This window comes from Amphiura filiformis, chromosome 18 (assembly GCF_039555335.1).
Source record: "Amphiura filiformis chromosome 18, Afil_fr2py, whole genome shotgun sequence".
NCBI lineage: Eukaryota > Metazoa > Echinodermata > Ophiuroidea > Amphilepidida > Amphiuridae > Amphiura > Amphiura filiformis.
The window spans coordinates 1,252,930-1,367,028 of record NC_092645.1 but is presented as its reverse complement, the minus strand read 5'-3'; the positions used below and the strand labels follow the sequence as shown (position 1 = coordinate 1,367,028).

The 114,099-nt window shown below is 35.1% G+C and overlaps 1 protein-coding gene and 1 non-coding gene across 2 annotated transcripts; one reads left to right on the top strand and one right to left on the bottom strand.

The window, feature by feature from the left end:
• The first annotated feature begins 9,844 nt into the window (after positions 1–9,844).
• Positions 9,845–96,031, top strand: LOC140139735 (uncharacterized peptidase C1-like protein F26E4.3). Its single transcript, XM_072161440.1, has 10 exons — positions 9,845–10,335; positions 75,290–75,544; positions 80,122–80,188; positions 81,182–81,286; positions 83,892–84,124; positions 85,178–85,328; positions 87,454–87,619; positions 90,522–90,567; positions 91,213–91,382; positions 93,376–96,031. The coding sequence occupies exons 2-10, from the start codon at positions 75,298–75,300 to the stop codon at positions 93,511–93,513; spliced, it is 1,323 nt and encodes a 440-aa protein (XP_072017541.1). The 5' UTR covers positions 9,845–10,335; positions 75,290–75,297; the 3' UTR covers positions 93,514–96,031.
• Positions 80,226–80,299, bottom strand: Trnat-ugu (transfer RNA threonine (anticodon UGU)). The gene has a single exon. It is a non-coding gene; the product is annotated as a tRNA-Thr (tRNA).
• Positions 96,032–114,099: the final 18,068 nt, after the last annotated feature.

Here is a 114,099-nt window from a genome sequence, read left to right as displayed (position 1 = left end):
GCAAGGGTGCTCCAGTTTTCATCAAGTATATTAATTTTATTTTAGCTTCAAACTGGCAAGTATTTTGTTCGCATTTGTTTGTGAAAGGTTATTCTGTGAGTGAATACACTTGATTCACTCCACTTCAAAGATTTTCCCCAGAGTCCATGCCACGTGATGATGGGAGCCATATATATGTGGGGTCAGTGGATGGATCAGAGTATGGTTTTGGTGAGATATCCTCACATGAACCTATATTTTGAAGAAAATAATCACAAAACATGGATCTCCTTTGAAAACATTCATGAAAAAACATGCTAAAACTCACCATTTGAACCAGAAGCGTGTACCGGTACTAACCAGCGGGGGCAGAGTGCTCCCTGAAAAGAGTGCCCGCATAACAAAAAAATGAAAGAAATCGGGAAGGCATAGGAAAAGAAAGGGGCAAGGAGCCTGTTTCCCACCAAAATTACCCCGATCATGCACCAAAATGAATGTAAAATACCAAATTTTTGCCCGCGCGCGGGCATTGTCTCAATAAAGACATTTTGGCCCGGTTTTTGGAGGCTCGAAAACTTAACAGTTTATATGTAGGCCCTACAGTCTCGCTAAAAAAAACCCAGTTTATGTACATATCGCATTAATAATACCGGTTCAAATTGATGATTATTTTGTATTTTCCCCAAAACCTTTATTTTTCCCCTCTGATCACGAAAGCTGACTACACTCCTGATATGAACTCATTTTAACATAAGAAGAACGTTTTTCGTGCTACGCGAAATTTAGGTGCTACAAAATGTAAACTGTTTGCTTCATCGAGACGCTAAAATTGCTTCACCGAGGTAGGCCTACTAAAAATTGTCACGACTCAGCCCCCCCACCTTGATATCAAATGGTGCGTCCCTATATTGTACCATACCTGCCATGTATGCATGCATGCAGGGACCGTCTTTAAAATAAATTATATCAAGTTGGCAAGTTACTATTTTTGGTGAATATTTTGTATTGAACCATGATCTTTCTGACATAAACATTCAGAGAACACCTCAAGGAAATATGAAATGTCCCATATATATCTTTACTTTAAAGTCGAAGCTGCAAGATAGCCTGAATAAAATTTAAATTTGCCGGCCAAAAATGTGATATTTTGAACTTTTTCTTGACCACTTTCATGGAAACAAAAACTTACAAGAAACCTCGGTAAAACTGACGATTTACAAGGAATTTCAAGTCTCAAAAGAAAATCTATCCGTGTTATTTTGCACACAAAATAGTTCTTGTCTCAAAAATCCAAAAGAAGAATGTGTTTTATCTGTACTTTTTATAATAAAGCTTCGGGACTTTAGGTCTCGAATTTCGTACCACGACAAAAGAAGTACAGTACATACATCTGACACAAAGCATACATCCTTTTGGCCTGATATGGAAAGGTAATTAGAAGGTAGCTATTGTATTCTAACAATAAGATCGGGGTCAAATAGCTTACAAAAGGCTCCTCCGATTTATAGTGATCTACAATCAATCGGCAAGCTGCGAGTTATTGATTTTTAATCAATCACGTATTGCACTCCCCAACGGTAACATAAGGGTTTAGCCCAGGTTGAAATCTCATCTCCTCCCAGTCGTCATAAGCGAATTATAAGTATAAATTGAAACCCTCTAGAAGTGACCAAAGTATACCGCACATGGCGCTATTTATAAACCTGAAAGATTTCTAGCACAGGTCGAATGCGAAAAAGACGGATGTGTGCATGTTGTCAGTGCTTATTTATAGCTCTTTGGAAAAAAAATCCGAAGTTGCATTGTACATCACTTTATGCAGATTGATGCAGAGAGGCATTTAATATTTTTATATTATATACACAGACGTGTCTGCTCTGCTTAGGTATAGTATATTAACAAAGGAGCAAAATTCGGCACTTTTTGGTCTTTCCTTCTTCCGTTCTTTCGCCGTCTTTTTTTGTCTCCCCGTCTTTCTTTCCCCATCCCATCTTTCTCTTCTCTAGTTCCCTTCCCACCCTCTTTTGGCCCCTCCCCTCTCTCTCTCTCTCTCTTTCCCTTCCTGAAACAAAGACTTCCCTGTTAGTCAGGAAAAAGCATGAGCACCACCAAACATTTGATTTGATATTGAAACTTTCTGCATCATTATTATGAAAAATGCAGAAGTAAGGGGTAAAACACATTAAACATAATACAAACATTGAACTTTATTCGCCCTGTATAAATAAATAAATAAATTCCGGTGTTTTATATAGCGCTTGTATGTGAAGGGGCAATTCACAAGTTCACCTGTGCTTTCCACATGCGGACTCACGTATTATGCAATTAAAATATTGATAATAATACTAAAACAAGGTAAAATTACTAGCAAGCTTGTTAAAATTATGCCGGGGGGGGGGGGCACTTCAATATGAAATGGATATAAGTGTAGGGCTGGCACTTTCGCACTAAGGGGCATTCGGTGAGAGCAAAAATATGGGGTCATTGGGTGAGAGCATGTTTTTTGGCATTCGGTGAGAGCAAAATGTTAACAATATGGGGTCATTGGGTGAGAGCATGATTTTTGGCATTCGGTGAGAGCAACTTTGTAAAAAATATGGGGTAATTGGGTGAGAACATGACCTTTTTTTTAATGGAAACTTTGGGTGAGAGCCGAAATAGCGCCACAGAAACCTCGAAAATCGAATTTCTAGTTCTAAATGGCTTCAAATTTCTTTCTTTTTTCAAAATAAGTACAAAATCAGTGATAAATGAAAGTTGCTGTTCAAATTGAACTTGTAAGGGTATTTGGGTGACAGATCAAATGGAAAAACAGTGGGCTTCGGGTGACAGAGCATGTGTTCGTAAAAAATATGGGGTCTTTGGGGTGACAGCGATGCTGAAAAGGGGGTCTTAACAGCCCTACATACGCGTCACCTCCAAAGTTGGCGTGCCCCCCCCCCCCCCTCGGGAAATTATAAAACATGAACTTCAACCATGGTGTTGTCTTTTTAAGGACATTTCTTGTTACTTATTACTTTGATACGACAAATTAGCTAACTGATTGACAAGTGCAGTTGTCAATATATTTTCAATATATTTTCAAATGTCACTTCTACGACGTGATAAATCGCATGACGAAGAAATTGCTGAAATACAAATATAGCGATTACCATTAATTGTCAAAAGACGATTTACTAATTTAGCCATAGTGCAATTGCCACGCGGTCGACCAAAATCCTTGTGGCGATTGCAAAATATTATTACTGCTAGCTGCTTGCACTTATATTCGATTTTGATCCTTCCAGGAAAAGGGAAGATGTTACTTTTTATTTCAAATGATTAGATAACCCCCGCCGGGAGATATATGGTAAACTTTTTTTTATAATTGTTTTAATTTTTATTATTATTATTATTATTATTATTATTATTATTATTATTATTATTATTATTATTATTATTATTATTATTATTATATATAATTATGGTAAACTTAAAAACTAGGCCTATATGCAAAAGACGATGGATGGCTAGTAAAATAGGTTAGACTATGGTTTGTTTGCGTGTTTGTTTTTGTTTGAGTTTTTGTTTTTTGGGTTTTTTTTTTTTCATTCTCGATGATTTTTTTTTGTCATTCTCGCTGATTTTTTTTTTCTTGGTGTGTATTTTTTTTTAATTTAATTTAATTTTGTCATTCTCGCTATTTTTTTTTTTTCAATTCTCGGTGAATTTTTTTTTCTCGATGTACTTTTTGGCGCCCTCTACGGAGGCGCCAAAATATAAACATGACTTTGTGATTCTTTGTGAAAAGCTTCTAATTTCACTCTTGCTAGATTGACTTCGCAATTGTTTTGCTAAAATTATGCCCAGCTCAGAAATAAAACCACAATTTGCTTGGATTTTATTTTATTATTGTTTTCTGATATGCACAGGATAAAATGGTGAGCGTATATTCTTTGTTTAAAATACAAAATTAGGATTTATAAAAACACCAAATAAATCCTGACCTTTGTATGGGTTCAACCAGTTTACCGTGTGCCTTAGAAACCCGATAGACGGTGACATTTGACCATACACTAGGATCCACAACATGCTCATCTATCATGGGAACAGTTCTTAAGCCCTAATACATTTGTAGGCCTACTTTCATCCTTTGAAAATTTGGGTACACAAACTCATACTCTGCAACTTGAGGTCAAATTTTGCACTATGATTATGTAATTGAGGTTATTGGACTATGCCATTGGGATGAGACTATTGTGGTCCATAGTGATAAAATCAATTAACGAGGACTCTACTGATGGCTTTTGTTTGCTAATTTCCATAGAATCTATATAGCGGTTATTGCCAAAGTTGCAATATGGTGGCACAATTGGGCGGAAAACTGTATGCAAACAACACGGCATATTAATTATACATGTTCTACATTGTTGTATTTTAAAACACTGAAGACCAAAATTGACGTTATTGCCATGATTGGATCATGGAGGTAGTAAGCCTACTACAACTCTGGCGGAAATTCGTTGCCACACCAGGGCCACACCAGCACGTTCTGGTGTTAAAAGCACGCAATCGAAGCTAAATATGGGATAGTTCCGTACTATTTTGTATAATAGTTGCAAATGCACATTCAGATTACACATGCCCCTTCCCCACCCCCCACCCCCATTTTCCAATGTTGGGAGACTGTAATGTAGAAATGATGACGATTTTGTCCAAATCAACATTGCAATAGGGGAGCGGGGAAGGATGTTGGCCAATTAACGCTCAGGTGTGGCAACATTTTTCGCCAAGGTTGTAGCTATACTACCTCCATGATTGGATTAAGTAAATAACTAAATCCTGTTATCTACCCAGCAATGTTTGCTTATCATAATAATTGTAACAAACTGTAGACAGAAAAGGCAAACAGACAGAAATTTAGAGTTTTAAATTAGAGAGTTGACAGGAAGTTGTAAGAGTTAAATTGTTATGGATATGATTGGTGTAAGAACGAAAAAGTTGAATGTCAGATCAAAGTCATCCGAGGTGAATTAAGTAATGTCAATCACAAATTGTTACAGGTCATTTGAGGTGGACTAAGTTTATATTTGGATTGTCAGAACACCTTCCCCAATCAGACACATTTCTCTTGTTTGGCTTGACTTTGCAAAGAGCGTCTAATTTCGGTCTTGCTAGATTTACTTCGCAACTGTTTTGCTTAAAAGTATGCCCAGCTTAGAAATAAAACCACAATTTGCTTGGATTTTATTTTATTATTGTTTTCTGATATGTTCGGGATAAAATGTTGTGCGTATATTCTTTGTTTAAAATACAAAATTAATGGACTTCTTTCTATGCTAATATTACATTATTGTTTTAAAGAGAAAAAAAAAGTATCCAAACAGTTGGGCGCCCATTCCTTTTTTAAAGGAATTTTTATTCTCAATGTTTTGACTGCCTCCTCAACAAAATGCATATTTCAGAATAATCCAAAATTATCAGGTTGTTAAACAGCAAGGATATCTACAACTGACGAGTTATTTTTGTGCCTGGTGTGTATACACATTACACATAACAATCATGATCAATCACTTTGCTAGAACATTGCTTGACAGAATCAGAAAATCATGCTACCTCACATTCTTCAAAATATTGAAGTAGCCCTAAAAATGCTTTAAATCTGTTATAATATATGATGTACAATACGCGTCAAAGTCGATACAACAATCACTTATCATTAATCAAGCCGGAAAAACGATGTGTAATATACAACAAACATGACAAAGATAAATACAATATTTTACGTACAATAAAAAGTCTGAATAATACTGTTTTAACTGTTCAGTCGCCTGCTATGCCTCATTTCTAATTAAGTTTGATCTTTGTAAATGAAGCGTGTATTGTTTGGAGATATGGTCTATGACTCGAAGGTGCCGAGGGTATGGTCACGGGCAGTTTGTGATATTGATTAATTAGTTGAATGAAATTGTTTGCTAAAAATAAAAAAAATATGAAATTGTGCTACAAATAAATATAATAAATAAGGAGAACCCCATTCACGCTGAATCTATTTGAATGGGGTATACAGTAAACAAATGAATTAAGGGGTACTATACACCCCTGGCCAATTGTGTGCCTATTTTTGCATTTTCTCTAAAATCATAGCGCATTGGTGACAGGTAAGATATGTATATTATAGGGACAAAGACTACAACTATAATACTGCACTGAAAATTCAGCAACTCAAGGCAAGCAGTTATTGATTTATTGATAAAATATTGGGTTTCCCTCATTTTTGACTGTAACTCCACAACTGTTGTCTGTGCTGAAATAAAATATCCAGTGCAGTAGTTTTAGTCCTTGCCCCTATATACATATCTTACTTGTCACCAATGCGCTATAATTTTTGAGAAAAATGCAAAATATGCACAAAATTGGGCAGGGGTGTAGTACCCCCTTAAGGTGCCAGTTATGTTTATCCCTGTATATCAGTTCATGATGCTGGTAAATCCGTGACAAAAAGGCAGATATGTGCCTCAATTAGTGAACCCGGCAAAAGAAATATCTTTAGACAAGGATAAAATAAAGAAGCTTTTGCTGAATATATATGAATTGTCAAAACAGGTATAATTGTCAGAGGAAACTTTGGCACCAAATTTAATTGCGTGTGTCACCCTTAGCTTCATATCAATCTTTAGTCTAGCCAATGGTTTGCCTCTCAAAGTATAGATATTTAACCTTCCTGATAATATTTTACGATTAAATTGACTGTAAATAATTTGTTTGTGTTGAATAAAGACCTACGTTTTGTTTGTGTGCATTTCATAGATTCTGCACTTCCTGAATTACGAAATGCGGTGATTTTCCGTCATTTAATATGAATAAAGATTATTAAGGTGGTACTACACCCCCTGATAAATTGTGTGACTAATTTTGCATTTTTCTCACAAAATAACTACACACTGGTAACAAAAGTTATGTATATTATTAGTCTGTGTTACAGACTGGAAAACTGATAAATACCCGCCAGCAACGCGGCTTCGTTGGTCGCCGCTCCCGCGGCGACCTCATGGTCGCCGCTTCGCGGCGAGCTGTCGCGGCTTCGCCGCTCCCCCCCCCTCGGAAAAGGATGGTGAGTCGTCTTTAACAAAGACTAGTATATTATAGGAGCAACGAATCCAATTACTTCTTTGAAATGTCAGTGATTCAAGACACTTTAAGTGGTTCATTAATTATGTTAAGAAATGAGGTACATTCTAGCGGTGCCTCTTTTATTATCATAAATAACGTACCGCTTATCTTGAGTCACTGAAATTCCAGTGTAGTAACTGGAATCCTTGCCCCCCTCCCCCTGCGCCTTAAATATACACAACTTTTGTTAGTTGTTACCAATGTAGCTCAATGTGTTATTATTTTTTTGAGAAAAATGCAAAAATAGTCACAAATTGATCAAGGGGTGTACTATAGGCCTACTCGTTCGAATGTTACGGTTATTTTTCACATTATGAACATGCATCATTATTTGACCAACGGCTCTCTTCTTGCTTGTATGATGATCATAATAATTAAGTTAACAGTGACAATCAGGAAAAGTGTGCGTGTGGGACTATGGATTGATCTTGACTAATATAATAAAAGCCATGTAGCGCCCTCTTATATTAAGCTCCTGGTTTTTTTTATTAGTCCAGAATTGTGGCGCTTTTATTTGGAAGGGCAGTATAGCATTAGCTGATTACAAGACAAAGTTTAGAAATTATTTCAGCAGACCCAAGCAGAGCATCAAAGTTCTAAGTAGCCTATAAGTGATTTACATTCTATCAGAAAAGATTAGCTCGATTACAAAAGCCCTTAACATTCACCTCTGGCTGAAATTGAGTTATCGGCATGACATTATAGTGTGGGTAAAAATACACATTTTGGTGGTTGCACCTTCCTCTCCGGAGCTGAGATATCTATAATTCCCGTTTGGGAAATCGTAGGAAATTTCCGGAAATCTGAACTTAAAATGAATAATTATTATAGATTAGTTTTGTTTTAATTTTTTGATGTACAATAAGTAGCCTTTACTGTTCTTTGACTATTAACACTAAGGAACTGTTTTGTGGTCACTATAATGTTTAAAAGAATCATTTTAATTAATAAAGTTGTTGCTTCTGAAATACTAAAAAATGGCATTTTGCAGAATTTAATTTGAAATTCATAATTAAAAATTAAGAAAGGAAATGAGATATTTCAATTTTTCTTTTTGATTTTGAAAGCATTGGTCAAGTTACATAAGGTACCGTAGTGCACAAATGGGCTCAAATGTAATTGCAATGGTGGTTTCTAGGAAAGGGGTAAATATATTTGGCTGCAAACCACAAAAGGTGCGATATAAAAGAATAATAAAATAGGAAAGCTTGAAAATTGTTCCAAACCTATTCTTTTAGTTCCTATTCATCAACACTTATCCAAAACCAAAATGAATCAAATAGAACAAGTATTAATTACACAATTAAATAAGCTGTTTTTCTCAATAAGTCAATATAATTTTGTTATTCAAGAAAAATTAAAAAAATATCTTGATTTAATTAGTTATTTTCTAATTATGGACTAATTATTAATCGAAAATCAAATTTTCGATTGATAATTGTCAATTTAATATAATTATTCAATTAGTAATTCATGTATCTGACTAATTAAATCACGATACATGTCCCATTCTTCATGTATATAATTTCTTATTCTTTGCTAATTGAATATAAGTCTTTAAAATATACAAATTAATGTGAAGTGTTATAACTATTCTTTTAGCATTAAAAGTGCATCATTTATTTTTGAATAACAAAAATATATCTTTGATGACTAATTTTAATTACTCGAAATAGACCATTATTTTTGACTAATTAAGTTTTACTGCGTTGAGTATACGGTATGAACTATTCTTTTGTTTTCTCATTTACCTATGCTTGGAAAATGCGTCGCATGTTTGTTTTTACAAATCACGCATGCTTAACCCATAAAGGAAGATACAACAATTAATTATTATGTAGTACTAGGTCATTTTAAGTTCAGTGTTAAAAATATGTCTGGTTTTCTTAGTGACATTCCAACGATTATAAACTTAATTGCAACACATACATATTTAGAGTTCTTTTTACCCATTTAACCGTGATGTCTAAACAACGAGGATATGCACCAACAATATCAATACCCATAAGGGGCAGTGCAATAATTATCTGGGGGGGGGTGGAAATCTCAAAATGACCTGTCAAACGATGATTCTCTCCCCCTCCCCCCTCCTTCTCAAGTCCTAAACCCCTTAGGCATGTCAAAAAATGCTTGCACTCGCCCCCTTTGCACATACCAAGTTCTGGGAACCCAGTTTCAAAACTTATAAATGCATTAAAATGAGTACAAACAAGCCTAGTATTGGTTCAATGGTTCCTGACATAATTATAGCTCTTGATATTTTGAGAAATCTCAAAACTTGAGTTTTTTCAGTGTTGAAGCCTATATAAGCAGAACATTGATGCGAGCAGCTTTATTATTATTATTGTTATTTAAAAGGTAGCCTATCCCACGATTGGCTATGAATGAGTGCCAATCCCCCCTTTGCCTTGCCAAAAGTATTTTCCCCTCCTCTCGACCTACCAAAATTGCTTGCTTCCTTTTTGCTCTGCCAAATTTGCTTTCCCCCTCTAGATAATTATTGCATAGCCCCTGATAAATCCGATTAATAGTTTCATCTTTAGCGATAGGCCATTTGATTTGGACCAATGAAATATCAATAGGTTGTATTTTTGACACCAATTTGTTGTTCGTACGCTGCTAGCGATTGAACTATAAAGTTCAGCCTACCCAATCCACCCACACTCGGCGGGATGTTCTACACACCGGATCATTATTTAAACTTGGGTTATCCAACTCCCCGTCACTTTCAAAAATATATTTCATGATACGCTTAACGCTGGTATAGAGTGCGTGTAACGTTGCGTATTCTGTCCCCCGTAAGCAAATAAATTGCACACTGTGTTTCGATATTGAATATCAACATCATACAAAGACGGGAAGATAAAGTTCTCTTTACGAACTCTTTGAAGTTCAAGCTAAAATCTATAGTAACAATTTACTACTGCGCATTGATTTCAACTAGAAACTTTGAGATATTGGCAGAGACTACTGCTGACTAGTGGTGGCCTTGTATTCCTTCGTGAAAACTTTATCAGTAGCGTGTAACGCGTTAGAGCGTGCTGGTGCGTGTCATTTGTGAGGTCTATCACGGGCCAAAACAACTCCATAGTTGGGTAACGAAGAGGAATTTACCAAGTCACACTGTTTTATTTGAGAAAAACTTGTGGAAGACAAACTTTACAGGAAATACTCATTTTATTACGGAATTGTACCATAGTAAAGGTAAGTTAATATTTGTACTTGTTTTAACAATATATATAAGTAAAACATTAGGATTTAAAAATCTTAAACAACTTTAGACGAATTGAAAATGAACTTTTTTGAAGAAAGTTTTTTTTTTAACTTCTTTGCTTTGGTTTCAATTTATGTGAAGGCATATATGCTTATTCATTGATTTAAAACTGTATACAATACATTTTAATTTGCATGCTTTATTCCTAATGTAGGCTATGTATTAAACTGATATCTGTTACCGTATATAAAATCCATAGGCTACATCTCCCGACGGTGGCTAAAAATACTTAAATAATTTATCATGACATATTTAACATTGAAAGTTTCCCCAGCCTTTCAACAGTTTATGTTATATTATAATCTGAAAATCTTGAAAATATTTTTTAGGATATTCAAATATATTGATAATAGCTAAGATATTTAATATCGTGTTCTTATGGTGATTAGGCTATATCTTGTCTTAATTACACTGCAAAAACAAGTGTTTATATTTAAACACCATATTGTGTTTATCAGAGCAACACTTAATAAACACATAATTCATGTTAATGGTCTAACACTAATGTTAATGGTTCTAACACTAATGTTCATAAATTAACACTTGGTGTTATATTACAAACATTAGTGTTTGTAATATAACACCAAGTGTTAATTTATGAACATTAGTGTTAGAACCATTAACATGAATTATGTGTTTATTAAGTGTTGCTCTGATAAACACAATATGGTGTTTAAATATAAACACTTGTTTTTGCAGTGTATAGGTTCTATCTCCAGTTTAAAATGTAATGTGATATTCGAATAAAGCTATAGAAATAAATCCGAAACACCAGTAGCACATGGATACTATTATCATTTAAGTATCAAGCGATTTACACCTGGAGAAATTGCAAGACTGACTAAAAATAGAAAATTACTGCGAAATAAAAACGCGCCAAAATCAGACACAGCCGTCTGCACTTTAATTGCTACAAGGTTCGGGATGTATGACATCATCCGATGCTAATAGAAACATGTAGGCCTACAGTGGCATAAGTTAAGGTAGGAGTCATGGTATACTTAACAGACTTAAGATTATTAAGTATTTCACTTAATTTAATCATGATTACATAATGTTTTTTATTTGTTTTTATGATGTTTAGGCTTAAATTGTTGTTATTTGCCAACTTACTTTTGGCATCCTTTATAATGATATAGTAGTAGTACATGTATATCAGCTCAAATTTTCCTTTCCCCTCTCAAAATATATTGTTCACTTTGCATTGTTTACAAATGTTTATTAAATGTTATTAAATGTTTTATATACCCTTTATATAACCCGACAATGAGTGCGCCATCATATAACCGGACAATAAAGCGTTTTCTGTAAAACATTTTGTGTTTGCAGGGTAGCAATCCAGATAATTATTAAATAATGCTCGTAGTCTGCACACAGACAGTTATCTCAAAAGAGATAGTTAAGCTTAGAATAATCATGTAAATACATATGCAACACAAATAAGTAGTGTCAGCTCAGCTATGATAAATACTTAAGATGAAAGATGCTCCCAAAACAAAAGGAAAGAGCTGTTGACAAATTTAATACTATTAGAAGGCGTGTTACACTTTGCTATAGAGCTGATGAGCTCTTGAAATTTATACAAGTGTCATTGTTTCAAATCCCATTCACATGCTATGCAGTTCGAGGCATGGCGTGCAAGGAGCGAATTGGGCTATTCCAGAAAAATAACTGCACATCCTATAGGCCAAGAGGAAAAACTTCTCAATAAAAGAAACGACTGGAATTCCAGTTGCCAATGTTACTTGAAAACGCTTGAAAATGCAATAAAATGAATGGAATCACGTAAGTGTCCAAAATGAGCTCTGAAATTGAAGATTTTTCTGTTGGATTTATATATTTGCCTTTGGACACTTTACAAGTCTGAATTTCCAAAAATCACGACAGGGCAAGGAGTCAAGAAATGCTTTACAGGGGGTGTGCATTTATTATCTGCAATAGCACATTGCAGAAACCTCAAATCAAAAAGTTGGGACTGATTGGGAGAATTTGCGATAGGGCCTACGGTCGCAACGCGAACATATTATAAAGTCTCTCAACTTGAGCTAACCCCATGCAGCTTTTCCAAATATGATATAGGCACAATCTAATCCCTAATCCTAACCCTAATGCTATAACGTAGGCTACATGTATAGTCAATCCCGTCTTCATGGTCTTGAAAAATAGGGGATAGGGCATTTGGCCTGAATTGGCATGCATCAAGTGGCTGAAACCCCCCCCCCCAAAAAAAAACGTGTGTGGGGTGTGGGGTGTGGGTGTATGTAGGGGTGTGGGGTGTGGTAGTCCCGAATTTTAATCTGTCTCGCCAAATATTTTCTTGCGTGTACTTGAAATGCCTGGAACGGGTTCACATACCATTGTGTATTTTGTCCAGCATATAATATCCCAATGAAAAACATTGCATGCTATCAAACAATTCTAACATTGAAACCGTTTATACTTATCGGATTACCAATTCATCGATTATAAATTTATTTGATTTAGCCAATCTAATCTAAATATTGGCACACTGTCAGCCTTTTGAATTAACTGTTTACAATAGCAGCTATGTCAGGCATTAAAAGTTGAAAATACGCATGGAAATTCGTAAATGCTTCTTTCTTTTTCAAACTTATTAATGTGATTTCAAAAGTTAGAAGTAAAATGGTTTCAACAATATTTCAACCAAATTGTAACACGGGTAACAAACCGGTTGGGTAGAACATTTTCCCAACATTGGATTATTTTCAATAGGTTACCCAATGTAAATGTTAGCTAACATTGGGTAAAAAAACCTTACATAACCAATAAGAAGTGTTCATATGGTACCCAGGAGTTGGGCAAAAGGGCACTTTTACCAAGCCTTGGTAATTGTTTTACTGACTTACTGAAAATAACCCAGTGTTGGGTAAACCATTATATCTAACTTAAATTTTACCCCACATTCAGTAATTTACTCAATGTAAATATTACCCAATATTGGGTTATTTTCAGTAATTTACTCAATGTAAATTTTACCCAATATTGGGTTATTTTCAGTAATTTACTCAATGTAAATTTTACCCAATATTGGGTTATTTTCAGTAATTTACGCAATGTAAATTTTACCTAACATTGGGTAAAAAACCTTACATAATTAATAAAAGAAGTTCATATGGTACCCAGGAGTTGGGCAAAATGTCGTTTTTACCCCACTTTGGTAATAGTTTACTTAATTACTGAAAATAGCCCAATGTGGGGTAAAATTTACCCAATGTTGGTTTAAATTTTTTACCAACGGGGTTTTACCCAGCTTTCTAAGGGTGCAGTCTCTGTTTACTTTGAACAAACTGCAATACATTACACAAAGGATTTCATTTCATTCCTGTTGTCATGGTTTTACACATAAACAAACTGTGATAGTAGGATATTGTTAGCAGTTTGGTTGCCAGTCACCGTCGTTTTATTACAGTGTATACCATGGTATTGACATCAATCCCTGATTCAATAAGTGAAACGGTGGATCTCGTATCGCTCTCATAAATTCGAAAATAACAATATCATCTGTAGTTGTGTTGTTTCCTATCATGGTTCATTTCATTTATTGAATATGATTCCGATCCCACGATAGTCAAGTTCATAATCACGGGTTATACACAGATAACTGTATACAAAGACATAATGGATCTGTATCTGTCAGATATGGTGAATATTTTTCAGCAAAGTTTGGCTACAAAATACAAATGGAATTTGTGAGTGAAATCCGAATACATAATGGCTGGACCTTACAAACCACACATTGATTTGGTAAAGGTGTTACACCTTTTGATAAATTTGTGAATATTTTTGAATTTTTCTCAAAAAATGATATAACACTGGTAACAAAAGTTATGTATATTATAGGGACAAGGAAGCCAGTTACTACATTGGAATTTCATTGACTCAAGACAAGCGGTACGTTATTTATGATAAGAAAAGAGGTACCTCCAATGAACAACTTGTCTTGAATCACTGAAATTGCAGTGAAGTAATTTGATTCCTTGCCCCTATAATATACATAACTTTTGTTACCAGTGTGTAGTTATTTTTTGAGAAAAATGCAAAGTTAGTCACAAAATTTATTAGGGGGTGTAGTACCATCTTAAAGCTTTTACTGTAAGCATGATAAATTTATACGAGTATAGGTTTCGGGTGAGGGTTAAGGTTTTGGGTGGAGATTAGTTATACGACAAAGTTATCGTGTGAAATGGAAAAGCCTGCCTGTAAGTTCAAGTTACGTTTGGATCCACAATTTTTTCGCCATTTTTAGGATATTTTTTTCTATTTGACTCACATGCAGATGCAACATACAAAGACATTACATCAATGTTTGTGTCTTTTCCCATAGGTTATGGCAAACTCTTTAGAAAAAGAAGGTATCCTCTTATTGTTCAGCAATACCCTTAACAAGTAATACCCTTAACAAGTAATACCCTTAACAAGTAATACCCTTAACAAGTAATACCCTTAACAAGTAATATCCTTAACAAGCAATACCCTTAACAATTAATACCCTTAACAATTAATACCCTTAACAAGTAATACCCTTAACAATTAATACCCTTAACAATTAATACCCTTAACAAGTAATACCCTTAACAAGTAACACCCTTAACAAGTAATACCCTTAACAATTAATACCCTTAACAAGTAATACCCTTAACAAGTAATACCCTTTACATGTAGTACCCTTAACAATTAATACCCTTAACAATTAATACCCTTTACAAGTAATACCCTTAACAAGTAATACCCTTAACAAGTAATACCCTTAACAAGTAATACCCTTAACAAGTAATACCCTTAACAATTAATACCCTTTACAAGTAATACCCTTAACAAGTAATACCCTTAACAATTAACACCCTTAACAAGTAATACCCTTTACAAGTAATACCCTTAACAAGTAATACCCTTAACAAGTAATACCCTTAACAATTAATACTCTTAACAAGTAATACCCTTAACAAGTAATACCCTTAACAATTAATACCCTTTACAGGTAATACCCTTAACAAGTAATACCCTTTACAAGTAATACCCTTAACAAGTAATACCCTTAACAATTAATACCCTTTACAATTAATACCCTTAACAAGTAATACCCTTAACAATTAATACCCTTTACAAGTAATACCCTTAACAAGTAATACCCTTAACAAGTAATACCCTTAACAAGTAATACCCTTAACAAGTAATACCCTTAACAAGTAATACCCTTAACAATTAATACCCTTAACAATTAATACCCTTAACAATTAATACCCTTTACAAGTAATACCCTTAACAAGTAATACCCTTTACAAGCAGTACCCTTAGCAAGTAATACCCTTAACAATTAATACCCTTAACAAGTAATACCCTTTACAAGCAGTACCCTTAGCAAGTAATACCCTTTACAAGTAATACCCTTAACAAGTAATACCCTTAACAAGTAATACCCTTAACAAGTAATACCCTTAACAATTAATACCCTTTACAAGTAATACCCTTAACAATTATACCCTTTACAGGTAATACCCTTAACAAGTAATACCCTTAACAAGTAATACCCTTTACAAGTAATACCCTTTACAAGCAATACCCACAACAAGTAATACACGTAACAAGTAATACCCTTAACAAGTAATACCCTTAACAAGCAATACCCTTAACAAGTAATGCCCTTTACATGTAGTACCCTTAACAATTAATACCCTTTACAAGTAGTACCCTTAACAAGTAATACACTTTACAAGTAATGCCCTTTTAACCATTGAAAAAATGACCAAAGCCATGGCAAAAAATGTGAAGTGTTAGTGGTGCATTCTTATTGTTTTTACAAGTAATACCATGGGTTATTGATGTTAATATATAGAAGATACACTCGGCTATGGGGCACCGAGTGAATTATTTTGAACTAAACAGAATAGATACAGAGCTTTGCGTGACAATTTTAGATATACCATAAAAATGAGCACCATTTTGATTCAGGCCTAATAAGTTACTATTTATTGAGTAATAAACTGAATGGATGGATTGTCACTTGAAAAAGGTGAAGGTGGGCAAAAAAGGTACGTGATACCCAAAAAGTACTATAGGCAATTTTCAATTATTTTGCCAATGCAGCTATAGACTAGGATACGGTATAGTGCTTCACTGAGCATACAAGAAAATAAATGAATAAAATAAAGGGAAGATATATAGTTCACCATTGATTGTAAACAAGTCTTTTGGAAATATGGGCACAGTAAAAAAAGGCAGCAATATCAATTACATCGGACTGTACAGATTCATATACATGCTGGTTGATTCAAATAGTTAAGGGGGAATAATACCCTGATTTTCATCAGTACCACTCTTCTTTTTTTTCTTGCAAATTTATAAAGTAGATAAATATGTTCATCACCTCATGTCATGAACTTATAAAATATATCTACATACAAAGTGTTTTTAAACCATTTTAGTAAGTCATTTTAGCCCTGTATATTTTTTTTTGTTTACTGTATCCTAGTAACTGAGATGTGTGTTTCATAACAAACCATAATTTATTCTATTGAACATGTCCAAGTAGAATACATGAATAGAATACATTAAATCCTTTGTTATACTATCTATAGAAATGTACTCACTGATTATAACACTGAATAAATTAAATACGCCTAATCTCTTCCACATAGACAATTTAATACTACACCATGTATGTATCTTCTATAAAGTGTTGTTAGGAAAAGAGATTAAAAAAGGCTATAAGGTCATCAAAGGTCAGGTTATAGTTCAATTGGTTCAGGTCAAATTCAGGCATCAATTTTGAATACATGTGATAGTCTGTGATATCATACATGTCATAATGAGGCATCAATTTTGATATTTTGTCTGTTACTGGATATATAATGGAAATGTGTGAGGTGGATATACTAAAATACCTGGGGATGTAAATGGTGAGTACAATTTAGATTGCCTAGTTGAGATGGATTGGGCAACTAAATATAAAATAGTTACCAAAATCACAAAAATTAAGCTTACGGAAAACTACCTAATATGGTGGTATAGGTGACAAAGAATACAATCTTTTTCAACATTGCTGTAGTGTGGTTGTGGTAACCTGTTACCTATGGCTTAATTAAGTTTCAGTGAAATAGTGTCGCAAGTTCAAAATACAAAATATAGCTCAACATTGAAAATAGAAGCATTTTAACCGGTTCGTTTTTTGATAGTTGTGGAGCACCAAGTTCATGAAGTCATAAAAGAAATCAGGGACCACTTATTCCCATTTTAAATATCAACATTATTTCCCTAATGTGTTAGCAACACATATCCAAAATTTTAACGAAATCCGTTGATAGTAAGCTTTCCAAAATGAAGTGAATTTAAAACATCAGAGATGTACCACTTTTTGGCTTATACCATTAGAAGTATGTACGCGTCATTGATACTGATGCCACCAATTGAACGAGAAGATTTGCCCCTTCATTTTGCATATACCACTTTGTCTTGTTTAAGTAAAATCAAACCGTTTGTTCTGTTATTATGCTTTTGGTTAATGGTTTCTCATTTTATAAACAACATCAGGTACATGATATGAACTTTGAAATAATATTAATAACACAATATTACTCACAATATGCTTATAGCCGATAGGCCTGGAGTCAAGGGTCTACTTATATATCGCCTAAATTTGCCACGGTTTTTGCATTCAATTTCACCAAGACCCGCCATAAGGGCTACTATCAATATAATATACTATTCAAAGTGAAAGTATAGTAGCCTATTACAGAGGATGTGCCTGTAGCCATAGACTCTGAATCTCTAGATGGATGGTGAAAGATCTGTGTTTTTTAAACGTCTGGTAAAAGAAGACTAATGGTCTATAGGCAGACCGTAGACATGGGCATAGACGGTGTCCTATTCCCCATAGCATGTATATAGTTTGATTTTCAGCTGATGCTTCACGGGTCAGCTCAAATTTGTTAATTGACCGTTTTCTTATAGTCGCAGCATTATTGTGAAAAAAGTTCAAACAAAACTATCTCCAAAGTTTTTCACCGCGAGATATTAGGCTGAGTAAAAAAAAATACATGTTTCTCGTCCGCGCCCTCCTCATTTTTTGAAGATTTTTCAAATTTCTTTTTATTTTGTAAACTTTCAGATATAACTTGTTGAAAAAGATGTTTCAGAAGTTGAAACTTATTTTACGGCTTTGTAAATGCATAATACATCATTTAAGAAGAGTTTTGTGATCACTAGAGGGTCTACCTCTCAAAACAATAAAATAAAAAGGGCCTCCTCCTTTTTCTCAGATATCAATCTGTATGTCGAATACCCGAAATATGGTGTCAAATACAGGTATTTAGCGTCGTTTTCCAATAAAAAATAGAAAATAAAAAGCCCCTCATTCTCCTAATTTTTAAAAACCTGGACGAGAAACATGTTTTTATTTTTACTTGGCCTTATTGCGAATATTCCCAATATCATTACATGACATTGGGAATAATCGTAATAATTTGCAATTATTTATGATATCAATGCGAAGTTTCGCTTAACCAAGTTGTGCGAATATTCGCAAACATTTTGGCATCGTTATGTTTCTGTCTAGAATTTGCCATGGAAAAGTCAAAACAATTTTTATTATTAAACCTAAGAAACAATGTTGATCTCTTCATGCTCTTCATCGAGGATCAATGGCGTTGATTTGATTTGATTTGATTTGATTTGATTTGAATGATTAGAATTTATTCAGCATTATCATCATACAGTCAATAAATATATTGCATAACATACAAAAACACAAATTGAAAACATATAATATTTATTCTCTTTGCATTTATTTTTTTATCTAAAGCATGTATTTGCGAACTTTGAAGATGTCGCTTTTAATTCGATATTCTCCAATAGACGCTCATTATCCGTGGCATTCAACATTTCAACGTAAATACAGTACCAACATATTCAGTCAGTACCCGTCAGTATTATTTTGTTTGTTTCGTTTTATCCCTTTCTTCTAGATTCAAATGTCTTTTGATGATGTGATTTATCTGAATAAATGTTTAGATTTAGATTAAAGTTGAAAAACAATGTTTACTGAGAAGTCCAGAAGCACACTGACGAAATCAAGACACTTTGAGATTGACAGACGTCGCAAGTATTAATGGAAACAGTGGAGGCACCAACTATTATTTAAAATTTATTTTCTTCCATAGAGCTATGCCATTGGGGGTATAGATGGGAGTATTCGGGGAGAGGGGGTGTCTGGATTTTCAATAACTGGGAGAAACGGGGGCAAAACCCAAGTTTGGAGGTAAATTGGGCTTTATGTTGAAGTTTCAGGTAACTGATCCCCGCTTTATATACTTATACAGAAGGCCAATACTGTTATGGTGAACTCAAAATAACTTTAACCCTGTATCCTACTTTTACAGGTGTTTTATATTTTAGTATAGCAAAGACATTGTACAAGGGAATATTTTGCCATGTTTTTTTTTTTTCCTGACTAATTTTCAAGAATCATTTTAGTTCAGTTTAGACCACTTGGTCCTACGTATGATCGTTGGTAAACTCTTCACATTCTTGGCAATAATATCATATTCTATCAAATCAGTCGTTTATAAATCAGTTTCGATAAGATTCCGTCACCTATGCATCATATTACTGACATATGAAACATAACATTTGTATCGTGTTGTCGAAATAGTATTGTACCATAAAGAAACAAATTGACACGTACCAAGAAGTAAATTTTTTAAATCTACTCTTTTTAGGGGATACTATAAAGTTAACCACTTTGAACAAATTGATATCTCTACTACATGAATTCTGTATTTGACTCCGCAAGTGTGCAAGAGGTAGGCCTATGTTTTGTTTATATGCAATTTTTCATTTTGAAATATTTTTAGTGTCTAACTTTTAGACACGCTTCTTTTGATACGATAAAACAGAAAACAATACCAGTCAAACACCAGTCAATTTAATGTAGTGAGGTCCAGATTTGAAAGATATCAGATATCATTACACAGATTTCCTTCTACTGTATCAATAGAAATTACTGCAACTTTCAAATATTGGATTACATTGATTTAAATTAAAGCCAAGAATTGTCTGCTTTACAAATGCTAAATTCCGCTTTTCTCCGCTTTGTAATTTTAGCACATTTCTGACATAATAAAATTTCACAAGAATCTTGTGACGATCATTGCGATTTGCAAAGTTGGGATGGGTAATTGGGTATCATGGCTGCAATGGGGCGTTGTACGGTAAATTTATGACGGATTTTACTTTATTTTGATGAATTTTGAAGACCCATTTCATTTAGTATTTTATTTATTTATTTTCAATTGTATTTTTTTTCGTTGTCTAGGTCATTTTGATTTTTTTTTTTTTTTTTCTCAGAAATGCGTTTTCCGCTAATACCTCCGAATTCCGCGATTTTCGCGGAATTTCCGCAACGCGGAAAATTCTTGGCTTTAATTTAAATGTACGCTGTGACGTCAATATTTAGTAAATTGCTGCACATGAGGTGTCATAATGTGCAGAAATTAATTCTGCTTCCAACACATTTTATAGATTTGTAATACAATAGCCCGTTTTTGAATAATGTCCATTATTTAAAGGGGGTAAAATTACTTTTTGATATGTACAATTTGGATGATAACATCAAGGAGCTCATCGCACAAAATTGGATGACGTTTGACCCACATCTTTTGTGAGTGATAGGCATCTTCCTTTTGTCATACTATTCTTATAGACGTCTGGCGTTATTTTTCATGATATCGCTGACTTTCAAAAACACGTGACAATAATGTGACCATATCTCAAAATAGAACGTCTTTTAGATAGACTCTTTAGAGAGTTGTAATCATTGTAATCAGCTCAGACGTGTCTCGAATATGATAAATTGCAGGACAGTTTACAAATTATTTTAATCTGGAAATAAGTGCAAATTAAAAATAACACCATTATTATTTTTACTTCAGAAAATCTCGAGAGGGGGCAAACCAGGAAATAACCCCTATGTGTTTTAGTCAAGATGGTTTCGGGAGGGGGGTAAAATAGGAGGCTTAGAAACACATGAATGGCCGCAGGATATTTGCACATAATTGTGGCGGCAAAGTTTTCATCGCCATGATCACGTTTATCCAGGTTTACTCGTAGGTGATGTACTGGGTATGTGAACACTCCTACACATTGCATATTGTATCCGAGTTAACCCATTTTTGCAAGGTAAGCTCACATGGCACTTTTTTAAAGTAGGTATATTTTGGATTGGCGCGATTCAGGTATGAAGTAACCCTATAGCTCCCGACGCGTAATGCGCGTATTATGATTACAAATTCCTGGTTGGAAATAGGCATTCTATCACCATGATCATGACTGTCTTATCAGTTTAGTGAAACATGTCGCGCGTCGTTCGTGTGGATACGGATAAAACCATGTCATATTGATCCAAATCACTTCAAATCCATCACATAGTGAAACAAACCGACCCTGATGTTCCGACAATGAGTTTTTGATCTCATGTTCGGTAGTACACACTTCCGAGTCCGCATAGTGCAGTTGACATTGTAGGTAGCTGAACTATCGCTTGGCTTGTCGCCCACTTACAAGATTGAATTAACTAAACTCTTGAATCAATTGAATGAAAAAAGGTTATCTCAACTTTTGACTCTTCTTAACTTTGTAATTTTAACAATTGATTTCTGAAGTTTTGTTAGTGATACTTTTATATACATGTACAGGCTGAGTCAAAAAGAAGTAAACTCATGTTTGAGGGGCTGTAACTCCAGATATACAAGGAATCTGCTAAAAATAAAAATATCACTGGAAAGAGCAAATTCTACACGTCTAAATAAAAACAAGTATTGTTGCAATTGCTCACTGCAAACTAAAGTTATACTCATTTGAATACAACCACCCATTTTTGTAGCTGCACACGGCTGATTGATTTTCATCCATTTCAATTTCGACGAATCAGCAAAGTGCTAACAGGATTTATTGTTGAAACGACAACTTTTGCTTTTAATTAATATTCAACAAAGTCCATGACGGTACTATAGTTTGTAGGGATACCAATTCAAGTCTTTACGAACGATCCGGCAGAAGCTTGATTGGGGAATGTTGGGTAAAGGATTGAGCCGATCTTTGGTCTTGCTGTAACGCATGTCTAACTCTAGCAATGTTCACTTGTGATCTAGCAGTTTGTGGTTTGCCTGAAGCTGCTGGCTGTCTGTTCCTTAGTGTCCCATGCACATTGAGCTTGTTCACATTCTTATATACTGCTCCCTTACATGAAACCCGGTTAGCTGTAGGAAATTGGAGACGAAAAAGACGCTGACCTTCAGTAGGACTCTTAGTATCATGATACTTCGTCGACAGAAACGTGCGCTCCCGTGCGGTCAATTGTGGTGCCATGTTGTCATTTGGCCCGTTTGATTATAATGTAGTGCAATTAGTGTCTTTCAAAGTTTGTTTGATCTTGTTCAAATGCATGCATGGTCAGGCACCCCTCTACTTGAGTGATCTAGTTGATGCTTTCACTCCGGATAAAGCTGGGTTGAGATCAACGGACAGTGGTCGCCTGCTGGAGCTTCGTACAAGAACCCTTTGGGGAGGTATATCCTTTGAAGTTGGTGCACCTAAACTATGGAACACACTATGATAATATCGCAACTTTCAAATCTGGACTTAAGACCCATCTATACAATGAGGCATTCAAAGAGTGACTCTTTTAGTATTTGACTCTTTTTCTTATGAACTGTGTCACCATGTTGATATATTTTTTCTCAGATCTTTTGAACTTGTTGTGTCAAGCGCCATTGAGCATCGAAAGGCGGATACCGGCGCTATATTAAATCGTCATTATTATTTTATTATTATTATTATTATTATTATTAATGAGGTGAAATTCATATTGAAAAGAGCCCTTTTACCATGTTAACATGTAGGAATTATTGATCGAAACCACACCTGCCACAGAACTTTATTTGCATTTGAATATCGCGCCTTGCCAATCAAAATAATTGGTAGGCCCCTACTTGGGAAGTGAAACCGTGTGCAGCTACAAAAATGGGTGTTTGTATTCAAATGAGTAGAACTTAAGTTTACTGTAAGCAACAGCAACAATTTTTTTTTATTTAGATGTGTACCATTTTCTCTTTCCAGTGGTATTTTCATTTTTAGCAGATTCCTTACAGATCTTGAGTTACAGCCCCTCAAACATAAGTTTACTTCTTTTTGACTCAGCCTGTATGGGCGAATTTCTCGATAGGAGTCTTAGTAAGCCTTTGGCTTAAGGTGGCCTTGAGGCTACTAAGCCTAGCCCGCTCTCGAAGCCCGAGTCTTAACAGTAGCCGGGTTTCTTGAACGCAAATTCAACCTGGTCTTAGTGGCCTTGCCGGCTTAACGCTTGACAACCTCGTCCCTTTCTACCAGCGACTTCATTGTATAGGCAGTTGGAGGTAGATGTGCATAAGCTGTTGTCCTTCACGGTTTACCGTACTAACACGGTTACCAGCGCAAAGACTAGCCTAGACCGGTGGTCTTGTGCTTGGGCTTACACCATTGTACACAACCTGATGCAAGACTAGTATTTTTTCTGTTTTTGTGTCTTTTATGTATTATTTTATTTCCACTTTTCTTTATTATGAGTCCTGCTTGCATGAATGATATTTCTATACTTTTGCTCGACTCAGTAATTTTTTTTTTTTTTCATTTCAAAAGGGTCAACCTGCAAGCCTACAGAAAAGGAAACTTCGATTCCCCTAAAAGAAAAAAAAAAGAAAAAAATTGTTTCACACTTCAAACAAATCATAAGCATGTTTGTCAAAAGTAAAACATTATTTAAGGATAATTTTGGTGCAAAAACAAAAACATAACCAAGCATTTGACAACCATCGCATGTGCTATCTACTGCTGATATTTTCATGTTCTATTTGCGAATTTAGCATGAGTGCATAGTTTATGATGTCGATGATGATGATGATGATGATGATGATGATGATGATGATGATGATGATGATGATGATGATGATGATGACAAGAAAAGTTTTGTTTCTTGATCATTTAAACGTTTCAAGAACTGTTCCTTCGGGTATGTTAACGAAACGACTCCGTTCACAAATATAATCATTATTACTATCAGCATGCCTCCGAAAAGTCGAACTCAGGCAACAAATGTACATGTTTACAGAATAATAAATCTCAGGCAAAAAAGAGGAAAGCATGGGAGCAAGTTCATGTGGAAGGTCAAGGTCTTTGGACATGTCAAATATCGGGGGGCACTTCTATTTGTTGACCGTTACAAGTTAGGTTCAAGTAGATCAGTAAGCCTTAAAACATTGCCTTTACTGAATCGGCAGCGCGATTTAAATTTGGTATACGAATACTACAGAAAAGGATCCTTCCTCTCCTGAAGACTTTGACGTCGAAGATTGCGTCTTGCTTTAATTGCACCCGTTTGGCACCGTTGCTCCAAAAGAAAGTCCATCATTCAAAATGAGTAGGCCTTTATAGCAACAGCAGGTTTAACTGACTCGAATGAACACTAAAATTAAATGGTGAAATGTTCAACTAACAGCAGGTTTAACTGACTCGAATGAACACTAAAATAAAATGTTTTAATAAATAAAAATAGTTTTAATAAATAAAATAAATAAAAGGTGATATATATACTTAATGTAATGCATTTTAATATGTATTGGTTATTTTTTGATGTTTTAAGTTTGACCCCTGGGCCAAACTGAAAATCAGTGTTTACACTGAGTTTTGTTACCCAGGCAAAAGAAGTTTAAATAAATAAATAAATAAATGAATAAATAAATAAATAAATAAATAAATAAATAAATAAATAAATAAATAAATAAATAAATAAATAAATAAATAAATAAATAAATAAATAAATTGTAAATTGAAATGTTCAACTAAATCGAACAATGATTATTACTTAGGGGTAGGGGCCTACTCTATGTTGATTGAAAGACAGCATCTGTTTTGATTCAAAAATACATGAAATATGAAAGAAAAACCATGAAAACTTTTCATTACAATTTAAGCAATTTGTCAATTGAAATAGACCAAGGCTTACGACCTAAGACCTGCTCTGAGGCAGGGCCAAGAAAAGCCGCTGTAAGCCTGGCCTAACAGGCTTGCGTAGACTACGGCTACAGAAGACTGATTTCGAGAAATACAAATTTTACCGAAGCCTGGGGCTAATCCTACAAGCCTGACCCACAGGCTAACGAAGCCTCGAGGCTATGGTAGCCGTGTTTCGGGGAACGTGTTTTCAGTTAAGCCTGGTCTTACGACCTCTTAAGCCTTGAGGCTAGACTAGCCAACTGCTAAGCCTCCCGTCGAGAAATTCGCCCTATGTGACCAGCTCCAACAAAACCAAGAACAAGACTCGCCAGACATGTTTTGGGGTTTTGGACTTTAAAGATGACATATAAAAAAAATCAAATTTTGGAATTCTTAATTTCATGATATTTGACTGTGGGATTAAGTGGACTTTCAAATATACTTGAACTATGATAATCCCTATTCAATCATGTGTGAGGCCCATTACTCAGAATAGCAATTTGGCAAAACCCGGCAAACAAAAAACGTTTTCGACATCATTTGCAAAAGGTTATAAAATGTTATCAGAAAACGTTTAAATGTCGGGTTATATAAAGGGTATATTAAGGTTATTAATTATTTTAAACTGTTGCGATTTGGTAGTTCACAGCATCTTGCGAATGGTAGTGAGCTTTGGCAAAAACTGATTGCTCATTTCATAGCGAGCGTGTAGAAGAGTTCAAATGTCACAGATATACTTTTAAGTCCTGTGGTTCTTGAGTTATGTTGTAAAGAGTGCTGAAACAACAACACTTTTGTAAAACGTACATAACTCATTAACAACAATAAATTAAGCACGTTTGCGAAGCATAGGATTTGTACAATGAACTTTTACAAAACATCAAGGTGTTATTTTTCAATAATATATTGATCTAGATAATGAAAATTGATTTTTTGGTTGCTTCGACCAAATATACCTCGTCTACCCTTAAGGGTATAAAACGTTTTCATAACATTAAAAATCATTTTTTGATAATCTACTGCTCAGCAAATAAAAAATGTTTTACAAAAAACGTTTTAATGTCGGGTTATATAAAGGGACGGTATAAAAACGTTTTAATAACATTCCAAAAACATTTTTGAAAACTTGATACAAAACATTCTAAACAGAATGTTATTTTGGGGTTGAAAAAATATTTTTGCCCAAAATATTTTCAATAACATTTTAAAAACGTTTTCATGACCTTTATATAACCCGACATTTAAATGTTATTAAAACGTTTTGAAAAAAACATTTTAAGAACATTTCTGTGTTTGCTGCATGGGTGCAAATATTTTAACATAATGTTATTTAAGTGTTGACAAAATATTTGGCAAAAAATGTTTGCAAATATAGTTTACAATAAAATTTTTGAAAACATTTAAAAAACATTGTTGCAGTGTGTTTTCATACAAAACGTTATAAAACGTTTTTATGACCTTTATATAACCCGACATTTTAATGTTATTAAAACGTTTTTATGTAAACCAAAAGCCAAAATATAACTTTTTTAAAACGTTTTTGTGTTTGCTGGGAATATGCAGGTATCATTTTAATTATCAATATCGTAAAAATTATTGATGCTAGTTATATAATTTTGGTATTATTTTAAAGTTTTTTTCTAATTCTTACATTTTTAGTCAAATAATAAAATGGCAAAAATGCTACTTGTTCCTGGTTTTGTCAGAGCATGTCTCTTTCTTATAGAAACCATTTTGTTAACATACATAAAACAGCAAACTAAACACAATAAGAAAACATGTAGGTCTACATACCGTCACATATTGCCTGGTGTTAAACAAAGACATTTAGGCTATTATTAAAACTGACAGTAATACAGTAATACTAATGTTTAAGGGATCTGGAATGAGCGTTTTGAGCGTTTCGACAGTATTTTTTGTGGGACATGAGAGCACATCAGACATATCGAATTGCATTCTGAATACGAAGAATGTCTTTCTGATATCAAATAATTTGGAAATTCACGATATAATACAAATTTTATGACAAATTATTAAAATTTGATATTATTAACATTTTTTATATATAACAGTCCTCGAAGTAAATTTTATAAATCTAATGACATATTCTTAAAGTGTATGTAGCTGGGAGGAAAAGCCGACGATCAATTGAAAATATTGACCTTTCATATTGAAGATATGGATTTTTTTCACAAAAAGACCTAACTTTTTTTGGTGTTTGGGGAAAAAAAATCCATATCTTCAATAGGAAAGGTCAAAATTTTCAATTGATCGTCGGCTTTTCATCCCACCTACATACACTTTAAGTATAAATCATCAGATTTGCTTCGAGTACTGGTAAATATCAAAAATATCAATTTTTAATGATTTGCCATAAAATGTGTATTAAATTGCGAATTTCAAAAAATCAAAATTATTTGATATCAGAAGGACATTCTTCGTATTCAGAATGCGATTCGATATTTCTGTGGTGCTCTAATGTCCCACGATAAACACTGTCCAAATGTTCATACCCCACCCCTTAAGGTAAATAAAAGTTACTTTGGTTATTTCAAGAGAATAGTAAAATTCGGTTGCTATGCATATATATTTGCTTTATTTTTCAGGGTGTGTTATATTAATGTTTCATTGTTAACGGGGCCCAAACCACAAACATAACAACACGAAACATGCCTTCACATATTTGTGTATCAAAAGATACATTAAATATTAACATTTACTTTATTTATTAAAGCAAACCTAGTAGTACGCCTATGTGATGAAATGCTGCCAGAACTGCAATACTGTACAATTCATATTATTCATGTTATTAGACCACAGACGGGGAAAGAATTGTTTAAAAAAACTAAAACGATCCAATGCTTGTGCTATTTTACTTATTTTATGTGGCCCCTTCAATATGTAAAGTTTACTTCGAGGATTGTTAAATATACATTTTCATAATTTTCATAAATTTTTCCACAAATCATTCATAATTTGCCATAAAATATGTGTTATATCGCGAATTTCTAAACATCAAAAATATTTGATATCAGAAGGGCATTCATCCTATTCAGAATGCAATTTGATGTGTCTGATGTGCTCTCATGTCTCGCAAAAAATACTGTGCAAACGTTGATATCCGATTCCTTAAATTTCCTATTTAAAATTATGTTGTTCCCATAAAATAACATAGTCCTACTTGTTGCTGCACTGAAGTGAGTGATAGAAAGCTGAATTTCAGCTTCAGAACGGACTTGAATGACAGTATATGTACCTGGGAGGAAAAGTAGTCCATCATTTGAAAATGTTGACATTTCGTATTGAAGATATACATTTTCCCAAAAATATCTACAATTTTTAGGTCTTGTCTATATTGATCAGAATGAATTCGACTCGGTTCATTGCAAAGACATGAACATGAATGTAGACATCAATCAACTATAAGCAAAATTTGTCACACATTCTCCATTTATGTTAATGGTAATCAATCATAGCATCAAATGTACAGGTTTTGTTCCCCGTGTCGTCGACCCGAGCTTTATTATTACAGCAACTTTTAAATCTAGTTGAAAGAAATAAGGTTAAAATATCATTAATAAATATGCGCTCTAGTAACTATACGCCTCCATGTCTATTGACAGTCAAAGTAAGATATCATTATTTTAAATGAATATTTGTCATGACAGAATTACGGCAGTTTGAAGCTATCGAGTTTACGGGCATCGATGTTGAAGGACCCTCCCCCTCCTCCAAGATTATTTATTTTAAATATAGTAAAATATATGGGGTTTTTGGTCATTGTGCAGTATATCATGCTCTGCACATGTATGACCGAACGATATCCCTTTACCATGTGAGCCATGTAGTGCAAGAGCCCGGCATAGGAATTCACCTTTTCGGTAAACCTTTGCGAGTAACCTTTGATGTCATCACGCCGATGCGCACATTGTTACAGCGCACCTCCCGGCTTTCAAATGCGCAATAACGGCTATGTTCGATGTGTACATTTTGTTGCCATGGTTACCATAGCAACCACTAAATTAATTACCATGAAAATATTCCACATATCACACCAGAGTCGGTGTGACGTCAAATGACAACATCTCAGAAATCTCCATAAAGGCTTATGAAATTAACCGATAAGGTGGGTAAACAACTTACGACAGGACAAGGCTATAAAACAAAATATTTGCTTTCCATTTCCGAAGCAAATTCAACCTAAATATGTAACTCGCGTTAAATAACCGTTCGCCAAAATCGCCCCTTTTAGTAGGCATATCACCTCAAAAATAATCGCAGCAGAAACACGTTATTTAATGTTCCTACATTATTGAGCTTTATTAAAGCATCAAAAATCAAAAAACAGAATTTAAATCGGTCAATGCATTGTGATGTAGTGTCAATTTAAAGATGCTCGTAGATGGAATGAAATCCTGCCACAAATGGCTGTAATGACAAAATTGGCACATTTCGAGATTTTGAAGGTATATTTGGACGCTTGCTTGAAAAAGCAGCGTTAATTTAAATATCACATGTTAAATGCCTATCTTTCCTGACTTCGTTACAGAAAACAAAATTAAAAAATCTATCATTGAATAATCATAATAAATTAACCAAATATACTATTTTAGCAATTTCGGCCAATCTGCAGAAAAATTAAATCTCAAAAAATGACTAAGTTCAGCTAATTAATATGCAAAATTGATGCCAATAGAACTCCGTACATGATATAAAGGTGCGGGTTTTTTTTGCACACATATGTATACAACGTTCTTTCAATTGATAACAAAAAATACACAAAAAGTAATTAATTATGCAAATTAGGTAATTACAGCTAATTATGTATTTATGCTATTATTATGCAAATTAGGCATGAGTAATTTTAGGTTTTTTTCAATATTTAATGAACGTCTGTTCATTTATCATAATTTTTAAAGTATGATCCTGTTATGACGTTGAATAAATGAACTGCAGTTAATTATTTAAAAACAATACAAAAAAAATAAAAAGTTTGACATTTTGACGGTGTCTAGAATATAATTTTCATTTTTACTGTAAACATGGTATGTGTCACCATTACTCAAAGCCAAGTCCGAAAATTCAAAATTAAAATTCAGTTGCAATGAGACTTTAAATTAACATTTTGTCATCTGGATTAACATGGGAACACAATCGGTAAAGTGAACAGCAATTTTACTGTACCGCGTATACAAAAATAGTATGGCCTTGGACACACACAATGGCTTAGAGCTATTGTGGTTTGGAAAATTACTCCTAAAAAACATTGATTAATGTTTTGCTTCAACTGGTTTTAGGGAAGTGTTTCATTTGTTGTCGACGGAATTAATTTACATGCTAAGAAAGATTAGTATTTCAGCTAAATGGTGGTAGTTCCTTTACTTCAATAGGCCTATATTTACTGATTTATGAGCGATCTTCAAAAATCCATAAAAACAGGCAGTAGCTCTTAAACAAAACAATTTTTAATTTTTGAGGACCCGATGTTAGCCTCGGAAAGGCTTCACACATCATATATTAAAAATTTAAACAATTTGGATAAATGAAGCATATAAAGAAATTCATTTATCGACATGGATGTTTTCTAAAATTGGCCAAATTTGAAGCGCGCCCTTTTCAATTCACTGTTATGCTTGCATGCACAGTATAGCAGAATTATTGTGCAGCCAATGTGACATAGCCTACCTACTTTTAGTTTTCACGTATAGACCCTAATATTTCTTGAGTCACCTGCAGACTTTGTAACTCGTCGTTTTACAAGTCACGTGATTCCTCATTTTATTAAACACGTTACGCTGTAGACTCCTTAACAAATTAGCCCCATTTTACCAAACTTTAGCTTGGAGAGTGGAGACAAGCGCGCGGTGTTAATAACTCATTTTAATACTATGACCATGTTACCAACTGTCAACATTTGACAACCAAATGCCTGAGGTGTAGGTCACTTTCCGGAAAGTTTGACTGGACAAGGTCGTGTGATGTAATAGAATTCCATATCTGGGTCACATTTTGCCTGTGGCTGTTTATGATGACAAACTGGTAATTTTAGGAACAAGAAAATAATTACATTGGGAAATAATGCTGTCATGAAGAATTCCTGAAAACATAGAGGGATCTATATAATAGGCTATTCCAGTTAACATACACCCTCCCCATTGCAGACGTAACCTTTTCTTTCACAGTACATGTGAATTTCCCGGGCATATTCAAGAGGTTACTGAATGGGCTATTCCAGAAAATAGATGCACACCCCCTATAGAGGAGTTCGGATATCCGGACTTTTTGTCCAGTCGTGACTGTTGGAAATCCGGACTTTTTAAGTGCCCAAAGGCAAAAAATCCAGCAGAAAAATAGTTTAAAATCAGAAATCCTCAATTTGAGAGCTCATTTTCAACATTTCCGTGATTTTTCCTTCAATTGATTGGATTTCCAAGCTTTTTCCAGTAATATTGGCAACTGGAAATCCAGAAGTTTTCTGAAAGCAGATTTGGAAATCCGGATATTTCTTTGATTGAAAATTTACTCCTCTATAGGGGGTGTGCACCTATTTTCTGGAATAGCCCAATTCGGATCAATATTTGAAACCTACTCCCGTGTTTGGGGTGTGGGATTAACAACCCATCACCAAAAAGAAAATACATACGTTTTAATCATGAGAATATCAGTATTATTTTATTTCAACAGAAGGTCGACAAAAAGGGAAAATGTACATAATTTTATTTGAGTAATCATTCCAATTCGCTACTTGCACGGTTCCGCCATTATGCACTATGTGCGGGGAGAGCCTCGAACTGGCAGCATACATGAATGGGAATTGAACTAGTCATAACGTTCTGTGTAAGGTTACATAATTCTTCCTTTCATGTATGCTGCCAGTTCGAGGCTCTCCCGCACATAGTGCATAATGGCGGAACCGTGCAAGTAGCGAATAGTAAAGTTTTTAGAGAGTGTGCACAAAGTGACTTGTTTTTGTTTTGTTTCATTGTTAAAAAATACATTTGACAATATTTAACGGTCAGGAAATCTTCAGACTATAGTCCAAACTACCACCTGCTTTTAACCTTGGCACCAATGAAAATTACATATCGTGGCCTTGTTTCAATTAAAATACCTAACCTTTTACACGCCTTACTGATTTCCAAATAAGTTCCTTTAATAATTCTACCTTTAATACAAACATATAAATGGCGTAGACACGATACTTGTAGATGTGGATCGGTCCGGCACGGAGTAAATTATCCTTGTTGGGTAGGTCGATGATTTTCTTAAGATCTGACTGAGGGGGCAAAGCTCAAGTTAGGGTGGGGGCAGGCGGTGATGGAAGCGATATCGCCCATTTTGAGGTCGCCATTGGATTAACACATAATCATGAAATCTTCACAAACAATTCTAAATTTGTTATGTGGTGTCAAAGCAAAATTATCTTACTCTAAAACCGCCGGGGTTCTACAAAGTACCCCACTGCAAGTATGTTAATTTTCCATTTGTAATTGCTAACCGTGTATTTTGAATGGGGCTGGTAGCCCTGTATCTTCGCCAGCCTCGTACGTCACGTGTTGCGCTTCCTATGCCGCCTGGGTGGGTGAAATTATGGTCCACATACACCTGTACCTCACCCATGGCACTGCCACTCTGGTCTAAATGCATGGCATCGTAAACAGTGGTAAAACAAATAAAAGTGTTATCTCCAATTATTCCTATTTGGCAACCTTCTGCTGAAATAACTTTTATTGTGACACCTTAAAAAATTGTTGAGATATATTTATATCGATTACTTGAAACACAAAAAGGGTAACAGTAAACCTATTTGTGTATATACGAAGTAACACATGCAGTTGACTGTTTACTGCTCCAAGCGGTCGATAAAATATCATAATATTATTATTACTAGTATTGCCATTATATTGATCTAGACCCAAAGCTCAAAGTAATCCACATCGGTGTGGTTCAAAGGTATACTGTGCAATTATCCATTATTTGTTCTTTTCATTGCGCTGTGGGTACGTGCCATGCCATTAGCACATAATAGTAATAGATAGGGTCAGAGAGAATCTCCCTGTTGTAATCTAATTGAGGGTAGTGGCAAATTGGACTACTTTTTCCCAACCAATTTGTCACGGTCTTGTCTTAACTAGAAAATAACAACTTACCTTTGTGTTTGTCCAGTTTGTGTGAATGAATGAATAGGACACAAACTATATATGTGTTGCTGTGTATCTATTGACCTTCTGATTTATTAATATTTTTTTGGAATACTAATATCTTTTTCAAAAATGTAAACATGTTATTTATCAACTTATTCCGTTGTCTTTTTATTCCAACCAACGTAACATTATTTTTGCTGGTAGTAGATAATTATTATTTAGCACATAACGATTATCTTCCATATCATTCCAATAGTTTTGTGAGTTTCAATTGGTTTCGTGATGCAAAGACATTGAGTTGTCATTCCAGTGAGTCTGTACTATTCATAACTATGTAGAAATAAGGTTCTACCAGTGGCGGCGCCAGGAATTTTTTTTTTCGGGGGCATTCCCTCTTGCCCCCCCGTAGCGCCGCCACTGGGTTCTACAGGAGTTTCTTAATTATTTTATTTCTAAGAACTTTTTTCCAAAATTTTGAAAGAAACAAAGTAGTAGGCCCTACCCTTTTCACTAGAGATTTAGAACCCTTTTACAAGTTTTACAACTAGCACTATCCTTTCACACTGGCCCGCGTACCAGGATTTTTATTTGGTAGGGGGTGCTGATTTTGAAAAAGTGGACTTTTTTTCCAAAATGTAGACATTTTTGATCAAACAAGCGTAAATTTATTTTGGCTCACTATGCTCGCAAATTGTGATTTTTGGGACTTTTTTTATACCTTTGCAAACTTTTGCTTTCACATGCATGCACGTTTCACAACTTTCAAAGTACTTTGCAGTCCATGAGTCCACGAGTCCCATGCAGATGACATCTTGTTGCACAAAACAACATTATTTGTTATTCTCATGATCAAGGTCACTGAAAAAAATACTTTAATTAATTTCGTTGTCATCAATATCACTCATTCTTGGGTCCTTTTAGAAATAACTTAATTTAATTGCGCTTTTGTTTGGTGGTTTCACGCGTAATTTACCATTTAGTTCACTTCTTCTTGGTCTTTGATTGATTTTATTCCTGTCATCATGATCATCCATCACTATCGATATCATCTTACTACCACGGCTTTATTACATATCACATGCATGGTTTCATTTTGTTTTTCCTTGCGTTACCATGACAATTTTCCTGGTATTGATAATGACATTGCCTAAGTTTAGATCCTAACCCGGAACACACACCAATTGTTGGGATCTACTCATTCATTACAATTTGAAATTATTAAACTATGTTCTCAAATTATCTCAGTCGGCTTCTAACACGTTTGTTTATTGTTGTTTTTTGTAAAAGAACATAATTATTATACATTAGGGTGCATGCGATTATGCACTGCCATTCGGTTGTATCTATGTGCTATCTTCAGATGACGATAAATTTCACCGTGCATTATTAAAATGATATGTCATATTTGTATATTTTTTTCTGCTCATAATAATTGTTATAACATTTATATGACTGAGATTTGATGAAATGAACTGAACTAAAGTGAAGTGAGCCTTAAAACTGTCATGAATTGTTAACACACATAATTTTGCCATGATGAATAGCGTGTAGCTTTTTAGTCTTGTAGGGCAATAGTTATTTGGTATTAGGCTAGGCACGTTCGATATTATAGAAATTATTACTCCCCAAAATCTCTTTATGTGCTATAAATTTCCCTTTATACGTGCGCAGGGTGTAGTTTAATTATGAACATGATATTAAAAAGAGACCCAAAATATATTTTATTCTAGTAGGCCCTATGCATGATGACACATATTTTCATAGTCTTTTTAGTTGTAATAATTTAAAGTAAAGTATCAAATCACATTTGCCCTACTTTGGTTGATCTTTGTGAATTGAATTTAAATCACTCGACACTTAAGGCATTTTTAGGATAACTAAATACCTTTCAAGGGAAACGACACTTTACTGATACTATAATAAAGATCTAAATCAGACCTGACATTTAGTTTGTAAACAGGCTAATTCTTCCCTTTCGGCTACAGTAACTTAATTTTCAATAATTTTCAACTTATATTCAGCCTGAATTGATATCGCCCGTTTTTGAATGATATTTCAATTTTCTACATGTCATAATCAACTTTATTGAACATGTTAGTGCTCATCTCAAAATATTTCAAATTTCAACGTATAGTCTTATAGTAAATGAAAACCATATTTTATTTAAATCTTATTTAAATGCGACACACAAATATTAAGGTACTTTTGTTGTCATGGTTGTGTAGTCCCATCTTCTATAAACCACTTGACAGGTGATGGATCACAGATCACACTTTTCAAAGTTCATACTCCAGCTTAGGTAGCGATGTTCCATTGAATATTGACTGATTATCTGGGTTGTTTCAACCGAAGCATCGAGTAACGAATACCCTTATTGGTCGCTGCAGTAGCGACTGCATTGTCACTATATCTTTATTCCAATAGGTCAATTGCGTTCATTTTGTCTGTTTTGAACTAAAACTAAAAGAGACAAGCTATTTCAACTATTTCGTTATCAATTAAGCCTGCAATGATAGTGATACGCTCCAATGTATATCGTTTTTGCTAGGCCTATGTAGTACATGTTCAAGATAATAATGGGCTATTCCAATTGAAATCCATACATCGCCTATGGATGACATAGCCCAATAACCCCCCCCCCCCACACACACACACACACAGAAAGGGGTGTAGATATCAAATGGAACTAGATCTGGTTACAGATCTGGACCTAGCCGGGGCCGAAAATGCCAGTCTTAACTTAAAGTTTGACCTTTGACCGGCTATTATGGACATCTCACACCATTAATGGTGCATCACTGTAGCATGTAGGGGCTTTATCCGTCTTCCATAGGCTGAGATACAGCTACTTTTCCGTAATTTTAAACATTTTTTGCAAATTTGACGTTTTGACCTCCTTAATGACCTTTGACCCCAATATTAAAAAAACCTCATTTACACCGAGAAAATGCATTGTTACAGTTTAAATTAAAAAAATCTACTATGTTTAGTTATGGAGATAAAAATTCTTGAAGTTATTTAGCTTAAAACCGGAAATGACGTCTAAATGACCTTTGAACAAAAAAATAAAAATACTGTGCATACATCGGGTAACACTAATGCATATATGAAGTTTATGTCACTCTGGTCTGGTTACGTTTTGAGATAAAAAAAATGAACATATTTGATGATTTTTGGGTTTTGACCGGAAGCGACCCCTTAATGACCTTTGACCCCAAAACTGTAGACACCCCAAAGACCCTGGTTAGTAGCAATGCATGTGTGCTAATGACAGCACTCTGCTATGTAATTTGTAAAAACAGTGATTTTTTGAATATTTTTAGCTCTCAGACCAGAAATGACCCCTTAATGACCTTTGACCCAAATTCTGTGAATAAATTATAGACACCGACCAAAGTCAAGTCACATGACCTAAGCATGTCACCATCACATGTTATTTGTGGAAGAAGAAGCATTTTAGAGTAAAAATCACATTTTGCCATTGTGAGCAGGTCAAAGGTCAAATGGAGTTCAATGTCATGTCACATGTGGGGACATGGTCAGTGGTGTTTGTGACCAAGTATGGTCAAAAACTGTCAAAGCATAACAGAGCTAGGGCGAAACGTGGCAAGTCACGCACGTGTTGCCAGAAAGAAGAAAGATCCGATAGCATCACAAGACCTAGCCGGTGTCCCGGCTAGGTAATCACCCCACCCCGTTCAGGCAGTTAACTCCATGCATTTAAAATTAACAATTCCCGTCAATCAAAGACAATAACATCATCTCGATGTCTGTGCTCTTGTGCTCTCGTTAACGTGGAAGCGGTAACCATGGTTACTCTGAACTTCTGAAGATACAACAAGAAGTCAATTTAAGTTCAGCATAGGGACAACAAAATAAGATCTGCTTAATGTCAGCCTTCTAGGTAAAGGACTTCTTCAACATCTGGATGTTACGCATATTAGAGCAGAGTTATCAGTAGTAATTTATCCCATTCACAAGTTTGGTGATAGATTTGGATATGCCACATTGAAAAACAAAACTCGCGTTAAATTTGAAATCTAAGAGGAATCGACCTGGAAGTCCATAGGGAGACAGACGCGACGGGTACATCTGGTGACCGCTTCTAGACATCCAGGCTTGTCCAGAAAATACATATTATTTTAATGGACTATTTTGTTTATTAATGATTCAGAATCTTTATCATGATCATGTGTCATGTATGATCATGATGATGGTGTGGATGCATAGGATTCAAAGCTATGCCAAAGTTACAGGAGTATTTTGTCATTATTTGAGTATATTCACGAAAAAAGTTTGTACCCTGAAGTTCAATTGAATTCGATTTGCGTTTGCAAGTTACGCATGTTTATGTGACGATATTTCCGCAAAGCTAATGAATCTGCAAGATTTTTTTTATTTTTTAGAAAAGGTGGGGATGAAGCTATGGATCACGAAATGCCTCTTTAAGAGACAAATTTGATATCAGGAGGGGTTCTTTTCATTTTCTCTGGTATCAGAGATCAATCCGACAGGCCCCGCCCTCAACATGGGCTTCCCCTCACCCCACCCCACTCACAAACCGGAAAAAATTATGTTTTAAATTAGATTGTTTCTAGTAGTTATGCAGTAATGTTACGCTTATCATAAACCGGGTGCAAAATAAGGCCACGATGGATTCTTAATCAAATAAAAAGAAACTTCGGATTCTAAGTGAAACTTCAGATTCTAAGTAACTCAAGACATTTGTTCTTTATCAAGTTATATCTTAAACATATGAATGTAGGCGAAACATCTGTTCATCTATAGCAACAATCCCACTGACATCTGGGCGTTTTCAGGTGGGCGGTTTTTTTTCATGATTGTTACAAGGGATGATTGATACGAGGGAATTGTACATATTTCATATCATTGTTCTCGGCTATATTGTTTCATCCTTCGAAAAATATATTTGAAATTTTATAGACTGATACATGATGATCAATAGTATAACTATACTGTATGGGCGGCCATGAGGGCCAAAAGGGTCTCAAAATCACACACGGGTCTCAAAAGTACAATAAGGTCTCAAAAACACACAAAGGTCTCAGAAATAAACACACAATAAGGTCTCAAACGTATAATAAGGTCTCAAAAACACATAAAGGTCTCAGAAATAAACACAATAAGGTCTCAAAAGTATAATAAGGTCTTAAAAACAGAGAAAGGTCTCAGAAACAAACACACAACAAGGTCTCAATAGTACAATAAGGTCTCAAAAATAGAGAAAGGTCTCAAATACAGAGAAAGGTCTCAAAAAGAGAAAGGTCTCAAAAACAGAAAAAGGTTTCAAAAACAGAGGAAGGTCTCAAAACAGAGAAAGGTCTCAAAAACAGAGAAAGGTCTCAAAAACAGAGAAAGGTCTCAAATACAGAGAAAGGTCTCAAAAACAGAGAAAGGTCTCAAAAACAGGGAAAGGTCTCAAAAACAGGGAAAGGTCTCAAAACCAGAGAAAGATCTCAAAAACAGAAAAAGGTCTCAAAAACACGTTAAGGTCTCAAAAACACGTTATGGTCTCAAAAACACGTTATGGTCTCAAAAACACGTTATGGTCTCAAAACACGTCATGGTCTCAAAAACACGGTATGGTCTCAAAAACACATTATGGTCTCAAAAACACGTTATGGTCTCAAAAACACGTTATGGTCTCAAAAACACGTTATGGTCTCAAAAACACATTATGGTCTCAAAAACACGTTATGGTCTCAAAAACACGTTATGGTCTCAAAAACACGTTATGGTCTCAAAAACACATGGTCTCAAAAATACGTCAAGGTCTCAAACCAGGTATTACAACCGACCGGTCTCAAATACAGAGAAAGGTCTCAAAAACAGAGAAAGGTCTCATAATCAAAGAAAGGTCACAAAAACAGAGAAAGGTCTCAAAAACAGAGAAAGGTCTCTAAAACAGAAAAGGTCTCAAAAACAGTGAAAGGTCTCACAAACAGAAAAAGGTCTCAATAACTCAGAGAAAGGTCTCAAAAACAGAGAAAGGTCTCAAATACAGAGAAAGGTCTCAAAAACAGAGAAAGGTCTCAAAAACAGGGAAAGGTCTCAAATACAGAGAAAGGTCTCAAACACAGAATGGTCTCAAAAACAGAGAAAGGTCTCAAAAATAGAGAAAGGTCTCAGAGACATATACCTCAGAGACATAGACTGCACATAACGGTCGGTTGACTTTGTAATACCTGATTTGAGACCTAGACGTGTTTTTGAGACATGAACGTGTTTTGACACCTTTTTGGCACATACGGCCGCCCATAGTATTCCTCGGCGTTGACCCTTTTGACCCCGGCGGCCGCGCCGTGAGTGCCAAAAGGGTCTCAAAAGTACGTCTTGGTCTCAAAAACACATCTTGGTCTCAAAACACGTCTAGGTCTCAAATCAGGTATTACAACCGACCGTATATATGCAGTACCGCATACAGTACTGCAACATCCGCTTGCAGTCCCGCATGGGGAACTGCAATATTTTGGTGTATTTCCGTATGGGGAACTGCAATATGTTTGGTGTATTTTCGCATGGGGAAATGCAATTTTTGGTACATTGCCGAATTGGATGTATTAGTCAAAAGTTTAAGTCAAATGGCTACGTGCTTTGACATGCAGTTAAAAGGGCATTTCGTGATCGACAGCCTCATCCACTTTTTCAAAAAAAAAAAAAAAAAAAAGGTTGAGATTTTTATACCATTGGGAACTTTTGGCTACATAATGTTGAATTTTGTTCTGGTACCGGTATACCAGATCGAAATTACAACAGTGGCCTATGGAGCAGTGTAATACACATAATCATGCATAACTCGCAAACGCAAAATCGGATTGAAATTTTGTGAATAAGCTTTTTCGTGGATATCTACTGAAAAATGTCATAAAAAAGGATGTTAGGATCACATGCTAAATTAAGTTACTAAGCTCGTCACAATATAGGCCCTATCATACTTATTGGGTTAGATGGTTTGTTAATATCTACACCACATTTCGCCATACTGCATTTTAGAAACGCTTGCTGTTAGAATAAGAAAAATTTTAATTGTAATTATTGTACATTCTAGGGAAGCGTGGTTACCTTTTTAAAATAACCGAGTGAGAGGGTTTTCAAGAAAATATTTTTCCTGTCAAAACTGAAGCATCCTCTGTATAAAAGAAAATATGAATATTAACTGCACATCATATATAACGATTCGTGATACCCAATTGTGGCACATTTGATGTCGTTTTATGAGGCAGAGTATTTAATTTCAATTTTATATACGCCAAAATATTTTTTTAATTGAGCGAGAATGGCGATAGAAAAAACGTTGAAAATTCCATGTATAAATTGCATTAGACCCAACCAATGATAACTGTTTCGTTTTTATGGTAATCTAATCTTTTATTTCCTGAAATAAAATTAGGGGTCTAATGTGGATTAATTGTGTAATTGATGAAAACATCGACGTGTATAAAAGAAGCTACAAGAAAATTTTAGTATACGGCGAGTTGAATCAAAATCGATTATACTATTGTGCGTGTATAGCCTCATTCCTATTTCTGTATATAAAACACGCAGTTATCAACAATTGAGCGCTATTAATACACATTAATGTTTTTAAACAAATAAAATTCCAAAATATGGTACGTTTTCTGTATTTGCTTGTCACGTGGTATGTTGAAGTAATGAAGTTGCGATTATATTTTTAAATTTTCATCATGACACCATCAAGCCTTGATAGCCGAGCGGTCTAGGCGCTGGTGTCGGACTGACGGGGTTTCGGACTGGGGTCTACACAGAGAGCTATACAAGGTTTGAGAAGTGTTCTTAGTCAATTTTGGGGTGCTGATTCAGAATCTATGATTTTTAGGAATAAATTCAGTACAAACAGAATTATTAGCTCTAAATCATAAGTGCTTTTGTAATCCATACACCCCTGTGGAAGACATGACCTTAATCTCCCACACAGGGAGTGTAGATGGAGTCACCAATTCAGGTAACCCCATTTGAAATTCACACTCCCTGCTGAGAAGTAATGCTCTTTAGCTGTAAGTTTAGAGGGCTTGTCACAGTTCCCTCAGGCCCGTAGTACGCAGGATTTTTTTTGGAGGTGCTGATTTTGAGAAAGTGCACTTTTTTCAGGGGGGGTGATATTGTGAAAAGTGGAATTTTCACCTTTTTTTGACCAAAAAGCGTAAAAAAAACCCTGATTTTTTTTGCTTGCTATGCTCACAAAAATGTGATATTTTGGTACTGTGTGTATACTTGTGCAAATTTGGGGGTGAATGTGTGGTCGCACCCCTCCCCACTCCCCCATGTACAGGTCTGAGTTCCCAAGGTCAAAAGAGCTAAATTTTCACTTTCATGGCTGCTTTGTTATGATTCTTGTAATTCCTTGTTGATATTCCATAAATCAATTAAAAAGTGACAGACAAACAACCCAACTTTTAATGTTAATTATGCATATTCAAAATAATACGGGCACTGCTAGTAAAATTTGATAATTTTAAACAACAAATGTATTAATAATTCTAAAATGTAACACATGCTTTAGGTTTTACAACTTTGTGTATTTTTGTTTGAATCATACATGTATACTGACCACATGTTGGAATACTTGTGTGTGTTTAGAAAAATAAAGTGACTATAAATAAGAATACAATTTAACATGTATCTATGTGTTTGTTTTCATGGTGACTGGTGTAAGGGCTGATTAATATTAGACAAGTTAATTGTTGAGCTTTTTTTAATGGCAGGGGTGAAACAAGAAAAAAAACCAAATTTATAAGGAAAACAATTTTAAGCAAAATATGTCAATGTTTTTGAGCTGAAAACAATTCATAAATTGCCTCAAAATATTCTCTTTGTGATGCTTTTTATCTTTCACATTTACCCCTTGCACAAAGAAGACTTTTTTTCTGTGGTGTAAAACAGGCATTGATTTTTGCCAAAAACTGAGGGTTTCAGTGAAGTTTTGTTTTGATGAGGGAGGTGCAAGTTGTTTTGAAAATGTCCAAATTAGTGAATGCAATGCTGCTGAATTCCAATAAAACTCAATTTTTTAATAAGATTCATCCTCCACAGTGATATACCAACATGGATATGGGGTGGACCCTGAGTGATCCCATATTCCAAATACCTGGACAAAATTGATAAATCTTCTCAATAGACCCATTTCATACTAAATTTCTATTCAATTCATTTACACCTCGGGTGGTGAATTATAGGGGGGGGGGGGACGCAAACATTTTTTGGCATGTCAAAGGGGGGAGCATTTTTTGGCAGGTCGAACGGGCGGGTCAAGTAATTTTTGGCAGGTCGAAAGTGTGGGGGAGGGGGGAGCAAGCAATTTTTGGCACACATATTTTGGGCAACGTTTCTATATGACACCCTAAAAGGTGTAGGAAAACGTTAGGAACGTGTTCAAATATGCAGAATTTCTTTTCAATCGCATTATAATTATGATAAGACTTTTTAAGTCCAACTTGTAATTTTGTAAGAAATTTGGACAAAAGTTTTGGCCAAATCTAACACAAATTGTCTAACACAAATTGTCTTAGTTTTTACAACTTACAACCGCAAGCAATTTGAGAAACATTTTGGCTGCAGTGATGCAAAGTTGGTCTATTTTCCAAAAGAAATTAAGAAAATTTTGAGAACAAAATGACCCATCCATGGCCTATATACCGAAATTCCCCATGCGGAAATACAGCAAAAATATTGCAGTTCCCCATGCGGAACTGCACATCCCGACCTGCATCGCCGCATGCGGAAATGCAAACTGGGATATGTAGTTCCTCATGCGGAAGTGCGTGACGGAATGTGTAGTTTCGCCTGCTGATGTGTGCACATAGTATTGCATGCGGTACTGCACATATAACGGTCGGTTGTAGTACCTGGTTTGAGACCTTGACGTATTTTTGAGACCATAATGTGTTTTTGAGACCATAACGTGTTTTGAGACCATAACGTGTTTTTGAGACCATAACGTGTTTTTGAGACCATAATGTGTTTTTGAGACCATAACGTGTTTTTGAGACCATAATGTGTTTTTGAGACCATAACGTGTTTTTGAGACCATAACGTGTTTTTGAGACCATAACGTGTTTTTGAGACCATAATGTGTTTTTGAGACCATAACGTGTTTTTGAGACCATAACGTGTTTTTGAGACCATAACGTGTTTTTGAGACCATAACGTGTTTTTGAGACCATAACGTATTTTTGAGACCATAACGTGTTTTTGAGACCATAACGTGTTTTTGAGACCATAACGTGTTTTTGAGACCTTAACGTGTTTTTGAGACCTTTTTCTGTTTTTGAGACCTTTTCTGTTTTTGAGACCTTTCTCTGTTTTTTAGACCTTTCTCTGTTTTTGAGACCTTTCTCTGTTTTTGAGACCTTTCTCTGTATTTGAGACCTTTCTCTGTTTTTGAGACCTTTCTGTTTTTGAGACCTTTCTCTGTTTTTGAGACCTTTCTCTGTATTTGAGACCTTTCTCTGTTTTTGAGACCTTTCTCTTTTTTGAGACCTTTCTCTGTGTTTGAGACCTTTCTCTGTTTTTGAGACCTTTCTCTGTTTTCTCTGTTTTTGATACCTTTCTCTGTATTTGAGACCTTTCTCTGTAATTGAGACCTTTCTCTGTATTTGAGACCTTTCTCTGTGTTTGAGACCTCTCTGTTTTTGAGACCTTTCTCTGTTTTTGAGACCTTTCTCTGTATTTGAGACCTTTCCCTGTTTTTGAGACCTTATTATACTATTGAGACATTGTTGTGTGTTTGTTTCTGAGACTTTTCTCTGTTTTTGACACCGTATTGTGCTATTGAGACATTACTGTGTGTTTATTTCTGAGACCTTTGTGTGTTTTTGAGACCTTATTGTACTTTTGAGACCCTTGTGTAGTTTTGAGACCCTTTTGGCCCTCACGGCCGCCCATAATACTGTTCGTGGTCTAGCCGAGTCATTTCTAGCAATAGCTTGAGTCGAGTCGAGTCAAATGACTCGAGCAATTTTGAAATCTGAGTCGAGTCATTTCATTTTTGAAAAGTCGAGTTTCGAGTCATGACTATAGAATGAATTCATAATGAATAATTATTTTCCATCAAACAACAAGCTATGGCTTATGGATTTTGCATTTGTCTTTCGATTTCAATGGAACTCATGCGTGTATCCTTACCATCCTTACGGACCGACTGGATAAAGTAATAAATAAACATACAAACAACCCAACTAGAAAATAAGTATACGAGTCGAGTGGATAGGCTATCCATACGTAGTGGTAGATAAAATGAATAAAGAGTTTAACTCCGACTCAATTCTAAATTAATAACGAGTTAACTTCACCTGTAACGTTTTCAATATATAGTCTTTATACCTAAAACTCAACCAAAGAAACTTAAAGTTGGTACTAGAAATAGGTGAATAAAACGGGATGGCTGAGGTACAACTTATCCAAAGTACACCAAACATTATCATTATCAAATGAATGAAATAAAAACAACAACTTTGCTTCCAAAGTGTCTCAACTTCATTTTACGTTAAGCATGAGTGGAGTGCATATAACCACATCCACCGACCAGTATTTTCATAAAGTTTGAATACTTTGAACACTGAAAAGCCAAAGCTACTTTTTGACAATATCAACAACAATGCTATTATACCAATAAATCATCTCCGGAGAATTTAGAAATGCTTTTCATTCTTTACCTAAAACTCACCATGCTCACCCAAATCAAACTTTTAAAGTTTGTATTATTCAAAGTTCAAATGAAATACAGTTTTCAATGGTATTGAAATGGCGCACGGGGCTTAAGATAACAGACTAGTCCATGTATAAGTACGATAAGGTCCAAAATAGACACGCCGTGCATTTTCATGGTATTTTAGCATTTAGCTCAAAGTTTACCTATATTTATTTTAATGTCATTTATGCGCTTACAAAAAAATGTTCTCTCTTGATACTGAACATCTTTTATATACACTGTTATGTGCACATGGCACTGAAAAAATGTTGATGCGTTTATTAATTTCATTAAAGCCGTTTCCATGATTTTGGTCAAAATGTATTTATTCTTTGAAATAGTTGTTACATTAGTAGGCCCATAGTATAAATATATTTCATCCTTTTCATTAATATATCGGGGATTGTGAGACAAATATACTCGATTTACTGATGCCAAACTCCTCATTTTGCAGAATAAAAAAGTAAGCGATGAGGCTGTCGGTATGGCCACACCCCTTAGAGAAATTTTATTCAAAATTGCTCTGTTGTCCAACAAACATACTGGCCGATTTCAATCAAATATTAGGATCAATAAACATTACAAATTAGGACAAAAAATATAGAAAAAAAAATATTAAACAAATTGATCTTAAAATATTGTAGGCCCCTTTTAGACATATCTATTATGACGCGCCAATCTTTTCAATAGCAATCCTACACATTTTCGATTCATGTTCCCAGTGGATCCGAAACAAGTTATAGTGTAGACCTACATTTTAAATAAATAAGGCAAGATGTTTCTTCGCTTGACCTTTTGACCTTGATCATGTTTAACCATGGTTCAATGAGATGGTGTCATCTCAGATCAAGACAGCTTATAAGACCAATACACTGATGGTTAGGGGATGTGCAATATATGATATAACCTGCCAAAAGATGAGTGCCCTCGCTCGACATGTCTATAACCCCGGCTTACCCCCCTGCACATGTCAAATGTAGTTTCCTATGCTCTTTTTAGAGCGTTTTTTCAACACGTCCTTATTGTAAAACTGAAAGTCTTGGAAGCAGAACACAGGTTTCACCTTACCAGAGTGTGTGGTGAGTTATAGAAATGTTTGCTAAAAACATGCATTAATTCAATACTAAAGAAAAATTCCACAGCAATATTGAGTGCGAAACAAATTAAGGTTTGCTCAATCACACGTTTCTAGTCGTCCAATGGTAGGGCCCACCAATTTATCAATCCGTTTTATACAAAACATACTTTGCTTAAAATTTGTCCATATATTGTGTGCCTCCATTTGCTACACTATTTCGTTAAATACAATTGTATGTTAGCCTGGGGCCATGTCAAATTAACTGCATGTCCCCCTCCCCCTACCACTTAATAGTACAGTCAACACCTGATTTCAAAAGGCATGTCAAACCGGGGTTAACAACCGACTGGCTGGTGAACACATTGTATTATAAGGGGTATAAAACCCGTAAGTATAGGCATGCGGAATGTGTAATGTAAAACAATAGTGGAAAAAAAAGTTGAATTGATAACACTGACAATTAATGAACTTTACTAAAATTGTACTTCGAATAATATGTCATCACTGGCTTTCAAATCTGGGCTTGTGTTCAACAATAAAGCACGCCTATTTTTTGTATAGCCTGCATATTAAATTCGCAGCTTTATTCGCAATATCTACATAATTTAATTTATACAGATTGTTATTCGCTCCTTAAAACGGTCATTTAAGATTAAGTTATAGAGTTTCGAACTAGTAGCATACATTAATGGGAATTGAACCAGTCATATAATGAGTAAAGTTACGAAATTGTTCCTTGCATAACCTATATCTGTTGTCGAGGCTCTGGGCACATTATAGGAAACGAATTTAATAAATACTATGCTGAGCCACCAGCCTGGGTGGCTCACGCTCCAGTAATTTCAGATGATTGAGCTCAGTAATACATCAAAGAATGTCTTCCAATTCATGAAAACAAATAGATAATCAGCTTATCGGATTAAAAGCTTAGAGGGAAGGTATTGCTGCTCAGCTAGTGTTTGTAATTATCAGAAGGTTTCTCCAAATTCATTCTCTAATGAAGAGATATGAATAAGATAAACGCGATGACGTTCTGTATCTTGAATGTCCAGTTGGTACGAGACTAAACAGAATATATAAATATGCCTCGGAAAACAAGAGGAGAAGAACAACAAACAAACAAACAAACAAACAAGAACAAAAACATACAAAAAAAAAGTAAATAAATGCAAAAAATATATTCAAAAAATGTTTTCACCTATTGCTATGGTAGTTAATCCGATTATTACGTAACTTCGCTGCGTATACTGAACAGCGGCACACACATTGCTGTTATACACTGACTGATGCACGTAGTACAGTAGGCCTACAGTACAGTATCAGAATTCCAATTCAATTATGTTGACATATCTAGTGAACTCATAAATATCCATCTTTTAAGTCTCAACGACTGAACGATGTCTATGCATAACTTATTAAACGAATCTCGAGTTTGGTGCAAGCTGATTGACTCAAACCTACCTATTTGAATTAAGTTTCAGGAGGCATACGCAACACGACCAGCATACATGCACGTGTGTCCGCCATTTGCCTATGTCATTTTAAACAATAACTGCGGCAATATTCCGCGGCTTTAATTACGGTCTTAAAGGGATATTCAGCATGTTCTGGTATATTTTTAAGTTTCAATGTTTGCAAAGGCTTTAACTTGAGAAAAGTTAACTGATCTTATACTTCTCTGTTTAAACCTGTTAAACCAAATTGTTTAAAAGAATATGTGTGCTATTGCTTAAAATCGTTAACTGTTTTTCTTAAACAGCGCAATCTTAACTTCTGAAACAAGAGTGCACATGTATTGGGCTATTCCAGAAAATAGATGCACACCCCCTATAGAGGAGTTCGGATATCCGGACTTTTTGTCCAGTCGTGACTGTTGGAAATCCAGACTTTTAAAGTGTTCAAAGGCGAACAAATCCAGCGAAAAAATAGTTCAAAATCAGAAATCCTCAATTTGAGAGCTCATTTTGGACATTTCCGAACATTTTCCTTCATTTTATTGGATTTCCAGGCTTTTTCAAGTGACATTTGCAACTGGAATTCCAGTCGTTTTCAGAAAGCAGAGCTGGAAATCCAGACATTTCTTTGATTGAATAGTTACTCCTCTATAGGGGGTGTGCAGTTATTTTCTGGAATAGCCCATTATTGTTTTCACTCTTTTCTGTTAACACTGAAAAAAATGGGACTCTGACACTGTAGTTTTCCATCGTCGTATGGTATAATTGATTTATAATAATTTGGCAAATAGGGGATAATAACAAAATGTTGAATTCGACAGTGTTTTGACTTTGCAGAGGATATATAACACACTTTACTAATGAAAAACACCATTTTTGAACCCCTGGAAAATGGCAATTATATTAATTTATACAATTTGTCACTGTTAACTATTTGCCAATACGTAACAGTGAAATGCGCATGAGGTTATTCCTGCCCAGCGGTGCCATATAAATACAGTCATAGGCATGATAATTGCTTTTAACGATTCGTCACTTTAAAACATGTCAAGTTACATGAAGTATTTGTCCGGGAATTTAAAGCCCCATTCAGTGATTTCATCAAAATTCAGATTTTGGTACCTTTTGTCATTGCTAGATGTGCTAACATAGCCTGCTAGTAGTTCAGCCGAAAGCTGTGTATGAGAGACAAAATAAGACATTTTACATGAATCTGTAATTTATATAAAATGACAGTATAATATTTGCTACGTGTATTTCAATATACTTTCGGTGGAATCACTGAATGGGACTTTAAGCATCGAGTATGAAAAATCAACCAGGTTTAAGGGTAGACGAGGTATTGTTGGTCGAAGCAACCTAAAAATCGATTTTCATTATCTAGATCAATACATTATTGAAAATTAACATTGATGTTTTGCAAAAGTTCATTCTACAAATCGTATAGTCTGCAAACTTGCTTAATTTATTGTTGTTAATTAGTTATGTACGTTTTACAAAAGTGTTGTTGTTTCAGCCCTCTTCGCAACGTAACTCAAAAACCGCAGCACATAATTTATACAATTATATCTGTGATATTTTAATTCTTCTACACGCTCGCTATGAATTGAGCAATGCAATTTTTGCCAAAGCTCACTACCATTCGTAAGATGCTGTGAACTTAAATCACAACAGTTTAAAATAATTAATAACCTTAACAATACTTTAAATTCATAAAACATTCATAAAATGAGTGTCAACTGAATTATGACAAATTGGGTAACGCACCAGTAAAAATTGTCCCCATTGTTTGATTGCATTAACTTTGATTTGTGTACAACTCGAATATCGGTGCTTTCTACATCTATAAACATGATAAAGTAGTACATGTTTACATGATTGATGGAGTCATAATGCTAATTGTATCTTAATATAGAGCGCATTAACATCGATGAATCATCAATTTCGCAGCACTAACGTTGTATGCCCGGGTTCAAAATAATAGCACTTGCCCGTATAATTGGCAATATATAGGCTAAGGGTGGCAAGAACGCGTCGGGCAAATCGTCAATAATGGCACTTGTCTGTATAATTAGCAAGTATCCTGATTACCCATCACATCAAAACATACCTCTTGGAGGCTTTTTTCAAAAGTGAGATATGAACCTTATGTGTTAAAATCAAGCTTTAAAACAGGCGGCGGATGACATGATCGAGCCGGCAACTCGTAAAACCGCCCGGCCGTATGGCATTTTCCATATACTCGGTTAGTTTTGTGGGGTTCATTATCGAACCCCAACGGTTTTAGCTTGTATTTATATTATTTACCAACATAGGCCTATTTGTTTGTGATATTTCAAGCGTTTTAAAATTTCAAAATAATCCCATTCAATTACACGGTTGACGATGAAAATTTACTGAATTTAGGGACTGCACGTCATACACCACCGGCTTTAAAATGATACCTCATGACCGAATGTTTGCCTTGCACATCACAGGATGTGATAAAGACAAGATTCAAATTTTCTTTTATTTCCTTTATATTTTTCTAAACATTTTACTTCATATCTTGAAACTATAAAAGCCGCTAAGATGTATGTTTTGATGTGACGGCTTAATATTTAAATTTATTATTTTATTATTATAATAATAAGATTATGGAAACGTCAGGCACTCGTCAATCGGGCAATTGTTAATGTTCCCAACTGAATTGCAATATCGAATGATCAACAGTGACGTAGATTTCTTTTTGACATGGGGCGGGAATGGAGTTGGAAAACATTTTTTGAAGTAAAATGTAGCACCTTTTGTATTGAATTGTACTGAATTGGAGTTGATAACAATACGGTAAAGATATGTGATTTATCGAATTCTATTATTATTAATATATTCTTAGACTTCTTGTATTCTTTGACCGGATAATCTCGAGTCATAATCAAAGTGCAGAAACATCTTTAAACATGTAATTGTTATAATTGAAGATTGTCATGCCCTGTCGACTTTAACTTGAATATGGAGATTTATTAGTTCCATTAATAACAAAATTGACATAACCAACAAAGATCCTGTTAGAACGACGAGTCAACAGTATATTATTGCACGTACGCAGGATTTTTTCTTCAGAAACATGGCAAATGTCATGTGACAAGTTTAATAATATTTTGAGAGTTTTGTTAACGAATGTAATGTAACAAATAATCATCAAGTTTGTGACTGTTTGTATATTTTACATTAACCATGACAGTTGCTAAGTATATTGTCATGATTGTTCGGATAGTAACAATGGATTGGAATTTGTTATATTGTTGCTTTGGGAAACAAGTAAATTCATTCGAAAATATTTTTTTTTCGTCTTCTTTTTCTTTCTTTGCTATATACTTTACACCTGTTTAGCATGCTTAGAAAATAGTACCGTTATTTTACGGTACTTTACCGTAAACTTTACGGTTATTTACCGTTAAATTGAATTACTATTTCACTGAAAATAGGCACACTCAGAGAAATATTTACAAAACATTATGTAAGTATAGAACCTCATAATAATTAAGTAAAATTTACCTCAGAACTATGTAATAATTACCAAAATTATGTAAAATTTTAATTAATTTTACCCAAATTAATTAAAATTTTACATAATTCGGTAAATATATCATAGTTCTGAGGTAAATTTTACTTCATTATTGTGAGGTTCTATACTTACATAATGTTTTGTAAATATTTCTCTGAGTGCATGTTAGTACCGTTAGACTGTATTTGTTTATTTCGTTATTTTGTTGTGTGTGTTCAACTATGTTGCATCTTCTAATTATTTAAAAAGTAATAGCTGTATTGCCCTGACGGATTGTGTTGTATTTCGTATAATGTGCAGCGTTTAGTTACGGCAACAACTGTAATTTTAACTGTAGAATGCTGGCAACCCAGTTGCCAGGTATTTTACCGTAAATTTGACATGCTTTCTACCGTATTATATACCGGATTATGGGCATTCTACCGTACTTTTACAATAATATACCGTATAGATATGCTAAATATACGGTGAAATACATGTAGATTCGTCGTCTTCTACCGTAAAAATTACGGTCAAATTTTTACAGTGTTGCTACAACTTTTTGTTTTGCTCTTCAAGTTGTTAAATTCCTACTTCATTATGTTAATTTATACTGATATTTGCAACTATAAGTATGATATCATTATTGTCCCACGCTTTTAAGTTTTAATATAGCTTCAAAATAAAAGTATGTTAATTATGTGGTGTAAATTACGCCTCAGTTCATGCTGATTTGAGTTATTTTAGTACAAAACTGGACTGTTTCGTATCACTGTCACGTAATTGAAATAATTAGTTAAGTAACACCTCTCTTTAACAAAGGTGGGAAACTATACTGTTGCTGCTGAGTTTCACATATCGTGTGGTAATTAGTTAAGAGTTACAAAAACAAATCTAAGTTAACTTTAAGGTTAGCAACTATTTTAAACTGTTGCGATTTGGTAGTTCGCATGCAGTATCTTGCAAATGGTAGTGAGCTTTGGCAAAACTACATTGATCAATTCACAGCGAGTGTATGAATTCAAATATCACAGATATATTTTTGTAGGACCTGTGGTTCTTGAGTTATGTTGTAAATAAGGCTGAAACAATAACACTTTTGTAAAAAGTGTTGTTTTTCAATAATATATTGATTTAGATATTAATGAAAATCGATTTTTGACTGCTTCGAGCAACAATACCTATAGACTACCATTAAGGTGCATGGTACTACACCCCCTGATACATTTTGTGACCAATATTGCATTTTTCTCAAAAAATAACTACACACTGCTAACAAAAGTTATATATATCATGATTATAGGGCAATGAGTCCAATTACTTTACTGTAATTCAGTGATTCAAGACAAGTGGTTTATTTATGTGGAAATGAGGTACATTCTAGCGGTACCTCTTCTTTAACATAAACATTATAACGTTACGCTTGTCTTGAGTCACTGAGATTCCACGTGTAATAACTGGATTCCTTATCCCTATATTATACGTAACTTTTGTTACCAGTGTGTTAATTATTATTTATTTATTTATTTATTTATTTATTTATTTATTTATTTATTTATTTATTTATTTATTTATTTATTTATTTATTTATTTATTTATTTATTTATTTTTTTTTTTTTCATTTATTTATTTTTTTTATTTATTTATTTATTTATTTATTTATTTATTTATTTTTTTTTGTTGTTGAATTGTTGTTGAGAAAAATGCAAAAATAATCACAAATTTATCAGGTGGTGTATAGTATCACCTTAAGAGCTTCGTAGACACGTAATAAGCATGATCATAAAATTATTACATTATAGTTTTATGAACACGTAACTTTGTTGTGTTAAGGGATCCAAAATGAGCGTTTATTGCGTTTCGACAGTATTTTTGTGGGACATGAGAGCACCTCAGACCTATCGAATTGCATTCTGAATACGAAGCATGTCTTTCTGATATCAAATAATTTTCATTTTTGAAAATCACAATATAATACAAATTTTATGACAAATTATAAAAATTTGATATTTTTCAAATTTTGATATATAACAGTCCTCGAAGTAAATTATATAAATCTAATGATATATTCTTAAAGTGTATGTAGCAGGGAGGAAAAGCCGACGGTCAATTGAAAATTTTGACCTTTCATATTGAAGATATGGATTTTTTTCCCAAAAAGACCTAATTTTTTTTGGTGTTTTGGTGTTCTTCAATACGAAAGGTCAAAATTTTCAATTGATCGTCGGCTTTTCATCCCACCTACATACACTTTAAGTATAAATCATCAGATTTATAAAGTTTACTTCAAGTACTGTTAAATATCAAAAATATCAATTTTAATGATTTGCCATAAAATGTGTATTAAATTGCGAATTTCAAAAATCAAAATTATTTGATATCAGAATGACATTCTTCGTATTCAGAATGCAATTCGATATGTCTGACGTGCTCTAATGTCCCAAAATAAATACTGTCCAAACGTTCATACCCCAGCCCTTAACATGGTATTGAATTTTGGTATATAGAACACCTTGTTTATTGCTGTCACCGTGAAAACGTGATTGTTGGTTATGTCCGGTAGTTGTGTTAAACAAATTCTTAGTTTTAAAATGGTTGAAATTTCTGGTAATAAGATAGGAGATAAGCTAATTTACTCGTTACTGAGCTATACATGTACATCTGATATTTGTGTAGAATTATGTTGTATAATGATATGAATTAATGTAACTTAGGTGCACCCTATACCTAAAGATCTTTATTTCCAGCATGAAATCTATACCATTCCCATCATGTTGAAGATTGAAAAGAAGTCTTCCAGAGGGAATATATTTATGGCAAAATCATAGTTCACTGAATTTACAACCGTATATGAAAAAAAAAGGCGAAAATAATAACTTTTTGCACAAGATTTGCAATTTAAAGAGATTTGGCCATTGCTCATTCTAGTGACGCAAGTATATGGACAATATAAGTGTGCTTTTTCATTTAATGACATATAAAATTTGAAAAATATTGTAAGGAACACTCGAGGTTTTGACTTTTAAAACCTACATTTTGGTCAAAAAATGTGCTTGGCTAGGTAGTTTTCAACATATTTTCCACATTCGCCTTGCTATAACATTGAATTGCGTTATCTGTTGACCTAGTGACGAAAGGTGTTTTTTAGGGGGAAGTGTTAGCTTTCGTTTGATATTAAAAAAATCTGATTGGATGAAGGGAACACTTGAGGTTTCGACAAAAACCAATCAAAGCGACCCAAAGAGCTAGAAGCTCCACAGCTCTTACATTGCTATGCACACAACCGTGTAGTGTAATCAAAGACTATGCGGAAACAATTCACTGCTTGCTTGAGAGCTCTTGGACGAAATTGTGTGCTCAGGTGTATCGAGGTGGGAACTGTGCGCATGATGGTTTACAAGAGAATCGTTTTTGTATAGAAACCTTTCCATTATGTACTCCCCCTGTATAGTAGTTGTAACCCACACTCCTTCTGGGGAAGACACTACACTCATAGAAATTGTTCGTTGGCATTACTCAGTAAGTTGATGTAAGTCGTTGCGTCAACTTTCCGAGTAATGCCAACGCGTACAATTTTGAGTAACGCTGACTCGATATCATTATGTTGGTCGCACTCATTTGCACTTACTTTATTGAGTTGTTACAACTCAGAAAATAACACTAGGTTAGCATAATTTTCTAGAGGTGTGCTATAGTATACAGAATTTTGCACTGATTACAAAAATAAATATTTGAATACTGCTAATTGTGCAAAAAATGATCCAATTACGTGAATTAAGTAACAACGTACTAAATTGGAATAACTCAAAACAATAAGTACCAGTAACTTAATATGAACGAGTTACATCAACTTACATGTTGAGTTACAATAACTCAACTAATTGGTTCTTTGAACCTTGTTTTCGGATAACTAAAATGAATTTTGTTTTGGCAACTTTTACACTATTTTTAAGTTGTCCAAACTTACTCCTTTTGAATTGCGCCAACAAGGCGAACAAGTCATTTCTATGAGTGTACTTAAAACTTATACCGGGGAAATATGGGTTTTAAATGGAATAACCCATTGCAAACTTTAGCAAATGATTTCAAAATATTCTTTAAAACGACCGATACTGGTTAAATCATACGGTTAAGATGGTTAAGATAATAGCGCTGTTTGTAATACAAATCGGCTTGACTTATTAAATTCAAGCTTTCCTGGTGTGCGTGCACAGTGAGATATACGAGCGTAGAGGTTTGGTGAATTTCTTAAATATCTTATTTGAAATATCAGTTACTGTTACTATGTTAGATATAAATTGTAATGTAGAGAGATAGGTGGGTGGAATAAAAGGTTTGTTATTATATCAAGTGTCGGACATATAATTCCAACAATAATAATATATATATAATTATGTTCTTGCAATTAAAAAAGACATTTTTGGCCGACGAAGATTGATTTGGACTGATTTTTTTTCTGTTGCAAACACACGATGTATTTGTTTTTGTCGCCTTATGAAGAGCATGCGCAGATACATCCAAACGTAAACATCTGATGCTCTTAGAAACAACATTAGATATCAGCTGTTTAATAAAAGTACCATCTGTATAACATGAAATGATTGTTTAAACAGATAAATAGAAAAGATCGTTTATGAAAAAAAAAAAATAGTAGTTATTTTGCCAGAATGATGAAACTCACACTTATCATGCTTATCGAGGTATTGGATTTTTAATAGTAATAGTATCTTTTTTTCAGGAGAAATACGCATAAACTTGTTTTTGCAATAGACCTGTCCTTTAAGGAACGTCATTTTCGGACTGGCGATGCGGGCGGATTAGGTCAGATTTTATTTTATGCTAATCTGTGTTAAAATATGGCTTTGTAAAGCTAGGTTAGCATGATTTTCTAGAGGTGTGCTATAGTATACAGAATTTTGCACTGATTACAAAAATAAATATTTGAATACTGAAAAAAATAAAAAAAATGATCCAATTACGTGAATTAAGTAACAACGTACTAAATTGGAATAACTCAAAACAATAAGTACCAGTAACTTAATATGAACGAGTTACATCAACTTACATGTTGAGTTACAATAACTCAACTAATTGGTTCTTTGAACCTTGTTTACTTTTCTAAGTTCCCTGAACTTGAATTCAGAAGTTGGCATTACTTAAAAGTTGACGCAAAGTAATGCCAACAAAGTTGATTAGTTGACGGAACTTTTGAGCTTTTTCAGCATTTTTAAGTTCGGATAACTAAAATGAATTTTGTTTTGGCAACTTTTACACTATTTTTGAGTTGTCCAAACTTACTCCTTTTGAATTGCGCCAACAAGGCGAACAAGTCATTTCTATGAGTGTACTTAAAACTTATACAGGGAAATATGCGTTTTAAATGGAATAACCCATTGCAAACTTTAGCAAATGATTTCAAAATATTCTTTAAAACGACCGATACTGGTTAAATCATACGGTTAAGATGGTTAAGATAATAGCGCTGTTTGTAATACAAATCGGCTTGACTTATTAAATTCAAGCTTTCCTGGTGTGCGTGCACAGTGAGATATACGAGCGTAGAGGTTTGGTGAATTTCTTAAATATCTTATTTGAAATATCAGTTACTGTTATTATGTTAGATATAAATTGTAATGTAGAGAGATAGGTGGGTGGAATAAAAGGTTTGTTATTATATCAAGTGTCCGAAATATAATTCCAACAATAATATATGTTCTTGCAATTAAAAAAGACATTTTTGGCCGACGAAGATTGATTTGGACTGATTTTTTTTCTGTTGCAAACACACGATGTATTTGTTTTGTCGCCTTATGAAGAGCATGCGCAGATACATCCAAACGTAAACATCTGATGCTCTTAGAAACAACATTAGATATCAGCTGTTTAATAAAAGTACCATCTGTATAACATGAAATGATTGTTTAAACAGATAAATAGAAAAGATCGTTTATGTCGAAAATAAAATAGTAGTTATTTTGCCAGAATGATGAAACTCACACTTATCATGCTTATCGAGGTATTGGATTTTTAATAGTAATATATCTTTTTTTCAGGAGAAATACGCATAAACTTGTTTTTGCAATAGACCTGTCCTTTAAGGAACGTCATTTTCGGACTGGCGATGCGGGCGGATTAGGTCAGATTTTATTTTATGCTAATCTGTGTTAAGATATGGCTTTGTAAAGCTAGGTTAGCATGATTTTCTAGAGGTGTGCTATAGTATACAGAATTTTGCACTGATTACAAAAATAAATATTTGAATACTGCTAATTGTGAAAAAAATGATCCAATTACGTGAATTAAGTAACAACGTACTAAATTGGAATAACTCAAAACAATAAGTACCAGTAACTTAATATGAACGAGTTACATCAACTTACATGTTGAGTTACAATAACTCAACTAATTGGTTCTTTGAACCTTGTTTACTTTTCTAAGTTCCCTGAACTTGAATTCAGAAGTTGGCATTACTTAAAAGTTGACGCAAAGTAATGCCAACAAAGTTGATTAGTTGACGGAACTTTTTGAGCTTTTTCAGCATTTTTTAAGTTCGGATAACTAAAATGAATTTTGTTTTGGCAACTTTTACACTATTTTTGAGTTGTCCAAACTTACTCCTTTTGAATTGCGCCAACAAGGCGAACAAGTCATTTCTATGAGTGTACTTAAAACTTATACAGGGGAAATATGGGTTTTAAATGGAACAACCCATTGCAAACTTTAGCAAATAATTTCAAAATATTCTTTAAAACGACCGATACTGGTTAAATCATACGGTTAAGATGGTTAAGATAATAGCGCTGTTTGTAATACAAATCGGCTTGACTTATTAAATTCAAGCTTTCCTGGTGCGTGCACAGTGAGATATAGAGGTTTGGTGAATTTCTTAAATATCTTATTTGAAATATCAGTTACTGTTATTATGTTAGATATAAATTGTAATGTAGAGAGATAGGTGGGTGGAATAAAAGGTTTGTTATTATATCAAGTGTCCGAAATATAATTCCAACAATAATATATGTTCTTGCAATTAAAAAAGACATTTTTGGCCGACGAAGATTGATTTGGACTGATTTTTTTTCTGTTGCAAACACACGATGTATTTTTTTTTGTCGCCTTATGAAGAGCATGCGCAGATACATCCAAACGTACACATCTGATGCACTTAGAAACAACATTAGATATCAGCTGTTTAATAACAGTACAATCTGTATAACATGAAATGATTGTTTAAACAGATAAATAGAAAAGATCGTTTATGTCGAAAAATAAAATAAAAATAGTATAGTTATTTTGCCAGAATGAAACTCACACTTATCGAGGTATTGGATTTTTAATAGTAATAGTATCTTTTTTTCAGGAGAAATACGCATAAACTTGTTTTTGCAATAGACCTGTCCTTTAAGGAACGTCATGTTCGGACTGGCGATGATTAGGTCAGATTTTATTTTATGCTAATCTGTGTTAAAATATGGCTTTGTAAAGAGATCCCTTTAACCAACGCACTGAATGGTCTATTGTTCTATTGTGTCCGATTTGAGCGCTGACATATTGGAAAATGTTGCCAATCAATATTCATGAGAGTGTACATTCAACGTCCAATTTTCGAAATTGGGTGACTTGTGCTTGGCAAGTGTAAAATACATCTGACTGGGCGTTTTAAATACGTAACGCATAAAGGCATTGGCCATACTGCAGTTACTGTCCGTTTTCCTATACACAACACACAGTGCTCTTTCCCATTGACGCGTGACCTTTACAAATAGCCCTACGTTAACAGTATGGGGATATGACTAGTTAACGTCGCTGTGTGAAAAATAACCGGCCAATATTAAAAGTACTCTTCTAAAGTTCTAGAAAATATAGTTTTGTAACATGTCCTAAATTTTTAGCTAATTTAGGTGTTTGGAGAGGGTCGTACTTTTGTGTTTTAGGAAGGACATGTAAACGACAGATAACACCAAAAATATGAAGAAATTATTTCTAAACCGTGTTAAGTCAAAAATCATTATGTTGCTCATTTTCAAGAATGCTGGTTTACAAAAAGCACGGCATTGTCTGATTTCGTGAACAAAGCCACACATAACATTGTTTCCTTTCGTTTCCTTTATAATCGGTTACCCAACTGAAGCTATGAATACAAGCTTTATTGCGATATCGCACATGAAAACAGTCACTTGTGCACAACCAGAGAAGATCCGATTTAATCAGTTGAGCTGTTTCAATGAGTGTTATCTTGGTTTGATAGCTTTTAATGGGGTTAAGTCCTGCAAAGGTCGAGATGAATTCTACTGTAGACATGACTGCATCATGCATCATCGAATGGCTGCCTATAGTGCTGTTAGTGTTAGGCCGGTGTGTGTGTGTGTGGGCGGGCGGGGGGGCTGTGTTTAGTTTCTATAATAATTATTATAAGGCCTACATTTATTTGTCATTCATTTCTTTTCCTTTCTCTGTACTTGCTAAAGTATCACTCCTCTTCTTAACTCCCTTCCCTTCTCCATCCCCTCTTACGTTTTGTCCCCCCTCTCATTTCCTTACCTTTCTATTTATTTACGTCTATTTATTTATTTCTCTTTATTTCTTCCTCTTTCTCTCTTCCTCCAGTCCCTCTCATTCTTCATATCCCTCCTTCAACCTCATCCCTCCGAATACCTCTCACAGAAGAGCTGCCCCCTTCAGTACGCCACTGATTATGACATTCTCCTTCTTAAAATAAAATAAAATCTCAATTTGTAAAACAACTTTTATATAGGCCTATACCGGTATACTTATTATATGTTACATGTATACGTAGCTCCCGGGACGTAGCTATTTAATACCATTATAGACATGGCAGCCATGATGTGTAATCATTCAGCAGGCGCATTCAATTTATTTAAATGAAGCACCTAATGTCAGTGGGGTGACAACGAACTATGCATTAGCGGCTAATGTGTGTCTTTTGTGCTTACGGCTACTCAATCACACCCTTGGGTTTATGTATAACAATAGGTACTTTTCATTCCATTAAGCGCTTTCACGCGACTTGCATTTGATCACTTATTGACAGTAGCCTGCTAGGTAAAGCGTTAATACACTGTCGGGTCAGCTTACCGATTTAATGGTGGAAGCCCTTTGTCCCAAACAAAAGGTACCTTTCGATGAATAGCTTGTCAGATTTCAAATCGGCACAAGGTTTCAATGCGTTACGTAATCTATTTCCTCTCCATCTTATAATAGCTCCATGCCTTTAACGCTAAGTAGATTCCACTCCTTCTAGGATAGTTTTCTCCGAGCTAGTGCTCCAGTTTTCCTCCTGCTATAAAATCGGGCATCTTCCCATATCCCTGCCCGTCATGTTGGGCTATTGGGCTTTGCAATAAGGCTTCAGCCGAATGTTATAAACTAAAACGATATGAGTTTAAAAAAATATAAAGCTTGAAAGATTTCTTTCGGAATGTAGGCCCCCTAGTTGTTCTATAATTCACTCATAGCAGAACAGCAAACATTTCTGTGTCAAATAAGGAGATATAATAATTAGCAGAGAAGGTAGAGTAAAATATTTATTTTTGTCCATCCAATTCCAAAGTACATTACAGTCCCGCATAAACTCAAAGGCATCATAATCATGATGATGAGCACTGTTCGTTATTGTTATCTATTAATGATGATAGCTATAATCGACATTCCTTGTTAAGTCTCCTTGATAAAGAAGAAGACCATCATGCCCTTGGCCTTCCAAAGGCCCACGCTTGACCCTCAACGTAGCAGACGACAGATGGTTTTGTTTACAAAGAGTACAAGCAGACGACGCAACTATAGTTTTATTTATCAATGGAGACTCGTAATCTTACGAGTTTCTTTATCATTCTCATGATATCAATATTATATTCATTTTATCCCATGCAATGTCCTTTAAATTGAAGAAATTTGCTGTAAATTGTGATATTTGCACTACGTTTTGAGCAAGTCGTGAAAATGATTATCACATTTCCACATGGCGCCTGTTTTCTGGCGCAAAAGTCAAGATTAAAAGCTAAAATAATGGTGTTTTCGTATCTTTCTCTTTTCTAAACCTATAAAGTGCACTATAATGGGCTATTCAGAAAATAGATGCACACCCCTATAGAGGAGCTCGGATATCCGGACTTTTTGTCCAGTCGTGACTGTTGGAAATCCAGACTTTGAAAGTGCTCAAAGGCAAAGAAATCCGACAGAACAATAGTTCAAAATCAGATATCCTTCATTTGATTGGATTTCCAAGCTTTTTCCAGTAACATTGGCAACTGGAATTCCAGTCGTTTTCAGAAAGCAGACTTGGAAATCCGGACATTTCTTTGATTGAAAATTTACTTCTCTATAGGGGTGTGCACCTACTTTTGGAATAGCCCAATGATGATGAAAAAATAACAAACAGAAAATATATGGTGTAAGAGATGACATTGCTCTGACTCGCCACAAATGAAAGAATGTAAACATGGTAAAGGAACTTTCATCACAATCAGTATAATCACGTGGGAGGCTAGTTTAATGCAAGGCTAAGCTTTATTCCGCCTTTCTGAGAAGTTAACAAACTAATCATTTCGAAGTTTTAACTCAAAGAAGTGCATGTATATTTGTGTAATTCTATCAATCGTATAGTATTACTCAAGTTTCCTGCATCTTCTCTGGTGAGCATTCATCACTCTCTAACATGTCTAAACATTTTCTCTAAATCAAAAAATCATTGTTCTTGGTAATCGTGTGCCATCTCTCTAATGTAAAAGAGTAAAATGTTCACTCCCTGTCAAGAGTGAACTGATTTCCACTCCATTCGAGTATAATTGGCTCCTATTCGAGTGACAAGAGAGTAATATCAGTCACTCTAAAAAGATTGATTAGTTTTCACTCAATAATAATAATAATAATACTTTATTTTTATAAAGCGCATTTACATCAAACAAGATCACAAAGCGCTGAACAATATAAAAACAAAATATAATAGTACAGATAAAATATAAACATCAATAAAAGTACAGATAACATTATCATAAAAACAAAATAATATGAAAAACAAGATAATCACGAGATAATATAAGATAAAAGAAAAATACAATAACACCAAGATGGGTAATGCAATGAAGGAATGATTAATGAGCAGCAGATGCAGAAACACATTGCACTAACCAACTGGCTAACAGCAAAAAGCAAATGATGTAGGCCCGCCACAACAAATTCACGAGAGAAAAAAACAATCAAAACTGAGCGGGCGTACACCAAGAGCAACAAACAATATGAATGAATAAAAATATATAACTGCGCAAAAAGAAACTTAAACTAACACCTAAAATGCAATCTGCACAGGAAACGGAAACACGAGAGCAAAGGCCACAAAATTAACTGTGCAGAAAGCAAAAGGAAAAAAATTGAAGCAAAATTTACCAACAAAATATATACTATTAGACAAAAACCGTGATGAGAATTGCAAAGGAAGAGGTGAACGAGCAAGAGCAAAACAATAACAACAATGCAATTACCATCGGTCTAATATAATAATAAGCAAATACCATCGGTCTAACATAATAATAAGCAAATACCATCGGTCAAACATAATAATAAGCACAAGAAAAGCAAAAAACTAAAACAGCTAATAATGTAGGCCCACTACAAAACAATCACGTGAGCAAAACAAAAAGAAACAAGTGGGCATACATCAAAAGCACCAAAGCAATTATGGGGAAATGATGTAATGCAAAGCAAAAAGAAAATGATACTAATTAACACCGAAAATGCAGTGTGCACAGGAAATGGAAAACACGAGCGCGAAGACCAAGTAACGAACTGTGCAAAATGCAAAAACAATGATATACTTTGCTAGGATGCACAACAGCAAGATTCACGAGAGCATAAATCAAACAAAATGAAAAGTATTATGCATCAAAGCAATAATAGGCCTGTAAAATTACAAAAATCAAATAACATTGTAAACATTACAAATCAAACAAGCAGGAGAATATAATTATAATACAAAATGATTAGAGTAAAAACGCCAAAAATCAAATATATACACTGAGTAAAAAATATAATTGTCAGAGTCAATTTCAGATGATGTTCGAAAAAATGCGCGTGTGAAGACAATGATGAGTAATATCAGTCACTCTAAAAGCAATTAAGAGTGAATTGCCACTTTTTTGTCGTGAGAGTCATTTCATTTCCACTCTTTTGAGAGTGGTTTCCAGTCTTTTTAAGAGTGAGAAATCACTCTTTTGAGAGTGAAATATTTTCACTCTTTATCGAGTGATTTTCACTCTACAAGGACTGGTCCCTAGAGTCACTTTTAGAGTGAATTTTCACTCTTTTACATTAAGAGAGTTCGTTTCATTAGTTCTTCCGTTCACTTTTAGGCTTATTTCATGTTCTTGGAACAAAATACAAAATAGTGCTGTCTGTTTGTTGATTTAAAGACTCTTCCAAGATGTCATCTTCCCACATATTGTTCGGTTTGTAATAGGTATTTGATCTGATTGAACAGACACGCCAAAACACAACGTTGACTTGATTTGAGTGTTGATGTCTTTACGTAGTCAGGTAGCCCAAAGAAAACAAAAACAACTTTCCTTCGCTGTAATCCGGGGGGGCACTTCAATATGAAATGGATATAGGTGTAGGGCTGGCACTTTCGCACTAAGGGGCATTCGGTGAGAGCAAAACGTAGAAAATATGGGGTCATTGGGTGAGAGCATGGTTTTGGCATTCGGTGAGAGCAAAATGTAAAAAATATGGGGTCATTGGGTGAGAACATGACCTTTTTTCAAATGGAATCTTTGGGTGAGAGCCGAAACAGCGCCGCAAAAACCTCGAAAATCGAATTTTAGTTCTAAATGGCTTCAAATTTCATTGTTTTTTCAAAATAAGTAACAAAATCAGTGATAAATGAAAGTTGCTGTTCAAATTGAACTTGTAAGGGTCTTTGGGTGACAGATCAAATGGAAAAATATGGGGTCTTCGGGTGACAGAGCATGTGTTCATAAAAAAATATGGGGTCTTTGGGTGATAGCGATGCTGAAAAAGGGGGTCTTAACAGCCCTACATACGCGTCACCTCCAAAGTTGGAGTGCCCCCCCCCGGGGCTGTAATATTTCTAGCAACAAAGCATAATAGTGCACAGATATAAAACGTAGGATGATAGCAATAGTATATATACGCACGTGTTACAAATTCAATTATCTGTAATTTCTTGATATTACTACTTCTATCGTGTCGGTTGAAACCTATCAGTTCCTGTGAACTATTTTGAATGAAAAGATTTTCAACTTGAGGAAGGTTCCTGAACAGTGATGTACATTGAACTCTATATATCAAGAAATTGACAGCTCTGCGTGCACTCTAGTATACAAATTACCGGTACCTATATGTTGAGCAAAAAAAGGAATAGAGCAATCAATAAATTAGTCAATGGAACTCATTTTGATTAAATTGTACTCAAATTGATTGGGTAAATATTTAATCAATATTGAGTTTCTTTTGACTCATTTTGTTGCTATGTTCCCAGTTTACTCAACATTGAGTAATTATTACTATTTGTTTCGTATTAAGAGTGTAACTAAGCTTCAATTAATGGAAATCATTACAGTATAATAATTCATTATTTTACTCATCAAAGTAACAATCCCAGCAAACACAAAAACGTTTTAAAAACGTTTTAAATAAGTTATATTTTGGCTTTTGGTTTAGGTAAAAACGTTTTAATGACATTAAAATGTCGGGTTATATAAAGGTCATGATAACGTTTTAAAACATTTTGTATGAAAACACACTACAACAATATTTTTAAATGTTTTCAAAAAATGTTATTGTAAACTATTTTTGCAAACATTTTTGTCAAATATTGTGTCAATACTTAAATAACATTATGTTAAAATATTTGAACCCAGCAAACACAGAAATGTTCTCAAAATTTTTTTTTCAAAACCTTTTAATAACATTTAAATGTCGGGTTATAAAATGGTCATGAAAACGTTTTTAAAACGTTATTGAAAATATTTTTTTTTATCTTTTTTCGCAAAATATTTTTTCAACCCCAAAATAACATTCTGTTTAGAATGTTTTGTATCAAGTTTTCAAGAATGTTTTTGGAATGTTATTAAAACGTTTTATACCCTTTATATAACCCGACATTTAAACGTTTTCTGTAAAACATTTTGTTTGCTGAGCAGTAGATTATCAAAAAATGTTTTTTAAGGTTATGAAAACGTTTTATACTCTTAATATAGGCCTACCCTTTATATAACCCGACATTTAAACGTTTTCTGACAACCTTTTATAACCTTTTGCGAATGATGTCGAAAACGTTTTGTGTTTGCTGGGAAGGCAGCTAACTCCCACTATTTTCATTTTTTAGTATGCAGACTTATGCGCGTTTAAAATTATGCTCGATGGTACGGTGTTCCATGGGGGCCAATAGTTGATGGCCTGCAATTTTTTTAACAAACGAGTACGTTACTCATCATGTGCATGCTGTCCTTTAGGCAATGGTCATTATTTCGATACAAACTGTACCAGTGATAGGGGTGGGGCGCAAAAGCAAAGGAAAAGGGAACTTTTGAGACCCGCAAGAAAATCAAACATGAAAAGGTAATAGCAATTCTGAAACTATATAGAACAATTCGACAAAAATAAATTGCCTTCCCCCACTTTGTAGAATCTCGAGAGCCCTGACAAAAGAAACAATAGGTTCGACCATATATAGACCGTGGTTCGACAATGATTAACAATTTTATTCGGCAAAATGGAGCCTATTCATTATACCCCTGGACCCTTAATGGTTCTCGGCGGCCCTGAAAACACACCTAGCAACAAAGGTGTACCGTATGCGCGCTGCTCATCCTCCATGTCCACATTAGGAAACGAATTTGGAGAAAACCTTCTGTTAATAAAATACTATGCTGAGCCACCAGCCTGGGTGGTTTACGCTCCAGTAATTTCAGATGATTGAGCTCAGTAATACATCAAAGAATGTCTTCCAATTCATGCAAACAAATATATAATCAGCTTATCGGATTAAAAGCTTAGAGGGGAGGTCTTGCTGCTCAGCGAGTGTTTGTAATTATCAGAAGGTTTTCATTCTCTAATGATAATTTACTGCGAACAATGTATGTGATACAGGAATAAGGTTCCTGTTTAATGGGTGATTGGTCCATCACATGATCATAAGAAAAAACAAAAACCATAGGCTTACTTTGGTACTTTCGAAGTTTCGATTCTCCTATGGCCATTCCCTACAGAACTTTCGGTTGAACACTTTAAATATAGGCCAACTTGAGAAAAAAAAACATATTCTAGAAATTTCTTTGAATACTTTGTCGGCAATGGTTAACCCAGAAAAATGCCCACTGATGCATAATTTAAATACAATCACAGAAAATATGGGTGTAACTTGTTCATAACCATGATAACATGAATAGTAAACGCATATGTCGTATTACTTATACTAGGCTGACAATACACACTAGGGAAAGGTGATTTGACTAATCAGGTAACAAACGCCCGCACAGTAACAAAGTTCGTCATTTTACAACTCCTCTTCGTCATAAAAGTTGTACTTTCAATAAAGTTATAGGTGGGACGTGCACAAAGGAAGACTTGTCTGTTATTCAAATCATTCAAAGGTATAGAAACCACACTATTTTGAACAAAAGAGAGACTCGGACTCCAAGGAAACGACGAAAAATATAGAGAATGAATAAAAGAAATAGAACTAGGAAAGGCTGAGAAGGAGAGTGACTGTTATATTGAAAGAAGCAATAATAGTACATGAGCGTGATAGAAAATTAAGAATGGGATATAGTGTAGGAGTAAGATATAGCTGATGCTGCTGATGGTGATGATACTGATGATGATGACGGGGGTCTTCAGAACTTTTGTACGGAGATATATGCCACGCAGACTTTCAGATGATGACATTCTTTATACCTATTTGTTTTGTTGCTGTTTTTGCAGCCCATCATTATACTAATTACATCATTATATATATTAATTACAATTATTGTCATAAAAGTACCCAAATGACACCACATTTCTCCCAAATGCTGAAAACCCACCCATCCATATACCAAAATCACTGAGACCGGATCCTTTCCAAACAGAACTGAGGCATCCCCGTACATTTAAGTGAGAACTCTCAGTTTCCGGGGATGATGATGATACGGCAATATTGGGGACACTCCGATATGCCCAGGAGAACATGGAGAAGATGCAGGAGGAGAGAAGAGGAAGAGGAGACCTGAAGAAGATGGAGTGAGGAAAAGGATAATAAATTATTGTTTTAGAAACAATTCTATTTTGATTATTTAGTTAGAAGATATGTCACTGTACTGATTTGATTTGTCCGGGTTTTGACAACCCTGGATAACCCAAGAAAGCCTCTATTAAAGCTTATTTCCATTGGGGTCCATTTGAACACCGGGACGAGTTGGGAACAGTCAGGGGTTAACACCCTACTCTTTTCGAAACTGGCTGCGAGATACATGTACAGGTATGATTCTCTGCACACGGGACCGACGGCTTAACGTCCCCTCCGAAGGACGGAGTACCTTCATGATTCATTTACCCAATTCTAAATGAACCATGCGGAAGTCTGAATTTAATCTACAGAAGTTGCCAATTAATTTCAGACTTTTTTTTCCAAGTCAATATCCCAGCAAATCGCCACCGCCGGGAATCGAACCCGGGACCTCATGCACTAAAGGCAAGTACCCTAACCATTGCGCCACGCTCTCCCTCGGTATTTTAACAGGTAAAACGTGTTGTGACGGCGCGGTACAGGCCGATTCGAATTAATTGAGATTCCTCTTGTCAACTTGGTCAAATGCTTGAAGCAGTTGTCGTCATTAGTAGAAATAAATCGAATTGTTAAAATAAACAAACTGAATTAAATAATAAATTTTAACTCTGAATCCATTTACTGACTTGTCTCATGCAGGGGTTCTTTCTTGCAATTGGACAGTCGCTGATTGTAGGTTAAACTCCCGGTTAAACTCTTCGTTAAACTATATCGTAACTTTGGAGCAGTTATTACCCACACACTGGTAGCCCTTGGTGTGAAGCTAATCGAATATGACGCTGATACGTTCATCTTCTGCATGGTTACGGTAAGCCACTAGGGACATTACACCTTGTCGCAGCGTCTTAATCTTGCGGAGATCCCGGGCGGAGATCTTTGCAAAAAAATGAGTTTTGTAGTGAGATACCAACCTTAAACAATTTAGTTGTACCTATCACAGTGTTTGTTATTTTGAAAAATATCGTTATATGTATGATCGATAATCATGATGATGATCTTCGCAACTGGCGCGTTTTGAAAACGACCATTCCTAATCCTGAATGATGATTTCCGCAGCACCTTGTGGTATTAAACGCGTACAATGGTTCCAAATGGATTTTCATACTAGTACGACGTATTGCTCCGTTCCTTTTCTTATCTCCTTTTAATTTCTTAAAATATGTGTGTTTAATGAAATCTTATGATGCATGATTTGTCTCAATAATAACAAAATTGTCAAAATACAACCAAAAGCAACAATTGACAGACGATTGGTGCAAACCAAATTCAAGTTCAAGTTTATTTCACCTTCATCATATCCTATAAGGTAACAAAATATCGAGAAAGGGGACGATAGGACAATCACAAATTAAATGTGAGAGTGAAAAATAGCACAGTAGCTGTGAAAAGGGTCAGAATTGTTGAGTTACATCCGAACTCACTTCATATCTGATATATTCATAGACTGGAAATTAAAATGTCGGGGATGAACCGTCTGACCGACCGTCCCACCACCCGGTGTCCCTTGGCCCTGCCCTAAGCCAGCCGTCCCACTTCTTCACTGCTTGACTTCAACTTGAACTAGACGATACAAAAAGATTTCACTTGGAACACTAGGATCCAATACATGCTCATCTATCAGGGCACAGATCTTTAACCCCAATACATGTGTATCATTCATTAAATGACCTTTGAAAATGTAGGTACAAAACCTCATACTCTGCACCTTGAGGTTAAATTTTGCAATATGATTATGTAATTGAGGTTATTGGAATATGCCATTGAGATGAGGTTCTTGTGGTCCACAGTGGAATTTAATTTGAAGACAATATTTCACAATAATTGAATATGACATTGATGATGCAGTCCAAATAGCGTATAAATAGGCGAAATAGTTGGTTCGGGAGTTCCCACTTATCTATTTTATTCGAACACTATAGTGTTTCTGTTCTTTAAATTACTTTAAAAAATCATTACACAGGAGAAAAATAATCATAAAATAACAAACGAAAGAAAGAAAGACTTGAAAGAAAGAACGAACGAAACGAAAGAAAGAAAGAAAGAACGAACGAACGAAAGAAAGAAAGAAAGAGCGAAAGAAAGAACGAACGAACGAAATAATGAAAGAAAGAAAGAAAGAAAGAAAAAAAACTCTATACAACAACATCGTTACAATGTTGTAAAAATGTTTTTGTAATTATTTTTCGCTAACATTTTTTGCCAAATATTTTGTCCCCACTACTTAATTATGTGTAGAAAATGTTGCAGCAAGTTTTCATTTTACACTCATGAAATACCAATAGATAGGCCTATATAATTATGATAACCTGATTTAAACGTTTTAAAGTAAAAAGTAAACAAACAAAAAATATGTTATAAATTATGCGGATTAAATTTGTGACAGTTTACCAGTTTACCGACTTAAGCAAGGAAATATTACATGTCATTTTACTTCCTGTTATACAGTGTGGGCCAAAAACAACTTTACCCAACTAAAAAGTTTCATATGTCAACATTAAAAAGTCTGCTTCAAATTGTTTTTACATATTCGTAAAGAACATCTTCTTAAGAGTATTTGGTGAAAAAACTATTCAAAAATGTATTAAACTAAAAACGTTACGCTAGTTTTAAATCAAAGGGTCAAAATTAACTTTGTCCACGCGAAGGCCTAGTAGATGTCGCTTCGCATCACTTGCGATAGCGAGTTCGATAGAGAATGAGAACCACTCAGTATACGCACACATATTTGTTCAGCAATTTATATAACACAATCAAATAAACCAAATATAAACAATTTAAATGTCAAGCTACGATATTTCGTCATGATATGCAGCTTTCATGCTGCAAAGATATAAAAACAATTCTCTTTAAATATGCGCAAAAGCAACTTATTGTAACCTCAGACCACATTTTTATCATTTTTTGGTCAAATGTTACCTACAAGAAAGTTTGCACTTTTTGCGTTCGTGGTATGTTCGGCCGGCAAATTGTTGCATCGAACCTTTGAACCGCTGCAATATTTGCAGCTGAACAGTCCATTCTTGGACGTCCGCTCCGTGCTTTGCATCTATTCATCACACTTCTGAGGTTGTGAAAGTTGTTCATGTGTAGAGTTATGGTATTTTTTGGCGGGACTCTTACGTTTGGGAAACGAATCCGAAATTGACGCTGCACTTCCAAAAAGCTTTCTGTTCTTAAGTATATCTCTGCCATAAAAGTCCTCTCTTGTGTTGTGAATTGCCTTATCTTGATACCTTGCAAACATATTTAGAAATAAGCCACACAGTCTCAAAATGCACGAAGACCTATTTGAAATTCAAAACTTGCGCCAGATGAAGCCTTTGTAATTGTGTCATTTTTATGGTAATTGTTGGTCAATGACAGGAGTGAAGTTTGAGCACATGACAAGTAAATGGGGATTAAAATCGATTGTATTTCTATCATGCATATAAAACAATCATCACTTTTCAAAGACAAGCCAAACATGTTTACTAATTACATGTATGCCTAACACATATGTATGCCTTACTCTTAGCAATCGGACAAATCCCATTGAATTACGTGTGGACAAAGTGATTTTTGACCCTCGGACGTAAAAGTAGCACCATTTTGTTAATTTAGCTTCTTTTGCTTTCATTTCTTCATCACATACTCTTAGAAAGATATACATTTAGAATATGTAACATTATCATGAATGGCTCTTCTATAATTTGAGCAACCACCCTCTGAAATTGGGTAAAGTTGTTTTTGGCCCACACTGTAGTTATATTATTTAAGTAAAACATGTACAAAGGGCTATATATTTGTGCGCATATATATAAAGTGAAGATTTCACTTCCATATCTTATTTGAAAAGCTTCCTTTCGTCTCGGAACTTTGCCAAATTCGTACACTTCTCAGTATTATTTAATTACTTAATTTTCTTATGCAACTTAATTTTGTTGACGATTACACATCCGAATTCTGCACCATCTTCCTTAAGACATTTATACATAGCTTGTTTAAAGTTAAACTGACTCATAACCACTTCACATTGACTTGTATCGAGTAACACAGAAAAATGCCTGGGGAAATCATGTACCATTGAAAATTGTGACGTCACGATTCTCAGAAGGAATGAATTCAAAGTTACGTCCTCCCAATACAAACAAGTCAAAAGTAAATACGACGCATTTATAAAAGTTAGGTGAAAGTATTCAGGTTCCGATAGTTTGATTTGCTGGAGACTCGGTGTAGGACGCTGATTTTTTACTGAACATAATACGACTGTTGTGTGTTTAGGTAAGTCTGTTGTTATTGGGATATAGGAATAAGACGAACTTTGTTATTTATCAGTATTTTGATAGATGTGTAAACTGTGATTTCAAAAATTCGGACCCTGCTACCAAACTGCTACTGAATTCGACTCGAAACTGTTTTTTTTTTGTCTTCACGTATTAGCAAAACAGAGCAACCCGCTCGATTTAAAGTGTGCCGGTCGTTTATTCTGCAGTGCAGCTACAACATGTACAATGCTGAATAAAAATGAGTTGGGACACTTTTGAAAAACGTACACTTTATTGAGGCCTATTTCTGTCATTTGTAACGTGATGAAAACAAACGGGGGTTTCTTTGGTGTCAAGCCTATACATTTTCCTAACACCCCAATCCTCCCCTTCCCCTTCCCCACCAATCAATGTTGGGTGCCACTAGTATGATATGACTAGGCGCGCGTGCAAAAACGTAGGATTCAACATTGACCGGGGGGGGGACTTATTTACACAACCCTATATCAAAACCGTCCCAACATTTATGGCTAGCATTGTAGGCCGCCTTCATACAGAAGCAATCCTTTTATTACAATTCAAACGTTGTGTGTGACAAGCTCGATCGGTTACATGCTATTTAAGGTTTGCACAACATTTAAGGCAACTGTATTTAAGGTGCTAGATAGGAAGTTGTCTCATAAATAGGCCAATGTAACATTCTAACGCATTTTAAGATCTTTTTTTTCTGGTTAGATAAAATGGCAGCTAAAACAGGGGAAAAACAAGACAACAGTGGGATAAAAAAAAGCCATAACGAAATCCCTCGTCCGCATAATAACACATAATATCTTTTTAGGGTAAATTCAAAAGGCACATGTGATTTTTGTATTAAGTGGATAAAGATACATGACTGTTTCAAAGATCATGATGATATTTGTTTGTTTATTTATTTATTTATTTATTTATTTATTTATTTATTTATTTATTTATTTATTTATTTATTTATTTATTTATTTATTTATTTATTTATTTATTTATTTATATAAGAAATTTAGAAAAAAATGAGTGGAATATATATAAAATAATATTGTATTGTAAGATCGCATTGTCAATGCAGCGGCTTTATCCTACATAGAGAACCGTTGTACCGTACATTGCAGGCTTACTATAGTTCCGTCTAAAGTGGGACAAAACTAAAAATAGCAGTAATCACTAATTTTCATGATCAATCTTGAAGAAAGTGTCTGTCATGGAGATATTCATCTTTAATATAAGGCTAAACTGGACGTGCTAACATGTTAAAAATACCGGTACGTTTGATACCGCCAATTTGCAGCAAATATGTACAGCGATTCAGTGTGTGAAGGTATCACCAAGTTCAATATCGTTAATATAACGTTTCGACAAAAATACAAAAATAGTGTTGCGGTTTGCTATCAGCATGATCAATGCATAATTCCAGTCTCGACTACAAATAAGTTAAAGTACAGATCGTTGCATGGCGAGAAGGGGCACATTTTCATCGCCACTTGTATGCCATTTATATATAGGCTTAGGCTATATCGGTATTCTAATTTTATATTGATGTGACGTAACACAATGTAGGGATCCTCTAATATCCTATGATAATGTTGATATTAATCAATATTTAAGTTTTAAAATGACGTCAAAATGACGTAGAGATTTAAACATACTATTGTCGTATAATTTACATTAGTTGCACTTAAATCAAACAACGAAGTTTACTTTTTAATATGGCCAAAGTGAAATCCTGACCGGAATATTAGGCTACAGGAGACAAAAAAACCCATGAATTCTGAAGAAGTGATGTGATGGCGCCCTAACACTTTACCGGACAACGAATGACTTTCTTTGGAATCATCCGTTGATAATCGTGTTAATCCTTATTTAAACGCTCCTGAAGTACGCCTTAAGTCAATACACCATCTCACATTAGACATATTCAAACAAAATTAGTCGTTATTAAGACTTTAAACATTTAAATATGTAAAAAAAAACCTGTTTGCTTACCATAACTAGGCCTATGAGTCTCCAGAAAACTTCCAATCATTGATAAAATTCCTACATCGCGTGTTATAATCCTCGTCCTAATATATAAGAGTTAAGCTGAATTTATACTGCATCGCTAAGCGACGAGCGATTGGTAACTGTCCAATAAGTTAGCGCGTTTTTCCCTACGCCACAAAAAGCGCCCTACCTCATTGGCTAAAACCCAATCGCTATCGTTCAGCAATGTGGATGAGGGTTTATATTATGATTTGCTTTAAAAAATATACCAACCAATTAACAAAGTTTATGAACTCGGTCAAAACTTTTCCAAATCAAATTTTAAAATCCGTCCTTGAGCCACGTTAACTTTCGATTGTAATGGATCAATGTTAAAGGTTATCATAATATTGAGGAAAATAATAATATAAAAAGGGCGGCAAACAAAATGTGACGTTAGTATTAAACTCAATAGTGCATTATATAGGTAAGGTCGCGGGTGCGCCGCCGGTCAGTAGGTGTAAATACTAAGGAGGCATTGAGTGGGGAGAATAACAGAATAATTTGCTGTAATCCTATATGAGGATCTTAAATACCCCACTCAATCTGTACGTGGTAATATTTCTCAACGATTAACATTCCGAAATCAAATTGAAATATGATTTTGTGATTTTGTCTCTTTAATTTAAAGTTTGAAATTAAATTAACGTTACCGTCTTACCAATATAGCGAGCGCATATTCAATTAGTTTTTACAATTTTTCATAATACAAAGATACAGGTATAATCGTTGCTTTTCAAGATGCTTTCATACAAGCACCAAAATAATGATAATTTGCCCAGATAGCAAAGCATAGTTGGACCAACGTTGGCACATCATATTGCTGGATGTTGGCACTATGCTGGTAGGTGAACGTTGTGCCAACGCAATTTTGTCCGTCGGCCCAACGTTAGCATGACGATGGTAATTTTACCTTTAGCCAACCATTTGCCAACGTTGAGCCAACCATTGGCAAGTCAATCAAATGAGACAAAAATCATGAAAAAAAAAATATTAGTTAGTGTATAGTGTATTTCGATTGAGTCTCATTAACGTGGACATCTATTATAAAAAAATTACGAATACAAATTGCTTAGGTTAATTTAATACTTGCTACTTACTGGGATTCGAACCAAGGACCTCAAGCTTGTGTCTGACGCTCTAGCTACCGATTGAGCTAACGAAGTGCATCTATGGGATCTTGAACGAATTTACTGGAGTTGTAAGAACTTCTGAGTCTGGCAAAGCATTGTCGTACAATCCTGATGTCGGGACATTAGCATAATATGCTTAATTATTAAATTATGTGTCTTGCTTTTCTTTGTTTTAACTCACAGGACCAACAATGAATCAAATATTGCAACAATTTGTGCTTTTACTCACTATCTTGGCACCGTCATCTCTTGCGCAGTACTGTTCTAAGCGCCCTACCGGCTGTTGTCCAGGAAGGGACGACGCATGTCACGTCCGTTACAGAGACACCTTGTGTTACTGCGATCTATTTTGTGAGAGAACCCAGAGCGACTGTTGTCCAGACTTCTTCAACTATTGTTTGGGGCAGGAATTGAAGAAACCAACAATATCACCGAAAGGTAGGTTAATATAAAAAAAGAGAGAAAGAAAGGAAGACAGACAGAAAGACAGACAGAAAGACACCCAGACAGAAAAAAGAAATACAGACAGGCTGAAAGAAAGAAAGGAAGACAGACAAAAAGAAAGAAAGAAAGAAAGAAGGAAAGACAGACATACAGACAGACACACAGACAGACACACAGACAGACACACAGACACCCCGACAGACAGACACACAGACAGAAAGACAGAAAGAAAGAAAGACAGAAAGAAAGAACGAAAGAAAGAAATAAAGAAAGACAGACAGAAAGAAAGAGAGGAAGGAAGGAAGAAAGAAAGAAAGAAAGAAAAAAAAAAAAGAAAGAAAGAAAGAAAGAAAGACAGACAGACAGACAGACAGACAGACAGACAGACAGAAAGACGGACAGAAAGAAAGACAGAAAGAAAGAAAGAACGACGACTGAACGAACGAACGGACGAATGAATGAACGAACGAACGAATGAAAGAAAGAAAGAAAAGAAAAAAAGAGAGAAAGAAAGAAATAACGACAAACAAGCGAATAATTACAAAACATACTGCATAAAAGAAAATAGGTTACATTTATGATTAAAGATTAATCATGTCATAAAAGTCAAAAAGATATTATCTTAAATATAATAAATCCTGTAAGCTGTGTAGCATTTGTTTCCTTCTCTAAAGTTTGTCACGAATCATATCACTTGATCTCATTTCGTTATTACTTTTGTACCATACTCCCGCGCCTTACTGTGTGTCAGTTCAGCTCATTGTCTTTACTTCTCGATCCCGCCTCTTTTTCGCCCGTGGTATGTGTATAAATTTCCTCTCCTCTCCTCTCCTCTCCTCGACTCTCCTCTCCTCTCCTCGACTCGACTCGACTCGTCTCGACTCGACTCGACTCGACTCGACTCGACTCGATTCTGATTCTGATTCTGATCTCATTTTTTACTTTTTCGTTTCGTCAGCCTTTTTCTCCGGGCTTTGTTTCGTAATCTGTCATTCTCTGTTCTGAACAACGTCCGTATGATACTGACTATACCGTTTTAGATACTCTATACATTTCGGTTGATAACCTAATTAAATTACACGTTTTAATAGTGCGTGATACATCGTTATCAAACTCGTGACAGATTGTCATCCCGGATTGACATGAATATTTTCGAATGTTCAAATGATCTGCAAATGGTTTCAATAAACGGAATCGAACATGATTAACATTTACCTTTTTCAAACAAAATAGCATCATTCAGTAGCTTCTATTTTTGACAAAGTAATATCCGCGTGGATATTGAATGAGATCTATGAAAGTACGTCCACGTGTCACATTAATGTTCTAATAATTTAATGCATCCTTTCCATGTAGCACATATTTAATTGGATTAACATGTTCTGGAACATGATACTCTGCACGAGTTAATCGTATGTTTATCCTAAAAACTCACGAACGAAATTTAAAAAAAAATCCCTTTAGTGTTTTGGCATGAAATTTCTCTTCTTGTTTTCTGGTTTCAAAGTGTGGAGGGGAGGTCTCAGGGAAGGTATATAATATACAACAGACACAAAAAGAAACTCGTCAGTAATAGTCATCCTTGCTGTTCAATATCAACAACATGATAATGGTGGATTATTCTGAAATATACATTTTGTTAGTTGGACATTTGACACCCTGTTTGCGAAAATCGAACAAGATTTAACCAAGATATGCGCCTCCAAACCCTCAAACCCCAAAATCGAAAGTAGGAATTTCAACAATTTTCAATGGGAACGCATCGTTGTATTGCACACAAGCACAACGTGCCAATCAATAAATCACACGATCATGACGATGTAACAGGCCGGCACAATTGAATCGTTAACTTTGCAACTTTTGATTTTGGGGTTTGAGGGTTTAGAGGCGCATATCTTGGTCAATCCTTGCTCGATTTTCACGAACAGGGTGTCAAATGAGAAAGCAGAGTCCAAATAACAAAATTTATATTTCAGAATAATCCAAAATTATCAGGTTGTTGAACAGCAAAGATGAATATAACTGACGAGTTTCTTTTTGTGCCAAGACTCACTTCAAAACATGTTTTCCTTTGCGTGAGCCTATGAGGAAGAGGTGTATAAATGGACTGCACCAATTGAAATCCACACACCAGGCTCCCATGGAACACAGAGCTTAATCTCACACAGAGGGGGTATAGATTTTGAATGGAGTCACCCATTCAGTTAACCCCATTTAAAACTCCATGTGCGGAAGATTAAGGTCATGCTTTCGATAGGGGCGTATGGATTTTAAAAAGAATGAAGTAGCGGGTACCAGTGATCAATGCAAGCCTTCTGAGAGCAAGTTTAGGTACCTTAAGGAAGTTAGATCTCCATGAATCTTAAGGATCAAATTGGTATTACTATTCTACTTTCGCAAGGAAAAAATATTCCCACACAGGGATACTGCGACACGTAAACATGGTAAAGGCAGGAAAATCAAATTTAGTTATTCATACTTGCAATAAATGTTATGTTGTCTTGCCAAACTATATTGCACATACAGGTCTCGTATCGCAAAACCAACTGCTACTCACGGAGGTACACAGATATAGCATGTAGGGTGGAGTTCTGCAAAAAGTATTCTCTAACAAATATCACACAGTAAATGCATAATTTAAAGCTTAATTGATGAAGAAAATAATTATTTTCATGTGCTCCTTTCAAAATGAATACAATAATTTATGAGTTACTGTTGTTGAAAGCAATATTGTATGTTGCTTAAGATAATTGCTTCATAATTCATAATTCTGATAGGTATTAGTTTTTTACATTCATATTTTGTTTAACTGCGAAAAACAGCGCAGAATTGTGCTGCATTTGTATTTGTGTCAAAATCTGACATTTCTAACATGACAAATTCCCTGATTTTATATAAGGCTAATGAAAGTCGATTCCCAGTTTCCCGTTACCCTACTCCGCTCAAAACAATTTGCTGGCCAAATATTTCATTATTTTGAATAAAATGTTGATTTCTAACAAACTTTAACATACAAATAAATAATTGTGGTTTTAAATATATCATAAATCTCTTTCTGTTGATTTTCAGGGATTTTCTTTGCAGTAGGAGCATAGTATATGGTTAATAATGAATTAATCATGAATACCTACTCAATTCTCTGTCCGCGCTTTTGATCTGCTCTGATCTCATCCCGTAAAAAATATTGTGAAACTTTTGATAATAGTTGTACAATCACCTTAGTGTTGTTGTAAACTACATCTGTAAACTACAAACTGTGATTTATCACATGTATACATGGGTAGTTATTGGTTTACACCTGTAACAGATGCAATAATGAAATGGTATAAAATAATGAATAATGAATAATGAAATGGTCACCTACACAGTCATGAAAAATAATGTAACGGGAAACTGGGAATTGACTTTCATTAGCCTAAATCAGATTCGCTGAATCACGCAATTAAAGTCCCATTCAGTGATCCCAGCGAAAGAGTAAAAAAATACAATTGAATACATGATTCCAAAACTCACCCAAGTCCATGGGAAGTGATTTTGAGAAAAAAACCTGTGTATCATTTTAATTCCTTCAGTTAGATTTACCTGGTCAATAATTATGGTAAGTTGTACGTGCAAATGGGTGGGTTAAACTGTATTAGGTATGACGATTAGCATTTCAGGGACTTCGTGGGGTTCATTTTAAATTCTGGACTTGGGTGGTTTTTTTTAATCATATACAAAGATAATAATGTTGGAATGATATTACCACTAGTAAGATAATACAAAATAAAGCACACAGTTATGTATAATGTTGATAAGCATTCTGCCATGTAATATAAACCACACACTTTCCTTGATTAAACCCATTTTTTTTTCAAAAGTAAACTCTCCAGCAATGAAGATGTTACAAGTGGACTTTTATACATACTGGATTTCAATCAATGTGTTACAAGACTCAAATCATGGACTTAGGTTGATTCTTTCATACATGCTATTTTTCACATGCTCAATAGACACAGAGGATGAATTTGAGTTGTTCTTTCAAACATATGACACGCCTATGTATAGCAATACTTTCCCATGCTTAACTCAATTTGGCCAAAGTATGGACTTGGGTGGCTTTTGTATTCATATATTCAATTGTTTATAAATTGCTTAAAAGTGAAGGATAAGTCATTCAAATATTGATATATTTCGGTATTTTTGAAATGAAACATTTAGCAACAAACGAAGAAAACAGCAATATTAACGAAGTTGAAGCCCCGTTCAAATACATATATAGGCCTACTGTCAGACTGTTAGTATAAATTACAGATTCATGTAAATGCCTTAGCTCGTAAAATACATGGCTTTCGGCTAAACCACTAGCAGGCTATGTTAGCACATCTATGACAATGACAAAAATACCAAAAAATCTGAATTTTGATGATCTTTACGAACAAATAACTGAATGGACCTTTAAGGCACCACGAGTTGCTGATTCTGACCATACTGACACAACATCAGATATGTCACTCGTATAATAATTATTGCTTTATAGTACACATATAAATGTTAAATTGACATGCACTTGTATTTTGCTTTTACAAAAGGTATTTGCATCTTCAACGGACAAGAACTCATTGAAGGACAACAAACCAAAGTTAATTGCCAAACATGGTAAGTTTTAAATAATAAAGGAGACAAGGAGAACAAGTGATCCCGCCTGGGAATCGAACCCAGGACCTCAGGTTTACAAGACCTATGCCTTAACCACTTGGCCACGGGAGCTTCATGACTAGGCTGGTTGAAATTCGAACCCATAAGCGGTCACTTAAACTTAAGTGCTTTACGGCCGCATAGCTACTATGGGCTATTTGCGGGGAGGAGATAAGTTTAAGTGACCGCTTATGGGTTCGAATTTCAACCAGCCTAATCATGAAGCTCCCGTGGCCATGGTTAAGGCATAGGTCTCGTAAACCTGAGGTCCTGGGTTCGATTCCCAGGCGGGATCACTTGTTCTCCTTGTCTCCTTTATTATTTGCGATGGCGAACCTGGTGAAAATTAATGTTTATTTATAATTCCCGTCGATCATGCCACTGTTTTTCCGTGTTATGGTAAGTTTTACTTCTGTTACGTCTTACCGGGATACGTTAGTGCTATTATCAGTCACAGTTGAAAATTCAATTAAACTTTGAATTCAAAATGTGTGAAATTGATTGATTCTATCACATAATCATATTTGCAAATTACAAACAATTTCGGCATTATATTAGAGGGGCATTGGGTGAGAATATGATTTTTTAAATGGGGCCTTTGAGTGAGAGCCAAAAGAAGCCTCGAAAATTGAATTTCTAGTTCTAAATGGCTTTGTTATTTCAAAAGAATTAACAAAATCAGATAGACGATCGGATGGAAATATAAGGATCTAGGTCTTTGGACAGATCCAAAGGAAAAATATGGGGTCTTTTCGTGACATGGCATGTGCTGGTAATGGTGTCTTTGAGTCACAGCGATGGTGAAAAGGGGGGTCTTAACAGCCCAACATACGCGTCACCTCCAAAGTGGGAGCCCCAGATTTCAACACATCACATCAAAGCTCCAATTGGGCACCCCATTCCTTTTTTAAAGGAATTTTTATTTTGTTTAATTATACTTGTTTTATTCTGCAGCACGTGTCTTCCCGATTTCTTTGGCGGTCATGAAATCATATGCAATAACAAAGCCTGTTTGATTCGAGAAGATTTGAATCAAAGAATCAACCAGGGGGATTATGGGTAAGTACAGAAAATAACCTAACAGGACTAAAAAGTCATTGAGTGGGTAATTCGTCAGTCATGCGTGTGATATCAGGCACAAAAATGTTATCGTAGGCCTACCTATTACTGAATTTTGAAATTTTCGCTGAAGTTTCGAGGACTTGCCCATCGAAACTAACTTTATAGTAAGAGTGATCATGCAAAATGTAATTTACAATATTTAGACACCTTGTCTAAAATTTCTGAAATAATAATTTTTTTCTGACATTTTGGTTCGCCACATGACATTTTGTATAAAAATTCATGAGAAGACAGTATAGCTCATAATAATGTGTGAACAATTTTTATAAACTATCAGAAAGTGTTTTTACAGTCACCAAAAATAATTCAGTTGCTGGAGAATGGCTCACATAATTACGACAAAGAGAATTTAATAAACTATTCTACAATGCGACTAATCATAATAATTGTTGACAACTACAGGGTGAGTAAAAAAGTGCAGCAGGGAAAAGAAGCAATCTTTATGTTACAGAACCAGGTTGAACGTGGAGTTGTGTGAGATTAGAAGGTCTGTTTTAAATTGAACCAATTAATATGGAATTGAAAGAAGTTAAAGTCAGTTTCAGATCTGATGTCTTTATTGCTGTATAGAGATCAGCGCCAATGAAAAATGGACAGAGGTTTTAATGATGGACTAATCATAATCAAAATGTTCAGAAGAGTTTGGAGAATCTTTTTCAACGATCAGCTAGGGGTTGCAAATTTGACAACATAGCAGAAAAGATTCTCTGAACATTTCTGAATATTTTGATATATATGATTTGTCTATTTCAAACATAATTATATCCTACGAAATCGTTAAATATAGCACTTTTGGCTGCTCGGCCCCCTACTGGACAAATTGTGTATCTAATTTTATAGTAAACAACCTCATAAAAAAATAAATAAATAAATAAAAAATAAAAAAACCCAGTGGTGATTAACTTTATTATTGAGTGTAGTATTTCAAAACACTTACAACAATCGTTCTAACGTAGTATCAAGTTCTTTGCCCTATTGTACTTTTGTTTACTAACCCTGTAAATATCCAGAATACTTCAATCTACTTTCTACACAGTTTGGTACATGGTGCACTAACCTAGCCTACTTTATATCAAAAACACACTTGTGTTTAGTGCTAAATATACCTGAATAATGCTATTTTATTTATAAAGACCATGTATCAAGCATACCACAATTTGTTTGTTATCAGTAATGATCTAAATTCTTCTATTCCGCCCTAGACATCAAGATTTCTGTGCGCATTGGTACCCTCCTTCTGTATTTATTTATTAAGCGTTCTAATTTTCCGTCGATGGTGCACAAATGATTTTCCTGCATCAATTTAAATTAATTTCGGAAACGGATGTTTTGAATATAGCCTAAATATCGCGATAATTCTTTATAAATTTCCGTGTAATAATTCTCAGCTTGGTGTTTAATACTTGGATTTGTTATGAGTCAAGAAAGGGTCAAACTATTAAAGTTGCAAAAAAGTGTATTCATGGAAAAGCATGCAAACTATGGCAATATTTCACATGACAAGAATTGCTTCGGTAAAAAAAAAAATGCTTGGGACTAATTCGTTTCAACCAATTTGGTTCTTTATCATGGTTCTTTATAAATTTCGTGGTTATAATAATTAATTACCAATTAGACCTTTATAATTTCATGATTTGTTCAAAAAGCAAGTTGCTAAAAGTTTGTTGCTTCATTTCCATGAAGCATTTCTCTCGTATTTGATCATCATATCCCGTCCAGCTCACATTGGGCGCCCCATTCCTTTTTTAAAGGAATTTTTATTTAGAAAGCTTACCTCAGAAAGCTATGTTACTTTTATTTCAAAATATTGAGGGCGGTATTAGATAATACGTGTAGTGTCAGGCGGTATAGGTCACCTGACTAGTAACGTTCGAGGCTGGCGAAAATACAAGGCTGACAGCCCCATTCAAAATATACGGTTAGCAGTTATACATTGAAAAACAACATACTTACGGTGGGGTACTTTGTCGTACCCCAACGGTTTTAGAGTAAGGTAATTTTGCTTTGACACCGCATAACAAATTTAGAATTGTTTGTGAGATTTCATGATTATGTGTTAATCCAATGGCGACGTCAAAATGGCGATATCTTTCGTTTCAACCAATTTGGTTCTTTATAAATTTTCTTGTTATGATTACAATTAGGCTACCAATCTGGCATATGCAATTTCATGATTTGTTCAAAAACAAGTTGCTAAAGGTTTGTTTATTAAAATGTTTTAATACCTTAGAAAGCTATATCCTAATTCATAATTCAAAATATTCAGAGCGGTATTAGATAATAAGTGTAGTATATTTTGCGAACCAACTTCAGAATGGCAGTGATGCCCCCTTCAACCATAATCATAACCCTCATCCTAATCCCTAACCCTAATCGTGCCCTAATCTTTACTCCTAATCATGCTAACCTTTATCCTAAGTCATGTCCTATTTCGTCACAGGGAAGAGGTTATCAATATCAGCATCAAATCGGGGTCATAATGTAAAATTAATGTTTGTTCAAATTTATTGACAATTTGTTGACATTCACTTTTTCATTACAGATGGACCGCTGGTAACTACTCGTTCCTATGGGGTCTCACTCTGGAAGAAGGCATCACATACAGACTAGGTACACTAGAACCAGCGGAAATGGTGTCCCGTATGACGGAGGTGAAATTAGAGTATGAGACACCGCTACCAGATAGCTTTGATGCCCGTGATAAGTGGCCTGGATTTATTGAGAAAGTAATGGACCAGGGACATTGTGGAAGCTCATGGGCGTTTTCGACAACAGGTTGGTGGTTGAAAATATATCTGGTCGTGTGTCATAAACTGGGTACCATAGTTACCTAGTAAAGAAACTGAAATGTTTACCTAAAAGTCTCATTTGATGTGGGTCATCATCCTGAGTATTTTGAAAAAGAAATGTCTAAATGAGTACATAAGGTCATTTAAGAGACTAATACTTGCTTAGAATGATTGTGAATGTTGAAAAGAGGAGGGGGGGGGGGGGGGGTAAATACCCCCACTGTTCGATTGTTTTTGCCCGCACCCTTTCATTTTCTTAACCGATTTTCATAAACAAAGATACTAGATTCAATGGGGGTTTAGATCAAATTTACGATTTTAGTCCCTCCCCTTAATCCGCCTCCCCCTAATCCACAACCACCCTTGACACATTTCATTTCAAACGTCATAAAATAATTACAAATTATCTTAAATACAGGATATTATAGAGTAGTAATCGTATAGCTTAGCCTCAATTTAAGACCTAATTGAATCTTCTAAGTGAGACAGTGTCTTTAAGAGACAGTGTTTTAAAATCCATGCTAATCATCAACAAGTAACCACCTTTTTGGGTACCCCAGTATATGACACAGAACCATCTGTACCTGCCAAAGATAGTAGGCCTATACTAAAAGATTACCGACTCAAATTGTACCATACCATGCATACGTAACGCTCAAATCCGCCATGTAAGGTAAAAAATGAATACCGTGTTTAAGGAGGAGGTACCGTAATACTAATAGAAACGAACTCCAAAGGCAAGCGTATACGTTTGCTGTTCATGTCAAACAAAGACCATGAAGGTCTATTAGATCACATGACCTTGCTGTAGAGATACCGGGATCAAATATTGTCAGCCACCACCAAGTGGCCACCAGTCCCTGATATAAGATCAAATGTTCACTTCAGCAAAGATGTTAATTGCTATCTATTGGCGAACACTTGTCAACAGCCTCTACAAGATGAGAGTTTCTTACTGCTAATGCCTAGAAAAACAACCACATGTAACTTTATTTTAAAATCTGATTGTTATTATATCATAATTTATTTCTGATTTTAGCTGTTGCATCTGACCGCCATGCCATTCAGTCAGAAGGTAAAATGGACATGCTGTTATCACCGCAGAATTTGTTATCATGTAATACAAGAGGACAACGAGGATGTGATGGAGGCCATCTTGACAGAGCCTGGTGGTATATGAGGAAGCGAGGGTATGTATTATATGCAAATATTATTTCCTCAAATTGACGAATACCCGATCATTATGAACCGTCTCTAGCCTATATAATCCGTGGATTGCTTTAAGCGAATCCCCGAGCGTAGTAGAGACCACGGTAAAGCATGTATGCCTTTGTAATGTTGTACTGTGAAAATATCGACAATGCCGCCATCTATGCAATCATTAAAAACAAAAAAAGAGACGGTTTACTGCTATCTATGATTCGTAAACCGACCACATTCGTTAATGGTAAAAAAAACAAAAATACAAACACCCTCAAAAAACAACAACAAAAAACAACAACCGTGATTAGCTCTAAATTCTCTCTTCCTCTTGACCATCGGTACCACTGGATGCCCGTTTCCCTTTTAACCGAGCCATTACTTCGTCCGACTATAGATGAGGTGACATGTGTTTACATTTGATACGCCCTATGTTGGTCTGTGATCAAAACTGTCAGGCAAAAAACACTATAGTTTACATGGGAGAAGATGATTTTTATTCATTAACTTTGGTTTCAAAGCAAATAATACTAAAAATGGTATCAATCTTGTTTATAAATGCATCAAGCTATATACATAGTATCACACAAAACTTCAAAGGTTTTTAAAAGTTGAGTTTTAAAGAGATTTATGTAGTCTGTCATAGACACTCCTATGTTATTTTGCCTGGTTTGAAACAACAGAGGGCGGTCTGAATGTAAACATGTGACATCATAGGTCACCTCATCTATACAGATTAATTGATTTCGAAGACCAGTGCACTTATTATTACCAACCTACTATTGATATTCGTTTAGACAAGTTATACTACATTCGTAATGCATAACTCCGGATAATTGTGACGTGTCATGTCAAAAAGAGACACTTTTGGGCAGGATCGTAAATGGAGAAATAGCCAAAAATCTGCCCGGGGTGACTTTTTCACAATTTGGGTTTGTTGCGAATTTGTGATGTTATTAATGTTAAAAATATTGTCTGATAGTATCAGACCGGAATATAACTGGCATCTTGTATTTTTTGAGACATTTGTCAAGGTAATTCCTACTCTCAACATTGTCAATGATATTTTTAAAGGCCGATATCTCAATTTCCAATTTTATAATACCATAACTTACGAACTCAATATCTTCGCTTAGGAATGTTCGATTTCATAGGGGAAAACGGCGTTGTGGCGCAAAATATCTCTTTAATTAAGACATGTAAAAACCTCAAAATTGATATCCTGCCCAAAAGTGTCTCCTTTTGACATGACACGTCACAATTCTGTTTTCCTTTAGTCGGAGCTAATTCTGATGACAGTTTGACAGTTTTATACTCGTCCGACGGCGAAGAGGTTGAAACCCTCCATCTGTATAACTTGAATAATACACGTTTTATGGAATCATAAGTGTATCATTTAGAGCCGCAAACCCAAGAATCGGTCGCTATACCCGGGTTTCCCCAGCCCATTCTTAGGTTCTGCTCCCCAAACTAAGAAATAGCTCAGCAAAACTCAAATCGGGTATCGATTCTAGGGTTTGCAGTCCATTCCTAAGAATGGGCATCGATACTAGGGTATTCGCCACTTGCACGGTTCCGCCATTATGCACTATGTGCGGGGAGAGCCTCGAACTGGCAGCATACATGAATGGGAATTGAACCAGTCATATAACATTCTGTGTAAGGTTACGTAATTCTTCCTTTCATGTATGCTGCCAGTTCGAGGCTCTCCCCGCATATAGTGCATAATGGCGGAACCGTGCAAGTGGCGAATAGCCTCCGAATCTTGGGTTTAGCCAGGCAAAACTCAAATCCGGGTAGCTATTCTAAGGTTTTGAATTACATCCCTAGGAATAACCTGCAAAACATGCAGGGTACTCTTATTGTAGCATCCGATTGAATCTTAGGTTTAGCCCGTTAAAACCCCAAAATGGGTTGGTGAAACCTGGCTCTAGTGACCGATTCTTGGGTTTTGCTCAAAATGACTCAAGTACACTTATGCTTTCATACACGTTGCAGATTTACGCAAAGAGTAGTAGAAAAAAAAAAAGTTTGCAAATTTGTGGAAATTAGGAAGAAAAGTAAAGAATCGTATTTTCTTGTTATTTTATTTTCCCATATTTTATTTCCTTTCAGTGTTGTTACTGACAATTGTTATCCCTATATGAGTGGGCAGAGTAAAGACGCTGAAATGAAGAAATACAGTTGTATGTTACCAGGCGAAGTCACAGAACCATGCCCCAATGTGAAGGAAACATCAGGAAAATATAAAACTAGCCCACCTTACAGGATTTCCACAAAGGTAAACAACAGTATATTTTGTCTTTATTAAGGGGGTACTACACCCCTGCCAAATTTTGTGCCTATTTTTGCGTTTTTCTCAAAAATTATAGAGCATTGGTGACAAGTAAGATATGTATATTATAGGGGCAAGGACTACAACTGCTACACTGGAAATTTTATTTCAGCACAGACAACATTTGTGGAGTTACAGCCAAAAATGAGGGAAAACCAATATTTGATAAATAAATCAATATAACTACTTGCCTTGAGTTGCTGAATTTTCAGTGCCGTAGTTGTAGTCCTTGCCATATACACTGCAAAAACAAGTGTTTTTATTTAAACACCATATTGTGTTTATTCAGAGCAACACTTAATAAACACATAATTCATGTCAATGGTTCTAACACTAATGTTAATGGTTCTAACACTAATGTTCATAAATTAACACTTGGTGTTATATTACAAACATTAGTGTAAGTGATTTCAAGTCTTCAGAGAATAACACCAGTGTTAATTTTTAAACATATGTGTTAAATTATTAAACATGTGTGTTAAATTATTAACACACATGTTCAACTTTAAGCATGTTTAAGTATCAATTATTTCAACACGAAAACACGTTAATGAGCGAGCAACACTTAATAAACACCTTTATCGTGTTCAACTTGCATTTTATTAACATCTGTGTTTACAAATCAATGCCAGTGTTTACATTTGCACACATGTATGTTTAACATAGTGTTATGATATTTTTAACATACAAACACGTTAATCAGCATTTACAAATCAACACCGGTGTTTACATTTTCACACTTTTATCTTTAACAGTGTTATAATATCTTAAACTTACAAACATGTTAATCAGCATTTACAAATCAATGCTAGTGTTTACATTTTCACACTTGTGTGTTTAACAGTGCCATAATAATTTTAACATACCAACACATAAACACATTAATCACAGTGTTTACAAATCAATGCCAGTGTTTACATTTGCACACATGTATGTATATACACTGAAAACTTATATTGGTCAGCTTGACTAACGTAAAGTTAGTCCAGATGGTGCCCATCTTGACTAACGTAAGGCTAGTCAAGCCTGCTTGACTAACGTGCTTGACTAACTTTGATGTTAGTCGAGCAGGCTTGACTAACCTGCCTGACTAGCTTGGACGTTAGTCAAGCCTGCTTGACTAGCCTTACGTTAGTCGCTCGACTAGTTTATGACTAACTTTACGTTAGTCCAGATGGTGTCCATTTTGACTAACCTAACGTTAGTCAAGCAGTCCTAAGCTAGTCAGGCAGCTGCTTGACTAGCTTGCTTGACTAGCGTGCTGCAAACCACGTTACTGGTAAAAAAAAGGGAAAAAAAGAGACAAATGGGGAATTTTATCTTGTCTGGTGGGATTTATTCCCATAATTTTGCGTTTTGAAGCTGATATATTACTTGAAGAAAATCCTCTTACCTGGTTATCATGATTACAACAAATTTATGACCACTTACCTTCATTGGGAATTGAACTCGGACCTGGAGATTCCAAACCCTCTACACTCACCACTAGACCACGGAGGCACTTACTACTCGTGAAATTTATTATCAGTACTTATCATGTTTAGTATGCTTACCTTAGATTTTAAACTCTGTAATAGCTTGTGAATATCCCTAAATTACATTAATAACCATCAGAAAGCTCTTACAAATATAAACAGTATAATGTTGTTAAACAATAATGCTAGTGCCAGGTTGTCAATCCTAAACTTTCCATTCCGACAATATTTTTAACTATAACAAGACAACTACGTACAATGGGGCAGTCATTTCAAAGCAATTTCCTATTTGTTGAACATGCATGTTCAAGCGGTTGCGCAATTTAGTATTGCGAAATGAAAGTTACGAAAGTCATTGGCTTGACCAACCTAAGGTTAGTCAAGCCGGCTTGACTAACTAAAGCTAGTCAAGCCGACTTGACTAACCTAAAGCTAGTCAAGCCGGTTTGCATCTTCAAGTTAGTCAAGCCATCGATATTGTAAGTTAGTCAAGCACCGCATTACACGTTAGTCAAGCAGGCTTGACTAGCTTATCAAAATTTCAAGTTAGTCCAGCAGGCTTGACTAGCTTGAGATACGGGCTTGACTAACGTTAGGTTGGTCAGGCGGGCTGGACTAACCTGCTTGACTAGCTTTAAGTTAGTCAAGCAACTGCCTGACTAGTTTAAGTTTTCAGTGTATAACATAGTGTTATAATATTTGAACTTACAAACATGTTAATCAGCATTTACATATCTTACTTGTCACCAATGCGCTATAAGTTTTGAGAAATATTTAAAAATCTCTTATTGAATAAGTGGCATTTTCAGCTTTTATTTGTCTGCAGATTGGCCGAAATTGTTAACATATAGTTTATTTAGTTGATTTATTATGATTATTCAATAAGAGATTTTTAAATATTTTTGCTTTAACAAAGTCAGGAAAGATTATACTGCGCCAAAAAAGTATCCTTACACTTTGGAAAAATAATCACAATTTCAAAACTGAACCATATTGGAGTAAACTTGTTTTTTTAATAGATGCACTATCTAATCCTGCACATTATGACACCCCATTGAATCCAATGTGACTTCAAGATGCAAAGTTACAAGCATTTGATTAGACGAAGGTCTGGTTTTAAAAGTGACAAACTGGCCTATACAAAACTCCACGGACTAGACATCTGGTTTGAGAGCGGTGAATGGCTAATTTGTGCGTTATTAAAAGTACATAGGAGCAAAAACTGAAATAAAAACTGTTTTAAATAAAGATTCATTGAAGAAACTGTGCTGTCTCTTTGTTGCGTTGTTGGAATCCTTTTTTGAGGTGGTATACCTACTTTTAGTGTGAAATATTATATTACTTGACTAATTTTACCACTTTTTCAATTTCAGGAGGATGACATACGTGCTGAAATAATGAGCAATGGACCTGTTCAAGGTATTTATTTATATCTGTTTAAATACACGAGTGGATATTCATACATAGTGGTAGATAAAAAGTTAAAGTTTAATAAATTAAAACTTCAACACTACACTATTTTTTGCTCACCTGGAACGTTTTCACTAGTCCGACTAGCGTCTTCAGCAGATGGTGATGCTGTGTTGATATCTTGTCTACAATCGGGATATCTCTCACTGATGACATCATATGATTGACAGAATGGCAGCTCTAAATCAGCGGTCAGAGAACATGTAGTGAGATCTAAAGGTCACCAGATTGATTGGGGAAACGTCAAGGTGCTTGTATGAACGGGAGCAAAAGAATTTTTACCGGAGAGTTCTTGATGCCATACAGATAAGGACTCAAAAACCGAGACTAAATCGTGACCAAGGACTAGAAATAGATCCTATTTGGGATATAAACCTGCTGATGCCCAGGGAGGGGGGAGGGGCGCTACATCGTAACATCCTATGACGTAATTCACTGTTCAAATACATTTCGGCTAAAACTAATTCACGCAATATTATTGTTGTTGCGTCAGAAATCTCTAGAATATCGGATGGCAATTCGTTTTGGGAACTGTTTATAGACATATTTAATTTACCTTTAATTTGTATGATCTTTTCACTTTTCTTATTTCAGCTTCATTCGAGGTTAAAGAAGACTTTTACGCATATGCAGGAGGTGTATATAAATATTCGGATGCCGCAGCAAATGATTCACCCGATCAGAAGGAAACCGGCTGGCATTCTATCAGAATCATAGGATGGGGAACGGATTACTCAGATCCAAGAGACCCCAAAGATTATTGGGTAAGTTCATGTTTCATTTCAACATATTTATTTCACCAATGTACGAAAACCCCAAATATTATTGGTAAATTTGGTAATAATTTAGATACTGTCTGCACACTTCAAAAGAGGAATACAAATGTTTATTCCTATACTATCCTTGTGAATTAGTACGAAGGTTTATTAGTCCGAAAATGGTTAAAGTGATGGTATAAAGCGTTTTATGTTATGATTAGGGCCAGGATAAGGTTAGGGTTAGGGTTAGAGTAAGCATAGGGTTAGGGATATAGTGTTAGGTTAGGGTTACGGTTAAGTATCTTGGTGTAGATGTAGATTTTGTATCCAGTAGTTCAAAACATTATTTTGTAAATTAAATCTAATTTATTTTGCAACTCACTTTGCTACGTTACGATGTTGTGATGACGTCAGGTGTTGTGACGTCACAACACCTGACGTCATCACAACATCTACAATCAGATGCCTGACGAAGTCTGAAGTTTTCGGACGCAACGTAGCAAAGTGAGTTGCAAATTTTAGTTCCAGTATTAGATTTAATTTACAAAATAATGTTACGGATAAGTGTTAGGACTAGAGTTATGGTTAGATTTAGGGTTATGTTTAGGGTTAGGATTGGGGCTTATGTTATATTATAAGGTTTATTCAAAACATTTTAATAATATTTAAATGTCGGGTTATACAAAATCATGAAAACGTCTTTTAAACGTTATTCTAAAATATTTGGAGCAAACATTTTTGCTAAATATTTTGTCAACACTTCATGCTGTTCAAAATTGTTCATTTTTGTTCATTTTAAACAATTCCTGCAAAAACGATGGTGTTAAACTCACCTTTTAGTGACGTTTCACCACTACACTAGTGGCTTCATCAGACTGGAAACTCATCACATCTGACTGTTTTCTTTTATGGGTAACGGGAGACACCGTAGAGGGCAGTTGATTACAGTTAAAATCAACATTCCTAATGAACTTGTTCCAAGTTCTGTTCAGAATGTTTTGCATCAAGTTTTCAAAAATGTTTTTTAATTGATATTGAAACGTTTTACCCCCTTTATATAACCCGACATTGTGTTTGCTGGGTTATAGGTTGATACAAACTTAGGGTTTTAAGAAAATACAATATTTTCTTGTCATCAGTCACAAAGATAAACAAATAAACTACAATTACGCTACAGGTCCTTTAACATATTTACTTTAGCAATTATTTTTAACAGCATGAGTTCCCAAAGGAGTTCGATTCCTTTCCATGATATTGAATCACGTTGTCATATTGCATTGACTTTAACAGAGGATAGGGAATTATAGTTTGATTAGCTCGTATTCGGCGGGCCTTATAACATCGCGGATTAATATCAATATATTATATTTTGAGAATTGTCATGTGGCATCTCGCCAGAAGCATCACAAATTGAAGTCCCATATTTTGTCTACTTTCTTTAACACACAAAATATAGACCAGACATGTCAACTATATCACTCCGGTCTACTTTTCGACGTAGTGGCAAAAGCCTAACAATTCCCGCCGATCAAACTATTAGTAACATCAGGTGACCTTGTTCATTCCAGCTTTCCAGAAAGTGACCTTCTTCTAACGCAATTGCTGTCAAATGTTGACAGTTGGTAACAGGTGCCATGCTGAAATTATCCCCTTTTCTGCTAAAAAGGACTGTGTAGCGATCATCAATATCATTATTAGCAAATCAGGCTTATTTGAATATTGGATTGAATTGAATTGGGGAATATCGGATAAGAATAATTCATGAAAATATCGCAACATGAATGGCAGTGATAAGCACCTTTTAGTAAGCTCTAGTAGGCAAAAAAATGGAAAGTTGAGCGACTGTGAACGAGAACTTACAATATCTTTTGAAAATGGGTACCCCCACCTTTTACCCTGTGAATATCAGCTTCGAACTGAACATACATCTGCAACATTTCTCTGAATGTGTTAACTTCGAAAACGTAAAATTGTGTATTCATTTTTATTTTCATTTTAGCTTTGTGCAAACTCCTGGGGAACAAGCTGGGGCGAAGATGGTTACTTCCGAATCATCAGAGGACAGAACGAATGCCAGATAGAATCATTTGTACTGGGTGTTTGGGCACATCTGGATGAAGACACAATGCCGCAGTAACAATCGCATCTAAATCTATTATTGATTTGAATATCCCAGCCAACAATTTTACGTTGTTACAACGTCGTATACAAGTCAACGTCGTACATTGGCAAGAACATATTCAGAGCTAAGGATGACTGTATGTAGGCTAAGTTATCTACGTTGTAAATACGTAAATTTGTGAACTCGTGTTGTGAAGACATTATTTTCAGACATTGATTTTCGGACGTTCATATGACGTCACTATGACGGTATTTCGACGTCATGTTGGAAACGTATTATTCAGGCGTCTCTATTAAGTCCAATCGAACGTTGTGATAATCGTATCAATTATAGAAAGTTAACTTTGTACGTTTTTAAGACGTAAATACCACGCCATCACCGAATGTTCAAGGATTTTTAAAATCATATCCGGGTAATAACGTTGTAAATACGTCACTGTGCGACGTACAAAGTCAGCGAAAGTCGTGAAAACGTAGTGTGTTGGCTGGGATATGACTGTCTTAATATTATTATGTTGTTATACTGCTGGGATGGAGTCAGTTTCAAGTTGGTGTATTGGACGTCAAGGTGTTTCTTTTTCTATTTATTTAAATTATCTCAACACCCGGACCATCTAGATTCTATCGCTGTGTAAAATAAGTTATAGTTGTCTGTTCCAAATGAAGTCCATGCACTCATGGAAGACATGACAGTAATCATGGTAATATCCCATTCAAGGAGTGTATAGATTTCATAGGGACAGGTCAGGTCGAGTGTGGCTTGTAGAATGGTAAACTTAAGTTTTTGCAATACCGTGATAGCAGGGGCGTATCAAGCGGGGGTGGGGGGGGGGGCAGGATGGATGAAGTCCATGGGCCCCGAGGGTTCAGGGGCCCCAAGCAAAAGAGAAAATGAAATAAGCGCTGATTAAGGAGATATATATTAAAAGGCCAAAATCTGGACGCCCAAACTCACCATGAGGAAGGCATGTGCACTCAAGAGGCCAAGTTTGGTTTACCGTTTATTGGGGGCATACTATAAGATCGACAGTGGTGATAGAAGCATAGCAAATCAAAAATGGGAGATAAGGATATTTTACCCTGATCTTACTAGGACATTTTGCGCGCGAAATAAATTTTTAATTTCAGACCATTTTAGCCCAAAATGAAGGGGAATTTTGTTATGTGAAGGGCGAGTATGATATGCTCGAAGCGCGCAACCTTTTGCAATCGGTCTAAGAGGAACGTGCACAGGACAATTTTGTGGGCCCCTCTGGTCCATTGGTAAATCCGGCCCTGTGTATAGGGCCTCGCACTGTTTCTTGTCCAGGCTCTTGCTACGCCCCTGCGTGATAGTGTGTTTAATAGGGTGTTTTTTATGTTTTGATGGTTTTACAAGATACGACTTAAAATAACGGCATTATTGATATCTATTGGTTTGGCCTATTTCAGTATCAAGATGGTACTTACATAATCGACATTTTTCATTACGTTTCACTACCTGGAGAGAATTGGTCAAAAATTGAATTCCCTCCTGAGGTTCGTATATGAGTTGACCGGATCACAAGGATGTCATTATAGCTAGAGGCAGTATATAACACAAATGGGTCAATGAGTTACATAAAAATGACCTTGTGTGGTATTTGGTTCCCAGGAAGTGAGTTTTGCCTGAGGCAATTTGTGGTTAAATGTTGATCCCTCACTACAAGAGTTATTACCGTCGATTTGGTTGGCAAAGGAGGTGAGACATGATCAAATCTCTCCAGGTAACAAAACGTAATGTCTACGTAAATGTAGTACGTTTATCCTTGTTGCATTAGTAATATATGTAAATACTGTTAACTCGTGATAATCCTGTATTATACAAAGTATATAATATAACTTCTTACTTCTTAATTGCTATGGTTATGATATAGATTTGCACCGAAAAAATATTTCCATTTTGCACCGAATAATAAGTTTGCTATTTTATGTAATATTTCAGTCATGAAAACAGTAAAAATGTAATATTTTAAGAAATAATTCAGATACTTCATGTCCTTTTTAAAGTTTTAAAATCAATTTAATCTTCATATAATCTCCATAGACCGCTAACTTTTCTTGAAAGTTGAAAGTTTTATGATACAGAGTTTGATTTAAAGACTACTCTGCATTAACTACGTTACATATTTACCTATGCCTTAAATAAAGTTGTATTCTTAAAAGAATGCATTGGGCCTGTCACATATTTACACACACATACACTACAGCCCCATATCAGACATCCACACACACATACCAACAAATGTGCACTTAGATAAACTTTGTACAGATTTTGATAGTAATTAGTTTTGCTAGTATTATAGTCCACATCAGTGTGTCACCAGAATACTTGTTTGTGGGGTTTGGTATTTTTTACATGAAGTTTACATTATGAAAACAAGTGTTTATAATTTTTTGTTAAAATCAGTGCCATTATGGCTGACATTGATGAAACAAGAACGTGTCTTATAATAGAACTCAGCTATTGTTTGTATTTATATATTTTTTTTTTCAAATAAATTTTAAAAACATTACGTGAGAACCTCTCTGTCTCTCTGTTGGTTGTTGTAAAGGGGTGAGGGGCAAATGCAAATCCGCAGAATTTTGATGATTAGAATACGTTCTAAATACGTTCTACATCCGTCTAGGAATAGGAAGGAAAATCTTTATTGCGAATTTTGGAGTTGCTGCAGAGGGCGGCCATCTTGAATTTCAAAATGGCCGCCAATTTTACTATATTTTTTCCTATATCTATAGAAAATAAATGATGGCAATACCAATGTTTGTGATACCAAGGATTCTATAAAAGCCATATCCTTAGTAGTATGTTGTTTAGTTTGGCAGCCATCTTGAATTTAAAAATGGCGGACATGTTAAATACATGGTTATAATTAAAGACCGCGATAAAAAGAATTTATCGCGTCTGACGTCATATGTCAATCAAACTCGAGCACGGCTTGTTTACAAGTGTCGTGATAATGACTTGCTGAACGCGGATTTATAACCGGGCGCCGTATTGTTAATTTTGCACCTTGAAACATGCAAACCATCTCAAAAGTTAGGTCTTTATAGTAGGAAACTTTCTTAACCAAAGGCACCATGTCAACAATGCCTAGAAAAGCTGCTTTTTGCCTTGTCAATGCTTGTAAAAGTAAGTAAATTTTAGCCATTTGTTGCTATTCCTTTTCTCCGATCAGCACCAGATAGATCGGTCTTCCTTTTACGCGCTACACACCGACATCGCCCGGTTAATAATTACATTAGTACAGCCAGGGACACTGAAATGAATACACGGGATCGATACACGTAAATGTGCTATGCACGATTGATATCCAGACGATAAGGTCCGTATGCACAAAAGAGTTAGACCGGGTCTAAAGTTAGACCTGGTCTAAGTGGAATTTATTTCCATCAGGAATGATCCTTTACTCTTATTTCCTTCCTAGAGTAGCTAGCAAAATCTAAAGATTTAAATGCAAAGGTCAAAAATAATACAAAATAACTGAAACAAGTGTAAAGGAAAATGTCCTTTCTCCTGGGATAAAATTCCACTTAGACCTTTTGTGCATACGGACCTAAATCTTTTGATACCGAGGTGGAAAATGATGAATATCTCCCGTAAATGATCTCGTATAAAGAAACCAGATGTGGTTCCTTGCACTTGAACATATATGTTCAACATATATTATCGTCGTTAGGAGCCGTTAGGTTGCGCTTTGAAAAACTAGCGTGCGTCTTGACCTGAAAAAGTGACCAAAATCATCAGATTTTTATATAGCGCAGCGTAGACCTTCGTGGGGGTAGTCTCGGGCCAGACTGTATGTGGCTATCACGAACATACAGGATCGACGAATGTCAGACCGACTGACACAAACTGACTGTGTAGGAGACTATCGCAAAGGCAGTTAAAAGCATAATGACAATGGCGTATGTATGCTCGCCGACCGTACAGAGGTCAGTCACAGGCTAATATCATTATCCTTAGTCGGATGTCCTTCAGCCTATTATGTGTTTAAAAGCTATTAAACAGGTGGGAACACAATGGCCATTCATGGCTGTGGATTCACCCTACCATGGCATTTTCTGCCATGAAGATATCGGGGCGATGTCACTGTGCGCTATTAACCTATGTAAACCAATCAAGGATCGTAATTGACAGTGACATCAGACGCGATAAATTCTTTTTATCTCTGTCTTTAATTATAAATACACGGACGAAAAAGATAACAGATCGTGTACAAGCAGTCAAAGTTTTAGTATCTTACGATAATGAGGGCCGATTGTTCAAAGAAATGCGACAGACAAACCTGCTACGCATTGGCCGCGTATTTTTATGGTCTATCGCGTAATCGCGAAGGCATGCAACGCTCTATCGCGTATATGCGAAGGCACGCAACACTGGCATGCTTGTTACACACGGCACGATCGAACAATTCTCTCGGTCGTGGCTGTTCCATGATCCATCTATTGCACTAAGGCTGAATTTATACTCGATCGCAGAGCGATTGCGATGAAACGCTTTTGGAAAGCGATGGGCAATCGCCGAATTTTGCTATGCATCGCTCGCCGCTTTTGCATTTATACTTATCACGGCGATTAAGATATTATGAATGCCACAAAATAAATTTATTATTGGTTTGAATTAATTCATCACCAAAATCTAATAATCGAGGAAGGAAATTTAATTAACAAAATAATAGATCCAGTTGGTTGTATATGATTAGTTGACTTGCAAAAGCGACGTCGTTTTTCAGTGCCTCAGCGGTTTGAATCGATTCATCGGCTCGACGCCCTGGAAATGTTAGTAAACACTGATCATGCGTGATAATCGCTTTTCTGCAGCAGCGATCGAGTATAAATTCAGCTTTACCCTCGCGAAATCACGAAATCGCGAAATGAATGACGTTTAAGCCTAGCAGAGGTAGCAATTTGCAACGACTTTAAGGGATGTGAGAATAGCGAACCGTGGTTTGGATTCCAGAGGGAGGGTGTCTGTAGGCCCCGTATCCATAGGCTGTTCCCTTGTGGCGTGTGCCCTTGTTCCGTGTTCACTTGTTCCCATATGACCTGCCACACAGACAACGAACCTTTGTTTTGCTTAGTGGCCACTAAGCAAAACAAAGGTTCCTTGTCTGTTATGTAAAGAATACCGCTTTCTCATTCTCTTCTGAGACATTTTGTTTTTCATATATTAAGGGATCTGGAATGAGCGTTTTGAGTGTTTCGACAGTATTTTTTGGGACATGAGCTGGGAGGAAAAGCCGACGACGATCAATTGAAAAATGACCTTTCATATTGAAGATATGGATTTTTTCCCCAAAAAGTCCTAATATTTTCATATCTTCAATACAAAAGGTCAAAATTTTCAATTGATCGTCGGCTTTTCATCCCACCTACATACACTTTAAGTATAAAGTTTACTTCGAGTACTGTTAAATATCAAAAATACCAATTTTTAATCATTTGCCATAAAATGCGTATTACATTGCAAATTTCAAAAATCAAAATTATTTGATATCAGAAGGACATTCTTCGTATTCAGAATGCAATTCGATATGTCTGATGTGCTCTAATGTCCCACAATAAATACTGTCCAAACGTTCATACCCCATCCCTTTAGGTATGTGTTGTTCTTTTAATAGTTATTTGCTGAGACATCATATTTGGCTTGGTATCCTAGTGACAAAATGGCATGTTAAACAATAGTAATTAACGTAAAATAAGAATACGTGTTACTTATCAAGGTTTCAGAATGTATAATGCGCCAATAAAGTATCCTTACACTTGGAAAATAATCACAATATCAAAACGGAACCATATTGGGGTCATTTTTTTTAATAGATGCACTATTTAATCCTGAATGTTATGAGACCACATTGAATCCAATGTGACCTCAAGAGGTAAAGTTACGAGCAATTGAATAGACAAAGGTCCCGTTTTAAAAGCTTTTAAAAGTGACAAACTGGCCTATACAAGGCGCAAAAAGATTCCAACAAACGCAACAAAGAGACAACACAGAGACAATGAAGCGTTATTTAAACCGGTTTTTATTTCAGTTTTTACTTTCAAATTTTATTGTCACTTCTTTTGTTTCAGGTTTCTTTTGTTCCTTTTGTTTTAAATTAAAGCCAAACGCATGAATTAGCCATTCACCACTCTCAAACCAGATGTCTAGTCTGTGGAGTTTTGAATAGGCCAGTTTGTCACTTTTAAAACTGGACCTTCGTCTAATCAAATGCTTGTAACTTTGCTTCTTGAAGTCACATTGGATTCAATGTGGTGTCATAATGCGCAGGATTAGATTTACCCCAATATTATTCAGTTTGGAAATTGTGATTTTTTTTTCAAGTGTAAGGATACTTCATTGGCGCAGTATTATATAGTTAATCGCGACCGACACTCTGCTATAGCACGAATATTAAGAAATAATATTATACGAAACAAGCGGAAAGGCTAGCACACCAGGTAGTTCCAATGATTCCAACCATAACAATCGAACATTGGCATTTTCAGTGCAAACCTGCAAGGGTAGAAAAGGTACTGTTGGTCGAAGCAGCCAATAAATATCGATTTTCATTATGTAAATCAATATATTATTGAAAAATAACACGTTGATGTTTTGCAAAAGTTCATTCTATAAACCATATACTTTCAAACCTTGCTTGATTTATCGTTGTTAATGAGTTATGTACGTTTATGTAAGTGTTGCAGGTGTTTCAGCCCTCCTACAACATAACTCAAGAACTACAAAAACATATCTGTGATATTTGAATTCTTCTACACACTCGCTATGAAATGAGCAATGCGATTTTGGCAAAAGCTGACTCCCATTCGCAAGATGCTGTGAACTACCAGATCGCAACACTTTAAAATAGTGTCAAACCTTAAAATCCAAGGTTTGTTTGAATTTGTTGTGCTGAAAGTTTATCACAAGCACTTATGAACTTACATGTGAGTGTTTGAGATCTCTATTGATTCTCTGGTTTTACTGGTTTGAAAATGTGCGTAAGACACCAATCAACGAACATTATTATTCAAAATGCTATTAGCATTATTATGCCACTTTTACTGAATTTCTGATACAATAAAGCAAATCAGTGACAGTGCGTTTAACAACACGTGTCATCTATTAGGCATCAGCTTAAAAAATGCCTGAGCACGACTATCAAAGCGTTTGGTTACCGATGCTAAAGTGGCTGAAGAATCGGTAACTCAGTAATACAAATGCGTTCAAAACGTTAATTGCTACCCCCGGGATTGCTACACAACGGTTCATCATGATAAACAATTGTGATAACTCCACTAGTAGCTGTAATACAGATGCTTCGATATTTCATTTACATTGGCTTATGCTAGAACATTGGCATTTGCAGTACTGACACTGCTAGTGATCTTCACCAATGGATTCTGTTTTCTGGTATTGTGTAGAATGCGATTTCTTAACGAAGCTGCTCGGATTTGCTTGTTATCTCTAACAATCTCAGACTTCTGTTATGGTGTATTTGGACTTTTACCGCTGACATTGATCTCAGCTTTAGCGACTCTGCGTGATCAAGATATTTTTGTGCAGTTCATATTTATGTTTTGACAGCGTTGCAATACATAAGTTTATCATCTGTGGTAATGATCAATGGGGAGCGCTATATAGCATGCAGCTATCCATTGAAATACCCTATTATTGTGACAAAAAGACGTTGTCACGTGGCTGTTTTATTTTTCTGGGTATTTTGGATGACCTGCTGGGGTTTCAGCACAGTCGACGCAATCTTCAACAACAAAGTACCTGTATTTAATATTCGCTTTGGTTATTGCTTCTTTAAGTTATCAAATGAGTGGTTAATTAGTGGTGTTGTACTTTTTATTGTACTCCCAATTTGTTTTGTTTTAATTAGTTGTTTTCGGTTATTGCAAATCGCTAAGAAACACGAAGAACGAATCGCGATGGAAAGGGCCAGATTCAACAACGGAGGAGAAAATCAAAATGATCGAAACAACTACAAAGCATTGGTAACATTCTTACTGGTAAGTTTAAGCTTAGCATTAGGGTGGACACCGTACGCTGCTCTTCTGTGTTATGAAAATATCACGGGTTACAAAGTCTCTGCCTCCGTTGTCTTGATAACACATTGTGTCTTATATTCAGTTCCTTGGGCGAATGTGGCTATATATTACATACGAAATCAACAGTTTCGTGTAGTTGGGTGTCAACTTATCAAAGATGCACGCTGTTAAAAGTAAGTTATTCCTAGAGCAGAACATCCTAATATAATGACAATTATTATGGAGCAGGCGCAAAGGTGCTACTACAGTGCAACAGGGCATAAATGCCCTAAATTTAAAAGCTATATAATTTATGAACAATATTCACTACACATACAAAAATACTACTACAAGGGATTTTCAACATATAGGAATTTAAACAATCAAGTACCAACATGCACAGCTTTGTCCTTATATCACTTTTGGGTTTTTAACAAAATGTTATCAAACCTCTACTGTGATTGGCAGCTGCATAAGGCATCTCTTTGATAGCTCTTATAATGCCCAGCCATTCAGCAAGTGGCTAATAACTGACCTTGACAGGCTTGAATGAACACTGTCATCTGCTGCAAAACCATCACACTCTAGGACCTGGTCATTCTATAATGCAACAGGGAGCACAGACCTTTAACAATGGAGTGAAAGACTCATTATTGATTAGGCGCGGATTTTAAAAGTACAGCTCCTGTGCGTGTATAGCAAAAATTTGGAATAGAATGTTTGGAATTTTATAACTAAAATACTAAATGCATTTTGCAAAATGTGCTCTGACCAATTTATAAAGCATTACATTAGCTTTAATTTGACATATTTCTTGACATGTTTGGAGTTATGGTAAATCAGTGAAAAATATTTATTAATTAATCAATTATGTCCATTAATTAAAAAATTAATACAAATATGCAGATTTTCTCTGACAGAATTGTAGGATTTGACAAGAGTCAATATTTCTTGTAAGTTTGATTCTTATAACATATTTAATTTTTGCGATAAAAAAATTAATTCATTTTTTTCATACATTTCTTATTATTATGTTAATTATATGAAAATGTACGAAAATGTGTGAAATTTTGCAACCTTAGTAAAGATCAGAGGTTGATTAAAAAATATTGTAAGTGACATATTTTACTTTAATCTAGATTTTAAATTACGTGTCAATCGGTCCAAAATTGCAGTTTAGTGCATTTATGCCTTGTTGCACTGTAATCCACGCGGATGGCAGACGTAAATAATCAATACAACATAATGTGACATGCCCGTATATTTTCAAGCGACTTTTAGTGCAATTATGGTTCTGATGCATTGCCGGACAGAAACATGGACAATATAATTAACTAGAGAAAGCAAGCTTATTTTTAGATGGTTGTTACACCAGATATATTTTCAAGCGATATTTAGTGCAATTTAGGGTTCTGATGCGCTGCCGGACAGAAATATGGACAATAATTAATTAGAGAAAGCACGCTTATTTTTAGATAGCTATTACACCAGATATATTTGAATCAAACACTAAATCACAGTGTACGGCAATGATCAGAAACATCGAGGATCCAATTGCTGCTCAACACTATTATAGACGAGAAATGACCAGGCGGGACTATACAACTATGATATAACTAAGATATCACGAACTGCATTTAGATTAGACATTCAAGCACAGCCATATGACATGAATGTATCAACGTTTACCTCTGCACCTACTAAAGAATACTCTACAAACGCTTGAAATAAATTATCAATTGCCTGGGACTAATCGTGGGAACTTCCTGTACCTTTAGGGCCAATGCAACAGCCGTAATTAGCCAAAAACGGCTAAATATATTAGAAGATTTTTTTGACTTCAACACAATTTGATCGCTTACCGTACCAACTGCCCCCTCAGCCAGATGTTATGGCTCTGATGATTTATGTCTTGTTGACAAGCAGGGTTTAAGTAGTGTTGAAGTCAAAAAATTCTTAAAATTTAATTTATACCACTACGTATGAATATTCAATTTTATGTCTAAATATATGTTTATTGTTAGGTCCCTTTTTCGTTTCACAGCGCATAATCGTCATTATTAGCACACGGATCAATACTTCTTTCCAAAATCAAAATATCAAATATTTGTGATACTTTTTAGATTGTCGATTAAAATAATTGATATAGTGCTTTTAAAATTAGAATGCGTGTTGTTTATCAGGGTATTAGAAGGTAGTAAATTGCCTACTACCACCGCTATCGTATAGACAATACAAAACGCGTAGTATATGGATTTCGATGCCAAATTTTCTCAAGCAGAATAACAAATATTGTTCAAAACGAGAGCACAATGGTTCATTATAGCAGTCAACTGTGCTAATCTAACACTTCAGCTTTTGGCTTTTATTCGCAATGGGGAAATAATTTGGTATCTTTCACTGATCAGAAAAGGATGTACTATCTGAAACTGCCGACAGTTGACAAAAAGTCCAATGTCATTGTAAGGTACTTTTCGGTCTTTAAGTTATGATGAATTGTGTGAATATTTAATGATTGAAGAAATCGCAGTGCCTTACAAATTACCAATTGCCTTACTCACAAGTCAAGCTACAGGGTACGGCTATCCATTATAGCCGATAGGATGGTACAAGGTTTTGATGCCAACTTCTTGATTGTCAAGGAGGTAATATAATAGGGAACCTTAATTACACCACAACATGACAGACAACTGTGATAATTCTAGTGGTAGCTGTAATGATACAGATGATTATTTTCAAGACATTTCATTTACATTTGTTTTCATTCGAGCATTGGCATTTGCAGTGCTGACACTGCTTGTGATCTCCACCAATGGAGTATGTCTTCTGGTATTACGTAGAATGCGATTTCTTAACGACGCTACTCGGATTTGCTTGTTATCTCTAACAATATCAGACTTCTGTCTAGGATTATTTGGACTTTTACCGCTGACATTACTTGCCTCCGTGAAACGACTGAGAGATCAATATATCTTTTGCGCTATTCAGTCCGTTGTTGTGCAGTTTCTACCATGCATAAGTTTATCATCTGTGGTAATGATCAATGGAGAACGCTATCTAGCATGCAGCTACCCACTGAAATACCCTATAATTGTAACAAGAAGACGGGTTCTGATCGGAATCTTATCTTGTTGGTTATTTGTGGTCGTTTCGGGTTGTTTAGTTTACGTATTCTTCTTCTACAACACGGTATCGGTATTCGACTTTCGTTTTGGTCATTGCATTATGGAGATCTCAAATGGTTGGATAGTTGTCGGTGCTGTCGTACTGTTCATTGTACTCCCGATTTGTATTGTTTTAATTAGTTGTGTGCGGTTATTGCAAATCGCTAAGGAACACCAAGAACGAATCGCGGTGGAACGTGCTAGATTCGATCACAGAGGAGAGCAACAAGATTATCGAAACAACCACAAAGCTTTGGTAACATTCTTATTGGTAACTGTAAGCCTTGTATTAGGATGGACACCACACATTGCTCTTCTTTGCTATGAAAACCTCGCGGGTTACAAATTCTCAGCCTCCGTTTACTTAACATCGCAGTGTATCTTATATTCAGTTCCTTGGGCGAATGTCGTTATCTACTACATAAGAAATCAACAGTTTCGCTTAACTGCCCGCCGCCTTATCAAAGATGCGCCCTATTAAAATAAAATATTGTTTTGGTAAAATGGAAAAAACCTTCAGCAAAAAAACAACAACAAACATATGGAGCAAAATAGAGCTAGTAAACTGCAAAATTGCAAACGCGGAGCAGGCGAAAGCTATTGACATTTAAAGGATGGCTAATTGCAACGTTTTATTTAAGAAAGTATTTATTTGCTTGCTTGTTTATGATTTTGATGAAGCAGCTAAGCAAGACGGTTCTATACAGAAATTCTCTGTTTGTATGTTGTGAGACAATATTTTTAAAAGAGCAAGTTATGGATAATTTTTTTTTCTTTTCCTGTGACAATTTGCATAAACATCTTACTTAAAGAAATTACTTCAACTTCTTTGTTATGAAGCTTATGAAGGATAGAATTTCATTTTTCATGACGCAACTAATGATTTAACGAACGTGAATATAACGAGTGACAATATTGTGTTATAAAAACAGCAAAATTATGTATATTTTTCTTCTCGTGTATGAAATGAATCGTGCATTAGACGCATCAACGTCAGCGCGCGTGCATCATTTTGTATAATTCCTCTCCCAACAAGTAATACGCGTTCATTAACCTATATATATATCAAAGAAATATGTTTGTTATCAACGTTTACCTTTACTCCTACTAAAGAATGGAAGCTTATGGGTCTCATCTGGTACTCTAAAAACGTTCAAAATAAATTGGTAATTGACTCGGATTAGTCGTTGGAAAATCTGTACGTTTATTGGGCCATTGCAGCGGATAAAATTATCCAACACGTGTTGGTTCAATCACTTTTGGTCGTATCGCCTGCAGAGCATAATCATGATAACCATACTAATTACCACACGAATCAATACTTCTTTCAAAATTGCAAAGACCTGATTTGTGATTTTTTCTGGTATAGCAATAACTTTTAACTTGTGTGCTTTTAAAATCAGAATACGTGTTGCTTATCAAGGTTAAAATGCCTACCCAGCAAACACAAAACGTTTTCGACATCATTCACAAAAGGTTATAAAAGGTTGTCAGAAAACGTTTAAATGTCGGGTAATATAAAGGGTATATTAAGAGTATAAAACGTTTTCATAACCTTACAAAACATTTTTGATAATCTACTGCTCAGCAAACAAAAATGTTTTACAGAAAACGTTTAAATGTCGGGTTATATAAAGGGTATAAAAACGTTTTAATAACATTCCAAAAACATTCTTGAAAACTTGATACAAAACATTCTAAACAGAATGTTATTTTGGGGTTGAAAAATATTTTTGCGAAAAATGTTTGCCCAAAATATTTTCAATAACATTTTGGATTTTTTGTTTGACAAAACCAAGTGAATACTCACTACAATATTTCGTCCTACTCGTCGGAGGACTTCATCAGGTATGACTGATATGGTCATCTGATCCACTTTCCCGGCAAACAAGTTTGAGTGATTTGACACGGCTATGAAACCCCACCGCACCCTCAGGCAAATTTTAGTCCATCCAAAAGACAAACGGGAGAAAGCAAAAACCGGTAACTGCATATATGAAATTGGTTGCAAGAATTGTGACCTCAGTTATGTAGGAGAAACTTCACGCATGTTAGGTACCGTACCAGGTTAGCTGAACACCAGGCAGAAGTCAAAAAGGCGAGTGAGAAAAAGTACACCCGCTCTGAACGAAAGACATCCGAAATGGAACAAACAAAATCAGCAATTTCAGATCACGTGGCACGGGCAAGCCATGTTATAGACTGGGAAGAATCTAAGATCCTTGGACGGGTACACGATAAAAGGTCTAGAGAAGTGCGGGAAGCAATGGAAATAAGGAGACGGGGCACCAAGACCCTAAACAGAGAGGAGGGCACATACCTCTTAAGTCACGTCTATGATCCACTACTGAAGTCTGCAAAGAGACTAAGGAAAACCGGAAATCACTCAAACTTGTTTGCCGGGAAAGTGGATCAGATGACCATATCAGTCATACCTGATGAAGTCCTCCGACGAGTAGGACGAAATATTGTAGTGAGTATTCACTTGGTTTTGTCAAACAAAAAATCCAAAATGTTTATTTACTGAACAAACCTGATGAATCTATTCAATGATTTTCAATAACGTTTTAAAAACGTTTTCATAACCTTTATATAACCCGACATTTAAATGTTATTAAAAGGTTTTTAAAAAAACCATTTTAAGAACATTTCTGTGTTTACTGGGTTCAAATATTTTAACATAATGTTATTGACACAATATTTGGCTAAAATGTTTGCAAAAATAGTTTACAATAACATTTTTTGAAAACATTAAAAAATATTGTTGTGGTGTGTTTTCATACAAAACGTTTTAAAACGCTATCATGACCTTTATATAACCCGACATTTTAATGTTTTTAAAACGTTTTTACCTAAACCAAAAGCCAAAATATAACTTATTTAAAACGTTTTTAAAACGTTTTTGTGTTTGCCGGGTACTAGCTCAATATGAAGACCTAAGAGCAAGAAGACCGTAAGTCCACTTGGCCCCTCAACATGTATACACTAAATGTGCGTATAGTTTCTTATAGTTTGGTAATGTTTTATACATGTTCAAGGGCCAAAACAAATCTGTCACAACCTTTCATGATGTTTTCAGCCTGGAACATGTATTAAGGTTAGCCGAGAGTTTTTCATGCGTTTGATTACAGAGGGGCGTAAGTTCATAACAGAAACAGCCATGCAGAAAATGAACAAGCGTACTGGGACGTAGGCCTACTTGCAATAGAATATTGATCCACGGTCAAGACATGAAACTTGGCTTAGCACGTGCCCGGACCTCGTGAGTCGGGGGCGGGCGGGGGGTTACATGAGGGGCGACATGCCGGGTCGGATGCCGGGGGAGGGGTACAAGCCATTTTCGCCAATTTTCATAAGGATTTTATAAATTTTAAAATTGATTGGGGCACTTCGTCAAGCTACGCCCTGGAAAATGTGTTGATTTTGAATTTATAGCCTTGATATCTTTGATGAAATAAATCAATGCTGCTATTCCCCTGATTACAATGTAATAGGGTACAACAATAACATCAACAACAATATCAAAAAGCAATTATTTGCAAATCGAATTTGGGAAGAATATTCAAAAGACAGACTTAGCAGGCCTACAAATTTCTGAATTATATAAAGTGAAAAACAATCACTGCAGTCAGCGAATCAATCAAATAAAACTAAAAAGAAAGGAGCAAGAAAGAATAAAGAAATAGTGAAAAAGAGAAAGAAAGAGAGAGAGAGAAAGAAAAAGAACGAAAAAGAAAGTAAGAAAGAAAAAGAAAGGAAGAAAGAAAGAAAGAAATGAAAAAATGAAAAAAAAAAGAGAAAGAAAAGAGGAAAGAAAGGAAGTAAAAATGAGAAAAGAGAAAAAAGGAAAGAAAATTCAGCCACATGGGGACTCGAACCCACAAAAATTGTTCATAACAGATTCCCAGTCCAACGCTCTATCCACTGGACCATACATCCGCTTACGCAAGTTCTTATTCTCGAAGCGGATATATAACTATAATTTGATGTAATGACTTGATTACAATCGCGTCCGCACAATGGCTCTTAGAATAAACACGCATGTCGGCGCTGAAATTTTGAACGAACTGATGGAGGAAAACCTCGTTTTTTGCAATACTAGCTTCAATTTGGAGTGAAAATCAAATGGGATAGCAATTGGCAGAATGTTGAGAAATAATGTAGGTATTCAGATGTCTAAATTAACGCCCCGTTATCAAGATATCGATAATTTCACAAAACAGTTTTTTCTCAGACAAGATTCTCGAAAATGTTCCCCGAAAACGGGCTTTTTAAATTTGATCGGTACTGTATTTGGTTCTTCCCCATGGCAACATTATTTCTTTAATCGATTTGTAGTACAATACAAAAAAGGAGAAAACAATCACTCGGCATAGGGCCTGCACTTTGGCTCGACATTTGAAAGGGGCGTGAATTCATTTTTGGATACGCCCCTATTAGGTAATACTCGACTCACACACATTCCCTATATTAATATGTATATACATGTACCACATGTAGTCAATCTGTCTGCTTTATCTGTATTGTGCCCATCTAAGCAAATACGGTAGTTAAACACGATTTCATCAAACATTATAACAATAGCTCTTTTACAGTGTGCAATCATCCCGGGCAATAATTGGGCAATAATAGAGGATGTGCGTGAAATTATTGATTGGCTCCATACAAAGGAATTGAACCGGTGTCCTTCACCGTAATCATGGCACAATGCAGTGCATTCAATCAAACGTTGTCGTCAACCTATTTGATCGTATTTGTGCATTTGTTATGTGTGTGAGACGAGCTGTCGCGGTAGATTGCAATAGCTTGTAATCATGCTTTTGTTGAATGAATTTGAGTAGGCCTACTCCGCCATATTTACGGTATGATACGTCATAATCTAGGTGATTATTTGCATTGGATATCTTGAATATGCTGGTGAGGTTGTGTAATAATCGGATTAATGCTATAACAGTAGGTGAATACAAGTTTTGAATATATCGCGTTGCAAAGCCCCATTCAGTGATCCCAGCGAAAGTGAAAAAAAAAATCAAATTGTTACTTTTATAAAAAATTTTAATGAAAAAATTGGCACAAAACCCAAGAAAACGGCAGTATTGACGAAGTTGAAGCCCCATTCAAATACATGTAGCTAATTTATATATACTGTCAGTATATAAATTACAGATTCACGTAAATGCATTATTTTTGTCTTAAATAGGCCTACACGGCTTTGGGCTGAACCACTAGCAGAAGACACCAAGTTGATGTTTTATGACCTTTGACATTCTTTTGTGGCGAGTGACATGGTCAGTTCAATTCACGCCGAGTGTCCTTGACAGGTTTAACTCTGCTTCGGTGGTCATGAAAGAATTCAAAAGATAACCTCTGCCCCAACAATCCCAAGCAATTGTCTGAAACTGTTCTTCGGATGATGTATCATAAGAACTCAGTCGTCAAATGATGATAGTCATATAATGACCACAAGATTATTACTGACTATATCATTGAAGACTGAGTTCCGCAGTCTTGTACAAAATCTGAATTTTGATGATTTTACGATCGTCCGGATGAAAAAAAATCACTGAATGGGCCGTTAGTCATGTGTTAGTTCCCTCCTCTCCTTACACTGGCAATATGGATCAAAGAAAAATAAAGAAAAAATAAAGAAAACAAGAAAAAAAGACAAAGAAAAGAAACAATAAAAGAAAAACAAATATGAAAAGTTCGAACAATATTTGGTTTATAAAATTAATGTGACCGTGATGAGGCTCGAACTCACCACCTTCCGATTTAAAGTTCGAAGCGCTAGTGTACCAAATTCTGATGCCTTACCAAGTGAGCTGTGCTCCTGAGATATGAAATAAAAATAAAATAATACACTGTATGCCTGCTTGTGTCGGTAATTGATTTGCTCAAATTCCATAATGGTACAGTGCAACAGAGCAAAAATGCCCAAAATTTAAAAGCTATATAATTTATGACCACTATACACTACACATAAAAATACTAATACAAGGGAATTTCAACGTAAGAATCCAAACAATTAAGTACCAACATGCACAGCTTTGTCCTTATATCACATTTGGGTTTTTAACAAAATGTTATCAAACCTCTACTGTGATTGGCAGCTGCACAAGGCATCTCTTTGATAGCTGATCATGGCCATCCATTCAGCAAGTGGCTACTAACTGACCTTGACAGGCTTGAATGAGCACTGTCATCTGCTACAAAACCATCACACTCTAGGACCTGGTCACTCCATAATGCTATGTTTGGAATCATGTAACTAAAGTACTAAATGCATTCTGCAAAATGCACTCTGATCAATTTATAAAGCATTTCATTAGCTTTAATTTGACATATTGTTTGACATATTTGGAATTATGGTAAATCATTAAATAAAATATTTATTAACTAATCAATTATGTCAATTAATTAAATATTTAATGCAAATATGCATATTTTCTCTGACAGAATTGTAGGATTTGACAAGAGCCATCTTTCTTGTAAGTTTGATTCTTATAACATACCGGTATCGTATTGCGTCCCGTTATAGTTGCAGAAAAAAAATATGCGTGTAGGACACACATACGCACACACCCCCACACACCCAGAGGATCGTACCGTTTTACAATCGTATAACATTCATTGGCGCTAGTAGTAGTAAATTTCAATTTTCATTGCTTTACCTCACTTGTTCTGCTCAAAATTAAAAGGGGACATATCTAGCTGACAGTAAAAGCTTACATTTTATGGAAATTATGTTTAACTATTTGCTTAAACAGCACAAAACAGATAAAGCAGACAAATTTACTATACCTAGGCCTATACATGTATGGTATCATGCCAGGGACTGTTTAAGAATATAACATTAGATTTATGATATTTACTTCGAGGACTGTTATTTATCAAAAATGTGAAAAATATCAAATTTTAATAATTTGTCATCAAATTTGTATTATATCGTGAATTTCAAACAATGAAATTTATTTGATATCAGAAAGACATTATTCGTATTCAGAATGCAATTCGATATGTCTGATGTGCTCTCATGTCCCACAAAAAATACTATCGAAACGCTCAAAACGCTCATTCCAGATCCCTTAATTTGGTTAATTTTCTTTTCTTGTTTTCTTTCTTTATTTTTCTTTGATTTATATTGCCAGGGTAAGGAGAGGGAACTAAAGGCCCATTCAGTGATTTTTTTTTTTTTTTTCATCCCGACGATCGTAAAAATCATCAAAATTCAGATTTTGGATACTAGACAGCGGAACTCAGTCTTCAATGATAGTCAGTAATTTTTATATTTTGGACATTATTATGACTATCATTTGAGGACTGAGTTCTTATGATCCGAGGAGCAGTTTCAGACAATTGCTTGGGATTATTGGGGCAGAGGTTATCTTTTGAATTCTTTCATGACCACTGAAGCATAGTCAAACCTGTCAAGTGCGTGAATTGATAGACCATGTCACTCGCCACAAAAGAATGTCAAAGGTCATAAAACACCACTTTTGTGTCTTCTGCTATCTAAAGGCCTATGGCTGATTTTGTTCCTTTCGTCATTGTCATAGATGTGCTAACATAGCTTGCTAGTGCAGTGGTTCAGCCGAAAACCGTGTGTCTAAGACAAAAAATAATGCATTTACGTGAGTCTGTAATTTATATACCGGTACTGACAGTATATAAATTAGCTACATGTATTTGAATGGGGCTTCAACTTCGTCAATACTGTCGTTTTCCTGTTTTGTTTTTTTTTTTTTTTTTTTCCATCAAAAAAATGAATAAACGTAACAATTTGATTTATTTTTTCCCTTTCGCTGGGATCACTGAATGGGACTTTATAGCGCGGATTATTCAAAACTTGTTTTTACCTACTGCTATATATAGTATTAATCCGATTATTACATAACTTTGCCAGCGTATTCAAGACATAGGTTATTTAGGGATAAACTGTACATGGGTATAGAAGCCCTGCATGCTTTTATCGATTGGCTCCAAACAAAGGATTTGAACCGGTGTCCTTCACCGTAATCACGGCGCAGTAGCCTACAGTCCATTCAATCAAATGTTGTTCAATGTGCGAGACGAACGATGTATAAATCTGGAGGTCACATCATCACTTATCATGCTTATTGTAAAAAGTTTGTCCAATGCATATACTGTGTGTATTGTTCCCGGGTATTGTCAATACAGTCAAGCAAACAGGTATTATATTTTGAAAAGGCCGCTCAGTATATTCACAGGGGTGTCTTGAATGGCCAATCATATGGGACATAATCAAATTGCAGTGACTGCTTCCTTTGTTACCACATGTCAGTCATCTTGTGATTATTGGACCATGTAAACCTGCAAAAAACGAGCCAAAGTGCAGGCCCTATGCGTGGTTTTACACGGAGCGAACATTTGAAAAAAACTGCATGGAACGTGTTTTTGATCTTGTGAACATGGTGCGTAAAAATGATTTAAACGAAGGATTTTCAAACGGATTCTAAATTTTTTTATAAACACACAAAAATAATGTAAAGATACATCCATGTACCAACATTTGACTCACTGTGATATTTGATTGCTGAGAAAACGCGGTTTTAGAGAACAACTTTATACGTCTTTTATACGTGTTTTTATACGTTTCTTCGTGTAACCTTAAACATTATTAAACCCAAAGAAACTATACGTAATTTTAGTGTATACATGTTGAGGGGCCAAGTGGACTTACGGTCTTTGTACGCCCAGGTCTTCATATTCAGTCAATATGTAACTATTGCATTATGGACGCCGATGCTAAATGTTCTCAGGTAGAGGTATATCAAATATATATATTTGTTCAAAACGTAATACAGCAAACGGTTAATCATGGCAGACAACTGAGTTAATTCAAACACTTTTGCTTCTTGCTTTTATTCGAAAACAGACAAGAAATGCGCAGTGTGCAAACAATTTGAAACTCCATTCGACTGCGTGTCACTTATCGGAAAGTGTCTGTACGGTCAGCAACTGGTGAAATTTGTCACAACGTCAGATATCATCATAGTAAGTCATTTTCGGTCTTATCGTCCAGTGTATAGCACAACGATGGAAAAAATGACATGGGTAACACGTAGAAGCTTTAATTGCATCACAACGGTTTAAGGTTATTAACTATTTTAAACTGTTGCGATTTGGTCGTTCACATCATCTTACGAATGGTAGTGAGCTTTGGCAAAAACTGCATTGCTCATTTCATAGCGAACATGTAGAAGAACTCAAATATCACATATATATTTTATAGGTCCTGTGGTTCTTGAGGTATGTTGTAAAGAGGGCTGAAACAACAACACTTTTGTAAAACGTACATAACTTATTAACAACAATAAATTAAGCAAGTTTTCAAAGTATAGGATTTGTAGACTGAACTATTGCAAATCATCAAGGTG

What these genes read in the sequence shown, in the direction of transcription:
- LOC140139735 (XM_072161440.1), top strand. Translation starts at nt 75,298, where the DNA reads ATGAATCAAATATTGCAACAATTTGTGCTTTTACTCACTATCTTGGCA. An exon ending in ACCAACAATATCACCGAAAG is followed by an intron (nt 75,545 to 80,121) that starts GTAGGTTAATAT and finishes CTTTTACAAAAG; the next exon opens with GTATTTGCATCTTCAACGGA. An exon ending in AAAGTTAATTGCCAAACATG is followed by an intron (nt 80,189 to 81,181) that starts GTAAGTTTTAAA and finishes TTTATTCTGCAG; the next exon opens with CACGTGTCTTCCCGATTTCT.